Source organism: Lithobates pipiens, unplaced genomic scaffold (genome assembly GCF_037356315.1).
Source record: "Lithobates pipiens isolate NorthernLeopardFrog02 unplaced genomic scaffold, aLitPip1_a1.2 Scaffold_23, whole genome shotgun sequence".
In the NCBI taxonomy this organism is placed as follows: Eukaryota; Metazoa; Chordata; class Amphibia; order Anura; family Ranidae; genus Lithobates; species Lithobates pipiens.
The window spans coordinates 128,193,857-128,338,035 of record NW_027507785.1 but is presented as its reverse complement, the minus strand read 5'-3'; the positions used below and the strand labels follow the sequence as shown (position 1 = coordinate 128,338,035).

The 144,179-nt window shown below is 45.6% G+C and overlaps 1 protein-coding gene across 2 annotated transcripts; it reads right to left on the bottom strand.

Moving 5' to 3' along the window:
• Nucleotides 1-70,366: 70,366 nt before the first annotated feature.
• NOL12 (nucleolar protein 12) lies at nt 70,367-142,725 on the bottom strand. 2 transcript variants are annotated; one of them, XM_077452334.1, is made up of 7 exons: nt 142,581-142,725; nt 136,292-136,412; nt 96,362-96,467; nt 96,073-96,121; nt 89,060-89,202; nt 71,718-71,797; nt 70,367-71,097 (listed from the first exon to the last, which is right to left on the bottom strand). In XM_077452334.1, the coding sequence occupies exons 2-7, from the start codon at nt 136,354-136,356 to the stop codon at nt 70,932-70,934; spliced, it is 609 nt and encodes a 202-aa protein (XP_077308460.1). In that variant the 5' UTR covers nt 136,357-136,412; nt 142,581-142,725; the 3' UTR covers nt 70,367-70,931. The 2 variants fall into 2 exon arrangements, with proteins under 2 accessions (XP_077308460.1, XP_077308461.1); XM_077452335.1 differs by having other exon boundaries at nt 71,718-71,794.
• Nucleotides 142,726-144,179: the final 1,454 nt, after the last annotated feature.

Sequence of the window (144,179 nt, the reverse complement as noted above, 5' to 3'; positions counted from 1 at the left end):
GAAGTGGAAGCCATTCTGGATTTCAGAAGACGACGGGGACAAGGTCAGTTTCTAATTAAATGGAAGGGCTATGGCCCGGAGAATAATTCTTGGGAACCTGCTTCTAACGTACATGCTAATAGACTAATCCAGGCCTTCTTTGCTGCACATCCGGAGAAAAGAGCCACTAGGGGCACCCGGAGGTTGCCCCTTGTGGGGGGGCAATGTCAGGAACCGCCCGTTCCGTGCGATCGGCTCTCCGTACGCGCACGCGCGTTCGTGCCGCGGGTCGTCGTGGGCACGAGCGTCTTCCGACGCGCGCGGGTGCACGTCGTTCGTATGTGCGCGCGGTACACGCACGCACGGGCAAGCGTCAGCACGATTGGCGCCAGTGGCCCTTTTTAAAGGCACAGCTGCAGGGGTTCTGTGCTGTCTCGTCTGCAGCTTGTGCCCGAAGTTACCTGCTATTCTGCTTGAACCTTATCTGATACCTGACCCGGCTCCGTCTGACCTTGCTGATCTCTCCTGCTCCGACCCCGGCTTGTTTGACCCTTCTTGGACTGATTCTCGTTGCCGAACCTCTGCTTGTACCTGATTCCTCTGCTGGCTCCTGCTTGTTCCTGTGTCTGCTATTTCCTCATCCTGAGATCCAGCCATCCTGATTCCACGGTCCGTGGTCTTCTCCCAGCTGCCTTCTTGCTACAGAGAGCTCCCGCTCCAAGAGGATCCTCATCTACCTGGTATCTGCTGCTGCACCTGGCTGGACCCTCCTACCCCGCTGCGCTCCGGTCTCCCTGTTCCCATTCCAGTGAGACCAGAACCAGAGCCGTAAGAGAGGTCCCCTTCCACTAAGTCAGACTCACTATCTGAAGATCATAACACTAAATGATATATTGCTCACACATGCCATAGTTATATGTGGAATTGCACCCCAAAATATATTCTGCTGCTTCTCCTGAGTACGGGGATACCACATATGTGGGACTTATTGGGAGTCTAGCCGCGTACAGCACCCCGAAAACCAATCACTGCCTTCAGGACTTCTAAGGGTGCACATTTTTGATTTCACTCCTCACTACCTATCACAGTTTCGAAGGCTATAAAATGCCAAAATAGCACAAACCCCCCCCCCCCCAAATGACCCCATTTTGGAAAGTAGACACCCCAAGCTATTTACTGAGAGGCATGTTGAGTCCATGAAATATTTTATATTTTGCCACAAGTTGCAGGAATATTACATTTTTTTTTTTTTTGCACAAAGTTGTCACTAAATGATATATTGCTCACACATGCTATGGGCATAAGTGTAAATAATACCCCAAAATAAATTCTGCTGCTTCTCCCGAGTATGGGAATACCACATGTGGGGGACTTTTTGGGAGCCTAGCCACGTACGGGACCCCGAAAACCAAGCACTGCCTTCAGGATTTAAATATAAAACGCTACCAAAAAAAACTGTTAGTGATCGCAGGGATCAGGCCTGACTCTGCGAACGCTGCAGTTATGTGTTTAGTGTTTTGTAAGTGACAGTGATTGATCGATACTGCACTTGGGTGGGCTGGGCAGAGGGGCAAAACGCAGGTGCCAGCAGGTATCTGGGCTGATCCTGCTTACAATGCGTTTTTTTGGAACCCTAAACTGCTGGGGACGCTAGTATAGATCTGATCAGATCAGATATTGATCTGTTCAGATTCTATACCACTACGGAAGGTTTATGCTTTGCGTGTGGGTGTTAGCGGTACTGGCACTAACCTAGCACTGCCTGGGGCGACGCAGACCCTGACCCTAAAACCTAATTGATATCACCCGCCGGGTGATCAGGGGGTTAAACCTTTATTGGGTAATAAATGGTGGGTGCCCTGATGCTATAAAAAGCAAACTAACTAACTAGAGTCACCCGTAACACTTATACGGTGATCACTGGTGAAAGGGTTAACTAGGGGCAATCAGGGGGTTAAAATCTTTATTAGGTAGTATAATGGGGTCCCTGGCGCTATATAAAAACCTGACGGGGAACCTAAATAACTAACTGGCTAACCAGCGTCACCAGTGGCACTTATACGGTGATCGCTGGTGAAAGGGTTAAATAGGGGCAATCAGGGAGTTAAAACCATTATTGAGTAGTATATGGGGGTACCTAGCGCTCTAAAAACCTGGCGGTGAACTTAAAAAAATAACTAGCTACCTAGCGGCACCAGTGACACTAATGCAGCGATCAGAAAAACGATTGCTTAGTGACACTGGCAAAAGGGGGTGAAAGGGTTAACTAGGGGCAATCAGGGGGTTAAAACCATTATTGGGTAGTATATGGGGGTACCTAGCGCTATAAAAGATAGTATATTTATTTAGTAGTATAATTTAGTTTATTATTATAAAGATAATATTCCACCGTGTGTGAGAGAATATAGTCTGTCAGTAGATGTGACATCCGTGGATGCAAGATCAACTGTGATCCTTATAGCTTGGAAATAGAGGAGAAAGAACAAAGAATAAAAAAGAAAAATAAATATATGAGGGACATAAATGATTACCAGTCAGGTTATGTTTTTGGTTGGGAAAACAAAACGAGGTAACTCCCATGGAAACAAATATAACATCACGCTGGCAACCATGCGATTAATGAATAAAGATTAGAACCAAATGGTAATCCACCTTCATGGGGATAACCTTTAAGGGATGACAGGCCCATCCTTGGAACCCATCCCACGTCTCAACCGCAAGCTAATAATCAAACTCGTAGGTCAAAACAATATCACCAACTAAATAATCAACACCAGTACCTCAGTAACAATGATGCTATTCAAGATCGCCCATATAATCCATCTCCTACAAGGACATCTAATCATTACAGGGAAAAACGTCCCTATTATTCATTCTCCAGGTAGGACACCTAAACACCAAAGACCTGAAAATAGGAAACCTAATGCCCCCCCCCCCCCCTGTATTATAGACCCAATGATGGAAAGTATACAGTTTACCCTGTCCCAAGAGATTTCTTTTAAGGAAACTCTATTCCAACTTCTAACAGGTTTTACCCACTTAAGGATGATGACACTGGTCATGGTTACCTATATATGGGCATTGATAGAGATGCTTACAATGAGCCTCCTTATACCTTTAACCATGAACAGCCTAACCAATGGTGGGATTTTCACAGGACACTGAGAGGCACCAAAAGAGATGTAAAACAAAGAGAGGGTCCAGAGGGGGGAGGAGGTGTCAGGTCACCTGTGGCCAGGAGATGGATGCACACTGCTGGGGTTAGGAGCACAATGCTAAGGTTGTGGACCCTTCGGCTGGTTGCTGTGGATGGAGCTCTGGGTGGTTCAGGTAAGCAGCTCCATCTGAACACTGACACGGACCAAGCAGGGAGCAAGAGCATACGATTCCCCAGGGCACAGAGTCTGAAAGCCGGTAAGTATTCACCAAAGCCTCTAGTGGTGAGGATGGATTTGTCTGCAGCTGACTCCAGGTCACGGCCCCTGGGGTCTCTCAGCTCATGCTCACGGACTGCCCTGGTGGACAGGGCAGAAGCAGCAGTTCAGGGTTTAGCACAGGTTAGTCAGGAGAACAAGCTAAGGTCAGGGCAACTAGCAGACAGGGATGTCAGGAAGGCACACCAAGGTCGGGGTTACTAGCAGACAGAAATGGTCAGAAGGACACACAATGGTCGGTACACAAAAGTCAGAGATAACTTACAGCAGGACGCCACACCAGCAGCCTAAACACAACTGTTGCACAGAGTTAAATAGTGTTTCCTATTAGAGGCTGGGGTTGAGCCATGCTGATAGAAGATTACCTAAACATGCAGGTGTGAGAGCACGGTCTCTAGGCTGACACACAGAAAAATTACTGCAGATTCATGACAGGAGGATATGGATGAGTAATGTAAGGAAAGGAATAGGCATTTTTAATTAGAGTAAGGCTATTTTAACTAAGGAGGACAGTGTTCTAGATAAAGGCCTTAAGTTTGCCCCCCTAAAAAAATTTATACATTTCAAACATTTATCAACATTCATAAATACATTCATAAGGTTAATTTGCAGAGATATTTCATATTCAGTCCCAAAAATTCCAAAGGCAGGGGATTGTTGTCTTAAATAAGGAAGACTACATGACTGAGATGTTCAAAATTTTAGGTGATTCTGACACTTATGAAATATTATTCAATAATCCTACAACAATTTTTAAAGAAAAATTAACCAAATTGATTGAAAAAATAAAATAATTATCTATTTCCTATCGTGCCCAGGATTCCTACAATATACCATCTTGTCAAGGTCCACAAAGACCCCATTCATCCTCCGAGTCGCACCATTATTAGTGGGATTGACTCAGTTACAGCTAGGATTAGGAGGCATATTGATTTTTACCTTCAACTGATCATTAAAAAAGTGCCTTCCTTTTTGACATGTAATTAAACTTCTAAGTGAAATTATTGTTGATGAGGGGTTTATATTGGTTACAGCTGATGCAGCCTCTCTATACACTTGCATTTCTCATTAATTAAGTTATGAAGTTGTCTCATATTTTTTGGCCAAACAAAATTACACTCCACTCAATCAAAAATAATTTATTATGGATCTACTTTTGTTTGATACTACTCATAACTGTTTCTGGTTTAACAGTAAGTTTTATATGCAAAAGAAAGGCGTGGCTATGGGCGCTAAATTCACCCCTAGCCTGGCCAATCTTTTTATGGCCAAATGGGAGGAGGATGTCGTCTATGCTCCTGTTATGTGCTATGTATATAGACAATGTCCTCCTTCTTTGGAATGGTAGTCAGTCCTCCCTTAATTCCTTTATGACATAAATGAATGCACCAGGTGTCTCCTGCTTGGTCTGGTTATCTCCAAGGAGTTTTTTCGTCTGATGGTTGAACGGAAAAAAACAACCCACAGTGCTTACCCAGTTTAAGGTGTGGATCCAAGCTGGGGTGCCTACTTCACAGCAATGGTAAGCAGAGATTTAGGGCCAGTTCAAACAATGACTTGCACAAGCATGGGCTGTGCATTCATGTGCGATTCACATGCGATCCAGGTGCAGCACGATTTCAGTCCATTCATTTTAATAGGCTAAAATTGAGCCAGACCACTCCAAAAGTACTGCATGCACTACTTTAAAAACTGCACAGCAACCGGATCGCATGGTACTACTGTACCATGCGATCCGGTGCAGGCAAACGCACTAAATTTGTGACCTGCATTTGGGGTGTCCTTAAGTTAACACTGGCACCCACTGCAGATCGCAACTGCAGTGTGTTTTGAACATGCTACGGAAAACATGCACAGATCACAGGTATCTGGCACCACATTCTGGTGTGAACTGTCTCTAATTAAAGACTCTTATAAGAAACTGTTTTAGAACCATAGAGACGTCCCAAAAAATTGAAAAATTCTAAAAATTGTGGATATGTGGCGTGTAGAATGTTCTACTTGCTGTCCTCCAGAAGGAACCCCTACTTATTTTAGAACAGTGGCTGTTATTAAGTGCAATGTACACTTTTGGTTTAAGTTTTCATAGTTTCTCAACCAATTAAGCTCTAATTATAAAAGATTTGCCATATTTTGAACTTATTCCTGCGAACAGTCTGTAATTTGATAACCTGACAGTTGTCTGTGGAATACATACTTTCTGTGCTATGCTATATTGCAGAGACCTTATCTTTTCTTAGACTGAATGCGTACAACATAGGTGCATGTCGTTGTCAGCATTGATGTTACTTTATGATCATTTAAATACACAATAAAATTCTTTTGGATTAAAAAAGCAAATGTGTGTAGGTGCGTGGGTGTAGTCATATGTGGGATTAGGGATAATTCTTGACAGAGACATCACTACTTAACAGGGTGTGTATAGAAACAACACTATTATGTATCTTTCATTCATGTGCAGGTCTGTCAGCTCATTTGTTTTAAGCTGACAGAGATAAATTAAGATAATTCAACTAAGAGACATTGAAAAAAAAGTGGAACAAGTTAATTCATTGGTTACAATTTACTAATTATATGCTGACCATAACAAACATTAGTGCAAAGTTTTTTTTTTACAGGGAGCAAGGCTCCATATTTGCATAGACAGTGCTCTTTCCAGTGGCAGGAATCTGCAGATTTGATGACTTGGTTTCCCAGATGATCCAATGGTGGTAATGTAATGCTGCACATTAGCTTGATTGGGCCTCCAAATAATAACAGTCTGCGTAGATATGACGACCATAGTCCCAGGTTTGCAGAACTAACTATAGTGTACCTATAGTGTACTTTCCGGAATGTCTAGGTGACAACCTCTTTATATCCCAATGAGCAGGACTTTCTGGCACATATGGATACAAGTGGCCATACAGGTCAGCCACTTTTTGCATGACTATTCATTGCGACTTGGACAACCTTGGCAGCAATTTAGGATCACCACAACCGGGTAACACTTGTGTTAAGGCACATTTGACATGATAGCCTGCAATTTTGTCAGACTTTTGAGATACACTGGTGGATAAAGAGGGCACTTTCCCCATAGCATCAGGGGTTTTAACAGTGAGCCCATTGCTCCTCTTCCAGACAACTTGCAGGACAAAGAACAGAAGATGCAGATGCTGACAACCCAGGCCTATTACTGGAGGTTTGGATAGTTGAGAGGACTTCCTCCTCTGCAGGCTCACACTGCTGCTCAGCATCACTTTCAGACCGAATCTGTCTCTGTAGAGAACTCTTCATCCTGGAGCAGATTAAACTTTTTTTTTTTTGCAAAATCTTTTTTATTAAATTTTTCATTAGCATACAAAATTAGCCCACGCAGGGGCCAAACCTTTGCCCACGCAGGGGCAGTTCTTCTGATGTGGCAACATACCGCAACAGGGCAAAACATACAACTAAAACTAACTTATACTATAACCCCAATGTGGGGAGAGGTTCAGTTCAGGAGAATCTGTGCTCAAACTGGTACCACCAGGATAATGCAACATGAGAGTAGTTGGGTCAATATACTAACAGACTAGAGATATAATGTTAATCTAGGAATTGGTTACTGCATCAGTTGCCGTGGTATTATCATCTAGCCAACAGGTCCATACCTTTTTAAATTTTTGTGGACAACCCCTGCCCAAGTAGGTGGCTTTATACCGGGGTAAACTGGCTGTCATGGTTATGCAGTGATTTTCCTGTGTTTGCTTACCTCCCCTCATGTGTTCAGACTAAGAGGCCAGCCACTTCTACCTGGTGGTTTTTATAACCTCTCCTCTAAGCATGGCTCCACCCCAGGCCCTATCAGGGAGCCCTATATTAACCTGTGCACTGCAGGCCATCAGTGCTGATCAACCATTGTGTATTCCTTTGTGTGGTAGCGTCCTGTTACCTGCCGTGCGCTCGTCTACTGTTTTCCGTTACAGACTTTGGCGTGTCTTTGACTATCCCTGTTTGCCTGTGATCCTGACCTTTTGGCGTGTCCCCGACTTCTTGCCTGCTTGTGGCCCGACCTTGGCTTTGTCCCTCACCATCCCTATCCTCCTGTTGCCTACTGTGGGTGTGAGCTGGGGGACCCTGGGGGTCGCGACCTGGAGCCAGTTCCAGCCAAGTCCATCCTCACCACTCGAGGCTCTGGTGAACACCTGCTGGCTCTTAGACTCCGCGCCCCAGGGAATCTTACGCTCTAACCCCGGTGGGATCTGTCCCCCATTTGCAGCAGTCAGCCGTAGGGTCCACAACCTTGCGGTGCACTCTTGATCCCTACGGGGTGCATCTGTCACCTCCCCTCAAGGTGACCTGACACTGGCATTCACTAGGCTTTTCCGGAATCTGACAGAGGGGGAAGACGATTGTTTCCAGTTCATCGTAATGGCCTTACAAGCATAGTACAGGGATATGAGTATTTTCCTAGCTCTGAGCATTGACGGTTGTTCCACCAGCCCCAGCAGACAATATTTAGGATCATATGGAACACGGGTCTTGGGGACTTTAGCAATCACCTGGAGTACTTCTTTCCAATAATGTTCGATTACTAGGCAAACCCCAAAATTGTGGAAAAAGACACATAGTTACATAGTTAGTCAGCTTGAAAAAAGACACAAGTCCATCCAGTTCAACCTTAAAAACAAATAAATAAAATAAAAAATAATCGTACAATCCAAATACCCAATTTTCTGCCCACAATTGATCCAGAGGAAGGCGAAAAAAACCCCCAGCAGAGCATGCTCCAATTTGCTACAGCAGGGGAAAAAAATTCCTTCCTGATCCCCCAAGAGGCAATCGGATTTTCCCTGGATCAACTTTACCTATGTTAGTACCCAGTTATATTATGTACATTCAGGAAAGTATCCAGGCCTTTCTTAAAGCAATCTACTGAGCTGGCCAGAACCACCTCTAGCGGGAGTCTATTCCACATTTTCACAGCTCTAACTGTGAAGAAACCTTTCCGTACTTGAAGATGAAATCTCTTTTCCTCTAGACGTAAAGAGTGCCCCCTTGTCCTCTGGGTTGACCGTACAGAGAACAACTCAACACCAAGTTCACTATATGGACCCCTAATATATTTGAACATGTTGATCATATCCCCCCTTATTCTCCTCTTCTCAAGAGTGAATAAATTCAGTTCCTCTAATCTTTCCTCATAGCTGAGTTCCTTCATGCCTCTTATCAGTTTGGTTGCCCTTCTCTGCACTTTCTCCAGTTCCCCGATATCCTTTTTGAGAACTGGTGCCCAAAACTGAACTGCATATTCCAGGTGAGGTCTTACTAACGATTTGAACAGGGGCAAAATGATATCTCTCTCTCTCTGGAGTCCATACCTCTCTTAATACAAGAAAGGACTTTGCTCGCTTTGGAAACAGCAGCTTGGCATTGCATGCTATTATTGAGCTTATGATCTACCAAAACCCCCAGATCCTTCTCCACTATGGATCCCCCCAGTTGTACTCCCCCTAGCATGTATGATGCATGCATATTCTTAGTCCCCAAGTGCATAACACATGGTTGGTAGGAGCAATGCCAGCACGCCGGAGAATGCGTCGGCAACATCTGTTGCAGCCTGTGGGGCGTGTAGTGAGTAGTGTAGTGTAGTATGCACAATTTTGTATTGGAACAGTATGTCCCTAGCTGAGACCAGAGGGGAGAAGGGAAAGTCCCAAATCTCCCTCCAGTCGTCCTCGTCTAGCTCTGGTATGTCCCCCACCCACTTCCCACGGAGGGGGGACAACCTGGGGCCAGCAGCAACCAGCAGGGACCCGTAGAGCTGAGACGTGGGTTTCTCCAAGTCTTTCACCCGAAGGGTGGATTCAAGCTCAGAGTATGCCAATTCAACTGGTTGGCCTAAGAACTGACACCTGTAGGCATGAGAGATTTGAAGATACCTAAAATGGGCCTGTGCAGGCACATTAAATGTGGTGCATAAAATGTGAAAGCGGGGGGTGAGCTCTCTGTTGGTGATAACATGCTCAAGGGTCAGTATTTTGTATTTGGCCCAGGCCTGTGGATCCAGGATAGTATTGAACTGTGATAGGTTAGGGTTCAGCCACAGGGGGGTGTGAGGAGACCAGGAGTTCGGCTGGGATGCCCTCAGCACCCACCCACCTTCCATGCCCTCATAGTGGTATGCATAGATGGGGTGAGATGGTGAGGCGTTTTAGGCCCCCTGAATAGCAACCCCTTCAAGGCCTCCAGAGACCCCACTACATCCGCCTCCAGTACCACCGCAGAGTTGGTCAGGTCTGGCTTCAACCACCAATGGGTGGTCGCAAGTTGAGCGGCCAAGAAATACTTGTGGCAATCAGGGAGAGCCTAGCCCCCACTGTCCACAGGCCTGGTCAGAGTGGTGTATTTGAATCTAGGCAGGTTTAGGCCCCCAAATAAACGAGAGTAAGAGTTGCTTAAGAGAATTAAAGAAAGTTTTGGTCAGCCATTGTGGGGAGTTCTAAAAAATGTACGTAAATTTATGTAGGACTTTCATTTTGAGAAGATTAATGCACCCAATGAAGGAAAGGGGAAGATTGCTCCACGCCTTTTGGTTTTAATTGCAACCAAGACAGGGTCAAGATTGAGCTGCACAAAGTCCCTACTCTCTCTTGAGATGATAATACCTAAATAGGTAAACTGATCAACCCAATGGAGTGAGAGAGAGAGAGATGATGAGGAGGACCTGGGCCCCTCATCCACTGGGAACAGCTGAGACTTGTGCCAGTTCACTCTCAACCCCGTGAAGGTGGAGAAGGCATCCATGATACTGAGTGCGCCCCGCAGGGAGTCACCAGCATCACTCAAAAATAGCAGCAGATTATCTGCGTAGAGAGCCACTCTCTCCTCCAGCCAGCCCACCCTTAGACCACGAACCTCGGCCGAGCTCCTGAGGGCCTCAGCAATAGGCTCCATGGCCAGGGCGAACAGAACTGGGGAGAGAGGGCATCCCTGTCTGGTGCCCCTCTGCAGGGGGAACGGAGAAGACAGAGAGACATTTAGTTTAATGCATGCCATGGGACCGGTATACAGTGTGCGTATCCAAGCAATACATTTCAGTGGGAAACCCATTCTTCTAAGCACCTCCCACAGATATACCCACTCCACTGTGTCAAATGCTTTTTCCATATCAAGAGTGGCAATAGTCCTAGTGCCCTGGTTAGTATGGGGGGCATGTATATTAGAAAATAATTTACGTATATTAATGTCTGTGGACCTACCGGCATAAAGCCCGTTTGATCAGAGTCAATCAGGGATTTTATTACTCTATTAAAGCGGGAGTCCGCCGGGACTCCACGTTTTTTTTTTTTTTAAAAGCCAGCAGCTACAAATACTGCAGCTGCTGACTTTTAAAATAGTGACACTTACCTGTCCAGCGCGCCCACGATGTCGGCACCCGAAGCCGATCTCTCGATCGTCTCTCGGGTGCTGCCGCCGCCATCTTGGGTATGGGAATCAGGAAGTGGAGCCTTTCGGCTTCATTTCCCGGTTCCCTACTGTGCATGCGCGAGCCGCTCTGCGCAATGAGGATGGACCCGCTGCCTCTGGGATCTGTATGTTTCCCAGCAGGCAGCGGGGGACTTTCGGAAAGGGGCGTAGTCTACGCCCCTTTCCGCAGAGCTCTATCCAGGAAGTGGGTGCAGATACCTGTACTGTACAGGTACCTGCACCCCCCTGAAAGGTGCCAATTGTGGCGCCGGAGGGGGGGAGGATTCCAATCAGCGGAAGGTCCACTTTAGGGTGGACCTCCGCATTAAGTCTAGTGGCTGAGCAGATTAAACTTTGAACAGCAGCAAACTTTCTTAACGCTGTTCCCTTTGTGGCTACAGGCTTGTCAGTCCCAACAGGCACACTGCCTTCACTCACATCAGGCTTACCCAACTCAGGAGTCTTCTCCTTGGGAGGTTCCACCATCAAGGAATGTAGATGGTCCTGAACACGGCCACAGGAGATCCCTGGTGCACCTGGCTTTGGGAACTAAAGGAGCAGCCACTTCAGCAGGCAGAATGATGGTGGCAGTGGCCACAGGAACGGATTCTGGAGTGGGGGTGGGACACACTTGACCCAATCCACTTGTAGCACCTGTGGGGGTAAAGCTGGAGAGATTACGTCTAGTAATGGCTCCCGGCAAGTGCCTGCAGGGGATCCAGGGTGGAACGTTAGTAGCCAGGCCGGAACACATAGCACACGACAGCCTAATTGCTCCATAGCCTCCTGCCGTATGGAGCGCCAGGCTACCTTTGGGTACATACCGCACTCTGGTGTCGGTAAGGACCTCTTTCAGCCCACCCGGGCCAAGACCAATGTCTGGTACAAGAACGTTCCAATCAATTCTCTAACATACTAATGCCAAAGGTAACAGTGACACCTATTACAGAAGAGAGAATCACAGATCAACTCAAGTTTAGGAGAAAATCATTTTATCAAACTACAAATTAGCCAGGATAGTTACTACCTAGCACAACTACATTTACTAGCAGCCCTGTTTAGGGCAAGGGTGCTACACAGTCACAAAAATATTAGGATCATAGTGGAGGCTGGTGTATAACTTTCTTGTGCTAATAAGCCCCTTTTAATGAGAATTCTTGTGTACATGTATGTATATCAAGGTAAAAATTCACTACACACACACACACACAAAACTGTATATATATTAAAAACAACAAGCTTTGTGGAACTACAATCTCAACATGCATACTGGAACTTGCCATCCCACATAGACTGTATCACTCTCTACATGTAGTGGGGTGAGAGCATGTTGCATCTTCACTCTGAAAGGAGCCAGAGAAGTGCTTATATTCGAGTGTGGATGTGTTGCCAAGATAAGCTCAGCAAAGTATACCACCACTGTGTTCACTAAATGCATGCTTCTTCTGTCCTCCAAGCGACTCCAGCACCCACAGCCTTACAGTATGAACTGTTGCCCAGAAGTAGCAGGTTAATTTTCTAAAGGAGTAGAATATTTTAACTAAACAAAGTGAACAGAGGTAAGACTTTTACTCCATTCAGTGATATGCTAGCATGTGTTGTTTAATTTTCCTGGTGGCACATGGCATGGTTTTCAAGGTGAACAAAGCTTCACAAAGAAATTGTAAAAAAAATCCCAGTGCTAACAGTATCAATTTAACTCAAGAATGTCCGTTTAAGAGAGCATAAATCCTAATGCCGGAGCAGCTGCCACTGAATGGTGCAAACAGCAAGCATACATAGAGTAGGAATAAAAAAAGAGCCGAGCGCAGCAAGACCGAGCCCGAAGCATGGCAAGCGAAGCTCGCCCGCGAGGGGCCCTCTAATTTTCACAACCCTATGTCCGCTTGGATGGTGGGGCTACCACCTCCACTCACGGCGCAGGCGCCGTTCAGCTTCGGAGATTTTCCGAAGCTTCTTCTGCCCCGTACTGCGCATGCGAAGTACGGGGCGGACGCTATATGATGGCAGGACACTATCTGCCAGAACACCGGCTTCCGACTGACCTTGCTGACCTCTCCTGACCCCGGCCTGCTTGACCTTGCTTTGGATTGTACCTCTGTTGCCGAACCCCTGCCTGCCTGTACCTTGCTTCTGCCTGCTAAACATATCTGACTGCATTACCCGTTGTGACCGGGCCTGACTGACTATTCTTCTATCGTTGAAGTGTGCTGCACCCTGTTCCTGCTGCCGCTGCTCCTGTGTCTGCTGATCGCTGCCTGCTTACCCACCATCTGCCCTGCAGTTCCAGTATCCAGGAGGACCCAGCTACTGCTTCCAGTCAGACACTCCTACCCCGCTGCGCTCACGGGACCACTGTCTCCATTCCAGTGGCCCCTGAACCAGAGCTGTAAGAGAGGTCTTCTTCCGTCAAGTCAGGCTCACCACCAGGTACCTAACACATGGTATGTAATTCTCACTGCATTGCTGCGCACATCACATGCGATGTCTGTGCAATGCAAATTTAGCCATACATTTTTGCAACGCATTCACACTGAAATGGTGCAGGACCCTTTTTTTGGTCCGCACTGGAATCGGGTTGCATTGGGTATTCAGACTCATGCGATCTGATTCCACAGTACGCAGTGGTTCCCAAAGAGTCAAATGCGATGTGGGAACCCGCACAGGAATCACACTGGTTCCCTCATCACACCAGTGTCAACCGAGACTTAAACAAACTATATGAAGCACCCCACTCCACTAAAAGTGTATGGTGATACAAAACCTACTCAATGTTATTGTAAAGTGCTACCAATTAATATATAAAACAAATAGCATATATAAAAATGTATTTTTTTTTATATATAGTACTTGGTAGCACTTTATAATAATATTGAGTAGGTTTTGTATCATTATACACTTTTAGTGGAGTGCTTTACATCGTTTGTTTAAAGCTTCACAAATCACTACAGCTGATGTCAAACTGGCAGCTGCAGCCTTTTTATCCAGCAACTAAAAAAATATTTTGACATTTTTCCATAGAGTTTTACAAGCATAGGTTACATAACATAGAAATGAATGGGTGTTTCTTAGCTTGACCTCATTACAAGGCCATGAAGCATACTACATAGCACTGCATTTCTTGTAAACATTAGCAAATCTGTCATAAGGTGTTGCAAGCAACTGTTCATCTGACAGCAGACATGTAGACTACGTAGTAAAAGATGTGACAACCAACCCCTTACATTTAGCATAACTTTAAAACCATTAAATTAGAATCGCGTGTTTCAATATAGAACATCCTTAGGGTTGAACCTTTAGATACTAGGATGTGGTGTTCTCTATTCCAATGAAATGTATGGTGCCAACATGCCAGGATCAAAAAAGTGCTCAAGGGCCCTCAGAAAAAAGGTTGTGGATGCATCTACAATCATAAATAGGCTGCACCATTTTAACCTGCATAAGAGGTATGTCGGCAAAAAACTATATTGTCTCAAAAGAAAACACACAACTTCAGTTTGCAGATGAAAACATAAACAAAGACAAGGCCTTCTACAACAATGAGCTATGGATTGATGAATCAAAGACCCAGTTGTTTGGCTTCAGTAGCAGTAGAGAAGTTTATTGCAAACAGAAGACAGCCTTTGAGGATAGTTCATAACAACCATGAAGCACTGCAGGGTGGTGAAAATTGTAATGTTTGGCTTTGCTTTACTGCCTGCCTTTAGAGCCTGGGTAGTTTAAAGTTGAGTTAACTAAGAATTCTGCACCATATCAAAGTGTGCTTGATGAGAACATGAGATCATCTGTCTGCAGATTGAACCAGAAATGGATCCTCAAAACATAATAATGATCACTAGCGAATCCAACAAAGAATGGTCCAAAAAATAATTTTTTTTTGTCATACTTACTTGTAAAGTACAGGACACAGAATTAGGCTATTATTCATTACCTGCTGGGTTATATGCCATCTCTAGGTGAATGGACACTAGTAGACAAAGTCTTAGCCCACGTACACACGGTCTGAGATTTTGGCAACCAAATCCGTCGGATTTTGCCCGTCGGATTTAGTCCGAAACTGTTGCATACAAACGGTCGGGCCAACTTGTCTGATTTCGCGGTTGCCAAGAACGCGGTGACGTAAGCCGTGTACGGCGGGACTAGAAAAAGGAAGTTCAGCACCACGTCCGGCACCCTTTGGGCTCCTTCTGCTGATCTCGTGTTTTAGTAGAAGTTTGGTGAAAGACGATTCGCGCTTTTCAGATTAGTGATTCAGATCGCTACTGCTCTTCAGTTTCTGCTTGTCTTTGCGTATCTGATAATCAGTGCGTGCAGTCATTAAGTATTTGCTTCTCATTGTGGACTCTATCTTGGTATAGTACACTTTGAAAGGCATTTTTTATTGTCTGCTTGCTTCTGCTATTCAGGTCGTCCTTTCAGGCCTTGCTGTTTAGCGTTGATTTCTGGTGTCCGTTCTGACCACCCGACCGTTTTCCAAACATGTTTCGTCTACGTACTCAACGTACAGTTTGTGCTGTGCAGGGGTTCTTACTTTGACTTTGACACAAGCCAAAGGGCTTGTGTCAAAGTCAAAGTAAGAACCCCTGCACAGCACAAACTGTACGATGAGTACGTATACGAACCTTCAGGACCTCAAGTTCTCTACAGGCATCTCCCCCCAGGCTCTGGGGATCATTATTCCAGAGACCTGTTCTGCCATCATTCAGCTCTTGCTGAAGGACTATATTATGCTAATTTTTAACCTTAAACATCACATTCTATGTATTTCATGATTGCAATGTCTTGCATTTCTTTCCTCATTCCCTAATTACCATCATTGCAATATGCTCTAATTCATATGCTCTGCCCCTTTGTCCTCATGCAGATTTGCCTCACTAACTTCCCCACCATGCTCTTCTTGACCCCTAAAACTATAGTCTAGTCACTTGACAATGTCTTTTGTCAGCTCCATAGTATTGCTTTCCCCTAAACACCCCCTAAAATCTCTACGAATGTGATGTGTGTGCTTCAATTCATGCAAAGTGACCTTTTTATTGTTTTTTGGAGTTGTGCCAAACTCATTAGTAACCCCCCTCTCCCCAACTGTTACCTCAGCTGATAGCAATCTTCTATCTGATGACTTGACCCAACCCAATACACACTCTAAATACCTTTTTCATGATAACATTTATGGAACAATTCACCAAAGCATGTAGTGTAAGGGCCTCAATACTTTCAAATGCTATTTTGATTTTTTTAACACATTAATTTTCTTGCTATGTAATAGCAGAATGTCAAAATGTGCTTCCATTTTGTTATTATGACACTTCTTACCTGTCCGGTGGGCTGCCAATAGTGTAACTAAGGAGGGGCTTCACAAAGTATCACACATTATTTAGGCATTCAGCTCTCAATCAAGTGGAGAGGGTTACCTCTCCTAAACATCCCCCCTTATTTTTTATCAAGGGCCCATCAGATGGGGGGGATGGGGGGTTAGGACTCTCATAAGGGGACCTTATACTTTAGGCTTTAAATACTCATTTAAAAAAATGTTATACTAATTTTGTCCAAAAATGTGGGTGTCTAATCTGCATGCAATGTTGATTTGTAAAATTACTAGTTTTTTTTCTTGTGTCACTACACAGTGTCCTTCAACGCAACAGGAATGGCAGACTGTGGCCTCCCACTTTGCCATTTTTCGTCAAGTTGTGCCTTTTTCAGCAACAGTGCAAACCCAAGTTCAGAGCGAGATGAGGGGACAGTCTCTTCTTCAGCTAATCTTATTATGTTGTGGGTCTGCTACACACACACCTTCTTTTTGTTAACTAATGTGTAGTGCATTACTGATCTAAATCATGCTCATTTTCAGCACCCTGGCAGGAAAATAGCATGATTGTCCAAATTTACACCTCACTGTGGGTGTTTTTTACTAAAGGCACATCCACTATGCACTACAAGTGCACTGCAAAAGTACACGTGAAACTGCACTTGGAGTGCAAAGTGGAGTTGCCTTTAGTAAATCACACTCCTTCTCAGCACAAACTAAAATTTCACTACAAATACATTTTAATCCCAATGAAAAAGGAAGCCACACATTGTTGAGAATTAAACTTTTTAATACAAGCACATTCATATGTGCGTTTAGTAAAGGTTTTTACAACAAACCAAGATATTTTGGCCATCCAAAACCCAGTTTAATCATATTTATTTTTTACTTGTTTTTTTGTGTAAACAGGCATGTATCAAACCGTAAAATACAGAACACAGGAACTTACAAAGTTCAACTTGGAAAAGTGAAGACAATATCAGACATGAGTATGTACAAACTGGGCTGATATTGCCTTCATCACATGGGGTGTCACCCCTGAAAAATACAAATTTGGAAGATGCACACAGTGTGTCAACATGTGCTATCTCCCATCATGGGGGATCAATGTACATGCTTTGGGGCTGCAACCCCTTCATCTCACTTTCCACAAAACATGTACATTGATCCCCCATGATGTGATATAGCGCATGTTTACACAGTCTGTGCAACTTCCAAATTTGGAATTATGCAAAATACACCTTTTTAAAAAAATAAATAAAATAAAACTCTATCGAGTTTTTTCGTTTTCACACTCTCCCCAAAACATCAATGATGTTCTTCATTTTATTTTTAACATCATTGATGTTTTGTTGTACAATTTCCAAATCCCTATTGCACCCCATTATCTCCCCGATCAAGATCTGGGCACTTTCACTGGTAAAACGGGAATCTTCCTCCACATCACCTAGAAAAAAAAACAAACAAACACACCATGTAATCCAAATATGGTGATATGCATTGATGAGCTTACCGGAAGCTGTGTTCTCCGACACTCACCTGTTGTGGTGACAATTTGGCCAACCTCCACGATCTCTCCTTCTTCCTCCTCCTCCTGCTCCTGCTCCTGCTCCTCTGTTTTTTCTTTTGGAAGTTGCCCTTCTTTGGGAGGGGTGTGGTCCCTGGTGTCCTCATGGTCCCTGGTGTTCTCATACTTGCCAAGTCTTGCCAAGTCTTCTCTCCCCTATGAGAATGTAAACAAAGATTAATTAGCACACAGAGGGCATAAATAGGAATATGAAACATTGCTTGGAAGTGTTGTACAATTGTGTTTTTGGGCCGAGTTACAAGGTGAGAACATTATTGGGGCCACTTTGTTAAGCTGGAATACTTCCCTGCAGAACGATGTTTCATACGAACGAACGAAACCATGACCTTGAAAGTGGCCATTTTAAAATGCACAACATGAAATCAAAGCACATGGAGCATGTATGCAAGCAAGAATAAGCATATGAACACACGACAACTACTTACTTTTTTTAAGAACACGCTTGATCCTTGGGTACTGCTCGTGCTCCCTCAGTTTCAGGTCTGACCAGCGTTTTCTCAGTTGATCCTTGGATCGGCGTACCCCAAAATTCTTCAGAAGACTCTTCACAATTTTATTCATGATCTTGGCCTTTCTGATATTTGGGTTTGGGTAAGGTCCATACTTCCCATCATAGTCGGTCCTGTTCAATATGTTGACCATCTCCAACATCTCTCCAAAAGACATATTTGAGGCCTTAAATCTTGTCTTCCTGGATCGGGACGTTTCAGGCTCCGGGCTTTCCTCACCCTCCTCCTCGTTAGTGGAACTATTAGTGCGCACCTGCGTTCTCTCCGCCATGTGCTCTCCCCACTGTGCGGGAAGCAAAGGGGCGGGGAATAGTCTGGAAAGAACGTCAGGGGCGGGCGGATTTTCACGCATGCGCACTGTATATAAAACGCCACACATGTGTATCGTCTGTACGATCTGGGAGGAGAGTGTGAGTCACGGACGCGGCGAACGTCGAAACGAAGTTAACATTTTTAAATTTGTGCTTCACTAGACTAGACTGCTTGTATCTAGGCCGCTGTTGGGACAAGATTATGAGGGATTTTAATTGCATTATTAGTATTTGAGGGTTTGTCTTGTGTTGTGTCTTGCAGACAAAATGGACCCATTCAACAATCCCAACTTTATGGGGCTATTCCTCGAGCTCTACATGGAGATGCCCTGCCTGTGGCAGTTCCACAACAAATTTTATTATGACAGATCAAAGAGGAATGCAGCACTGGAGAAACTGCTTGCTTTGGTGCAGATCAGGGTCCCCACGGCAGACATGACATATCTGAATCGCAAAATTGTGGCCATGAAGCTTACATATTTCAGGGAGAGAAAGAAGCACCTGGAGTCCTTGAGAGCAGGAGATCCAGATGCTGTTTACTACCCCAGGATGGTGCACTTTGACAGGCTGCATTTTCTGGTAGACCAGGGGGTACCCAGGCCACCACTCTCCAGGCTTCCTCCAAGGCATCCTTCACCCGCAGCTGAGGCTTCTGATGTACAACCTGGGCCTTCCAGGCAGCACCATGTGGTGGGGCCCAGCTTGAGACAGGTATGGCATTGTTGAACATATTTCTTGTGGTACATTTAATGATGTTAACTAGATGTTCTTATTGATCAGTAAGTTGTGATTTCTCCAAGTGGTTTACATCTCAATAGACAGTAGTGACCAAAAATGATTGGGACGGGAAAGAAAAATGCTGGTGTCAGAATGATAGTCTGTTCTATTTGGTAACAGTCAAATAGCAAAAGCCAGGAGCACATAATGTTTTTATTGATGTAAAAAAAACTAAAACTATGTCCCCTTTTCATACACAGGAAGACCTCAGTCGGGGGGAGGCTGTGGCAAGTGGCAGCCAGGAGGTCCAACAACGCCCTCCTCCTCCTGCCCCAGCTACAGGAGCCCAGCCACAGCCTGGAAGGATGCCTGGTGGGAAGTCACAAAGGAAGACCAGAGAGTGATGGCCTGGGATGAGTCTGGTGTGCCAGAAGATGCAGCCTCTTCAAGATCACCATCCTGGGGACAGAAATGGAATCTGAATTTCCTGCTCTCTAGGACTTCAGGAGCAGACTTCTCTCCCTGAGATATCTACTCCTCAGGCCACCCATTTTTGTATGTCATTTAGTCATGTCTGCCCTGGGGGCCAAAGGCTGCACCAAAGTTAAGAAGTTTCTCCAGTGCTGCGTTCCTATTTTTATTTTCGAGCAAAAAAAATAAATTTTATTTTTGTTTGATGAAATACTTGTGTAATGTGTTTTCCTTCAAAAAGTAGAGTTTATTTGTGAGCAGGCAGGTACATTTCCAAAATACAAAGTGAACTAAATAACAAGGGGTACCAACACTAAACAACCTCCTGTAGATTAAAAAAGAAAAAGAAAATCTAAAAAATACAATAATGTTGTTGTTGTAAGTTTACACCCAAAAAAAAAAAGTAAAAAAAAAAGGAGAAATGAGCAGTGTCTTTAAAGGAGATTTTTAGGGAACCCCCCCCCCCCCAAAAAAAAAACATCCAAAAAATAAAAAATAAATAAAAACATTGTGTAAATGTGACTTAAACTAAAATTGTATTGCTGAAATGGTTAAAAAAGAGTAATGAAATCCGTTCGGAAGAAGTGTGTGTGACTATGAGCATCAAAAGAAGTTGGTTCTTGCAGCATTGTAAAGAACAAGAGAATGCGCTTGATGAATGATTTTTTAACATTGCAGCGTGACGAATGTGCTATATTGCTTACGAGCAGTAGTTTTACCTGAACGAGCGCTTCCGTGTCGGAATTTGAATGTGAGCATGCGTGGCACTTGGTCCGATGAAAATGCTCTACACATGATCGGATTAGGTCCGTCCGGCCCAGTTGGTCGGGAAATCTTTCCAACATGTTGGAAAATTGGGTTGGACGGAGATTCGGACGTAATCAGTCGATGCATACCACACACAGTCGGATTATCTGACGACACAGTCCGATAAGACTCATTCCGACAGATTCTCCGACCGTGTGTATAAGGGCTTAGACAGTCCACCCCTATATAACTCCCCTCCCATACAGAAAGTACTTCAGTTTTGTAGCAAGCACTGAATCCTCAAAAGAGGAGAGGAACCTCTGTGTTCCATAATGTATTCAAAGAAAAGGATTTTATAGGCAAGTATTCTTAAAAAATCCTAATTTCTTTATCATACTTCACGGGACACAGAATTAGGCTATTATTCATTACCTACTGGGACATCCTAGAGCAATAGCCTTGAGGGGAGAGAGACACCCTGCCAAACAAAAATATCCATCAGACTTTAGATGGCAGCCTGCAGAACACTATGGCCGAAAGCCAAATGCTCGGCTGCTCTAACATCTTAAACTAAAATTGTATTGCTGAAATGGTTAAAAAAGAGTAATGAAATCCGTTCGGAAGAAGTGTGTGTGACTATGAGCATCAAAAGAAGTTGGTTCTTGCAGCATTGTAAAGAACAAGAGAATGCGCTTGATGAATGATTTTTTAACATTGCAGCGTGACGAATGTGCTATATTGCTTACGAGCAGTAGTTTTACCTGAACGAGCGCTTCCGTGTCGGAATTTGAATGTGAGCATGCGTGGCACTTGGTCCGATGAAAATGCTCTACACATGATCGGATTAGGTCCGTCCGGCCCAGTTGGTCTGGAAATCTTTCCAACATGTTGGAAAATTGGGTTGGACGGAGATTCGGACGTAATCAGTCGATGCATACCACACACAGTCGGATTATCTGACGACACAGTCCGATAAGACTCATTCCGACAGATTCTCCGACCGTGTGTATAAGGGCTTAGACAGTCCACCCCTATATAACTCCCCTCCCATACAGAAAGTACTTCAGTTTTGTAGCAAGCACTGAATCCTCAAAAGAGGAGAGGAACCTCTGTGTTCCATAATGTATTCAAAGAAAAGGATTTTATAGGCAAGTATTCTTAAAAAATCCTAATTTCTTTATCATACTTCACGGGACACAGAATTAGGCTATTATTCATTACCTACTGGGACATCCCAGAGCAATAGCCTTGAGGGGAGAGAGACACCCTGCCAAACAAAAATATCCATCAGACTTTAGATGGCAGCCTGCAGAACACTATGGCCGAAAGCCAAATGCTCGGCTGCTCTAACATCTATCTGATAAAATCTTGTGAACGTATGCACTGAAGACCAAGTAGCAGCCTTACAAATCTGAGCCACGATACCTGATGGCAAAAAGCCCAGGAGGTTCCTACACCCCTGATAAAATGAGCTCTCACCCTGAAGGAGAAAGCTCTATGTTTCAGATCATAGGCCTGAATAACCAATTGGTGGAACCAATTGGCAATGGAAGCTTTGGAAGCTGCCTGCCCCTTCTTGCATCCTTCTGGTAAAACAAAAAAGGAGTCCTCGGATCTCTGCAGATCTAGACAAATAAACTCTGACTGGCCAGACGACTTCCAAGGAATGCAGTCGTCTCTCTTCTGCCGAACGAGGCTGAGAAAAAAAAGAAGGTAAAATTATATCCTAATTTAAATGAAAGTCCGACACCGCTGTTAGCAAGAAGGATGGAATAGGATGCAACACTACCTTGTCGTAGTGAATTAGGTATGGTTCCCTGCATGAAGGGGCTGCCAACTCCAACACCCTTTAGCTGAGGTGATGGTCATCAGGAAGGCTAGCTTTGGTGACAGCAAAACTAATGGAATTTCCTTGATAGGCTCAAATGGTTGTTTCTGTAACACAGGCAGCACCAAATTTAAGTCCCAAGGACACATAGGTGACCTATTGGGGGGAAGCAAATGAGTTGCCCACTGCATAAAGGTTTGGACCAGCAAACAGGAGGCTAAAGGCCTTTGGAAGAATACTGACAGGGCCAAAATCTGACCTCTGTATTCAAAGCCAATCTGATTTCAACAGCAGACTATAGAAAAGAGAAAATTCTCCCACTCACATATTTCCGATGCCATTTTCTCGCTTCACTCCAAGCAATAGAAGTCTTCCAGACCTTATGATAGATCTTTCTAGTGACTGCTTTCCTAGCATTCACTAGGGTAGACACCACTGGTACCGAGATGCCACGATCCTTCAGCACCCTGGCTTCAATAGCCATGCCGTCAAATTTAGAGACTGTAAATTGGGGTGGAATATAGGACCTTGAGACAGTAGATTGGGGAGGTACAGTAGTGTCCATGGCCCGTCTCCTGCCAATCTCAAGATCTCTGGGAACCAGGGCATTTTGGTGCCAACAGAATGACTGAAATCCCTCTCTCCAAATCCTACACAACAAATGTGGAAGGAGTGGGATCAGGGGGAATTCATAAACCAGGGAGCACTGGCTCCATGGAACTACCAGAGCATCTGCTCCGATTGCTAGGGGATCCCTTGATCGGGACACAAACTGCTGTAGCTTGTTGTTGAACCTGGATGCTAATAGATTAACATCTGGCCATTCCCAACGCTGGCAAATTTACCGGACCACCCTCGGGTGTAGGGACCATTCCTCTGAGCAGATCTGCTGGCGGCTGAGATAATCTGCCTTCCAGTTTCTACCCCTTGGATATGGACTGCCGATAGAACCGGCACATATCCCTTTGCCCAGGCTAGTATGTGGTTAACCTCTCCCTGAGCTGAACTACTCCTGGTTCCGACCTGGTGGTTTATATAGGCTACTGCAATGGCATTGTTGGACTGAACCCTGATAGGGCTGTCCTGAAGCTCCACCATCCAGGACTGTAGGGCCAGACGTACTGCCTGCAACTCCAGGATGTTGATGGGCAGGCTCTGTTCTGCCCTTGACCATCTCCCATGAACTGTGAGTCCCTCTAGGGTCACTCCCCAGCCCGAGAGTTTGGCGTTTGTGGTCAGTACTCTACAAGACACCGGGAGGAAGGAAGGATCTTCCCTTTTGCAGGTTCTGATACTGCAACCACCAGCTCAGGCTTAAGCATGCCCGAGGATATAAGAACATGGGGTAATCAAGAGCTTGCCCTCTCCTGTTCCAAGCCAACAAGATGTCTTGTTGTATAGACCTGGAATGGAACTGGGCATAGGACACTGCCTCCAAGGAGGACACCACCCTTCCTAGAAGATTAATAAAGAGCCGAATGGATCAGATCTAAAAATACTTCAGACTTTGAGCTGGTCTCAAGGCTGATCTTTCAGTATTTTTTGACCCAGCCCAGGCTTTCTTAATACTGCACTGTGCAGGCTATGCTCTGTTCTAGAACCTGTAGTGAGTGATCTCTGAGCAGAAGGTTGTCCAGGTATCAAAACACCAAGATTCACTGGGTCCTTAAAAGACACAGTACTGGTGCTAGGACCTTTGTAAACATCCGGGATGCTAGCCAGAAGGGCAGAACCACAAACTGGAAATTACGTTCCTCTACTGCAAATTGCATGAACCTCTGATGAGGTGGAAAGATAGGTACGTGTAAATGCACGTCCTTGATAGCGACGGAGGCTAAGGCGTCTCCCATCTGAATGAGGCTACTACCAAGTGGACTGACTCCATCCAAAAGGGCTAGAATAATAGTTGCTGGTTCAGGGATCGTAGATCCAAAATGGGCCTTGTGTAGCCATTTGGTTTTTGAACAGGTTTGAATAAAATCCAGTGCTCTGTTCGGATATGGGAACCTGTATAATCACTCCCTGATGCACTAAATTATCTAGTGCCTGATACAATATGTTTTTCTTTGGAGAATCCAAGGGAATGCTGGATCTTAGAAACCTGTGAGGGGGAACACCCATATTTCCAGCTTTTAACTGCAAGGTATTGTCGAGGTGACCCACTCGTCCTGAACCATTGTTCTCCAAATGTCTGCAGAACGCAGCAGCCTTCCCCCCACCGAATAGCGTGAGAGTGTCCCCTCAAAAGGAGGGCTTGTGTCGGGTTTAGAAGAGCTTTGGACCTAGGGTTTCTTCTGGCCCTGCAGCTTGCCCCTATAAATCCTGTCAAGATGTTTCCAATCAGCATACGCTGTCTGTTCTAACAGTGGGTGCAAGGAGAAAGCCTGTGTGGCCTGAGGAGGCCTCAGGGACCTTAAAGAGGACCATAAACCTCTGCGGGAGGTAACAAAGGCAGAACCAACCACCTCTGTAAGAGTCTGTATCAAAATCCTCTGATTGAGAGGCTGATACCAACTGGACATCTTCTGGCCCAGATTGCTCAGAAGCAGACTCATCAGCCAGGCCCTCCACAAAATGCTTGGCATTTAGCTCTTCCTCATCATCAACCCATTCCTGCTCCAAGTTAGGAGGATTAGGGGAGGGGGATCTGTCACACTTCTTGCCACCCTGCGAGATGGAGGCAATCATGCCATCAATCCTGTCCTCTAACCCGGCAAACGCTGCATCTATAGCCTACACAGTCCTGTGGACACTGAAGCACGCTGACGCCACGGAGCTCAACACAACACATCTTTACTCATGACCAACACCTTAAGCCCCATACACACTATCAGTTTTTCTGCTTAGTTTTTCCTTCAGGTTTACCAAAACCATGCAGTGCAAGGGCCTGCCTGATTGCATACACATTGAAACTCCTAAAGGTTTGACCTCATATTATATGGTTTTGGTAAATCTGAAGGAAAAACTCAACAGAAAAACTGATAGTGTGTATGGGGCTTTAGACACTGGTGAAAAAACAAAGGTACTCCCAGTAAGGGTTATATAAACAGTAAACTCCTGTCTAGGGGGTGTCAATTTCCATCACCTAAAGGTGGCCTATATAACTCATATAGTTACTACTATGGCTCTGTGTCCCATGATGTATGATTAAGAAAGTACATCAGGAATCTTACTGTCTATAAAAATAACAAAGTCTTCAGGTGGCAGAGTAATGAGGCTTCGGTTGGTGCAACCAACATGGAACAGGGAGGTGCACACCCAGCCTCCGTGGGTGTAAATAATTCTCGCCCACCCTCTACACCTGGTCACACAAGACAAATAGGCATCCCCTTTCAGTATTACCCCCAAATTCAGAATGCCCCTTTTAGGGGAGCTCCTTCAGAACAGTCCAGGAGAAGGGGAGGGGTAGAAGCCTCCCATACCCCAATGGGAATCCCTTTAAGGACTTCCAATAGGTTTGATTGTTTGGGGAGAGATATGGATGGTGCGGATAGGTATATTACCGAACATCCCTCTGACTGGCATCAGCAATGGGAACGAGGTAGATACTATTCTGCAGACTATTATAATGAAGGAGCACCATGGCCCCAACAAGGCTACCTTCCAAGATTAGAAAATCCTGTTAGGGGTGGATCGAATAATGGTCATTATAATAAAAAAAATTTGAGGGGGCAGGAGGGTCTGCTCAAAAAAGAAAGTGGTTTGAAGGATTCCGGCCTTTTTAATTGGAGCACAGCAGTGATTCCCAATGAAGAGAAATATGTGATCAATCATGGTTTCAAGTTTGTTCCCCCACGATTGTTGAACAAATCTGAAACCTTTATTAATGTTCAGAAATTTGTTTGTAGAATGAATATTAATAGATACCTGGTAACCAATCCTTTTTGATTGAGGTCTGGTGGTCCCTCTGAGATCAAAATACCTTCCTGGCCAATGACTCAATTTTTAATCCCCCTGGTCATTTGGTCCCCTCTATTTCTGTCTTTAACCACTTGGCGCCCAAGGTACGTCATATGACGTCGTGGGCTTTGTGGTGTTATATCTGAATGATGCCTGAGGCTACAGACATCATTCAGATATCGGCATTTTCAGCCGGCGATTCCCTGCACCATAAGAATGATCATAGTGGCTGTTCTGCCGCTTGATCGTTCTTACAGGCGGCGGGAGGGGACGCGCCCCCCTCCCGCTGCCCTCCGGTGCTTCTACCGACTCACCACTTCCATCGGTTAGTCGGTCACAGGATCCACCGGCCCCTGGATGGTATCATAGAGATTTCTGGTGGACCAGATGGTCCCCGGAGTCTCTATGATCGTTCGGAGGCCAGGCGTGATGTTATGACGTCACACCCGGCCTCTGCATTCAAAATAACGGCGCCACCTCGGCTGGAAAGCCGTGATCGTTTTTTTTTCTTTTTGATTTTAGGCTTCCCAACCTAGAGGTGAGATGTGGGGTCATATTGACCCCATATCTCACTGTAAATAGGTCTGATCATGCCATATTCCTATTACAAGGGATGTTTACATTCCTTGTAATAGGAATAAAAGTAATCTTTTTTTTTTTTTAAAGGTCAAACTAAAAAAATAAAAGTAAAATTAATAATAATTTTTTTTTTTTAACGTGCCCCTGTCCCCGTGAGCTAGTACGCAGAGGCGAACGCATACGTAAGTCCCGCCCACATATGAAAACGGTGTTCAAACCACACATGTGAGGTATCGCTGCGAACGTTAGGACGAGAGCAATAATTCTAGCCCTAGACATCCTCTGTAACTCAAAACATGTAACCAGTAAAAAAAATGTAAAGCGTCGCCTATGGGGATTTTTAAATACCAATGTTTGGAGCATTTTCCACGAGCGTGTGCAATTTTGAAGAGTGATATGTTGGGTATCTATTTACTTGGCGTATCTTCATCTTTCACATTATGCAAAAAAATTAGGTTAACTTTACTGTTTTTTTTTTTTTTTAAAGCATGAAAAATTGCTGAGCAAATACTATGCAAGATAAAAAGTTGCAACAACCGCAATTGTATTCTCTAGGGTCTTTGCTAAAAAAAAATATATAATGTTTGGGGGTTCTATGTAATTTTCTAGCAAAAAAATTATGAATTTTACATGTAGGAGAGAAATGTCAGAATTGGCCTGGATGCAAAGTGGTTAAGGACCTAGTGACTAAGGACCTTGAACAGCTACAGCTAAGGAAGAATATGGGTGACCATATGTTCAAAAAGGGCCTTGATTCACTGAAAATCCCAAAAGGATATAGTGGTGCGTCCTGTGGACAAAGAGGGTGTATTGTTATTTTAGACCCAGAGGCATATAAAGCAGAAATGTCCCACCTCCTTTCAGATAGTGACACTTACTGTATGTCCCCCTTACAGGAAAACCCCACAGTGATATTTAAGAAGGAACTTGTTTTACTTGTGGAGGAGGGTTTCTGGAAAAAAGGTTCTCTCTAAAAAGAAACTTTTTTTGGTCCCGATATCACCTTGAGTGCCCGTTATCTACTATCTCCCGAAGGTGCACAAGGATCCAGTACACCCCCAGGGTGGGTAAGTACATAGACTACTTTTTACAACCATTAGTGGTAAAAAAGCCTTAATTTCTGTGGGACTCTATACAAGTTATTACTCTTCTCAGAGATATTGAGTGGAAGGATGGTTACATCTTTGCAACTGCAGATGTGCCAGCTTTGTACACTATCATCTCACATCTGCACGATTGAGAGGCAGTCAGACACTAAGTTTGGATGATCTGACAGATGTCCATTGTGAGTTTATTTTATCATTGCTCGATTTCGCCATGGGCCATAATTATTTCTGGTTTGGGCTTCCTATTAGTTGCAGGATAGAGGTGTGGCCAGGGGCGCCAGGTTTGCGCCTAGCATGGCCAACCTTTTTATGGCCAAGTGGGAGGAGGGCATAATCGATATGATAATAATCGGTAGGCCCAGACTAGCGTTGGTTCTCTGGAAAAGGTATATAGATGAAGTCCTCATATGGAATGGTGAACAGTGCTCCCTTGATGAATTCATGACTTGTTTGAATGCCAATAATAGGGGCATTGAGCTTCAACACGAGTGTAGTGTAAATGAGATCCACTTCTTAGATTTAAAGATCTGGGTAATGGAAGGAACGGTTGTCATCACCTACTTTAAGAAATTTGATCAAAATTAATTTATCAGTACCAGCAGCTGCCATCATCCAGCCTGGCCAAGATCCGTTCCCATTATTCAATTCCCTTGGTTGAAACTAAATTGATCTAACCATGATGATTTACTGAGAGAAGCCTCTAACCTCAGTAATAGATTTTTGGAAAAATTTAATCATCCTCATGAACTCAATCAGGCACTTACACATGCTATCGAGAGGAATAGAGGTGAGCTGTTGGTCCCCAGACAAAAAGAACCCAATGAATCTTTTAAACATGCCCTTTTTACCACTTATTCTACTCAGCAGTACACGTTAAAAAAAATCTTGTATAAGCACTGTAATGTTTTACGAAATGATAAAATCCTAGGACCTCTTCTCCCAAAGTCTCCAATGGTGGTCTACAGAGGGGCCCCTCATTTGAGGCTCCAAAAAGCGCCTAATGTTATGGACCCCCCAATAGGGTTTCCTTTTTCCATAATATAGGGGGTTTCTTTCCCTGTAGGAAGTGTTCTAATTGCAATATTAATGTGCAGGGAAGGAAGACAGATAGCTTCCATTCTAACTCCACTCAGGAACACCACCCCATTAAACCTTTTATTACATGCACTACCAAGCATGTAGACTACCTCATATGGTGCCCTTGTGGGCTGGAATATATCCGTCGCACTGTCCACATGCTCCAGGTTAGATTAAAAGAGCACATTACTAATATCACAAATGTTTATCCCAAGCACAGCCTCTCCAAGCATTAAGATACCCATCATAATCAGAACCCCAAAGGTACCATATTTTTGGGCATCGATAAATATACAAGTAATTGGAAAGGGAGCAATATAACTAGGGGTGTGTCCAAGCCTGAAACTGAGTGGATCTATAAGGCCAAGACTTACAATCCATTTGGCCTAAACGTTGAATGGGATGTGAATGCATTCATCAGTAATTCATAGTTTTTAAATCATGATTTTTAGATTGTTCAGCCTTTCTATGTTGTCACATAGACTGTGAACATTTGGTTTCAGATTTATGTATAATTCAGTAAGGTACTTTGTATTTATATGTTCGCATATTCTTCATACTTTTAATATATTTTACATTTTAACTGATGATTTTTGTACACTCCACAAGATGGCGCTGTCTTCTGGCATACTGTGTTTTTTAATGAATATATTTGTAAATTTTCAATAATTTAAGTTTAGGTTAAAAGTTTCTTCCGCTTGTCATTTAGTTTGATTACTGTGGATTCCCCTGGTTGGAATGCATGTTATTTCCGCTGCTAATTAGATATCCCTTCTATATAATGCAGTTCTATGCATGTCATGCCACTCCCCTGACGGCTTCGATGATACTGTGTGGATCTAATGGCGATACCTGTGTCCATCCTGTTTTATCTGCCTTACCTGATTGATTGTGGATGACTATGAACAAGGGTGTTCATTCCATTCATTGCTTATTTGACCCCTGTGATAAGGATCCAAAGAGGAGGGTAAGAGGCAGTGTGTTTGGGTTCCGGTGGTTACCTTCCCTCTCTCACTCTTCAAATATATCTCATGAAATATTCGACCATGTCTGAGGACATTTCATTTGGAGCGCTGCACCTATCTTTTTATACTTGTATTGCTGTTCATCAACATTGTGCTGGCTGCTTGAGAGACTTTTATATTATTCTTTGTTTTATTGTAGGGTAATTAGTGCAGCAAACATTCATCATTGTAAATGAATAATAGCCTAACTCTGCTTCCCGTGATGTATGATAAAGGAATAGACTTGGGGGGGTTATGGTATGTTCTATTCAAACCAATCTGAATCCCCCTGAAATGTGGGAAAACATGTCCTGCAAGGAAACCCACATACTATACGTTGTGAAAACTAAAAGAATTTTGCACAAGGAAGCGGTCAATAAATTGATGTCAGAATGATGGAATAGCTAGTTAGCGAATATGCCATCAAGAAGTCATTCAATAGGGTCTATTTACCTTTTGTACATGTGAACACTGAATATGTTTATCAACAGTACAATAACAGACACCAGGATCCAGTAATCATTGCCTGCAGACAGAATGACTCCGGTTCACTGTAGCAATTCATTTTCCAATAAATCAATTTTCACTTATTTTCATGATAGGGTATCCAAACAAGCCTATTCTCAAATGAGTTACCAGAGGGCTGGTGCCTGCTGCATTCATCACCGGGTGGTGCTGATGTTGCCTATGCAGTACTTGCCTTCTTTACGACACAGAATGAATGTTTGGGCTTGCCTGACAACTGGAAAATCTTCATGTGAAATGATGAGCACATGTAACTGCCATAAAAGCAATGTGTTGTGCTTTATAATAGTACAACATCCTAATTATTGTAAATGATGGTCTAAATCAGGAACATTGCTTATTATCTTAAAGCCAAACTGCAGGCAGCCATAGGAGATTCGGAGTGGGCAAAATATTGGCCATAGCAGAAGACCTCAAGTTCTGAGGAAACCTAGGTATTCTAAAGATTAAAACAACATACAGTATCTCACAAAAGTGAGTACACCCTTCAAATTTTTGTAAATATTTTATTATATCTTTTCATGTTACAACACTGAAGAAATTACACTTTGCTACAATGTAAAGTAGTGAGTGTACAGCTTATATAACAGTGTAAATTTGTTGTCCCCTCAATATAACTCAACACACAGCCATTAATGTCTAAAATGCCGGCAAGAAAAAGTGAGTACAACCCTAAGTGAAAATGTCCAAATTGGGCACAGTTAGCCATTTTCCCCTCCCAATGTCATGTGACTCATTAGTGTTACAATGTCTAAGGTCTGAATGGGGAGCAGGTGTGTTAAACTTTGTTGTTATCACTCTCACTCTCTTACTGGTCACTGGAAGTTCAACATGGCACCTCATGGCAAAGAACGCTCTGAGGATCTGAAAAAAAAAGAATTGTTGCTCTACGTGAAGATGCCTCCATTTGGGACACTAGGAGGATGAGGTGGTATACTGCTCGACAATCTACCTTGGCCAAGTGATCCTTTGGCTAATATACACTGACAACGTACTGATGCTATGGCAAGGAACTGCTGATACACTTGAACAATCCATGGCTGAACTAAATCAAAATAATAAAATTATAAGGTCAACATTTAGCCATGATTTCAATCAAATTTCCTTCTTAGTCCTTCAAATCAGAATAGAGGATGGACACCCATTATCAAAGACATGCCGCAAAGAAACAGCAGGCAACATGTTACTGGAGGCAACTAGCCATCATTCTGAATCCCTAATAATGGGTATCCTGACTGGGCAGTTTTTAAGAATACGCCATAATTGCTCTCTAGAATCTGAGTATCAAGATGAGGCTGCTCAGATTTATAGACAATTCCAGGAACGACATTATCCACATCGGTATAGGGTACTTTGTTGTTGATTAGGGGAGGATGTAGGGAACCACATGTAAGTAAAATGTATTATGTATGAGGAGAAGTCACCATTAGTAAGGATGTTTGGGGGGGGGGGGGGTGTGGATGGGGTGTGGGTGAAGTGAGGGGGAGGGGAGAATGATGGAATTTGTGGTTATATTGGACACATATGAGAGGATGGAATGGGATGGGAAACAAGAAATGGTCACGCACAAAACTCTTGGGGTTAGCCTAGGAAGGCATGGGGGTGATGGGGGGGTGGGAGGGTAGTGTTGGGAGGAGGGGGGAGGCACATTACTAACATTAATATGTTTGGGGGGCACAGTGGTGTAGTGGTTAGCACTCTCGCCTAGCAGTAAAAAGGGTAGCTGGTTTGAATCCCAACCACGACACTACCTGCCTGGAGTTTGCATGTTCTCCCTGTGCCTGCATGGGTTTCTTCTGGGTACCCCAGTTTCCTCCCACACTCCAAAAGACATGCAGGTAGGTTAATTGGCTTCTGTCCAAAATTGGCCCTAGTATATGAATGGGGACCTCAGATTGTAGGCTCCTTGAGGGTAAGGACCAATGTAAGTGTCCAATGTACAGGGGTAGGGACAATTGTAGACACTCACTCAGGTTGAACTGGTGTCTTTATTCAAGCTTACTAACTATGTATGTATATACAGGGTTGTGACAAAGACACAAAGAAAGTATGCCATATAGCACTACAAAATTGGACATGCCCAATAACGCACTTTGCTAACAAACAATTATGGGTAAATTACACTGATGTAAGCACAGTGAAGGTTGTTCACAAATGTTTATAACATGTGTATAGCTCTCCCTCCCCCTTGTCCCGTCTTTTTGTCACTATATGAATATTACAGAGAGCCCCCGGATGCAACCCAACACATTTAATATAGCCTCTTGGAATGTCAGGGGTCGCAGCAAAAAAACAAAAACTGCTGTTTTTTTCTACACTTCAGAAACATCGGGTGGACTTGGTTTGCTTACAGGGGATGCACCTAACAAAGGACACTATGGTACACTTGCATGGTAAGAAATTTTGGTTATAATACCATTCGGTTTACTCCTCTTACTCTAGGGGAGTGAGCATAATGTTGAGGTCTGAGGTGTGTTTCTCCTATCGAGAAACCAACATAGATAAAGAAGGGTGCTTTTACACTGCCTGATAGAAAACAAACCATATGTTGTGGCAAATCTTTATATCCCACCACCCTTTCAACGGGAGATTTTATATAAATTTTCAGAAATTTTAGAAGACAAAGAGGGTATTCATGTTATAGTGGTGGGGGACTTTAACGAAGTTCTTGATAAGAGAATAGATACAATCTGACAGGGTCCCCGAGGGCCGCTTAGCCCAATTTATGCAAGAGGTGGGAATGTGGGATATTTGGAAGACTTGGAACCCAATGAGGCAGGAATACTCATGTTTTTCCAGCGCACATGCTACACTATCTAGAATTGATATGGCCTTTGGAAATGTGGGCATGTTAAAGCTTGTAAAGAATATTTTATATGTCCCAAGGGGAGTGTCGGACCATTCGCCGGTAATATTGATGATTCATACCGAGGGCCAAAACCCCCGAGAGACTGGAAAATAAGCCCATTTTGGCTGGAACTAATGGGGGAACCAACTGAGGTAACATTAAAATTTAAAGGAATTGTAACATTGAATGAGGGTACCGCATCAGCGGGGATAGTGTGGGATACCCTGAAGGCGTTCCTCAGAGGGATACTTATACAGGAGGTCACAAAGATTAGGAGAAGGTTCGGGAATGGGAAGAGAGTATTAGGAGTGAAGTTATGGAGACAGAAAAACAATATGTGGAAGACCCAACCCCAGAAGCACAAGGGAGGTGGCTTAAAAGTCAACAGAAATACAAAAATGTTATTAGAAAGGCTGAGAATAAGCATCTTTTTCAGAGACAATGTGATTTTGCTGAGGGGGAGAGTGCAGGTCGTATGCTTGCTCTGTTGGTGAAAACCAATAACTCCCCATCAGCAATTGCAGCAATTAGGATGCCAAGGGGAGAAATCTCCTCTCGGACACCCGAAATCGTGGACTCATTCAGACAGTATTATGTAAATAGGACAGACAATAGGTGCAGGAAATTTCTGGTGAGCGGGAAAAATTGGCATGGGGAGATATGCATCTTTGATATTGATAGAAGCCAAAAATTCCCCTCCTTGCAGGATGGCAACAACCGACCGGATTGACTCCATGCGAAAGGATCGGATGTTCAAGTGCCAATTCAGATCTTTGAGATCTAGAATTGGTCTTACTTCTCTGTTTGGTTTTGGAACCCTGAAAAGGTTTGAATAGAAACCTGTGCCCTGTCCACTAAAGGGACCTCTGATATCACTGACTGGGATAATAGATGATCCAGCGCTAGAAGGAGAGCGTTCTTTTTCTCTGGGTTCTTGGGAACATTTGACCTTAGAAAACAAGGAGACAGAAAATCTCAGAACTCTAGTTTGTAAGCTAGGGAAACAGCGGAAGCCACCCATCTGTCTCGACATTGTTCCTGCCAGATCCTTAAGAATTGCAGGAGCCTTTCCCCCACCCGAGTGAGCGGAGGAAGCACCCCTTCATAAGGAGGCTTTAGCATTCTGCTTTGTAGGCTTTCTGCCCCAAGATCTCTACTTACCCTGGTGCTGCCCTTGGGGTCTTCCCCTTGAACCTGACGGTTGGGGCCATTGAGACTGCCTAGAGGCCTGGCACAGGTCCACTAGTCCAAGCATAAGCCATGAGGCTTGAATGATAGAATCTTTCATAGCATCCACTGTGAAACACAGTGCATCTGATAAACCAGCACATTGTTGGGCCTGTTCATCAGGCAGAATTTTAAGTATCTCCTCAAACTGTTCCTTAATGGACTGGGATAGCACATTATCCACCAGACATGTGAGATTCTTGTTCACTGAGGCAATCGCAGCATTAATCGCTGGAACCCTCCATTTCTTATAGAAGTCCTCTTCCATAGGATAAAGTGTGGAGAATCTCTTAGGAGGATAATATTGTTTATCCGGATGTTTCCATTCAGCATACATAAGCTTCCTTAGCCATGCATGAATAGGAAAGGCATCCCCAGATGGAAGAGGTTTTAATGATCCCAAATTAGAGGTGGGTTCATCAAGAGCCTGCGCTGCAGGCAGCAAAAAGAACAAACCAATTTAGTAAGAGAGTGCACAAGCAACCTGTCTTGTGATGTTACTCCTTCTATATTAGTATCCTCAGAAGAGGATAAACAAGTATCTTCCAAATCCTTGGGAAGATCTACCTGATCCTCAATAAGAGGGTCCTGAGCACTAGATGGGGATCTGCTACATTCGTCCCCACTATGGAGGGATAAAATAGCATCAATCTTCTTTTACAAACTAGCAATGGCAGAAGACAAAACCTCTTGTGTGAAATACTCAGGGGCTGAAGCGTCTTGCTTAGCTGCAACTACAGATTCCCCTGATGGCTCATTCTGACCAGCCGCATCACTCTCAGAGGAGGATGACATTCTTTTGGAAATGGCTTTAGTTTGTTGTATAACCATTGACCCTTAGAACCCTTAGAGGAGTTCCTGGTCCCTTTGCCACTCATAGTCTGAAGCACAAAGCAGAGGCACTACCAATCTTCACCCTTCACGGTGGGCTCCGAGACCTTTTAGGTAACCTTTAGGAACCAGGGAACCTCAGGTTACCCACAACCCTGGACCCGCAACAGCACCCTGCCATTAAAAACTTTATGGCCTTACTACCAAAAAGTACTGGATCCCAGGGTCCAGCTCTCTAAAGCGTTCGCAAGCAAAACCTTGTTTCTTCAGACACAAGGCCTGGGTACCATTCATTTAGCCCATGAAGAGGACATCAGAGCTGGTCCGGTCAGCGTGGCTGGCCCCAGCAAGGAAGCTTCCAGTGGAGCTCAGCACAGCACATCTTTACTCATGACCAACACCTTAGACACTGGCGAAAAAAATGAGGACTCCCAGTAGTGGGAGGGGTTATATAGGGAGTACAGGTCTTGCCTTAGGGGCGTGCCAGTGTCCATCACCTATCAGTGGTCCATATAACCCACATAGTAACTACTATAGCTCTGTGTCCCCTGATGTAAGAAAAGAAAATAGATCCCCTCCAGCTAGAATAGATCCCCCAGCAGTGAGCATTAATACCCTGCAGCACACCCCAGCACCCCTTGCCATTACATACAGTCAGGATCTGCAGGAGGTGCCAGAACTGCATTCTCACTGAAAAAAAGCCCTGAGTCTAGGCGGGGAGAAGTGGCCGGAGAAATGGATATTTTTTTGGGGGGGGATTGAGGTACCAGTCCTTTCAGAGCAGGATAAAAATTAATTAGAGGCCCCTATAACTTTAGAGGGATTGCAACGGGCAGCTAATCAGAAGTCTCCCGGGCCAGATGGTCTCCCAACAGAGATTTATAGGCGGTGCAGGGAGGTGTTTCTCCCAGAACTGCTGAGGATGTTAGGGGAGGTGGCAGTAGGGGGGAGAATGCCCTCCTCGATGACAGAGACCACAATTGTAGTCTTGTCGAAGGAAGGGAAAGATCAAATAGACACTTCCTCTTATAAACCAATATCACTGCTATACTGGGTTATAGGAGAGCTCTTGGGGAAGGGTGGAATATAACAACTGCAGTCACACAGTGTTTGTTCCAAGCGCGGAAACGGATAGCACAAAAGTGGCAAGAGGTGGGAGCACCTCTTTCGAGTGAATGGACCCAAGTTATTAATGATCTGGTGTGGAAGGAAAGGACGGTATATATACGTAGGGGAAACCTCAAAGGGTTTGAGAAAATATGGGCCCCTTGGTGGAAGGAAATGGAGCACCCATTGGATTAGCATTATTGTATGAGGATAAGAGTAGATAGATGTTAATACTCATTAACAGTTGAGTCTTGAAATAATGATAGCTAAGGAGATTGTGTGGTGTTCAATTGGTACAGAGGTGGTGATGGGGGAGGGGGGGTTTGGGGAGATAAGGAATTGGACATGTCAGATAGCAAATCCTGTTGTATCATGTTTTTATGTTGTGTATTGCTTGATTGAAAAATATTTGGATTTTGATATGATGAATTGAAACAATTAATAAAGAGAAACTAATAAAAAAAAATATATCACTGCTATGCTCAAAGGCTAAATTATTGGCAAGAGTCTTGGAAGGCAGAGTGAATAAATGTATACAAAAGCTTATACACCCAGATCAATCTGGGTTTATCCCCAACAGATCCACCAGTATCAATATTAGGAGGGTGTATCTGAACTTGCAGATTCCGACGGTACTATCTACGACGTGCTATCCTCTCCTTGAATGCCGCCAAGGCCTTTAATAGCTTGGAGTGGGACTATCTATGGCCTTGGAGACATTCGGGTTTGGACCTATTTTCGTAGGCTGGGTAGAAGGACTTTATAAGACCCCATGTGCCAGGATAAGGATTAATAATGTATCTTGATCCAGCTTGAGAGAGTAACAAGACAGGGATGCCCCCTATCACCCCTGCGATTTGCTTTGACGATAGAGCCATTAGCAATAGCAATTAGATCAGATCAGCAGGGGGGGTACAGGGATTCAAAAGAGAGGCGGGGAAGACAGGATAGTGCTATATGCAGATGATATCCTGTTTTTTCTTGGCGATACGGATTCATCCTTAGTGGCAGTTATAAATATCGTGGAGGACTTTTAGCGGTTTTCAGGCCTGGTAATAAACTGGGAGAAATCCACCCTGATGCCTGTAGATCCAATAAAAAAGTTTCTGCCACCGGCAATTTTGCAATTGAGGGTGGTGGATAGGATGAAGTACCTAGGAATATGGTTAACAAGGGATCCAAGCCAGTATATCAATGATAACCTGGTTCCTCTCCTGATCAGATTTAGACGTAAGAGTGATATATGGAGTCGCCTCCCCCTGTCAGTGGCTGGCCGAATTAATTTGATTAAAATGATTTGGATGCCAAAATTGTTGTATGAGCTACATAATTCCTCAGTTTGGATTAGAAAGGAATGGTTCAAGAAAATTGAAACACTGTTTAGGGAATTAATCTAGAAATGGGGTCAGGCTTGTATAAGCTTACAGATATTGCAGTTGCCAACAAAAAAGGGAGGAGCGGCAATTCTACACCCCCAAAGTTATTTTCTAGCTGCCCAGCTGCAACATCTGAGGGGATGTGGCATATTGGTGGATGGGGCTAAAAGCAACGAATGATGTTGCAGGGAGCATTGAATGGTAGCTTGGTTGAAGCCTTGGAAGCAGACTCTCTCCTCCCTGGGAGCCACACATTAAAATGAATTACAAAAGTTTAGCATGCAGTGAAAACAGTAATGGGATATAATGGGCTAACAAAATACACCCCTATCTGGAATAACAAATACCTCCCAGACTTGATCCCCATGGGTAAAATAAATGAATGAGAAGTGTGTGGTATAGGAAGACTTGTTTAATTATATGAGGGGAGTCTTTTGTGGAGTTGAGGATTGAGTATGGTATTCCCAATCACTCATTCTATAGGTATCTTCAAATTAGACACGCTTTGAATGCCCATTTCAAAATACAAACAGTGGAATGGTGTAAAGCTCCTCTTCTTCAAAAAATAGTCAAGTCCAGAACTTCCAAAGGTTTTATATCTGAGTTGTATGACCATATACGCAGTAAAACCATCACTGGGGAAAGGTCGGCCAAAAATAAAAACAGATGGGAAGAGGGATTTGGAGGAAATAATAACAGAAAAGCAGTGGAGGAGGATATTAGAACTTTCCCCAGGTATCAGTTTCCCCCTAACAGAAAATATTGCATTTATTTCTTTTATACAGAGTTTACTACACTCTAAAGAAGCTTTTTTGATTTGGCTATAGGGCTGATGCCAAATGCCCAAGGTGTCAAGAGACAGGCGACTTGATACATATGATGTGGAGATGTCCAAAGCTATTTAGGTACTGGGCAAGGATATTGAAAGTTATCAATAGTACTTTTGGGACTAAGTTTAAGCTGGATGGCACTGTATGTTTGCTGGGAAGAATTTAGGAAATCATTGAACATTAAAACGTTATTAATAAGGTGTTTATTTCAAGCATGAAAGATAATTGCCCAGAATTGGCAATCAGCGAGGTCCCCGTTACTTGAAAAATGGGTGAAAGTGATGGATGCCACTGTATGGAGGAAAAAAGTGATATTTAATAGAAGAGGGAACTTTGATAGGTTTTTAAAGCTTTGGAAGTTATGGCTAGATAAAATGGGTTGTCCACCATAAAGGTAGCTACGAGGTCAACAAAGAGGTCTGTTGAAACAGTAGGTGGACCTGACTGGGAAGATGGGGGGGGGAGTAGAGAGAGAAAGTAGAGTAAAATAAAACATACATAATATATTCACAATATAAATAAACACGGTGCACGGATAAGATTGTCTATATTGTAATATAGGATATAGGGAGGGTTGGGGGGGGGGGGGGGGGTTAAGGGCGGGATGGAGTATAAAGCATATAGAATAAACAGAGGTGTCAGGGTGAAGGTATAAGCAGTACCCTCTTTTAGGATAAGTGGATCAAATATGAATTGTGTTTTAAGATAAGCTTACATAAAATTATTTTATGTTTGATATCATGCACAGCCTTGTAAAATGAACTATGTTACAGTAATATGCCCATGGCTCTCGCTGTTTCCTGTTTTTTTGTGTATGTTTATTTAAACACTTTTTGATTGAATTGTATTGAATCGTAAAAACAAAAAAAAAGGAATGTATCCCTGTGGAAGATGTCACATTTGTAAATTTGTGGATAAAACAGACATTCTCTTTGACTCTAACCATCAGAACACCCACAGGATCAAACATTTCTTTAACTGCAATACCTCCAGGATTCTGTATATGTTAGAGTATACATGCCACATGATTTATGTGGGCAAAACCAAACGGCTCCTTAAGGTCCGGATTGGAGAACATTTCAGTATTTGTAACCCAGGGGATAAATCTCCGTTGGTGATATTTTTTGCAAAATGTTCAGCCAACGGCAACATACTGGGTTAAAAGTGAAAGGTTTTTATGCCTTAAAACTATCTGCCAGAAGAGGGGACTTAAATACTGTCTTACTTCAAAAGGAAAAGGAGTATATTTTCCATTTAGGGATTGAACACAGAGTTTAATTTACAAATCTTTCTAGCACCATAGCTAGTGGTTACTATTATTAAGTAATGTGAAGCCTAGCTATATAAGCCACATTAGTGATAAATATTTTTGTCCTCGACTCCCTAGATGTAATTTATCCACTGTGTGGCCCCAAGTATTCTCAGTAAATATTGTTACTTACCCTGCTAAAAAAAAAAACACTCATGGCCTGGGCATTTGGGATCTCTGGGTACTTTTATTATTATTAGTGTGTTCTTAGATTCCTGTAATATCCATCTCCAACTCTAATTTTGAGCTTATATTTCATGTTACCCCCTTAACCAGCTACATTGCTGGTTAACTATCTGAGCAAATTTATCTATCTGTATATATGCTGTACTTTGTGAATTAAGTGAACTATATCTGTAATGATGAACCTATTGCAGTAGCTCTCGTGTGTGAATATATATCTAATATAACCACAAGATGGAGCTATATATTGATAGGTACAACTGGACAGGAATTCAGACCCCTGAGGGGGTTACAGACAAAAGGATTTTATGCAGCGCTTAAAACAAAATGTGCATGAAAGGAAAATAACATTTGTCAAAATGTGCACCACGTGAAATGGTTAAAAATTAAGAATAAACAGTCTAAAAATCTATGAACACTGTCCGTGAATAAATATAGACATTGAAATAACAATGCAGGTCAGCTTGTGAAAACATCAAATGTAGAATGGAATAATTTTAATGGTTCAGCGTCACACAACACCTAACAAATATGGCACCACATCCCTGAAAGTTTGAAAATGAATCAAAAGACAGGAAGGGAAGTTAGGGATTTTAGCGGTGCTAATTAACAATTATAGTTAATTAAAGTACAAAATTTGTAATACAAAAATTTATTAAGTTTGAAGTTAAAATCAGTAGCAAATTCTGCTTAAAAAATACAGGATAATACAATACAGTGGTTGTTTTTGTTAAACACACATAGTCCCGACATGTTTCGCATTGGGTTGCTTCTTCAGGGGATGTGTGAATGTTTGAACAGTATCTAAACAAAAAATACAAAATAATGTAGTAATAAATTATATCACAAAAGTCATAAGTGCAGACATTAGAGAAAAAAAAAAAAAAACACACATGTCACACCCACCTTCAACCACTACGTAGATGGTAAAGTAGGGGAATTGTCCACCTCAGGGGTTAGCCACAGCAGCGCTGAATCGCAGGGGGCTAAAAAACCAGCCCAGAATAGCTAGTAACAAGAAAGTGTACAATGAAAGTAGAATTTTTGGATTTGGGGTAATTAAAAGTTCTTTGGTAAATGACTCAATATAGAGGTTGCTAAAATAAATCAACCTAAAGGGGTAAAAACCCTCTGAAATACAAAAATTGAGAAAGATAATACAAAGGTATTTTAATTTCAGATATATTACTTACATGAGTTAGATAGTTGTAAAAATAAGGGCGCACGTATTGAAAATTGAGCACTTAAGGAGACACACCTGCACGAAAGTACCAACTGGGCGGCCAATTGAAAGAAAAACAGAAACGAACGTTAGAATAAATGGGTAGATAGGATACAAATATATCTACATAGGGGTGCATGCATAGACATCTAAGTGTTATAAAAACACAGACATTCAGGCATATGGACACACATTGGGAGTTAAACAATGACATCCCAGAGCATAGAGTTCTAAGCTAGAGAGTCAATGCGGAAATGATAGAAAAACAACATGGCAATAGCCCAGGTGTGGAAGGTCAAAAATCAATACGAAGAAAGATCAGGTTCAAAAAATGGGAAAGATCGGCTGTAGTAGGAGTAGAAAAATATAGCAGTCAACTTACAAAGAAATACGAAGTCTGAGAGATCAGGCGTCACCCTTGGCTGCAGCTAGCAAGGAATGACGGTGTCACGCTGGCTTTTTATAAGCCCCGCCATCAAGCCGGCGTTTTACGTAGTCGGCCTAATGCGGACAAAAGGAGCGCTATTGCGCATGCTCACCAGTGGGACGAGACTGAATAGGCCTACAAGTCCCATAATGCCTCAAGCCGGTGGGCGGGGGAGAGAGGGGAACGAGTGATGCCTTGATCACCACCCTCCGTAGGGGGCGACGGCATACACGAACGTGACCACCAATCCAGCCGCCCAATCGGGCATAGAGAGGCAGAAACGATGGAAAAAGCAGGTCGGAAGGGAGTGACCAAAGAATGGCCAGTCCTTCCGACCGATCGGAGGGGAGTGTCGCAGCGCTGAAAAGGGGCAGCGGCACACAAGGCGCCTATGCCCCCGGGCGTCCTTGCGAACAGCACTAATGGGGAAACCAAAGAGGTGGACGGTTGTGGTGGGAAAAGAGAAGGAAAAAGAAAAAAAAAAAAAGGAGAAAAAGAAAAAAGGAAAAAAATCATAATAAAATAAAAACTAAGAAGGAAGGTAAAAAAATAATAATAAATTAAAAACAACAAAAAAAAATAAAAATAATTAGTAATAAAGAAAGGGATTTTTTCTCTGAAGCTGCACATCATAATACCGTGAGCACATAACATATAAATATTGCAATAATGTATTACTATAATTATTATCACAGTTAGTTACAAACAAATCAATACATACATAATTGAACAATAACACACAAAAAAAAAAACAAAAAAAAAAAAAGGGAGGGGGAAAGGAGAAAAACCCTCACATATTCACCTCTCAGAGGGGCGGTTAACAGAACTAAAGAACCAGGAAAAAAGAGAAAAAAATTGAAAGATATATATATATATTTCACAAAAACGGTTTAAAGCTTAAGTTTTCATTAAAGCCTGGTAGAGTTGATGCCCTTAAATTAAAAATCCATTCAGCTTCATGCTGAAGTAGAATATTGTCCACACTGCCCCCTCTCAAATCAAGAGGGATGTGTTCAAGTGCGGAGAAAGTGATAAATTTGGGATTAAAGGCATGGAAGAGGCCGACGTGCCGACTGATGGCCGTCTCCATTTTCTTTTTAATAATAGGTTTGATATGGTCCTTGATTCTAATACAAAATTGTCGCTTTGTTTTGCCTACATAGAATCCGCCGCAGAGGCAGCGGGCAAGATATATAACGCCCTGTGTTTGACATGTGACTCGATGTCTGGTGGAGTGCCATTTGCCATTTGGTAGTTTAAATTTGGTATGTGAGTTGACATAACAGCAAACGTCACAATGGCCACATGGAAAGGTGCCATTAATTACTTTTTTAATATTTGACTTTGTTTGTTCAAAGTGACTATACACTAGTTTGTCTTTGAGAGAAGGAACTCTTTTGAAAGTGACTTTGGGGAAATCTTTAATATATTTCTTGGTGGTAGGGTCAGCTAGAAGGAGTGGCCAAAACTTATGTAGAATTTCCTTAAACTTACGATGCTGGTTGGAATAGCGAGTAATAATCCTAACCGAATCATTTGTGTTGGAACGTCGGGTAGAGAAAATAAGAGAGGTTCTAATTTTCGGTTTAACACGGTTATAGGCTCGTTTCAAACATTTATGGCTGTATCCTCTTTTTCTTAATCTTTGGTAAAGATCATCAGCTGCTGATTGAAAGTCAGAGTTTTTGCTACAATTCCGCTTTAAACGCAAATATTGGCTATAGGGAATACTATTGATCAAGGAGGTTGGGTGAAAGCTAGTAGCATGTAAAACCGTATTTCCGGCAGACGGTTTCCTGAATAAAAAAGAGTTAAGTCTACCTTCACTATCCAAAGAAATGGTTAAATCTAGAAAATTGACTATTGACTGACTATATTGCATAGTAAATTTCAAATTAAAGTTATTAATAGAGATCAATTGAAAAAAAGATTTTAATTCCGTTTCCGTGCCTGACCAGAAGAAAAGAACATCGTCGATATAACGAAACCATGAAACGATTTTGTCCAAAAACGGTGACAGATCTTCTCTAGAAAAAGTTTCCTTTTCCCACCCCCCCAGGTACAGGTTGGCATACGATGGGGCACATTTAGTCCCCATCGCAACCCCCTGTACCTGGAGGTAGTGGGTGGAATCAAAAACAAAAACATTGTATTTTAGAATATATTCAAGAAGATCCACAACAAAAGAACTGTATTGTAGGAAAGAGGAACCTCTTTCAGAAAGAAACCTGCGTACAACTTCAACTCCCTTGTCATGGGGAATTGTGTTGTAGAGGCTTTCGATATCCAAGGCAACCAACCATGAGTTGGGAGGGAGAGACATTCCCTCAATCATTCTTAACAAATCAATGGTACCTTTTTATGTATGAGGATAAGGAAATAACGTGTGAACTTAGATAACTATCAACCAAAGCACTCGCATTTTCAGTTAAACATGAACATCCTGAAATAATAGGACGTCCCGGGGGATTTGTTTGAGATTTGTGAATTTTCGGTAATGCGTAAAAAGTTGGGATCTTTGGGTCCTTGGTATTTAAGAATTTCCATGTGTTAAGGTCAATTGACCTGAATGAAAACTTAAGCTTTAAACCGTTTTTGTGAAATATATATATATATCTTTCAATTTTTTTCTCTTTTTTCCTGGTCCTTTAGTTCTGTTAACCGCCCCTCTGAGAGGTGAATATGTGAGGGTTTTTCTCCTTTCCCCCTCCCTTTTATTTATTTATTTATTTTTTTGTGTTATTGTTCAATTATGTATGTATTGATTTGTTTGTAACTAACTGTGATAATAATTATAGTAATACATTATTGCAATATTTATGTTATGTGCTCACGGTATTATGATGTGCAGCTTCAGAGAAAAAATCCCTTTCTTTATTACTAATTATTTATTTTTATTTTTTGTTGTTTTTAATTTATTATTATTTTTTTACCTTCCTTCTTAGTTTTTATTTTATTATGATTTTTTTCCTTTTCTCTTTTTTTTTTTCTTTTTCCTTCTCTTTTCCCACCACAACCGTCCACATCTTTGGTTTCCCCATTAGTGCTGTTCGCACGGACGCCCGGTGGCATAGGCGCCTTGTGTGCCGCTGCCCCTTTTCAGCGCTGCGACGCTCCCCTCCGATCAGTCGGAAGGACTGGCCATTCTTTGGTCACTCCCTTCCGACCTGCTTTTTCCATCGTTTCTGCCTCTCTATGCCCGATTGGGCGGCTGGATTGGTGGTCACGTTCGTGTATGCCGTCGCCCCCTACGGAGGGTGGTGATCAAGGCATCGTTCGTTCCCCTCTCTCCCCCGCCCACCGGCTTGAGGCATTATGGGACTTGTAGGCCTATTCAGTCTCGTCCCACTGGTGAGCATGCGCAATAGCGCTCCTTTTGTCCGCATCAGGCCGACTACGTAAAACGCCGGCTTGATGGCGGGGCTTATAAAAAGCCAGCGTGACACCGTCATTCCTTGCTAGCTGCAGCCAAGGGTGACGCCTGATCTCTCAGACTTCGTATTTCTTAGTAAGTTGACTGCTATATTTTTCTACTCCTACTACAGCCGATCTTTCCCATTTTTTGAACCTGATCTTTCTTCGTATTGATTTTTGACCTTCCACACCTGGGCTATTGCCATGTTGTTTTTCTATCATTTCCGCATTGACTCTCTAGCTTAGAACTCTATGCTCTGGGATGTCATTGTTTAACTCCCAATGTGTGTCCATATGCCTGAATATCTGTGTTTTTATAACACTTAGATGTCTATGCATGCACCCCTATGTAGATATATTTGTATCCTATCTACCCATTTATTCTAACGTTCGTTTCTGTTTTTCTTTCAATTGGCCGCCCAGTTGGTACTTTCGTGCAGGTGTGTCTCCTTAAGTGCTCAATTTTCAATACGTGCGCCCTTATTTTTACAACTATCTAACTCATGTAAGTAATATATCTGAAATTAAAATACCTTTGTATTATCTTTCTCAATTTTTGTATTTCAGAGGGTTTTTACCCCTTTAGGTTGATTTATTTTAGCAACCTCTATATTGAGTCATTTACCAAAGAACTTTTAATTACCCCAAATCCAAAAATTCTACTTTCATTGTACACTTTCTTGTTACTAGCTATACTGGGCTGGTTTTTTAGCCCCCTGCGATTCAGCGCTGCTGTGGCTAACCCCTGAGGTGGACAATTCCCCTACTTTACCATCTACGTAGTGGTTGAAGGTGGGTGTGACATGTGTGTTTTTTTTTTTCTCTAATGTCTGCACTTATGACTTTTGTGATATAATTTATTACTACATTATTTTGTATTTTTTGTTTAGATACTGTTCAAACATTCACACATTCCCTGAAGAAGCAACCCAATGCGAAACATGTCGGGACTATGTGTGTTTAACAAAAACAACCACTGTATTGTATTATCCTGTATTTTTTAAGCAGAATTTGCTACTGATTTTAACTTCAAACTTAATACATTTTTGTATTACAAATTTTGTACTTTAATTAACTATAATTGTTAATTAGCACTGCTAAAATCCCTAACTTCCCTTCGTGTCTTTTGATTCATTATCAAATGTAGAAATCTTGTGAAGACACTGCCACCAATTGATTAAAGGCTTACCAGATAGGTTGGACTTGAAGGGGCATATACCAATCAAGTCAATAAAAGCGTGGGTGTCAGAAGCACCAAGGTAAACTGGAAATCCCCGGAACTCCTGATGGTAACGATGTTGACAACTTGGAACAGCATAGGACACCAAATGGAAGCTCAAATGGACATCAAGGGTATGCAACCAATGGGAGGACAATTTGAGGAGGTGAAATCAGCTCACACGGTATGGGCAAAGAAATAAAAAAGGTCCAAATAGTGCGATACCATTTCAGATTGATTTACTATAAGAGGATGAAAAATTGAACACTCACATGCTATTTAAAGATAATTTGCATAAGATGGCACAATCGTAGTAGCAGCACTTTACCAGACGCGTTTCGTCTAAGTAGACTTCATCCAGGGTATGGGTGGCTGTCACTACCAGTGTGCTTATATAGAGAATGTGGCTCCAAATTGAATTTGTGCCAACCGGAAGTCCCAGACGAACTGACGTCACTTCCAGTCCGGGAGGACACTCAATAAAGGCCCAAAGATAACGCACATAAGATAATCCAGTAAAACTTTACATGGAGCCATTAATAATAGGCACAATACAGGACCATGGTCCTGTTAAACCGGCAAATCCCGCCGCCACTTCCGGCAAAACCGGAAGTTGATGAGTGCCAAGCCTCGCTTTGGGTTACCACCAACGTCACTTCCGGGGAAAACTGGAAGCAACGGCAATTCAAGCCTTGATTCCAACAAAGGTCTGCAAACCATCTAGACGGCAAGATGGGACATAAAGTCTGCACTTGTATCTGCCTCTAAGGTGGCCCAGACACTATGGTAACCAGAAACAGATAGGTGGTAAAGGATGGGACATATGAACCCTGGCAAAACTGGCGAGGATCACCAATAATATAAACAGCCATCAAAGTTTACAAGGGGCATGACACAAAACGGCCATGATGTCATCAGGCAGACCTAATTCAAAGAATTCTCAGCCACATCTCATACAATTATATGGTGCACATCTCAATAGCATTATAAAGTGAATATAAATTCCACATATAATAACCAAATTATTACATAAAATTATAAAGAAGTAAAAAATTAAAAATGAATAGTATGTCTTCGTCCCGCGGAGATGCACAGCCAGAAGGTGCTAGGGACCCATAGGTGGCCCACATCAAACCCGTAAATAGGTCTTATATTATGCTATTGGGGGAACAATCTCCATGTGTGGTGTCTAGGTAGTTGAACAGCAGTAAATTAGCATAATATAAGACCTATGTGCAGGTTTGATGTGGGTCACCTATGGGTCCCTAGCACTTTCTGGCTGTGCATCTCCGCGGGGCGATCTATCAATAATTTGGCAGATAACATCTTTGATATACATTTATATATACAGTGGGGATCGAAAGTTTGGGCACCCCAGGTAAAAATGTGTATTAATGTGCATAACGAAGCCAAGGAAAGATGGAAAAATCTCCAAATGGCATCAAATTACAGATTAGACATTCTTATAATATGTCAAAAAAAGTTAGATTTTATTTCCATCATTTACGCTTTCAAAATTACAGAAAACAAAAAAATGGCTTCTGCAAAAGTTTGGGCACCCTGCAGAATTAATATCTTGTACTGCCCCCTTTGGCAAGTATCACAGCTTGTAAACACTTTTTGTAGCCAGCCAAGAGTCTTTCAATTCTTGTTGGAGGTATCTTTGCCCATTCTTCCTTACAAAAGTGTTCCAGTTCTTCGAGATTTCTGGGCTGTCTGTCACACACTGCTCTTTTAAAGTCTATCCATAGATATTCAATAATATTGAGGTCAGGAGATTGTGAAGGCCATGGCAAAACCTTCAGTTTACGCCTCTTGATGTAATCCCCCGTGGATTTTGAGATGTGTTTAGGATCATTATCCATTTGTAGAAGCCATCCTCTCTTTAACGTCAGCTTTTTCACAGATGGCATCAAGTTACCATCGAAAATTTATTGAATCCATTTTTCCTTCTACTCGTGAAATGTTCCCTGTGCCACTGGCTGCAATACAACCCCAAAGCAGGATTGATCCACCCCCATGCTTAACAGTTGGACAGAGGTTCTTTTCATTAAATTCTGTGCCCTTTCTTCTCCAAACATATCTTTGCTCATTCCGGCCAAAAAGTTATATTTGAAACCTCATCAGTCCACAGAACTTGTTTACAAAATGCCTCAGACTTGTCTATATGTTCATTTGCAAAGTTCAAACGCTGATTTTTGTGGTGAGGACATAGAAGAGGTTTTCTTCTGATGATTCTTCCATGAAGACCATATTTGTACAAGTATCTCTTTATAGTGGAATAGTGTACCACAACTCCAGTGTCTGCCAGATCTTTCTGGAGGGATCGTGCAGTCAAACGTGGGTTTTGAATCGCTTTTCTCACAATCCTGCGAGCTGTTTTGTCTGATATTTTTCTTGGTCTTCCAGATCTTGCTTTAACTTCTACTGTTCCTGATGACTGCCATTTCTTAATTACATTCCGAACAGAGGATATTGACATCTGAAAACGCTTTGCTATCTTCTTATAGCCTTCTCCAGCTTTGTGAGCGTCAACTATTTTCAGTTTCAGTTTTCTAGACAACTGCTTAGAAGAACCCATGGTGCTGATTGTTGGGGCAAGGTCAGATGAGTCTGGCCATTTAAAACCTTTGAGATTGACATCAACTGGTCTTCCCAGACGATGATTGAGAACAATCCATGACACTGGCAGGTCTCATCTTTGCAAAGGGGGCAGTGCATGCTATAAATTTTGCAGGGTGCCCAAACTTTTGCAGACGCCATTTTTTTGTTTTCTGTAATTTTGAAAGTGTAAATTATGGAAATAAAATCTATCTTTTTTGACATATTATAAGAATGTCTAATCTGTAATTTGATGCCATTTGGAGATTTTTTCATCTTTCCTTGGCTTTGTTGTGCACATTAATACACATTTTTACCTGGGGTGCCCAAACTTTCGATCCCCACTGTATACTCACACACAACTATTTACTCTTGATATGAGATTTATTCTCAGTTGTTTTGTTAATTTACAAATAAATGACTACAACTATTTGTCCTCCTTAGATATGCCTCTGAAGAAGAAAATGTTTTTCCTGAAACATGTCAGACGTTTTGGAGTTCACATTATAAAACCATATATGAAACCTTTGATGTTGTGCAGACTATATATTTATATGTATGATTCCACACATTGATATATGTATAGATTTTTATACTGTTCTGTAAAACGATATTTTGTATTATTTTTGTGAATACATTTGTAATATATTTTTTACTTATATTTTGGTCTGCCTTAAAAGTCCCGCTGTACCGGGGGGTACTGTGATCTCCTTGTTAGGGGATCTCTCTATTTTTTTTTTTTGCATAGAACAGTAACAGGGTAAGAAGGGTCCGTATGGCCCTGTAGTGGCCAAGGGCTCCACTAAGTGTAGAAGTCATACTTCGATGGACATAGGGATAGAAATTGAGGTGACCAACCTTATATAGGAGGCAATGGCTTGCCAATAAGATTTAATTAGTGGGCATTCCCAGAAAATATGCATGAAGTTAGCTAAGGGTGCAGCACATCTCCAGCACAGGGAGTGCTGATTTCCAAACATCTTTGCCAATCTAACCGGGGTGAGGTAGATTCTGTGTAGGAATTTGTAATGAATCAATCTATCTCTGCTAGATACTAGAACGCGGTCCCCCACATGTCATCCTAATCATCTCTGTCCAGCCCTGGAGCAATAGCCTCCCAAGCTCTCCTGCAAGGCCCCAACAGGAGGGTTGTTTCATTGAATAAGTCTTTATATAGGCAGAAAACTGTTTTTTGCCGTGATTCACTGCAGGCTAGTAGCTCTAGGTCACTGGGCTTAAGGTCAAGGGGCTCCCTACCAAATTTCGAGCAAAAAGCATGCCGCAGTTGAATATACCTGAAAAAGTATGAGTTTGGCAGATCATATTTTAGTTTTAATTCATCAAATGACAATAAAATACTGTTTGATACAATGTGGAGTAAGGTTTTGATACCATATTTGGTCCACACCACTGGATCTAGGTAACCAAAAAAGTAGGTTAAATTGGGGTTCCTCCATAGCAGGTTATTAGGGGAAAGTCCTCCCTGGGCCATGACCCATGCCTTCATCACTGAGTGCATGGAGGATGTCAGTGGGTATGGAGCTTTTAGACCCCTGTATACCAATTGAGACAGCACCTCATAGGAGCCCACACAGGCCACCTCCAGAGATACAGAGCCATCATCCAGAGGAGCAGTCAGCCAGTGGTGTGCCACCGTCAACTGTCCAGCCAGAAAGTATTTTTGAAAATTATGAACTGCGAGGCTCCCCTCTCCCCATAGCTGTTGTAGTATTGCTAATATGAGACAGGGGATTCCTCCCTACCACAAAAAGGAGGAAATCGTGGCATCGATTGATTTAAATATGGACTTTGGGATCCAAACAGGGGGGAATTTCGAAGGTTGTACAATAAAAGGGGTAGAATTCTCATTTTTATCAAGTTTATTTTCCAGATGAGAGACCGGGGGAGATTTTTCCACGCCTATTATAACAAGCAGTGGGGAAATATTAAAATTGACTAAGTCAGACATCGAGTTAGTGATCTGGAGCCCTAAGTATTTGATTCGGGAGACCCATTGTAGGGAGATGTTGGGGTCAGCTTGTTCGGGATAGGATGGGAGCACAAGGGGAGTATTTTGGATTTAGACCAATTAACCATGAATTCAGAGACCAGTGTGAATCTGCCTAAGAGTGCCAACGCAGCCTGTAAGAAAGGTCCAGTGTCACTAACAGAACCAAGTCGTCCACATAAAGTGCTGTGCTTTCAGTTAGGGTGCGTACCTTAATAAACTGAATCTGGGGGGAGGAGTGCAGTGCAATCGCCAAGGGCTCCATTATTAGTGCAAATAGACCAGGAGAGAGGGGGCACCCCTGTCTGGTGCCTCTGGACACTGGAAAAGTCTCAGATACCCCCCCTTGAAACGGAGGGCCGCTACCAGGCGCTCACACAGCAGCAAAATCCATTTGAGGAATGTAGGGCCAAACCCCATGCGTTGAAGTATACGAGTCATATAACCCCAGTTGATAGAATCAAAGGCCTTTTCCAAGTCATAAAACCCCAGCGGACGACTCCGCCCCCAACTGCGTATGAGTATATACTCTCCATATGTTGATATCTGTGGCTTTTATGGGCATAAATCCTGTCTGATCGGGTGATACCAAGTGGTGTATAATTTTCATCAGTCTGTTGGCAAGCATTTTGGTGAGTATTTTTAAGTCCATATTTAGCAGGGCTATGGGTATGTATGAGAAACAGCAGAGTGGGTCCTTGTCAGGTTTGGGCAATAACACTACATGTGCCTCATAGAAGGAAGTTGGTAAACCCCCTTGTTCAAAGCAGTCCATGTAGAGTTGTAGAGGTTTGGGCGACAAGACATCTAAATATTGCTTATACCACTCCGCTGGGAGTCCGTCAGGTCCCGGAACTTTACCGTTAAGGAAGGATGCAATAGCCAGTTCTTTGTCCATGAAGGGGGCCTCAAGACTGGCCACTGCCTCATCGGGCAACACCGGGGTTTGAAGAGGGCCCAGCAGGTCAGTCAGTATCTGGTGGTCATATGGTGTGATAGCAGAGTAAAGGTCTGGGTAATATGCTACAAAAGCCTGCATGATACCCTCTCTATCTCTTACCATGTTACCCTCTGAGGAATAAACACAGGTTATAGCTGCGTGTGTCTGTGTATCTGCAGTTAGGTATACCAACAGCTTCCCATTTTAGTCCCCTTTCTCAAATAGTTCCTCAGCCCTGTTTCTGCAGTTACATTGCGTAAGGTTTTGGAAATGTACCAACAGGGCCCTTCTAGCCATCTGCAACTTGCTTAGGGAGGATGTGGAGGGTGCCTCAGCATGAGGTTTAGCACAGTGTGTTTCATGAGCCTGGAGTTCATCAGATTTGGAGTTTTTTTCAGCCTGTGCCGCTTTAATGGCCGACACATATGCTCCTCTAGTGGATGCTTTGATCGCATCCCATACTATAGGCCCTCCCGTCGAGCCCACATTGTGTTCCCAGTATTCCTGTAGATGAGGTGAAACCAGGGCCTCGACCGAGGGCTCACTTACCCATCCATGGTGCAATCTCCAGGATGCGTTGCAGCATCCCTTGGCAAGAGTCAGCATTACCTGCAAGAGGGTGTGGTCAGACAAACCCCCAGCTAGGTAGTCGACCTCTGAAATATGTGGCAACAACGTTGGATTCGCAAATGCCAAATCTATGCGGGAGGAGGTACTGACGTGGGAAAGACAGAAGTAACCTCTCTCACCAGGATGTTTCCATCGCCAGACCTCCTCCAGAGCCACAGATTCTGCCCAGTGCCCAAGCTCCAGATTCTGTGCCCTGGTCAGGTTTGAGGTATCTAAAGAGTAGTCTAGTATGTTGTTGAAATCACCCGCCACGAGCAGCTTCACGGGGCCAAAGGGGGCAACTTTTTCCAACACCAGGTATGGCGCCTAATTTTTCAAAAGGGGAGGGACATATACATTAGCAATAGCTATCAGCTGAGATTCAACAGTCATAACTACAATAACATAGCATCCCAAGGGATCAGTTACCACATGATCAATAGCATGTTAGCTTTTTGTGGATCAAAATAGCCACCCCTCTAGTGTAAGAGGAATGGGTTGAGTGTATGGCTCTCTGTATCCAGTTTCGTTTGAGGGACAATATCCTGTTACCCATTAGATGTGTCTCCTGTAACAGGATAATGTGGTGGTTCAGAGCTTTAAGGTATTGGAGGACCAGTGACCTCTTAAATTTGGAGTTTAATCCTCAGACGTTCCATGAAAGAAGTTTGAGATCACTCATTAGGCAAGTTTTTGTATAGCATGAGGACAGGTGAGGGACTCAGAAGGGGGAAGTCCTGGGGGGAGGGGGGGGGGGGAACCTGAACACAGAGAGCCACGGACATCAAGTCACTATATTTAAATTGAATGTACCATACTGGGCAAGTAAAACATCCATCTGCACCAGCCTTCTCAGCAGGGCGCAAAAGGAGCATAAAAAAGACCCCAAAACAAACATTGAAAAAAAACGAAGGGAAAAAAATAAAATAAAAACAAAACAGCCCAAAAAAGTAATAGTTCAAGAATCCCACGCCCTGTTTACTCTGGGCCAACTGGAGCAAAAAACTGCCAGGGGTGTGCTGGGGTGCCATGGCACATTCCCTACATCCGAGAGGACAGTGACTACAGAAGAGCAAGGTATTAAACGGATGGCTTTGACATCAGGTAGTATTTCTCCCGGGGGAAACATCCAGCAATTATGTAAACAGTCCAGTGATACTATGTCGCAGGTATCAGTCACAACACATCTTCAACACGCTCGCTTCCCTATGCAATGGTATCGAGACAGTTTGCCGCCTCCGCAGGAGAGTCAAAGAATTTGCTGACCCCACAATGGATTACCTTCAGCCGCCTGGGATATAGATTTTTCTCCTTCAGACACCTTCGGACATCTGTGGAAGAGCACCTGTTCTTTTGGTACTCTGGAGAGAAGTCAGGATATAAATGTATGACAGCAATATGTTTCAGTTCATTGTGTTTACGAGCCTCTGCCAGGATGAAATCTCTATCCCTGAAATTGAGCAGGCGAACCAGAAAGGCACGTGGCCACGCACCAGCAGGCCTCCGACCGGTGGGCACCCTGTGCGCATGCTCTACAACATATACAGGTGACAATTGTTGCAGGCCCAGGAGTAGTCTGAAAAAGGTCTCAGCAAGCACAACAGGGTTCTAGCCTTTCGCACCCTCAGGGAGCCCGACCATCCACACATTGTTGAGCCTGAGACGATTCTTGGCGTCTTCTAAACGGGCCATAAGGATTTTAACCTGTTGCTGCAATTCAATCATAGATTGCACAGTCGAGGCAGTTGTATCTCCCACCTCTGATATTCGGTGCTCCACTTCAGTGAGACAGCCTCTAAATTTGTCCATCTTGTCTTATTAGCCCTCATTCAATAGTCAGGATGTCACAGAGGACTTACTGTCTGCTATGGCCGCCAGGATCATCGGGGTGGCTTGTTCCCCAAGTGACTCTGCGTCCGCTTGCGGTGTTGTAGAGACCCCCTCCCGAGCTGGTGAGCCGAGAGCCGCCATCACCAGGAATTCTGTACTGCTACAGATGCTGGAGGCACAGAGGTAGTAGGCAAGATGGCCGTCGCACGTGTGTTCGGCGGTGAGCAATGGGATGTCTGGGCAGCTGCTTTCTTGGAGAATCTGCGTTTGCCTGTCATGAAAAGGACGGTTGCATCCCCTTAAAGAGTTGATGATTTGCAGAGAAGGAGGCTTTCATACAGGGACAGTAGATATCTCTAGCTGGTGCAGTCCTGTGATCCCACACTGAGGCCCAATTGAGACCGGCTGACAGCCCAGAGGTGCTGCACCTGCTAACTGTCACCCTCAGAGATGTCGTTTTCACGGGTCACGGTACCCAGCTGAGAAGGATGTAGCAGGCCCTGTAGACCTCAAGGTGGCTGCGGGCCACGGGTAAGAGGAGCCAGCCGTTTGGGACCTCCCAAGTATCCCTTCTGCTGGACACTTAATCTTTCCCCTCCTTGAATACTGCTGCAAGTGGGTAAGTGTGGGGCAGCTGCCCGTTCCGCGGATCACGGCACCCGGGCGCAGATGGCTCCGTAGGCCTCAAGATGGTAGCGGCCTCTGGTGGATGAAGAGGGTCGCGGGCCATGCAGCCAGGCTTCAAAATGCAGGCTGGGGCTGAGGCAGATGATGCCCAGGGACAGGCAGGATAGTTTAGGAGGCTCACCGGCTAGCTCTGTGGGCAGGATGGCAGTGGATAACTCCCTCCGTTCTGTAGGCCTGAAGATGACGGCGGCCTCGGGTGGATGGAGAAGGCCGCGGCCTGGGCTTCAAAATGTAGGCTGGGTCTCAGGCAGATGATGCCCAGAGACAGGCAGTATAGTTTTGGAGCCTCACTGGGTAACTCTGTGGGCAGGATGGCAGTGGATAACTCCCTCCATTCTGTAGGATTCAAATAGGAGTTTTTGTACTCACCGTAAAATCCCTTTCTCTGTAATTCACTGACTGACACAGATTCCCACTTTAGACCATTTGGGTTTTTATTCCACCTTCAGGAGAAGACTAGGCATTACATGTTAACATGTGATAATAAAACTATAACTTTCTAGTTCCACCCAAGGGGCGGTCACTTAGCTAACAACCCCTCAGTATCCTACTGCAGCCTCAGTATGTCAACAAGCAGTATAACGTAAAGAAAAATATAAGGGGCAGGTGCTGTGTCAGTCGGTGAATTACAGAAAAAGGGATTTTACAGCGAGTACAAAAAATCCTATTTTCTCTTATATTCATCGACTGACACAGCTTCTCTCTTTAGACCATTGGGACATCCCCAAGCAGTGCCAAAATGAGGGGTGGGAAAACAGCATAAAACTTCATCCACCATGGCATGTGGGAGCTAGTACAAACTTTGTAAAAACCACCACAAAAAAACAGGGTGCCCCTCGACAGAGAAGCACTACCTTCAAACCGCACCAAAAACTGCGGTAACGAATGCAACAGTGCATTAACTTAAAAAGTACTGCGTTTTTACCAAAAAAAAAACTGGAAAACAGGAAAAGATTGCATATGCAATTGCAACTATACAGCTGCTTACAAAACTTTGCGGCCAAAACAGGCATTACCCGATGCACTGACATCTACCTTGTAGAACTTTGTAAACGTGTGCACAACCAGGTCGCTGCTTACACACTTGAGTGACAGATGCTTGATGTCGGAAGGCCCAAGACGTTCCAATTTCCCTCATGGAGTGGGCCGTGACCGGAAAGGGGGGCACCTGCCCCTTCGAGGCGTAGGCTTGTACTACAATCTGTCTGATCCACCTGGAAATGGTGGCCGACGAGACTGCCATGCCTTTCTTTGGACCAGCCACTGAAACAAACAGTGAGTCTGACTTCCGGAAGGGAACCGTGGCAGACAAGTACACCTTCAGAGCCCGAACCACGTCCAGAGCATGAAGGACCACCTCCTTAGGATGTGCCGGCTAAGGACACAGAGATGGTAACGCAATGTCCTCATTGATGTGAAATGCCGAGACTACCTTCGGCAGAAAAGACGGTTGCAGACGCAACACCACCTTATCCTTGTGGATAACCAGATAGGGCGGCTTGCAGGACAAGGCCGCCAGTTCCAAAACCCTCCTGGCCGATATGATGGCCACTAGAAAGACCACTTTCTGGGAAAGTCAACAGGGATAACTCTCTGATATTTTCAAATGGCTGTTTCCGAAGTGCTGATAATACCAGGTTCAGATCCCACGGGGGTAACGGTGGATGCACCGGAGGGACTACATGTCACACCCCTTGAGCAAAAGTACTCACTATAGAGTGAGATGCCAGAGGTCGCTGAAAAACGACAGCCAAAGCTGATATTTGTCCTTTAATGCTGCTTAACATCCATGTCTGGTGTGCCCCACCACAGTAGCCTGAACACCTCCAGATGCCACGCCCATTCTCCTGGGTCCAGCATCCGAAGACTTAGATAGTCCGCCTGCCAGTTCCACACCCGGGATGTAAATGGCCAACAGGGCCGGTACATTTCCGTCTTTGCAGATGACACCAAGCTATGCAGTGGAATAATGTCCTTACAGGATGTCTCCAATTTACAAGCCGACCTCAATGCTCTGTCTAATTGGGCGACTATGTGGCAGATGAGGTTTAATGTTGAGAAATGTAAAGTTATGCACTTGGGGCTAAGAATATGCATGCATCATACATGCTAGGGGGGAGTACAACTGGGGGAATCCATAGTGGAGAAGGATCTGGGGGTTTTGGTAGATCATAAGCTCAATAATAGCATGCAATGCCAAGCTGCGGTTTCCAAAGCAAGCAAAGTCCTTTCCTGTATTAAGAGAGGTATGTACTCCAGAGAGAGAGAGATATAATTTTGCCCCTGTACAAATCATTAGTAAGACCTCATCTGGAAGATACACCACCACCATGAGTCCCAGGACTCGCATGCAGAAGCGCAGCGGCGTCCACTTGCGGTTCATCAGCAGTTTTACCACGGCTTTGAGAGTCTGCAGCTTGTCTGAAGGGAGAAACACACTCGCTTCCCTGGAGTACAGCAGCAAGCCTAGGTACTCTAAATGCTGAGTCGGTACTATCACTGACTTTTTTAGGTTCAACAGCCCCCCAAATTCTTGCAGGGTCTGCATGGTGATCACCACATCCTCTTCTAATTCTGAGGTGGAAGAAGCTCTCAGGAGATCGTCTAGGTAACCCACGCTCATGATCCCTGGTTGCTGTAGCAATGCCAACACAGGAGCCAATACCTTGGTAAAGACTCGGGGGGCTGATAGCAAACCAAAAGGGAGAGCCACAAACTGGTAGTGGGCTTACCTGACTGCAATCACAGAAACTTGGCCGGAAGCATATGGGCATGTGCAGGTACACATCCTGGATGTCTAAGGATGTCAGAGAGTCCCCTTGATGGAGTGCAGTGACTACTGAGCGAACGGATTCCATTCTGAACCTCTGTACTTTCACAAAGTGATTGAGGGCTTTTAGATCCAAGATTGTAGTTCACAAGAAGGAAAGGGGTATGTCCAAACAGGTTTGAGTAGAACCCCTGGAAACGTTCCGATTCCGGGAACAGGTACAATCACCCCACGATTCAGTAGGCCCCCTATTGCCCCCAAGAGGGCCTCCGGGTGAGCCGGTATGCTGGAGGGGAAGATTCTGTTTTGTGGCCAAGAGAGAAACTATCTTGTAGCCGGAGGAAATCAGAACGCAGACTCATTGGTCGAACAGTCGAGAGGACCACTGGGCTGCAAACTGCCTAGGCGACGCCCCACCCAAGTCATGGGTGGGGGTAAAGCTTCATGCGGTAGCACTTTTGCTTGCAGGCTTGTGGTTCCAGGGACGTTTCTGCCCTTCCGGGCGGACGAAAAAGCCATGCAGGCGAACAGGTTGCAATTGCCTGGACTTCGGGGGAAGAAACACCAGTTTCTGAAGCCATGCTGACCCTACCCTGTCTGCCACCCAAAGGGACTTAGGACAGTGACAGTCCCACCCTCCTTACTGCTGCTGGCTGAGGGGCTCTTTCCCACAGGACTCACCACCCTGAAGGGTTCTGTGCTATCCAGCAAGTAGTGTCTGTGGTCTCTGTTGGCTCCCAGGTGCAGAGGGATCCGCTCTGCGTCAGTGGAAGCTGCTGCTAATGGCGCTGAAACTGCTCTGCAATGTGCCCAGGCTCAAAGGAAATGGCCGTCCAGCGTCCAGTATAAGGACATAACCCACTGGGAAAATGGCCACCAGAGCACAGGGACACATGTTACCGCTAGAGAAGCTGAAAAACCTGTTCAGGCTTCCAGAAAATGGCAGCCGGCGTCCACTATAAGGACAAATCACAGGGAAAATTGCCACCGAAGCACAGGAGAGCATGCTTTCCCTTAGCTAAACACATGGTGGTGATCAGAGCTGCAAGGGACACAGGCACAGCCTCACAGGCACCTCCAGGGACATGAGAAACAGGACTCTGGACACAGCCAGCCAGCGCAGCCCCCCACAGGTGAGAGCCTCTGTACAGACACACACACACACATCGCTCAGCAGCCACATGCAGCATCCCCCACGGGGGGGGGGGGGGGGGGGGGGGAGGGACGATAGGGACAGGGAGAGAAGAGAGGCAGGTGAGAGACCCCTGAATCGACCTCCCAGGGAATGCCCAGCTGCTCGGCCCAGCAGAGGCAGGGAGAGCTGTACTTACCAGTCCTGAAGAGCTGGGAGAAATTCCATTACAGACCCACTCTCTGATCAGTACAGGGTGGCTGCTGGCCTCTGCACACTGACGCAGACATCAGTAGCCCGGTCATATGTGTGACCTGGAGCATAAAAGCTAACCGACCACCTCTGGAGCTGAGGCCACGCTCGATGGCCAGGCTGGGGTGACTACAAGGAGAAGAGTATCCAGCCTGTTACCCAGCCGGCTGTTGATAGCAGGTCACAGGATCTTTCATCTTGCGCAAAAAGTCAAGCTTCCTAGGACCTTCTCCTTCACTAGGCAAAATAAAACTGAGGCTGCAGTAGCATGCTGAGGGGTTGTTACCTTAGGGACCGCCCCTTGGGCGGAATTAGAAAGTTCTAGTTTTATTAAGACATGTTAACATGTAATGCCGAGTCTTCTCCTGAAGGTGGCATAACAACTTAATGGTCTAAAGTGAGAAGTTGTTTCAGTCGGTGAATATAAGAGAAATTATTATTCTCATTTTAGCCAGAATCGTGCAGCTCTAACGTGCACCACATTTAGGGACTGTAAAAAAAAACACTGCATTAGCAATGAGCAATATGGCAAAAAAGGCTGCCAGGGTCAGGCAGTCCTTATGTGGATTTGATGGAGGGCAAAAAACTGCACATGTAGAAATCGAAAAAACCAAGGGCTGCAGTCTGTGGCTGAAGGAGACAAACATGAAAAAAGATCTGTGTGGGGAGCTGGAAGGAAACTAATAAAGTCACACCTCATACACAATGATCTATGGGGATCCAGGAAGCAATCGAATTGACATCAAGTAAACCCAAATTCCGACAATAGAAGCACAAATGGCAAACATTCACATCTAGTACATGATCTACCTTGTCCAGATGTAAAAATAGATGCTCTGCAGGTGATGAATATTACCGTACTCTGTCAGCTGGGATGAAGATAGCAGTAATTTTCCATAAAGCCAATGGCAGTACAGCTGAGCAATGGATAACCTTGTTTATCTGTTTCCTATTTTCCTTATGACAGCATACGCCGGGCTGGGCTCGGATTCTCGTCACCCAGAGTAGATGGGGAGTGACCCTGTGCAGTTGGAATAGGCTTGTGGAAAGCCACTGGATGCAGTAGCTGGGATCCCATGTCCCGTCCCTGCCTTGGTTCCTGGAAGATGATGCAGAGGTGCACGGACTGTCAACCATTGAGTCCCACCTCAAATTTGGGGTGGGTAGATGAGTGTCTGGTGCCAGTACTGCATTATTTGTTTGGGTTGGCTTTCATATCTTTTTCTGTACATTGGATGAAAGAATGCAAGGGTCTGTCAGGAGTTCAGAAACTCACTGACCTTTTATAAACACACACACTAATTAAAAGCAAACAGATCACAGGTGAGGATGGTTACCTTTAACAGCCATTCAAACCCCTTTGTGTCAACTTGTGTGCATGTTATCAGGCCAAAATCACTAGTGTATGTAAACTTTTGATCAGGAGCATTTGGGTAGTTCCTGTTGTCATGATTTAAAACGCGTAAACACAGTTGATTGATAATAAATGACTTCAGCCAAACACTAACCATGGGTGAAAGAAACGTTTTTGTGTTATTCATATTCTCTGAAAAATGGCCAAGAGATCAAATTCTGACAGGGTATGTAAACTTATGAGAACAACTGTATATCGGCCTAAACTGATGAAGAAATTTTTTATGGATATGTATTATAGCAGAAAGTAAAAAATGATATATATATTTTTTGTTTGCTCTGGGCAACCCCCCCCCCCCTTTTTTTAACCTGATCCTGTCTGTTTCAGCAACGAGCCCAAGCCCAGCAGCTCCAGCCCCCGTCTTCATTGGATATATTGGTAGAAGCAGGAGCCAAGGGCTCCCGCTGCTGTCAATCAAATCCAGTGACACGAGAGCGGGGTAGATTCCTGCTGTCTGTGTCAATGGAAAAAGCAGTGGGACCTTTACGCACACCTACACGGGTGCCCCCAGGGAAATTGGCTCTCCGTGGGGGCACCCAATGAAGAGAAAGAGCCAGGGCATGCCAGAAGAGGATTAGGGCTGCTCTGTGCAAAAACATATGATTTTGCACAGAGCAGCCTATTAAAAACAGGGATTGGGACCATTTTTTTTTTTTAGGCCCCAAAAGCAAACAACTATATTCAAGAAAAATAACCCTTTTGGGAGGCAGGAGTGTGGGGAAACTGGTTTTGTGTTGGGTTCTTGACAAGTTTTCTCCTGCACTTTACCTTCATCTGAAGTGCTGTGTATTTATTCAACAATTCAGCATGACTAAGGGGGCAATCTTACACTTGGACCACCTAGGTGAAGTTCTGCTTTAGGTTTAGTTATTGCACATAAGACACACTGCAGCTTACCAGTAGCATAATCTATATATTCCATGCAGATTTCTACAGTTTATTTTTACTAAGTTTAACCAATAGAGGATTTATAATTTTGGCCAGCTATTCTTAACCAGTTGCCGACCGCCAGCCGTCAAATGACAGGCAGGCGGCGCATCCCTTATGACGTCCCCCCGTTTAAACAGGGAATGCGTGCGCATCCCTGTTCCTTCGGTGGTGGCGTGTCAAGGAGACACCGCTCGCCACCGAGGGGGGTGAACAGCCATTGGGTATGGCTGTTTACCACGTGATCAGCCGTGATGGAGTCAGATGGAGACAGATAATTACACCCCCCACTGTGCACGGCGCATGATCACGAGCGCGCACATCGGTGGCGGCATGTTCCCGGAAACCCTGCTCATCACCGATGCTGGTAAACAGCTGTGATCATTTCACAGCTGATCACTAAATGTAAACAAACCGCGGTAACAAGATTTTACCTGGTTCTCCTCCTCACACACCAATCGTGCGCGAGGAGGAGATTGCGGTAACATCTCGTTACCTCTTACAGTGTACACACCAATCACACTGATTCCCCCCCCCCCATAAAGAGGACCTGTCACCACCCATCACAGTACCTTTCACAGCCCATCAGAGTACCCGAGTACCTATCACAGCCCATCAGAGTACCTGAATACCTGTCACCGCCCTTCAGAGTACCCAAATACCAGTCACCAGGCCATCAGAGTACCCAAGTACCTGTCACCAGCCCAACAGAGTACCCGAGTATCTATCTGCAGCCCATCAGAGTACCCGAGTAGCTATTTGCAGCCCATGCCTCATAGAATATACGTTGGACTTAATACCTTGGAATGTCTACTTTCTAAAAAGGGGTCATTTGGGGTGGTATTTGTACTTTCCTGACTTGTTAGTGTCTCAAGAAATGAGATACACCTGATGTACTGAAGGACTGATCAGATATGATCAATTTTCAGTGATTGGCACCATAGTTTGTAGACTCTATAACTTTCACAAAGACCAAATAATATACACTAATGTGGGTTATTTTTACTAAAGATATGTAGCAGTATAAATTTTGGCCAAAATGTATGAAGAAAAATGACTAATTAGCAAAGTTATGACAGAAAAAGAAAAAGGCATGTTTTTTCACAAAATGTAAGTTTTTTTTATTTTATTTATAGCACAAAAAATAAAAAAACACACTAGTGATTAAATACCACTAAAAGAAAGCTCTATTTGTGTGGAAAAAAGGACGCACGTTTCATATGGGTATACTGAGTGATTGTCATTCAAACTGTGAGAGCGCTGAAAATTGGTCAGGAAAGGGGTGTAAGTGCACTGTATTGAGGTGGTTAAACCAGTGTTAAAACCAAAAACAAATGCATCTTAGCAATCCTTAAATGTGGTGGCTGCCTTTGTTTTCTATTTTAGGCTTTTTCCCCAATCTGTTTACACCTAGTGGTCCTACAACTCCGGATGAAGGAGCAACAGAGGCTCCTTTGGACAGCAGTCCAGGAGGAGGCACTAGCAGTTTTAGATACGCCAAACTGAAGCGGAGCTCCAGCTAACACTCTTTAAGCAGTTACAGAAACATTTTTTTTTCCTTTCAGGATAAAGGTTTACCTCTGTCAATGGTAAATGGTTTTGTTCAACTTTATAACTGCTAAATCCGCAGTACAGATTTTTCTGTTGAACAGATTTACTGGTTAGATAACCAAGAAAACAAATGCAGACAGCAACTGAGAATTGGTAAGCTGCAATAAATTAGATGCTTGCTTTTGGGTTTAATAACTAGGGTTGCCACCCCATCCCTTTAAGCCCAAACACAGGTTCTGAGGCTAATGTAGTGCAAAAAAAGGCACCAAGTGAGTTTAATTACCGTGAGGCAGCAACCCTATTAATACCCCTTTTAAGGTTTTCAAGCAGCACAGTGGTGTAGTGGTTAGCGCTCTCACCTAGCAGTAAGAAGGGTCGCTGGTTCGAATCCCAACCACGACACTACCTGCCTGGAGCTTGCATGTTCTCCGTGTGCCTGCGTGGGTTTCCTCCGGGTACTCCGGTTTCCTCCCACAATCCAAATACATGCTGGTAGGTTAATTGGCTTCAGTCAAAAAAAAAAAAAAAAAAAAAAAATTGGCCATAGTATATGAATGGGGACCTTGGATTGTGGGCTCCTTAAGGGTAGGGACCTATGTGAGTGTGCAATGTACAGGGATAGGGACAATTGTAGACACTCAGGTTGGACTGGTGTCTTTATTCAACCTAACTAACTATGAAACTATGAAACAAGACCACATCGATCAACTATTTTGAGTTTTATCATTTTATCATTACCAATTCCTAGGTCAGTGATGGTGAACCTTGGCACCCCAGATGTTTTGGAACTACATTTCCCATGATGTTCTGGCACTCTGCAGTGTAGTTGAGCATCATGGGAAATTAAGTTCCAAAACATCTGGGGTGCCAAGGTTCACCATCACTGTCCTAGGTCATCTGCCTGCACGTGTAGCAGATTTGATGATGCTGATTTGATGTTCAATAAGCAGCCTGGAGACAGAAGTGACTGGGGAAATTTTACTGAAGCATGAAATCTTTACACCTAGCTGACAGTGCAGTGTGATAGAGGTACATAAATCATAAAATTGGATGTACAGGTAAAGAGTAAAATGGTATATTAAACTGTGCATTTTTCCCCTCCCTGGGTATTACGGTGGCTGTGATTGGCTTGATGCTCGCGCTCTGTAGTTGTGTATTAGATGCGACACTCATTAGTAGGATTCACTTGATCTCCTGTATCCCTTTTGACTTTATATTTGTATTGACTGTGCACTGTATCAATGTTAATGTGTACATTTTCAAATAAACAGTTTAAAAAAAAAAACTGCATTTAGCTGTTTGACCGGAGTTCTGAAGTAAAACAGATGCAATTTACCAGCACAAAACAAAAGGATTTACCAAGTAGCCTAATCGTACTGAGGGAAACACATAGGCAGCCATTACTAATCTCTTCCTGACCAACCGCCGGCCATCATATTACTTATTCAGATATACTTGACCTTGTGCAAGTATATCTGAATGATGCCTGCAGCTACAGGTATCTAGCTATTGTCTTTCAGCCAGCAATTCCCTACACCATAAGAATGATCATAGCCAGGCCTTGATGTTTACCATAGAGATCTTCAGCGGACCAGATGGTTGCCGGAGTCTATATGATCATTCGGAGGCCAGGCGTGATGCTATGTCACAACTAGCTTCTGCCTTTAAACAAATGGCGCTGCCTCAGCTGGGAAGCCGAGATCATGTTTTTTTTTTGTTTTTATGTCAGCTGTCCCAGCCTAGAGATGAGATGTGGGGTCACATTGACCCCACGTCACTGTAAAGAGGACCGATCATGCCATATTCTTATTACAGGGGATATTTACATTCCTTGTAATAGGAATAAAAGTGATACTTTTTTTTAAAGTGTCAAACTAAAATTAAAATTAATAAAAAAATAAAAAATGTAAAGCGCCCCTGCCCCCGTGTGCTCGCAAGCAGAACCGAACGCATACGCAAGTCCCGCCCACATATGAAAACTGTTCAAACCACACAAGAGGTGTTGCTGAGAACATTAATTCTAGCCCTGGACCTCCTCTGTAACGCTAAACATGTAACCAGTAAAAAAAAAAAAAATTTAAAGCGTTGTCTATGGGAATTTTTAAGTATCGAAGTTTGGCGCCATTCCACGAGTGTGTGCAATTTGGAAGCGTGTCATCATGTTGGATATCTTTTTACTTGGCGTTTACTTTTGCATATTATGCAAATAAAAACTGGGCTTTCGTTTTTTTTTTTTGCAAGATAAAAAAGTTGCAATGACCGCCATTGTATTCTCTAGGGTCTCTGTTAAAAAAAAAAAACAACAACAAAAAAAACAACATAGGGTTGGGGCTCTAGGTAATTTTCTAGAAGAAAAATTATGATTTTTATATGTAGGAGAGAAATGTCAGAATTGGCTTGGTTGGCAAGTGGTGTAAAATGCAAGTTGCCTGACTGTGATGTGTCTAGTTACATACCATCTGAGTAACTGACTGAAGTATGTAGATCATGATATATGACTTCACTTGCTACATGCTTGTTCCAGGTCAGTGACTCTTAGTTTCTTTTAAATTAAAGACAAATCCTTTTCCAAAGACAAAAAATATTGTGTGTATATATTTAACACATTTAGAATGGCCTGCAAAACTGCATTGGATTACGGAGGAAACGCAGACCATGTTCTTCTTGCCGATTCAGGTGTAAACTGGCCCTCAAAGTGGCAAAAAAATCAAAGCAGCATCATATTTAAAAATATTTGTTTGGGGTACACTTTAAAACAGCAAAAGGATGGCAGTGAAATAATTAAAGTGTGCTTTTTTCCGTTTCCGGGATATAATGGGAAAGCATTATTTGTCCTGTCAGGTTTTACTGCAGTCAAAGACTGTTGGATAGATTGCCTCACTTCCTGTCCAGAAAAAAGGTTGTCACAGGAAGTGAGAGGGATCTCCCTAACAGCAACAGACACAATAGAAGAAACACCCCACTTTTTTTTTTTTTTTTACTTTGAGTAGGGAAAAGCTAAAACCCCTGCCAGCTTTTAACTGTAGATCTTACTTTTTTGGTCTGGTAAAAAAGTGTCCCCAGATCAGAAAGCGATAGGGAATCTTTCCAACAGAGCCCTTCATAACAGGAAAACCTGACAGGGGTTCCAAAAGTAGACAAATTAGTCTTGGGTATACATACACTTTAGACTGTCCACAACTAAGCAGACCCCTAGACATCAATTTGCTAACATAGGTTAAAAAGTAAAGGAAATGTGTGATTGGTTACAATTGTTGATGTCATTAATTTACAAACCGATGACATGACATTTACCGGAGAACATTTTATATGTGCAAGTCCTGAAACGCAACAGTTTAAATTATTAAACCCAGGGCCAGATTAACAGCATCATGGGCCTGGTGCTGAGGATTTTGGTGGGCCTTTTTTACGGAAACAAAATGAAAATGCAAAAATGTTTTGCTAAAACAAATTAAATATACTTTCACCAGTAATATCGGCCGTGCAGCCTTTGAGCAGCAGGAACACCCCCAATACCACCTGCTATGCGGTCTCTCAACAGCAGCAACATAGGAGACCACATTTCCAAACTGCCATTCAGGGAGATCCCCCCCTTTCCAAAAAAAAAAAGAGGGGGGATGTAGTCTCGGGTTGATGGGGAAATAGGTGGCGGGGGGTGATTTTTCAGGCAAATGGCACTTAGCACTTAAAATCATCCTGACGCTATGCTTGATATGGCATCGGGATGATCAAATTCCATTATTTCTATTACTACATTGTAATATATAGTGAAATAGTTCAACTCACCATGATGCATTATCAGTGGGAACCTGAGCTTGTCACTTCCCACCAGATGCAGTGTGTCGCTTGCCACCATTGCCTGCTGCCAGATGCCACCCGCAGCCTGCCACCAGATACAGTGTGCCACTTGCCACCAGCATGCCACCAGATACAGTGTGCCACTTGCCACCAGCAGCCTGTCACCAGATACAGTGCGCCACTGGCAGCCTGCCACCAGATACAGTGTGCCACTTGCCACCAGATACAGTGTGCCACCAGATACAGTGCCACTAGCAGCCTGCCACCAGATACAGTGTGCCACTTGCCACCAGATACAGTGTGCCACTTGCCACTAGCAACCTGACACCAGATACGGTGTGCCACTTGTCACAAGCAGCATGCCAGATAGTGTGCCACTTGCTACCAGCAGCATGCCACCAGATTAAAGCGGGATTCCACCCTAAAGTGGAACCTCCGCTGATCGGAACCCCCCCCCCCATCCGGTGTCACAATTGACACCTTTCAGGGGGGAGGGGGGTATTTTCACCCACTTCCGGGCATAGACTCCCACGGGAGTCTACGCCATTTCCTGCCCTGCCGCGCTGTCTGCTGGGACACACACGGGTCCCAGTGACAGCGCGGAGATTTCCTATTGCGCGGCGCAGCTCGCGCAGTAGGGAACCGGGAAGTGAAGCCGATTCGCTTTACTTCCTGATTCCCTCACCTAGAATGGTGGCGGCAGCAGCCGAGGCACGAGCGGTCGATCGGCCTCGGCATCGCTGGAACCCGGGACAGGTGAGTGTCCATTTATTAAAAGTCAGCAGCTGTAGTATTTATAGCTGCTGGCTTTTAATATTTTTTTTTGGGCGGAATCCCTCTTTAAGTGTGCCACTTGCCACCAGCAGTCTGCCACCAGATACAGTGTACCACTTGTCACAAGCAGTGTGCCACTTGCCACCAGCAGCATGCCACTTGCCACCAGCAGCATGCCACCAGATACGGTGTGCCACTTGTCACAAGCAGCATGCCAGATAGTGTGCCACTTGCTACCAGCAGCATGCCACCAGATACAGTGTGCCACTTGCCAACAGCAGCCTGCCACCAGTTACAGTGTGCCACTTGTCACAAGCAGCATGCCAGATAGTGTGCCCCTTGCTACCAGCAGCATGCCACCAGATACAGTGTGCCACTTGCCAACAGCAGCCTGCCACCAGTTACAGTGTGCCACTTGCCACAAGCAGCCTGCCACCAGTTACAGTGTGCCACTTGCCACAAGCAGCCTGCCACCAGTTACAGTGTGCCACTTGCCACAAGCAGCCTGCCACCAGTTACAGTGTGCCACTTGCCACAAGCAGCCTGCCAGATATAGTGTGCCACTTGCCACAAGCAGCATGCCAGATACAGTGTGACACTTGCCACCAGCAGCATGCCAGATACAGTGTGACACTTGCCACCAGCAGCATGTCACCAGATACAGTGTGCCACTTGCCACAAGCAGCCTTCCACCAGATACAGTGTGCCACTTGCCACAAGCCGCCTTCCACCAGATACAGTGTGCCACTTGCCACAAGCCGCCTTCCACCAGATACAGTGTGCCACTTGCCACAAGCAGCCTGCCACCAGATACAGTGTGCTACTTGCCACAAGCAGCCTGCCACCAGATACAGTGTGCTACTTGCCATCAGCAGCCTGCCACCAGATACAGTGTGCTACTTGCCATCAGCAGCCTGCCACCAGCAGCAGTGTACCACCAGATACAGTGTGCCACTTGCCACAAGCAGCATGCCACTTGCCACAAGCAGCATGCCAGATACAGTGTACCACTTGACACAAGCAACATGCCACCAGATACAGTGTGCCATTTGCCACAAGCAGCCTGCCATCAGATACAGTGTGCCATTTGCCACAAGCAGCCTGCCATCAGATACAGTGTGCCACTTGCCACCAGCAGCATGTGCCACTTGCCACCAGCAGAATGTCACCAGATACAGTGTGCCACTTACCACCAGCAGCCTGTCACCAGATACAGTGTGCCACTTGCCACCAGCAGTGTGCCACCAGATACAGTGTGCCACTTGCCACCAGCAGTGTGCCATCAGCAGCCTTCCACCAGATAGTGTGCTACTTGCCACCAGCAGCAGTGTGCAACCAGCAGCCTTCCACAAGATAGTGTGCTACTTGCCATCAGCAGCCTGCCACCAGATACAGTGTGCCACTTGCCACCAGCATGCAACCAGATACAGTGTGCCACTCGCCACCCACAGCCTGTCACCAGATACAGTGTGCCACTTACCACCAGCAGCCTGCCACTGCCTCCAAGACTCTCCCCAATTGGATAGAAGAGACAGGGCCTGCATAGTCAATCAAATCCCTGGAGCCCCCACCCCTCCTGAGCTGGGATGGTATGGCTGTATGCCAGGACTTTTGTTTAGACCAAGTTGTACAGGGTTGTGTGTGCAAGCTTTTGGGCTCACACTGGTGTGCTGCAGTTGGCTGCACTGCTCATGTATCTGCAGTTTTAGCTGCAGTCCTATTGATTTATATCAGGTTGCAGGTTTTTGCTGCATTTTCTGACAGTGTGCCAAAGATGCAGCATGCAGGAATTTTGGTGCGCTTTCAGAAAATGCAGAAAAAACAAACAACCTAATAGAAATCTATAGGACTGGGGGTAAAACGCAGGAAAACTGTGGATACACCAGCAATGGGCCAAAACACAGCAAATCAGTGTGAACCACCTAAAAGCACAAGGGGCCACCAAGCACTGCCACAGGCTGATGACACAATTCTAAACACTTTGGCTGCAGTTCTAACAGCTACTGCTGGAGAAAAAAGTTAAAAACGAGGGAAAGGGATATAAGAAACCAGTCACTGAGCTCACATGTGGACGGTCCCTGGAGGCTCCTCACTCAGAGATATCCTGTTCACCTTCTATCTGCCGGTGTTTCCCACCCACACGGCTCCTTCACTGCACAGACTTCACAGAGGGGGAGGGGAAAGGCAGAGCCGACTCAGCCTCTCCCATTTGTGTAGGGGGGGAACTGTGCACTGTGACATTGTAATAACCACAGTGAGCAAACACAGATGCAGCCAGACACCCCTACATTTACACACACTTCTCCTGTCCCATAGAAGTTTATGGACAGGAAAAAAAAAAAAATCGGGCTTATGCTGCTGGCTGGGTGGGCCTATTTTAAGGCAGGGGCTTGGTGCTGCAGCTCCATCAGCCCCTATGTTAATCCGGCCCTGATTAAACCTACTGAAGAGGACTATAATAGAAAGGCACTCAACCACACAACCTAAACACCTGCTCCACTGCCATCTGTTCTATAATTTAAAATGTAGCTTAGATACAAACTTCGCAGAATGAACACAAACTACACAATTTTCTAGTAGTGAAAATGTGTGTATATATATATTTGATAAAATGAACCAAGTAAAAAAATGTTTCTTTTGTCATTGTTTAGAGATATCACAAGCTTGTTCAGATCACATTAACTAACACTGGCACTCCCCACTCCTCAATTACCTGCATCATGATGCTGGAGAAGCTTCTCTTTAATAAACACACAGGGTGGGGGCCTTTTAAGCAAGAGGTCACCACCCCTCATCCCCCATTGGTTGTATGATGAGAAAAGGAGCTCGCATAGCATTAGCAACTTGGTGCCATGAAAAACTATACAATGTGAATCACATAAGCTACATTCAAATACAACAAAAAGAAAAAACATTAGACACTGTATGAGAAGTAGACAATTTCCTCCTTTTAAATAGAAAAAGATAAAAAAAAAAAAAAAAAAAAAAAAAGTTATGTCGTCGTTTTCCACCTTTACAGTGCACTCTGCACTATCCAGCTTACAACTGTAAACTGTTTTTACATTGGTTGGCACGGCTGGTAAAAACGTTACAAGTTTTTGGAACTTGGAAAAAAAGTATTTTTCTCAAAATTTCTATTCTCTGTTCCTTCCAGTTTTGCCAGTCTGTCGTCTTCGCTGGGCTTTGCTTGTCCTTCCGGTTGGACGGATTGGTTGCTTTTTGACATCCATGTTCTTAGAAGGCCGTTTATGAGACTTACGCTGACTGCGGACATGCAGTGACTTTGTGAGGTTGGAGATTCTAAGGACACAAGGCATTTTTCAGTACAGCCTCAATTTTCCTAATAACTGATGTGATTAAACCAAACTATATACAAAGTTGGGGCTCTTACACACATGCATATACAGGAGCATATGGCCATACAGAGTAAATCATGCCTGTATTTGCAGTGCCCAGGATACAGAGATGCTGCCTAATTCTTCCCATGGACATGCATTACAAAATTTCCTATACGCACGTTAACACTTGGACATTTCCCCAAACTCAAAATTGTGCATACACAGGCAAGTACTTGGGTTTATGAATAAATATTGTATTCTTTAAAGCACATCTGCAGGCAGAATTATACAGCAGCAGTGGCTCCAGCATACCTACAATATAATTTTACTCCGCATTGCCATATGCCCCCATTTACGCCTATGTGCATGAGCCATTATATTAAATTTTTTTATAAAAATATATTTATACATACTAATAAAAAAGCAAATAAGAATTATGGCAGGGACACAGGTACATGTAAAGTATTAATAAAACAAATCACATACCGGTAAATGTTTAGTTTATAAGCACAGGTAATTACCGTACCATAACTTCCCCAAAATAGTGCTACAGCCCAACAATGAACTATAAATCCCAAATACCTCTTTGATAAAAGTGGGTCTCCAGCTTTCTTGGGCAGAGGAGCTGTAAGTTTGGCTGATTCCTTCTGGTTATCATCCTCCTGAGGAGTTTTCACAGAATAGATTCGGCATTAGTTCACACACAAAATAAGGATGAACAAAGTAAACAGAAGGTCATGCATTCTTTTTGTTAACGTAAAACACAAGCCTAACTTTTTTTTTTTTTTTTTTTTTTTAATAGGAGTAGAGAAACAGAACTGTTGTCACATTTTCTGTGTCCTCATTGGATAGATTTTCCTTCCCTTCCTGTCCTGGTGATAGCGGTCACCAAGGAAAGACTTTTAAATTTGGATACACGTAGCAATAAAAATGGAAAAATTGTATACTCACCTTTCCGTAATTTTCCTTTCTGACGCATCTTCATGGCAGCACACACACTGGGGTTGTGACTCCGCCCCCACAACCTGACAGGATTGGATTAACTATAAATTTGAAGGGGAGACCCCCTGCTGCATTCTCTGTAAATATCACAAAAAAAAAAAAAAAAAAAAAAAAACAGGAAGGGCAACTGTGTGCTGCCATGAAGATGCGTCAGGAAAGGAAAATTACGGAAAGGTGAGTATACAATTTTCCATTTTCCTGACGCCTTCATGGCAGCACACACGGGGAAATAATTCGTCAGTCGGGTGGGTGCAAGTAAAATATTTATTCTTTATAATGCTGAAGAATTGGCTCTAATGACGGATCTGCCGAAGTCTTGCATGGATAAATGAGTGGAATCCACCTTGTAGTGGGAAATAAAGGTATTCTTGGAGGACCATGTTGCTGCCCTGCATATTGTCTGTGGTGAGACCCTGCAATACGCTGCCCAAGAGGTAGCCACTGCCCTAGTTGAATTAGCCCTGATGTCTTCAGGAATCGCCATATTCTGGGTGGAGTAAGCTTTTTTTAATGGTTCTGACTAACCAGGATGCAATAGTGTGTGAGGAGGCGGCTTGCCCGCGCCTGGTTCCATGGGGAATGATCAAAAGAGTCTGTTTTCCTAAAAGAGGTGGTAGCAGTTAAGTAGTTCATGATGGTTGTTTTGACATCTAGTGGATGAGGATTACCCTGATCGTCCGTGAAGGATGGAAGGAAGTTGCCACTTTGGGTATGAAGCGTTCGGAAGGTCTTAGGACTACATTGTCGGGAAAGAGAACTAAGTGAGGCTCCGAAACCATTAATGCTTGAATCTCCGACACTCTTCTAGCTGATGTAATCACAATGAGAAAAGACAGTTTTAAAAGTGAAGTCCCATAAAGAGATAGTTTCAAATGGAACAAACGGAGGCGAAGAGAGAGCATGGAGAACTATTGAAAGATCCCATGATGGAAAGACTGGCCTCCTGGAGGGTTTAATCTTTAGATAGGCTCTCAAAAATTGGATTACCAATGGGTGGAATGCCCACTTAGTATCTGTTTTAGCTGACAGAGCCGATACCTGAACCTTTAGGGTACTTAAGCTTAGACCCTTGTTGACCACCGACTGGAGGAATTCCAGGACTTGAGAGGGTTCTGGAAAGGGAATTTCATCCTTTCCGTTGTGCCATGAAGCAGAATCTTCTCCAAACCTTTGAATAGATGGTATTGGTAGTGGCTTTCTTGGCTTGCATTAGGGTCGATATGACTTCATGAGAACAGCCTTGCGCTCTTAGTCTAGCCCTCTCAATCTCCAGGCCATCAGGTGAAATTTCTCTGGTGCAGGATGTAAAAATTGACCTTGAGACAGAAGATCCGGAGTTATTGGGAAAGGAACTGGGAGGTTGAAGGCTGAGCTGTAAGTGTCGTGAACCACGGCCTCCTCGGCCACAGTGGAATAATCAAAATAAGTGGAGTGGCTGCTAAATCTACTTCCGGTGTTCCCCAGATTTCCGTAAGGAGGGAGAAAGTCCGAGGGTTCAATGACCACTCATTGTTGGATAGCGTTTCTCGACTCAGGCAGTCTGCTAATATGTTCTGTGCCGCTGGGACATACACTGCTTTTAAACTTGTTCGATGTATCTGAGCCCATTCCAAGATGGGCCGAACTTCTTCCATCAAGGTGGCACTCCTGGTACCCCCTTGCTTCCGAACATAAGGATACTGCTACTTGGCTGTCCATTCGAATGAGCACATTCTTGTCCGTCAGAAATGGTGCGAATGCCGTTAAGACATAAAAGGCTTCCCTGAGCTCTAAAATGTTCGAGACCAAACATTGAGCCTGAAAATGCCACTGGCCCTGGGCTGCCTGGTCTTGATAGTGGGCCCCCCCAACCGCTCTGGCAGGCATCCAAAGTGACTACTTCCGGGTTTGGAGGGACTATCGGTTTGTATTTCCCGAGATTGTTTGGGCGCGTCCACTACCATATCGATTGCCTCATCGATCTGGAGATGAAGATGGTCTGACGCATTGAGACTCCATCCCACTGCCTGAGGAATGAGTTCTGTAAGGTTTTCATGTGCCACTGTGCCCATCGCACCATGGGTATGGTTGCGGACATGGACCCTAGTAGACTCATACAGGCTCTGGCTGGTAAGTGATTCGTTGATAGCAGCTTCTGCATTTTCTGTATCAGAGGCCGGATCTTCTCTTGGGGGAGCTGTATCTTGTTTGTTTTGGTGTTCAGATGTGCCCCTAAAAATATATTTTGTGTGGGTCGCAGTCAGCTCTTTTCCCAATTGATTATCCACCCAAACTTCTGGAGGGTTGTAAGGAGGACCTCCCGGTGATGAATCAACGTCTCTTGAGCCTTTGCTAAAAGTAGGATGTCGTCCAGATAATGGTGGACACTTAATCCCTTTTCTCTGAGGAAAGCCACCAATGGTAACAATACTATCGTAAACATCCTGGGTGCCGGAGAGATGCCAAACGGGAGGCACTGGAATTGGAAATGATGTTGGTTTATGGCGAACCGGAGAAACTTTTGAAAGGCCGGATGAATTGGTATATGTAGATAAGCGTCCGATAAATCTATTGAAAGCATCCAATCGCCCAGATTTATTGCTAGAAGTATGGATTGAAGGTTTTCCCATTTTGAAAGCCTCCACTTTGATATCCTTGTTGAGCATCTTGATGTCTAATACAGGATGCAAATCCCCTGTCTTTTCTACCAGAAACAAGGGAGAGTAGAACCTTCTTCCCTTTTGGCATGATGGGACCTCCAGGATCTCTCTCTTTTGTTTCAATTCTGCTACGTACTTTACTAGCAGAATCCTTTGGAGTACTGAGGATGGTGCTCTGGTTGTCTGGAAATGATTTGGTGAGAGTCTGTTTTTGAATTCCCACCTGTGTCCGACTTGGATGGTGGACAATGTCCATAAACCCTTTATATGGTCTGACCAGATCTTGGTAAAGTTCCTTCTGTTTCCCTGCCGGGGTGGCCTTAGATTTCTGTATCCTTAGAAAAGAAGGTTTTGTATTTTTCCCTTCTAAATTCCCTACCAGGACAGTAGGACCTGGACTCTCTCTATTTGTCCGGAAGATTAAGTCTGTAAACCGGTCCCTTCTGCATCTTGGGTCTCCTATCGGAGGGGATCAGGCCTGACTTCCCTCCTGTTACCTTGGACATAGCAGAGTCTAACTTGGCACCGAACAGATTTGCGCCCTCATATGGAATTCTGCACCAATTTATTTTGGATGCTGTATCGGCCATCCACGGTTTGAGCCATAGCGCTCTTCTCGCTGTTACGGAGGCCAGTATAGCCTTGGCTGAAGATCTTATAATAATATCTACTGATGCCTCCCAAAGGTAGAGGGAAAAAAAAGGGAATATAAACCACCACTTACTATAGAAATAAAAGATGGATATTAATATTTAAATAAGAGGAATTAATAGGCAAAAGAAGAAGGGGAGTCCACTGCAAAGGTAAAAAAAAAAAAAAGCTTCTTTAAAGCTTTGGTAATGCCAGAAATCCAGTAGCCCCCTGAGACCACCAGAACGGGGGTTCCCTCCATAGAAGCTCCTTTAGAGACTGTACAGGAGGGACTTCCAAACAGGAGAGGCTTGAACCTGCTGGGGCGAATGTGGTAGAGGCTTATTCATCTGTAACAGGAAAACTCCGTCTGTCCAACCTGTCAGGTGAGGATAAAAAAAAAAAAAAAAAAAAAGAATGCAGCAGGGGGTCTCCCCTTCAAATTTATAGTTAATCCAATCCTGTCAGGTTGTGGGGGCAGAGTCACAACCCCAGTGTGTGTGCTGCCACGAAGGCGTCAGGAAAATATGATCTTCTAACTATTCCATGCTCTAAAACTAAAATTTAAAAACAAACATGTCTGGAGTTATATTTTTAAATTATAGCTAAAGGCAAAACTTTCCTTTTAGTTTTGGATGTAGTGGAGATGGATTAGAACATATGTCCGTTTTTATTGCTGTCTGTGCCCTCATTAAGGGAGATTCTCCTCTCTATTTATCCTACCATTATTGAAAGTAAAAGAAAATCACAAATTTTAGGTTACATAGTTCAGGGGTCTCAAACTGGCAGCCCTCCAGCTGTTAAAAAACTACAAGTCCCATGAGGCATTGCAAAGCTGACAGTTACAAGCATGACTCCCACAGGCAAAGGCATGATGGGACTTGTAGTTTCGCAACAGCTGGAGGGCCACCAGCTTGAGACCCCTGACAGTTAACTAGTAGGCGAGGTTGAAAAAAAAAAAAAAAAAATTCTAAGAAAAAGTCTATCAATTCCCCAGAAAAGTTAGATGTGAAATCGTGCAGCTGGCACACTAGTTCTGGTGACCTGGGGTCCCCAAGAAATTCTCTTATTTTTGCAGGGATTTCCTCTAACTTTCTGTTTGGCCATGGGACAGGAAGTGAAGGGAAATCTCTGCACTGGGACACAGATGGCAGATTTTTTTTTTTTTCTTTTTTTTACAGGTATAACTCTACATTACTCTACCTAAAATGAAAAGCTTGACAGAGTGGGTGCAATCTTTGATGTATGAGATGATTATGCAAGAGTTATGGCAGCATTATTTGCTTTTTCTGTTATATTTTTGTGTTTTAGTATTATAAACCAAGTCGGACTAAATATAAGTTTTATATTTTTTGTACACACATTTCAAGACACAACTCATGTACCTTTAGCCCTGGTTCACACTGATGCAATTTGGCATGTCAAATCGGTGGCAATTGTACCATCTTAAATTGGTGCGACACTACTGCGGTGCGATATTTTTGGCAATTTAGGGGTGCGATTTCCATTGACATCTGTGCAGCAACCCACACAGATGTCTCTGAAATTGTCCCCAAAGTCGGGACTGACATGCGGCAATGAAATTGCATGAGTTCAGCTGAATTTGCACAATTTCATTCCTGCAGCCAATCAGTGCAAATTTATGTACAAGTCACTGTTCCCATTCTTAAAAATATAAAACTAAACACTCTGAAGATAAAACCGAACTGCCTGCTCCCCGCCCCTCCACAGATCAGCTCTCCAATGAGCGAGGAGGAGGCAGAGCGGAGAGCTGCTGAAAGTCAGCAGCTCTGTGCTTGGGGAGGTGTAAGAATTGAGTGATCACCAGGGTTCGATCGCTTGGCTCTCAGTGCAGAATTGCTGGGGGATCGAAAAAAAAAAAATCCTTTAACTTCTCTTTTAACTGGAGAGATTTATCTGGGACAGAACAAGTGAAGTGAAATCCCTTCTTTGATATTTGTCACAAAACAGATGGCCCATATATATATTATATATATACATACACATATACATATATATACATATACACACACACACATACATATATATATATATATATATATATATATATATATATATATATATATATATATATATATATATATATATATAATCCCAGCAGGGACATAAAAAACAAAAAAAAAAAACAATGAAACTATTTACTGGACTAACGTGTGCTTGCTGGGTATATGGTACAGTGTGCCAGTAGGGGGATGGGAATGTCTCACTCCTGGTACAAGAGTCAGGCTGAGCCCATTCAGGCAATCAGAGGAGGCTTCATATTATATGAATGAATATAAAGCTTCCTCTGATTGGCCAAATCTGAAATTGTGACATTATCCACCCACATTTGTGCCTCAGCCAATCAGAGGAACTTTTATTCATTCATAGAATACAAAGCTTCCCGTGAATGGCTGAGCGGTGCTCTGCCCAACTCTATATTGTGAAGTCTGTGAGACAGAAAGTCTCCATCTCACTGCAGGAACACATAACTATACACTGTATGTAGCTGATCACGCACGACAAGTGCATTTGCTAGTGAAGTAAATAATTTGCTTGGCTCAAACTATATAAAGGAACATAAATGGTGGAGAATATTATATATACGCGTGCAATGCAGTTCACCATGCAGTGTTATCATATTAACATTCCCATATTTGTGATGCAGGACAATGAAGTGGCAAGGCATGGACATCGTGTGACGCGGGAACAAGAAGTTGCCTGTCCCTTTATAGAATAGGGTCAAGCTAGGTGAATGAATACACAGACAAAGCCATGGCACTACAAACTTCAGCCACAAAATTTGAGCCAATCAATACAATAAGGTGACAAGGAATACCACTACGCTAATACTTGGTTAGAACAAAAAGCATGTAATGCCTTTAAAAATTCTTACACATTATCGGGTATTTAAAAATGAACATAGGTTTGTGATTTAATTACATTCACTTTGGCCCCTTTCACACTGAGGCGGTTTTGAGGTGCTACAGCGGCTAAATTTTTTTTTTTTTTTTAAACAGCCCCCTTTCACTCCAGTGTGAAAGCCAAAGGTTAAAACTGTCCGCTAGCGTCTGAATACCACTGCTAAAACAACTTTAGCTCTTTACCGCCAACGCCGCTCCCACCCCACTGTGAAAGGCGCCTTTGCCAGCTAAACAATCTGCTCATTTAGTACACCAATCCCTCCATCTCCAGGGCAAAAACAGAAAAACAGCTGCAGGTATAATAAAAGGGGAAGACATCTAAAAAGTTCATGCAGATGCCTGAAGCAGAGCAAACATGCTGATATGGCCAAGCAGTGAGCCATTCTGACAGGCAAAATGTGCTGGCCCATGGCCATCAAGGGCTGACATACTGGCCAGTTGGAATGTGCATTAGGCAGGTTTCTTCTCTCTGACACTCTGGGTTGTGGGTGTCCTATCAAAGTCTTCATATAAAATGCAGGGCTATTTGTCCTGCATTGTAACTGATGACATTAGCAATCTACTGCTTGCCAGATCACCTTATAGAAGAGGCTTCGGGGGGCCAGTGGCACAGCGCAGAGAAAGTCTGCTAGAGGACAGAATAAGGTATTATAGCTTATTCCTCTACCTCAAGATCCCTTCATAAGCATTTAACCTTGCACTTGGAGCGAGGGGTGGAGGTAAACACTAAGTGTTTTTTGTATACTTCCCAGAAAGTTCATTGAATTTTTTATTTTTTGAGTTCCTTTTTAGTAAATTGTATTTCGCCTTAGTGGCTGTTACCACATTACTACTTGGGTAAACTTAATTAAAATGGTGGAAACTAAAAATTAGCTTATGTCAAGGCAAAAAGTTAAGCATTTTCAGTACAATCACAAACCCCCTTGTTTTTTCCCTTTAACCACTTCAGCCCTGAAAGATTTGGCTGCTTAATGACCAGGCCATTTTTTGCGACACGGCACTGCGTTGCTTTAACTGGCAATTGTGCAGTCGGGCGGTGCTGTACCCAAACAAAAATTTACGTCTTTTGTCTCCACAAATAGAGCTTTTTGGTGGTATTTGATGGCCTCTGCAGTTTTAAATTTTTTACGCTATAAACAAGTGAAAATCGTCAATTTAAAAAAATAAATAATACAATATCTTTTTGCTATAATAAATATCCCACATTTTTTAATCAGAAAACCCAATTTTTACCTCAGTTTAGGCCGATATGTATTCTTCTACATATTTTTGGTAAAATAAGCGTATATTGATTGGTTTTCGTGAAAGGTATAGCGTCCACAAAATAGGGGCTTGTAGAAGCCGGTTCTCGCTCTGTCACGAGTGATCGCGGGAGCCTGGCGGTCATTGCGCCCGCCTGGCACTCGCATCATCTCTGGGCGTGCGGCCATAGTGGCTAAAAGGCGAAGCTACGTAAGGCAACGTCGTTTCGCCCAGGCGTGCCATTCTGCCACAGTAAAACTGTGGCAGCTGGTCGCCAAGAGGTTACAGGCCCTGCAAGTACAGAAAAGTATCTTTTGAACTGTCAGAAATGCACCTGGCTCCTAAGTCCTGAGGCGGGCTGACAACACACACAGCAATGATGTCGACCGAGTGTTGTCAGACTTTCCCAGTGTTTTTTCCTGGAACTACTCAATCGCATACTCATATCTTTACAACATAAAGGCTAATTTTTCTGTAGTCCAAAATGAGAACTAGGAGAACTAAGATAATGCAGTAAGTTTCCACTTATCAAGCGGGTATGACAAAGTGCTTCCAATGGTATATTAACCACTTAAGGACCGCCCCACGTCCATGGCCGCCCCTTAAGTGCAAAATCCCCTACCTGTACGCGATTCTTCAGATAGGCTCTGGGGCACATACCACCAGAGCCTTGCTCCTGCTGTGATTGGACACAGCGGTAGCCAATCAGCAGGTCAGATGGCCACAACATGCCAATCGTTAGGAGAGGCAGAATGGCGCTCTGCCTATGTAAACAAGGCAGACTGCTGTTCTGTCAGAGAGGAAGAGAGATCTTGTGTTCCTGCTAATCAGGAACACAGATCTTATAATCAGGCCATCCCTGACACAGAAATCACTTCCTAGGAGCACATTTAACTCCTTCCCTGCCAGTGTCATTTAAAAAGCCCATAAATCTATTCCATAGTTTGTAGACGCTATAACTTTTGCGCAAATCAATATACGCATTTCTGGATTTTAACCAAAAATATGTAGCAGAATATAAATTGGCCTAAATTGATGAAGAAAATAGATTTTTTACATTGTTTTATTGGATATGTTTTATAGCAGAAAGTAAAAAAAAATTTTTTTTTTTTCCAAATTTGATGGTCTTTTTGTTTATAGCGGAAAAAATAAAAAAACTGCAGAGGTGACCAAATATCACCAAAAGAAGCTCTATTTGTGGGAGGAAAAAAAAGAAAAAAAAAGACAATTGATTTAATTTGGGAAACAGTGTCGCATGTCCGCACAGTTGTCGGTTAAAGAAATAGTGCCATATCGCAAAAAATGGCCTGCTCAGGAAGGGGGTAAAACCTGCCGGACCCAAAGTGGTTAAAGACACCAAAAGGGAGCAAATAAGAGATGTTGCCCTTTATGGTTTACATACACTTTAACCTAATGGTTAATTGAAGATATTTCACCACTTAGGTGCTCGGTCCATTCTATACCAACAGGGAGACTTCCTTGCTACATGAGAAGCAATTCTTCAAAAAAGTATTATATTCCAAGATACTGGCCACAAAGGAACAATGTTATGCACACTGTGTTGTGGGATATTAGAAATAACCCAGCGAGGTTACCAGGAAATGTTTATTACGTGGTATGGATTTCTTATACACCTCCATACACTAGGAACTCTAGCCAAGAGACACACAACCTGTCCTGTATAGACAACAGTCAAAATTACATTATTATTTTGTATTCATAACCGTGAGCAATGCCGAGTTGTTGGAAAATAAAATTTAATATACAACCTACATTAAAATTAACAGCAGCTTTACCCAAACAGGGCAAAGTAATGTAATAAATTTAAAGTGTATCCCACTGTTTGGGCTTTAAAGTGGATGTTCATGTAAAAGCCAACACTAAACCCGCTCTCTGCCACATTCTTTACTTAATTTATCTAACCCGGTAAAGCAAAATAAAAAACACACACTATACTTGCCTATTCTGCAGCCGGTCCAATCCAGTCCCAGCATCAGCTATCGGCGGCAGCTTCAGTTGGCGGCAGCGGACAACGAAAGCCTCCTAGAAAGTCTATGGGTGACATCACTTGCCATCCATTTCCCTGCTGCTGTTGGTCCTCTCCTGCACAGAGCTTCTGCTGCTGGAAACTGGATCGGATTGGCTGCAGGGTAGGCAAATACAGCGAATTTTGCTTTACAGAGATTTAGAATGTGGCAGAAAACAGGTTTAGAATTAGTTAGGCTTTGCCTGGACTTACACTTCAAGACGAGAGGAATTATGAAGAGGGCAAAGACAGCTCTAGCATTTTAACAAAATGACAAAAATCAACCGGTTTTTATTTTTTATGCACTGATCAAGATATAATCCTATACAGTGGGTAAAGCAAGTATTGAATAAGTCACCATTTTTCTTAGTTTATGTATTTCTAAAGGTGCGATTGACATGAAATTTTCACCACATGTTGGTACAACCCATGCAATCCATACATGAGAAACCAAGACAAATAAGTTCACAAATTAAAGTTAGGTGTAATAAAATAAAAAAAATGGAATGACGGGAACCCTGCCCCTTGTCAGTGCAAAATAATATCGGCTAGTTCAGTCTCAACTGAAGGCCTATAAAAAGACCAAGGTGTAACAAGAAACATCTCATGATGGGTAAAAAACAAAGTGCTCTCTCAAGACCTTCGCAACCTTCTTGTTGCAAACCTACTGATGGTATTAGTTACAGAAGGATTTCTAAACTTAATGTTCCAGTGAGCACTGTTGGAGACATAATCCAGAAGTGGAAAGAACATTTCAGCATAAAGCGGCCACAACCAGGTGCTCCTTGGAAAATTTCTGACAGAAGAGTTGTCCAAGAGTACTTGTGGAGAGCTTCAGAAAAACCTGGAATTAGCAGGTACAATTGTTTCAAAGAAAACAATAAGTAATGCCATGGCCTGTATGCACGCTCACCATTCAAAACTCCATTGCTGAAGAAAAAGCATGTGAAGCTCTTTAACCACTTCATATGAAACAAAACATACTTAAGTCCTTCGAGGAAGTGGTTGGACCAAAATGAAGCCTGCAGCTGCAGGCTTCACCCCGGTACCATATTTTAGAGCTGGCGGTCGGCTTTCTGATAACCGATGAGGCTCAGCTGCCGCTCGGGCATTATCACAAAGGAGCAGGAGGGAACATCCCCCCGCTCCGTCCAGGTCTCTTGTTCCACTGGGAGACCCGAGCGACCAGCCAACTTTGATCGGGTAACCTGGAAGTGGCGCCACGACATCACTTCCGGTTTACTTGGCTGCCATTGGTGCCGATTTAAAAATAAATAGTATAATTAGAATAGTTTTCCAAAATGCAGATTTTGGCGTTTTGAATACTTTTACTTGCAATCAAAAATCACAATGACAAAGCAATGAAAGTGATATTCATAAGTGCAGGTAATCCAGTGGTTAAGCCATTATCTCCTCTTTATATCACCCCCTCTGTCAGATAAAAAGCTGCATCTGCACCCTAGTGCCTGCGCTTCCTATTGTTTTTAGTTTTTTTTAGTTCTGGGGTACGCTGAAGTTTGAAAGAAGCATAGTTGCTTGAAATACAGGATTTCAGATCATTTTAAGATTGACTCCTGACTAAAAATACTGTTCTACAGCTGTCCACTGGAGGGTGCTGTTGCTCCAATATTTTACAGAAACAGCAAACGCTACAAACACAGTGATACCTCGGTTCACGAAGGCTTCTGTACAAACAACTCAGTTCGTGAAAGAGGTCAGCTTAATGTAAAAGATCATAATATGTTTAAAATTATTTTTTTTGTACCTACAATTCATAATTTTACTATATATATATATATATATATATATATATATATATATATATATATATATATATATATATATATATATATATAAAAACAAAAAAGTTCAGAACAGAGTAACCTGATGTACATTGCACCCTATGGGAAAATTTGTCTCGGTTCACGTCCAGAGTCATTTCACAAATTAAGTTTGTGAACCGAGGTACCACTGTATTTAAAAGAAGACAAGTGAAGTATTATTAGTGCTTCTACAAAGGAGGTCTGAACTGCAGCCCCACATAATGGAACTCAAACATTGGCATTTCCATAAAGGTCCACGTGCTGAATGTTTCCTCCATTTACCATTACTTATTGTCAAATCCCAATGACAAAGATGTGTACATTTTATTTAGAATAATCAGAGGGAATTTAAAGGGTTATAACTTCAGGTTTTAGTCTTTATTTTACTTCAGCTTTAGTTTGTGGAAATCTATATTTTTCCAGGCCTCCATAAAAGGATCATTGTTCTGCAATATCTAATATGTTCTGTGTCCCACCCAGAAAATGAAACATTTCAATTGTCATACATGTCATGCTCCTGTACTAGTACTGTTAGTCTGTTTTGCAACTTATTATCTAATGTAAAACATAGTTTAATGTGTTGGAACATTATAAATAGTTAATATAATATTGTAGATATATAATGTGCCAAGAAACACAAAATCTGAAAGACCGCTCCACTTAAAGGAATTATATTGTCACAGTATACTTGCACTGTATCACATAAGCATTTTGGGTATGTAGAAATATCCTCCATTCTAGTGAACCCTAGAAAGGATAGTACTTGACTAATCAGAGATGGCTGTATAATTCAGTGTCATAGCCAGTGTGTCAACTGTAGCCACAGGTATTAAAATGTTGTTTTCAGGTGCTGATCAGTAACACACTTCCTGTCAAAGTGTCTGTCTATGGAGGAGCAACAGGGTTACCGCTGGACAACAGTATTGTCAGTCTGGGAGCTAGTGTTAGATGCACTAGCAGATTTAGATGGACTTGACCAACAACCTAAAACTGAACTCCAGCGAACACTTTATAAACAGCTTTGTTTTTCTTTTGGGATAAACATTACACATAAATGAAAAAAAAGCTAACCAACCTAAGCACACCTGTCAGCTTTAAATGGTTTTTATTCAACCCTCTTACTTTTTCTGGACAGCTTGGTCCATTAGCCTAGGTTTCCACTATTGCGACCTGAAAGTCAAGCGATTTTGATGCGACTTGAAGCAACGCCTGTGTATTCTTGAGGTCTATGGACCTCAAGTCACATCAAAGTGGGATCAAAGTAGTACTTTTAAGTCGCACAGATATGAACGGTACTCATTGGAAATCATGGGGTACGTCTTGTCATGCGACTTTGCAGTCCCAAGTCACATGACAAGTCGCATTAGTGGAAACGTAGCCTTAAAGCTGAAAAAATAAAAATAAATTACTGGCAGGATCAACAGATGAAAACAAAGGAGGAAGGAAAAGAAAAAAAACCAACTGAGCCACCACACCTAACAATTGGTAAAGCTGCAAAATATTTTTGTTTTTGGCTTTAAAAACAAAACTATGTGCAAAGACGTGTGTTTTTTGTACTGGAAAGACACAGGTCTCCGCAGAAGTGCACAGAACAATAATGTTTTTCTATGTGCCCTGTTCACCCAACAGATCAGAAAGGTGCAGAAAAATGCCTGATGAAACTTGGTTACGCCGTTTAGCAAAACACATTGACATTAGCACACTAGGACATCATCCAGGCCACTCTTCCTACCATCCCAGAGATAGCGGCTGTACCATGCCAAGCCCACCCCGAGGATATCACAGGGTCTGGAGGAAAGGTAGCTTGGCAGTAGAGCACTGCTTGGAGAGACAGAGCGCTGTGAAGTGTGGAGAGACACGCTCTTGAGCCGAACACCATGGTAACATGAAATATATATCCACCTATACAAAGCTCATTCTGCAGCTATTGCTGCAAATTTTCAACAGCAATCTCCACCAGCTATTGCCTGTTTGTGATGCTTAAATTCCACAAGCTACTCTACTCCAGCTTACACCGACCTGCTTTATACCTTGTTGGCCAACTGCTCACTTCTTTATACTGTCATACTGGCAGAGAAGCATTTCAATTTGATCCAGGAATTAACGAATATATGCAATTCTAATCTTGAGAATATACTACGAGGACTCTTCAGTTAGGTGGTTAAATACTGCTTTGTTTTTTCATTTATTGGTAATCAATGGCATACAATTTTTTTTTATGTCTGGACTACCTATATTTACTCTTGGATCCATGGAGGGGCCTTTAGGCAACTTTTCTATGGGGCATATTATATAAAGTATATTTCCATATATTAGTGGTACTCTTTGATCATCTATTGCCAATAGCTGCATAACTACATGGCATTTCATGATATTTATTTTGCTAAAATTGTCCTGAATTGGACTTAATAGATTAATAACATACAGCCATAAGTTCTTGTAGAAGTCATCACGATGTCCAGACGTTTGCGTTAGATAAAACATTGTCTTTTTATTAAAGAGTGTGGTGACGGGTATTGCAGTTTATTTGCATTGAAACATAAATTTGGTTCATTGATGTGACATACTTTTTTGAACATTTTTGTATTTTTGTATTTTTATAAATGCCACATAAGTCATGTGAGGTAACCCGTCTGGACCAAGGTGTCTATGCCTGGGACCATTTTGTTATATCTGCAGAAAATTGCAGCATGTTAGCCTCTTTTTCAAGTGGCACTGGAGCTCTACCATGGTCTCCATCTGTCTGTCTGTGTGGCTCAGCTGCAGTGCATAAAAACGAATGACATGTCACTTTGCCACATACGAGTTAGTCATTCAAGAAGCAGGAGCAGTTTTACGGAAATATACACTATATTACCAAAAGTATAGTGACACCTGCCTTTATACAGATGAACTTTAATGGCATCCCAGTCTTAGTCCGTAGGGTTTAATATTGAGTTAGCCCACCCTTTGCAGCTATAACTGCTTCAACTCTTCTGGGAAGGCTTTCCACAAGGTTTAGGAGAGTCTATGGGAATGTTTGACCATTCTTCCAGAAGTGAATTTGTGAGGTCAGGCACTGAGGTGCACAAGAAGGCTTGGCTCACATTCTCCACTTTAATTCACCAAGAGTGTTCTATCTGGTTGCTGTCAGGACTCTGAAAGCCAGTTAACTGTTTCCACCCCAAACTTGCTCATCCATGTCTTTATGGCCATTGCTTTGTGCACTAGTCCAAATTATTTGGTGGAGGGGGCATGGTTTAGGATTTTTTCAGGTGTTGGGCTTGGCCCCTTAGTTCCAGTGAAGGGAACGCTTAAGACATCAGCATACCAAGACATTTTGGACAGTTTCACGCTCCAAACTTTGTGGGAAAAGTTTAGAGAATACCAGCAAACTGAAGTCTTTTAGGTGGAGGGAAGTAAAAATAAACTAAAATAATATGGTTGCACAAGTGTGCACACCCTTAAAAACTAATACTTTGTTGAAGCATCTTTTGATTTTATTTCGGCACTCAGTCTTTTTGGGTATGAGTATCAGCATGGCACATCTTGACTTGGCAATATTTGCACACTTATCTTTGCAAAAACACTCAAATCTGTCAGATTGCGAGGGCATTTCCTGTGCAAAGCCCTCTTCAGATCACCCCACAGATATTCAATCAGATTCAGATCTGTGCTCTGGCTGGGCCATTCCAAAACATTAATCTTTTCCTGGTGAAGCCATTCCTTTGTTGATTTGGATGTATGCTTTGGATTGTTGTCATGCTGAAAGATAAAATTCCTCTTCATGTTCAGCCTTTTAGCGGCAGCCTGAAGGTTTTTTGCCAATATTGACTGGTATTTGGAACTGTTCAAAATGCTGCCACCATCATGCTTCACAGTGGGTATGGTGTTCTTTTGGTGACGTGCAGCGTGGTTTTTGCACCAAACATATCTGTTGGAATTATGGCCAAAAAGTTCAACCTTAGTTTCATCAGACCAAAACACATTTTCCCACATACGTTTGGGAGAATTCAGATGTGTGCGTTTTTTTTTTTGCTACATTTTTTTTGCACACCTTTTTTTGGGGGGGGGGGGGGGGAAAAATAAGACAACAGTAAAAGTCCAATCTTTTTTGTATATTGTGAAAGATAATGTTACGCCAAATAAAATTGATACCAAACATGTCACGCTTCAAAATTGCACCCGCTCATGAAATGGCGAAAAGCTAAATTTCCATAGACGGCATTTACAAAATTGTACAGGTTGCATGTTTTGAGTTATAGAGGAGGTCTAGGGTTAGAATTATTGCTCTCGCTCTTAACGATCGCGGTAATGCCTCACATGTGGTATGAACACCGTATTCATATGAGGTTGCTACTCACATATGCGTTTCACTTCTGCAAGTGAGCTCGGCGGTATGGGGAGCGTTTAAAAAAAAAAATTCTCATTTGAAACTTTACAGTGTTCTTAAAATAAAAAATAAAATTAATGTAAACCTCCCTTGTAATAGAAAAAAGGCATGACGGGACCTCTTAAATATGAGATCTGGGGTCAAAAAGACCTCAGATCTCATATTTACACTAAAAATAAAACTGCAAAAAAAAAAAAATTAAGTGCCATTTGAGAACTATGGACGGAAGTTTAGACGTCGCTTTCGCCCCTGCCCCTCACTCATCTCCATGCCCAACAGGAGAGCAGACCCGATCGCCTCCACCAACGTCTCCGGTAAGCGGCGGAGGGCACCGGAGCACCAATAAAAGTAATCGCGTGGTGAATCCGCCACAGAGACTACTTTTATCTGAAACCGGACCGCTCACTGAAGAAGAGAATACCAGGATTAAGGTAGCTAGCTGCTGTCATAACGATATTCCTCTTCAAAGTAGCGAGGTAAAATGACAGCTTTTCGGATTTTCCCTAGATCAACTTTACCTATAAAATGTCAATATCCAGTTATAGTATGTACATTTAGGAAAGAATCCAGGCCTTTTTTAAAGCAATCTACTAAGCTGGCCAAAACAACCTCTGAAGGGAGTCTATTCCACATTTTCACAGCTCTTACTGTGAAGAAACCTTTCCGTATTTGGGGATGAAATATTTTTTCCTCTAGATAGAAAAAGTGCCCCCTTGTCTTGATGACCTTAATGTGAATAACTCAACACCAAGCTCACTATATGGACCGCCTAGGTGTTTGTACGTTGATCGTATCCCCCTTAATCTCCTCTTCTCAAGAGAGAATAATTTCAGTACCTCTAATCTTTCCTGTCTAAAATAAATATTTAGACAGAATTTACGAATTATATCTTTAGGGTTAAGGCATGAGGGAGCACCTCCTTCCTCCCATTTCCTTTTATACATTTTTTTTTTTTAAAGCGTGTCTATGGCCAAAATAGTATATTAGATTATTTCTAGTCCATTCCTACTAATATGAGCAATCTTGAAGTCTCTAAACTTTGTTGTTAGGATCCCCATACATTTACTACCCTTGAATTCTGTAACAAGTATTCACTAAGCCCTGTAAGGATGCACTGCTGTGTTATATATAGTTGAAGCCGTTATAGTTGCAAAGGGTGAACCAACTCACTATTGAACCCTATGGACCAAGACCTCATTAAAGTTCATGTGTGTGTGTAAAGGCAGGTGTCCCAATACTTTTGGAGAGATTATAAATAAAGTATACCTCTATGATGCCAGGAGGCAGAAGGCCCACTCCGGACAGGTCCAGATCACTAATAGTTGTCACGGTTACAGTGTGATTGGGATGGTCAAAAAGAACAGATTCTGTTTTAGCAGTCACCAGCCTCTCTATTTCATCCGCTTCCTCTGAAAAACAAAAATTACAAACAGATTTCCAGTATCAGCAATGTGTGTTGGTGTCTGAAAAGAAAACAGACAGAATTTCATCCTATGTGGTCAAGGCAGATATCCTTAAAGAGGGAGTCCACCTGAAAAAAAAAAAAAGTTATTAAAAGCCAGCAGCTACAAATACTGCAGCTGCTGACTTAATAAATGGACACTTACCTTTCCTAGAGTCCAGCTATTTAGGCAGCCGAGGCCGATCAATCACTCGGCTCTCGGCTGCTGCCGCCATTCTCGGTGAGGGAATCAGGAAGTGAAGCATTGCAGCTTCGGTTCCCTACTGCGCATGCGTGAGTCGCACAGCGCAATAAGAATGCTCCGCGCTGTCTCTGGGACCCGTGTGTGTCCCAGCAGACAGCGCGGCGGGACAGGAAGAGGCATAGACTCCCGTGGGAGTCTATGCCCAGAAGTGGGTGTAAATACCGGTCTTAGACAGGTATCTGCACCACCCTCCCCCCTGAAAGGTGTCAACTGTGGCACCGGAGGGGGAGGGTTCCGATGAGTGGAAGTTAGACTTTAGGGTGGAACTCCGCTTTAAGAGCCCTTTCACACTGGGCGGATCCATCGGACGGAATCCACTCGCTTGGCGGGGGGTTCGATCCGTTGATGCCCACAGAGCAGAGAGATCAGATAAATGCGGACCGCCCATCTGTTTTCATGCAATCCGCCAGACAGATGAAAAAAAAAAAAAAAAATAGGATTTTTGTATTCACCGTAAAATCCTTCTCCGATGTTCACTGATGGACGCAGCACTTTAATCTTGACCTTAGGGTTATATCACCACCTTTAGGAGAGGACTAGGCAGAACACAAACACAACTATACCTAGGGGCCGTCCTACTGGCTATAACCCCTCACTCAGCTTCCAGCAGCTCAGTTTCTCAAAAAGCAGTACAAAACATAAATAGGATGGGTGGGTGCTGTGTCCGTCAATGAACATCAGAGAAAGGGATTTTTACGATGAGTACAAAAATACAATTTTCTCTTTCGTTCATTGATGGACAGCACTTTAAACTTGACCTTAGGGATGTCCCCAAGCAGCGTCAAAAATAAGGGGTGGGAACAGAAAAAAAATAAACTCCACCCATAACAAAAAAGAACTCCTCCGAAGGAGTCGCAACCTCAAACGGCCGCCTGCAAAACCTTGCAGTCGAAGCACGCATTCGAAGATGCGCCCACATCAACCTTGTAAGATTTGGTGAAAGTGTGAACGGACGATCAGGTGGCCACCTTACACACCTGTGAAACAGACACTTAATGTCGGAAAGCCCAAGAGGCACCATATGCTCTGGTAGAATTTGCTGTGACGGGAAAGGGAGGCGCCCGCCCCCTTATGGCACAAGACTGAACTACGATCTGTCTAATTCACAGAGAAATGGTGGCCGATGAGACACCGATACAAACTGAGAATCCGACCTCCAGAAAGGAGCCGTAGCAGACAGATACACCTGCAGAGCCCAGACCACATCCAGAGACTGTAAAAGCAACCTCCTTGGGATTCGAAGGCCGAGGATATAAAGGCGGGAGGAAAATGTCCTCATTTAGATGAAAGGCCGACAACCTTCAGAAGAAAAGAAGGCTGAGGACGCAGCACTGCCTTATCCTTGTGAAGTACCAAGTAGGGAGACTTGCATGACAAGGCCGCCAACTCAGAAACCCGCTTTGCAGATGTAATAGCCACTAGAAAGTCTACTTTCCGAGATAATGGGATCTCCCTAATGTTTTCAAACGGTGGTTTCTAAAGCATCGACAACACCAGATTTAAATCCCATTGAGGGAAGTGGCGGTCATACCGGAGGAGCCACATGACAAACCCCCTGAACAAACATACGCACCAATGAGTGAATTGCAAACAGTAACTGAAAATAAAGACAGCCAAAGCTGATCCCTGCCCCTTAAATGGTGCTCAATGCAAGTTTCTGATCCACTCCACACTGCAAAAACAGCAGGATCCTGGAAACTGAATATGTACGCGGATGCCACCCCATCTCCTCACACATGGAGATGTAGGCCTTCCATGTGCAAAGATAAAATCTTCCGGGAAGACTTCAGCGCCCTCAGCACAGTGGAAATTACCGAAGTAGACAGTCCTCGATCCCTCAGCACCTGGCTTTCAACAGCCATGCCGTTAAAACCAGCGACACAGGTCCTCCTGCATCGGCAGCTGCCAAGGAACATCCACCACCATTCGTACTATGTCGGTGTACCAAGGACGTCAAGGCCAATCTGGGGCAATCAGAATCACCGGAATCCCCTTGGCCTCCACTCTGTATAGCAGCCGAGGGAGGAGTCTGAGCGGGGGAAAGGCATGAATCAGCCAATAATGCCCCCATAGAGCAAAGCTTATAATCAAACAGCACTACATTTAGCATAAAGTCCCAGACTTATTAAATTAATAAGAGTCCATAGCGAGAGGATCTTTATGTTGATGGAAAATCACTTAGCTTCAAAACCAAACACCACAGTGATTCCACATGTCTTGCAATTCATTCCCATTGATACCCAATGAATATGCTCAGAAAACAGAGAGAGAGGCTTCCCATAGGGTAAAATCATCAATACTTTTAATTGTAAACGAAAATGCACTTACATAAAAACAAAAGTTCGATCGCATAAATACAAGACAGCTGCCAAATCGGGAGCCCGTCCTCCTCTTGTACAACGTGGTCACGTCACAGCGTGCCCTCCCAGACGCGTTTCATCAGACGTAACATTTTCAATGGGGAGATTAAAAACGTCACGTCTGACAAAACGCGTAAAGGAGGGCACACTGCTCCCGATTTGCCGGCCGGCTTGTATTTATGCGATCGAACTTTGTTTTTATGCAAGTGCATTTTCGTTTACAATTAAAAGTATTGATGATTTTACACTATGGGAAGCCTCTCTCTCTGTTTTCTGAGTATATTCATTGGGTATGAATGGGAGTGTGGAGCATCAAAGATCTACAGTACATGGAGCGTTGTCCCTGAATTGCAAGACATCTGGTGTAGGTGAGAGGTTGCGACTGGCTTGTTACCATAACACTCCTTACGCTCTACCTTCTGGTAAGCGCATCTTTTTGTCAGTGCTAGGCACATTAGCGATAAAAGTGTGGAATCACTGTGGTGCGTTTGGTTTTGAAGCTAAGTGATTTTAAGTGATTTTTCTTCAACACAAAGATCCTCTCGCTATGGACTATGGCTATGGACTTTATTAATTTAATAAGTCTGGCACTTTATGCTAAATGTAGTGCTGCTTGATTATAAGCTTTTTTTTTTATTGGTGCAGCTTTCTTCTACTTCCATTATTGTGTGTGTATATCCCACAGTGGAGCAGCAGCCTTATAATTTTCAACATTCACTGTCATTTTTTAATATTATTTTGTCATTTATTTTGAATTTTTATTTTATTTTCATTATTATAATGTAGTATTATTCTTAGGTCTCAGTGCAGTTTTACCCCCCTTGTTTCACAAACTCTGTACCTTCCGATTGAGCCAAGAGGCTAAGAGATCCACATCTGGCATGCCCCACCTTAGGCAAATGAGCCGAAAAAATTCCAGATGCAGGGACCATTCCCCCTGGTCCAGCAACTGACTGAGGTAGTCCGCCTGCCTGTTTTCTATGCCCGGAATATATACAGCTGACAGAGCCGGCACGCGCCACTCTGCCCACTGTAGGATGTGCGAGACCTCCAGCGCTGCAGCTGAGCTCCTTGATTGACATACGCCACCGCCGCAAAAGACGTCTGAAAACGCTGGGAAAATGGCCACCGGACTCCAAGAAAATGGCTGCAGCTCCCATTCCCCCCACATGGCGGCACACACACTCAAAACAACACCAAAAACCGGAGAAAAAAAAAAAAAAAAAGTGGACCACCAACCACCCAGAGACAGAGACCCTAGTCGACCTCCCAAGGAATGCCAAGCTGCTCCATCCTGCCGAGACAGGGGGAACCATACTTACCCCTCCTGCAGGGACTGCTGGACGCACTCCACAGACAGACCCATCACCCGAGTAGTACAGGGTGGCTGTCGGCCACAGCACACTGACTCAGACAGCAGTAGCCTGGTCATATGTGTGCCACGGAGCATATAGCTCATGGCCACCCCTGGACCAGAACAGAGCCTGTCACGGCTGACCCAGAGCATAGATGAGGTCCGCACGCGATTGATGGCCAAAAAAAAATTCAAAGGACCATTGGTCCCCACAGGGAGCCAGGTCCTTCTGGACCAAGCAGAAAAAAATTTAGCTGCTGGAAGCAGAGTGAGGGGTTATAGCCAGTAGGACTGCCCCTGGGTGGTGCTGTGTTTATGTTTTCTGCCTAGTCCTCTCCTAAAGGTGTCGATATAACCATAAGGTCAAAATTAAACTGCTGTGCCCATCAATTAACAAAAGAAATAGGACCTCCATCCATCCAGATATGGCGGACAAGATCGGATAGCAGCAGATATGTCACAGTTGACATCCGCCGCTCAATAGGGGAGACTGGAGGGTCTGTGTGAAAAGACCATAATGTGTTAGAGATCAGCTTGGACCAAAATCTTAAGTAGCCACATATGCATGGAAATAAAGAGATATAGATATATTTATTACAGACCAAAAGTTTGGACACACCTTCTCATTTAAAGAGTTTTCTTTATTTTCATGACTATGAAGATTGTAGATTCACACTGAAGGCATCAAAACTATGAATTAACACATGTGGAATTATATACTGAACAAAAAAGTGTGAAACTGAAAATATGTCTTATATTCTAGGGTCTTCAAAGTAGCCACCTTTTGCTTCGATTACTGCTCTACACACTCTTGGCATTCTGTTGAGCTTCAAGAGGTAGTCACCTGAAATGGTGAACAGTCTTGAAGGAGTTCCCAGAGATGCTTAGCACTTGTTGGCCCTTTTGCCTTCACTCTGCGGTCCAGCTCACCCCAAACCATCTCGATTGGGTTCAGATGCGGTGACTGTGGAGGCCAGGTCATCTGGCGCAGCACTCCATCACTCTCCTTCTTGGTCAAATAGCCCTTGCACAGCCTGGAGGTGTTTGGGGTCATTGTCCTGTTGAAAAATAAATGATGATCCAACTAAACGCAAACCAGATGGAATAGCATGCCGCTGCAAGATGCTATGGTAGCCATGCTGGTTCAGTATGCCTTCAATTTTGAATACATCCCCAACAGTGTCACCAGCAAAGCACCCCAACACCATCACACCTCCTCCTCCATGCTTCACGGTGGGAACCAGGTATGTATAGTGCATCCGTTCACCTCTTCTGTGTCGCACAAAGACACGGTGGTTGGAACCAAAGATCTCAAACTTGGACTCATCAGACCAAAGCACAGATTTCCACTGGTCCAATGTCCATTCCTTGCGTTCTTTAGCCCAAACAAGTCTCTTCTGCTTGTTGCCTGTCCTCAGCAGTGGTTTCCTAGCAGCTATTTTACCATGAAGGCCTGATTCACACAGTCTCCTCTTAACAGTTGTTCTAGAGATGTGTCTGCTGCTAGAACGCTGTGTGTCATTGACCTGTTCTCTAATCTGAGCTGCTGTTAACCTGCGATTTCTGAGGCTGGTGACTCGGATGAACTTATCGTCCGCAGCAGAAGTGACTCTTGGTCTTCCTTTCCTGGGGGCGGTCCTCATGTGAGCCAGTTTCTTTGTAGCGCTTGATGGTTTTTGCCACTGCACTTGGAGACACTTTCAAAGTTTTCCCAATTGTTCGGACTGACTGACCTTCATTTCTTAAAGTAATGATGGCCACTCGTTTTTCTTTACTTAGCTGTTTTCTTGCCATAATACAAATTCTAACAGTCTATTCAGTAGGACTATCAGCTGTGTATTGTATCCACCTCCTGCACAACACAACTGATGGTACCAACCCCATTTATAAGTCTTGAAATCCCACTTATTAAACCTGACAGGGCACACCTATGAAGTGAAAATCATTTCAGGTGACTACCTCCTGAAGCTTATCAACAGAATGCCAAGAGTGTGTGAAGCAGTAATCAAAGCAAAAAGGTAGCTACTTTGAAGAACCGAGAATATAAGACATATTTTCAGTTTCACACTTTTTTGTTCAGTATATAATTCCACATGTGTTAATTCATAGTTTTGATGCCTTCAGTGTGAATCTACAATTTTCATAGTCATGAAAATAAAGAAAACTGTGTGTGTGTGTGTGTGTGTGTGTGTGTGTGTGTGTGTGTGTGTGTGTGTGTGTGTGTTTTTATTATTTTTTTTATTTTTTTTTTACACACATATACATATATACAGTGTCCATTATAGTAGAGGCAAGAGGATGACTGTACAAATACCAGTGGCTGTCAATGCTTACTTGCAGCGGTTTCCTTTCATATAGTTACATAATAGGTGAGGTTGAAAAGAGACAAGTCCAACCTAGATTTCCATATATTTTTTTTTCCCCCATTCACTTACAATAGGCCCTTGAACTATAAAATCTGACATACAGAACAGTCAATTACTTAGCACAGCCCTGGCATGTTATCGACCTCTCCTTTTCTGAGCGTGTAATTACTTGCTATGCTGGCCCAGCAACTTAGCCCCTCCCCCTGCCTCCCTACATAAACTTATGTAGCTTCCAGGGAAGGGGTGAAGGGGAATACCATATAGTGTCACTTCAGTGAATCTTCTGAGTCCGGTGGGGCTGCAAGAATTTTTAATGCTTACTTGCAGTGCTTTTCTTTCCATAAATTGTTCATTCACTAGCAATATGCAAAGCCCTAGCATAGCCCCATTCCTTCTTGCACATCATAGGCCTTAGTAACAGTCACACTGAATATAATTTACCAACATAAGGTCTATAGTTCTTTGAGCTTTCCATAGAGAGGATTTGTCTTACCTAAAGCTTCTTCTCTTTCCTTAAGCATCTTCATGTATTCTTTGTGCCTCTGTCAAGGAAGAAATATATCTGAGCAACAGTTGCAGAATAATAAATTGGACGCTCTGTGGATTTGCTTGTCAAAAAAAAAAAAAATATATATATATATATATATATAAATATAAATATATATATATTTTTTTTTGATAGGCTGAATACCTTTTAACACGTAACGGTGTTTATGAGGGGGGCCTATTTTTTAGCTACAAAAAATAAAGCCGTGGAATGCTGGTATGAACACACATCTTACCTCTTCCTTCATCCTCTTTTGCTCCTCCTTTATTTTCTGTTTGATTTCTTCCACAGCAGCCTTTCTTCTTTGTAGTTTCCTTTTGTGGAAACCAGTCAAATATTCTCTGTAACAAGACAGGGAAACCTACATAAGACACCTGGGCATTCCATACTGGATCTGATAAACCACTCTAACCCAAAACCAGAAATGTAATTACATAGCTTAAAAAAAAAAATATTATATATATATATATATATATATATATATATATATATTAGGTTCATAAAAAAAAAACAATAAAAAACAGACACCTCACAAATAGAAAACCTCCATAAACACTATCCTTTACCCACAGCTGATTCAGAGGAAGGCAAAACATTCAGTGTGGGGGGGGGGGGCTTTGGGTGAATGGGGAATATCCATTCTCATACCCTGTGAGGCAATCAGATATTCCCTGGATCAATAAGCCCTGTCAATATTACCTCTAAATATCAATATCCAAGTATTTTTTAAAAACACACTGACCTGGCCAGAACCAGTTCGTGGAGGAAGTCCATTCCGCATTTTCATAGCGCTTACTGTGAAGAAACTTTTCCGTACATGAAGGTTAAATCTCTTTAGAGTGCCCCCTTGTGTTCTAATGTCCTGAATGTGAGTAACGCTACAGCAAGATCACTATATGGACCACATATATTTATACATATTGATCATGTCCTTAAGACCCCTTTCACACTGGGGTGGCGGGTCCATTAGCGGCTCCAGTTTTAAAGACGCTTTACCGTCGTTTTAGCTGTGCTTTTCAGCCGATAGCGGGGCGATTTTAACTCCCCGCTAGTGGCCGAATAAAGGTTTAAAAGTGCTGTGTTGCGGCACTTCCGAAGCACTGCCCAAATATTTCAAAGGGGAAGCCACCTACCTTTCTCCAAAAATGTTGCCTGCAGGACTTTTTTTTTCCAGTCCCGCAAGCGCATGACCCCACTGTGAAAGCACTTGGGCTTTTACCCGGGGGAGGCTTTACAGGTGCTATTTTTAGCGTTAAACCCTGGAAAACTGCCTAAGTGTGAAAAAGGTCTAAGGCTGAATTCCAAGAGTTCAGCCACTTTGTAAAAAATGCAGGCACACTAGGAGTCAAGTCCAAGGAGGAGCATGACATCTTAGAGAACCTTCGTGAACAAACAGCATCATGAAGGCCAAGGAACACGTCAGACAGATCAGGGATAAAGTTGTGGAGAAGTTTAAAGCAGGGTTCGGTTAAAAAATATCCCAAGCTTTGAATATCTCATGGAGCATGGTTTAATCCATCATCCGAAAATGGAAAGAAAATGGCACAACTGCAAGACAAGGCTGGGCAAGGAGCGCATTCATCAGAAAAGCAGCAAAGAGGCCCACAGTAACTCTGGAGGAGCTGCAGAGATCCAGGAGGGAGAATCTATCCACAGGAAAACTATTAGTCGTGCACTCCACAAATCTGGCATTCACAAAAGAGTGGCAAGAAGAAAGCCTTTGTTGAAAGAAATCCATAAGAAGTCCCATTTGCAGTTTGAAGGAAGCCATGTGGGGGACACAGCAAACATGTGGAAGAAGGTGCTCTAGTCAGATGGGACCAAAATTTAACTTTTTGCTGAAGATGCTTAGACCTGAAGCATCAGCGTCGGGCTTCTGGAAATACAATGCTATCATTTTCCAGGAGTGCAATAAAACTGTCATATGTAAATAATAGAGATGAAACGAGGAGATGTAATGCAGCTCCTTGAACCCAATTCCTAGTGTGCTTCACTTTTTACAAAGGGGCTGAATTCCTGGAATTCAGCTTTAACTGAGTCTCGATCGGCAGAATGGCACGGCTAGGCAAATGGGCATATCTGCAAATCCCTTTAAATTTGCCACTGTGCCATCGCGTGTGCGCTCGGGACCTTCATGAGTCGGGTCGCAGGTCCCGCGGACTCGATCGCCGGGGGGGGGGGGGTAATACCCGCGATCACCTCACAGAGAGGAAGAACGGGGAGATGCTAATGTAAACAATCAATGACGTGTCACACTTAGCCACACCCCCCCCCGGTTAGAAACACTCCCCAGGACTCAAACCTTACACTGCCCCTAGTGGTTAACCCCTTCACTGCCAATGTCATTTACACAGGAATCAGGGGGGAATTAAATAAAATTACTGATCGCAGCCATTACTATCCAATAAAACGTTTGCGCAAACCAATCAATAAACGTTTATTGCGATTTTTTTTACCAAAAATATGATTAGAATACGTATTGGCCTAAACTGAGAAGAAAAAAAAAAGTTCATTTTTGGGGGATATTATAGCAAAATGTAAAAAATGATGCGTTTTTCAAAGTTTTCGCTTTTTTGTTTATAGTGCAAAAATATTAAAACCACAGAGGTGATCAAATACCACCAAAAGAAAGCTCTATTTGTGGGGGGGGTGGGGAAGAATGTCAATCTTGTTTGGGAGCCATGCCGCACGACCACGCAATTGTCGGTTAAAGCGAAATGTACCAATGTGCCAAATCGCAAAAATTGCTCTGGTTAGAAGGGGGTAAAATCTTCCGGGGCTGAAGAGGTTAAATCACCTCTTAAGAAAATAAAAAATAAAAATAAAAAATGGTGTTCAGCTCTCTCCTCATAGCCGAGCTCCTCCATGCCATCCTTCGTATCAGTTTGGTTGCCCTTCTATGCAATTACTCCACATTTCTGATATTCTTTTTGAGAACTGGTGCCCAAAACTGAACTGCATATTCCAGATGAGGTCTTACTAATGATTTGAACAGGGGCAAAAATGACCTCCCTGGAGTCTATACATCTTAATACAAGAAAGTATGTTGCTAGCTTTACAAACTGCAGCTTGTCATTGCATGTTATTAGGCGTATGATCTAAGAACACCCAAAGCCTTAATCATTGACTGCCCCAGCTGTTGCCCTCCGAGTGTGTATGATGCATGCATGTTTTAAGCTTCCAAGTGTATAATTTACATTTTTCAGTACAGCCAAACCTCTCATGTCGGCTGACCTCTCTGAACCCAGTCCAGGCTTGGGAAGGATCACGAACCATATGGTCGGGATCCGCATCCGGCTCAGCCTCTAAGAGTGTGTGTGTGCGCGCGCGCGAAGCAGAGAGCGGTGACTGACAGTCACTAGCTCTCTGTTCAGGGCTCGTTTCTCAGTGTTCTCAGTGTTAGAGCCAGTGGGGGACCAATGGTGCATCCATTCATGATTCAAACAGCCAATAATGATGCAACAGTCAAAAAAATTATGTTTTAAGCATAATCCATGTTATATTGGCTTCACTCAGGCGGTCAAAGGGTTCCTGGGTAAGGGCACTGGGAATTAGAGGTGTCCCAGGGAGGAACCCTTCCGATTGACCCAAGCATACACCTGATCCTGGTCATGATAAACCTCTTAAAGCGGTTGTAAACCACTGGATGTTCTTTTCTTCTTATCTGCAAGGTAAAGGCATAATATGCTAGTACGGATCGCATACTAGTGCATTATGTGAAACTTCTCTAAAAACAAAGCATTTCAGCGATGCCATCGCTGGAGGCCGCTTCTACAGTCTTGCGGACTCCGGCTGTGACTGGCCGGAGCCGTGATGACGTCACTTCAGGGCAGGTCTTAACACCCCTTTCACACCAGGGCGTTTTGCAGTCGCTATAGCATTAGAAATAGTGCCTGCAATCTGCGCTAAAGAAGCTGCACCATTGTGTGTAGTGTGAAAGCCCCGAGGGCTTTCACACTACAGCGGTGCGCTGGCAGGACGTCAGAAAAAACTCCTGCCAGCAGCTTCTTTGGAGCGGTGTGTTTACCGCTCCTCCACCGCTGCTCCCCATTGAAATAAATGTGGCGGCGCTGTAATGCCGCCAGCAAAACGCCGCTATTGCGGCGTTTTGCTGGCGGTTTTAACCCTTTCGTGGCCGCTAGCGGGGGTAAAAGCGCCCCGCTGGAGGCCGAAATGCGCCGCAAATTCGGCGGTAAAACGCCGCTAAAAATAGCGGCGTTTTACCGCCGACGCAAAGGGCGGTGTGGTGTGAAAGTGGTCTAAATGTTTTTCCAAATGTTCCTGTAAATCTTTCTAGTGACATATGACTTGTAAGAAGAGTTTCAACCTCTTAATAAATTCCTTGCATTAAGGTAAAAAAATAAAGTTTAGGCATCACCCCCCCCCCCCCTTTTATTTACCATTTTATTCCAGCGCTGTGCACATCTGCAGTTCTTCTCTCTCCTTACTTCCAGGTCTCACTGGCTTTGCTGGGCTTCCAGTGCTGTCAATCAAATCCAGCAACGAGGGCAGGGTACCGAGTCTCGCTGTCTGTGTCAATAGATGCAGCAGTGGGGCACGGGTGCAAGCATGCAGGAGTGCCCCCATGGGAAGTGGTACTGGACAGAGGAGCAGCAAGGCGCACCAGCGATGGACCCGAAAAGAGGTAAGTATAGATTTTATTTTAAAAAATGTAATAAAATTACCTTTACAAATCACTAAGGATATGTCATTCAGATTCCAAGCTGTCAAGTGAAAAATCTGGGGGCTATTTCTTAGGGTCTGGAAACCTTGGATTGAATATCACCACTCTCCTAGATTAGATGTCACTCTACTGTCGCTGTAGGAGCTCGACTGGGCACACCCCGTTCCCTTCTTCCTTCTCCCCCTTTCTTTCTCTGACTTCTTTTTCTTCTCTTCTGACCCTTGCTACTCCTCCCCTGCTTTCCAATCTCAACATCTCATCTAATCTATTCTTGACCCTTTGTACATCATCTTCCTTTCTCCTCCTCTCGTTTTACTAACTTTCTGGATATGATTACTATGGGCTTCCTGCATATTGAACGCCACGTTTGTGTTGCAGTTGTGCGACACCCAGGGTCTGCTCGGATCCGGGAATTATATACATGGTTAGGCGACAGCCAGCTTGGATTATACTATACTGTGCAACACCTGTACTGAAATCTTAATGTAAGCCTATTGTTTTGGGAACATAAACTTATTACTGTATAATAAAAACCTTTGTAAAAGAAAAATCTGGGGGATCGGGTGCCAAACTGGCCCCTGAACAAGAAGATCCTTTCATTTGTGGAGTATCCACAGAGGAGTCACTGACAGCAGCGATTGAGGTAATGGTCTTTTTCGCCCAACACAATATTAGACAACCCAGAGATAAGAGGCCATCTGAGCTGGTGTCACCCTGCTTATTGAGACATGCCACCACTGTGATGATGTCTGAAGACCAGGATCTCCCTTGCTCTGACTTTTGATTCCAAGGCTTCTAGCACTCTTCCTACTGCTAGGAGCTCTCTGACATTTTATGACTGAGTTGATTCCTCCTGTCACCAGGTCTCCTGAGCATGCCAATCCTGAGCGGGCATCCCTAACCCAGAGACGGTAGTGATTTTCTACTGGTGAGACCTGGGCCCATGGTCTCCCCATCTTTAAATGAGGATGATGTTCCCAGCAGGACTAATCTAGTGAATCTCCTCCTGGGATTAAAATTTTCAGATTTAAAAAGGAACTTCCCTTGTGGTCCCAGGATCTAAGTAGGAACGCTTGAAAGGAACCAAGAGTGAAGCTGCGCACAAGGCACACCGGGGATTTGCTGCTGTCAGAAACAAATGCATAATCTGACATACCAAGGCCTGATAAAACAACTTGAATTGAATTGTCTTCACTTTTTCCCCCGTCAAAAAAATATTTTGCTGTATTGTGACTCTCTGGTAATACAGAAATATCAAAGACTGGGAAGGAACCAGATTCTTTTATTCCCGATTGACCTTTCAGCCCAACCTTTGAAGGGTCTGGAGAACAAATTAAAAATACTAGCACAACTTCTGTTTGTCCAGATGATTGAAATCCCATCCAGATAAAAAGGAAAGCTATGACTTCAGCCATAAATTTTCCAAAAGATTTTCGTGCTGCCAAGAAACCGAAGGGCAGAGCTCTGAACTGCCAATGTTGAGGTCCAAATTCTGTTTGGATTGCAAATCTCAGGAACTTCGGATTAGCCTGAAAAATTGACACATGTAAATATGCACCCTGTAGATCCAGGGTAATCATATAAGCAGTCCGCAGGAGAATATTTCTCCCCATGTCGATGTTTTCTATTTGGAATTTCCTGAACACCAGAAACCTGTTCAGCAGCTTTACGTTTATATCATGCTAAACTTTTCTGAAGGTTTCTGAACTAGTAATATGTGAGAATAGAAGCCTTGAAACGGTGAATCCCCTGGAACCGGAATAATAACTTGCTCAGCTTCTAAATGGGAAATTCCATCAAAGGCCCGCTTTCTCCTGGTCTCTTGGCAGCCGGAGAAAAAAAAATAAAAAAAATTCCCGGGAGGGGGTTGGGTGGTGGAGGTTGAATTCTAGCTTGAAACCCCCATGTATAATTTGTCGAACAAAGCAGTGCTTTCCTTCAAAAGGGATGGCACACAACTTATTTTTAGGTGTGAAGGCCCCTTCCAAGGACTTCAGCCAGATTGCATGCCTGGCTGAATTAACCAGGGTCAAGATCCTAGCCACTGCTTTTATTAAACACTTCAATACCGGGCCTATTCTGGCACTTCTCTCCTTCATGTAAAAATCATCATTTGTTTGCGAGAAAATTACTTAGAACCCCCAAACATTATATATGTTTTTTTTAGCAGAAACCCTAGGGAATAAAAAATGGCGGTCACTGCAACTTTTTATCTCACACGGTATTTGCACAATAATTTTTCAAATGTCTTTTTTTGGGAAAAAACGGTTTCACTAATTAAAAAATTAAAAACAGTAAAGTTAGCCCAATTTTTTTATATAATGTGAAAGATGAATTTTAGCCAAGTAAATAGATACCCAACATGTCACGCTTTAAAATTGCACACAATCATGGAATGGCGCCAAACTTCAGTACTTAAAAATCTCCATAAGCGATACTTTCAAATTTTTTACAGGTTACCAGTTTAGAGTTACAGAGGAGGTCTAGTGCTAAAATTGTTGCACGTGCTCTAAACGCGTGCGGCTATACCTCACATGTGGTTTGAGCGGCGTTAACATATGTGGGTGGGACTTACGTGGGTGTTCGCTTCTGAGCGCGAGCTACCGAGGGCATTTTAATTTTTTTTTACTTAATTGTTTTTATTTTTACACTTTTTTTACATTTTCTTTTTTTTTATCACTTTTATTCCTATTACAAGGAATGTAAACATCCCTTGTAAAAGGAATCTATGTGACAGGTCCTCTTTATGGAGAGATATGGGGTCAATAAGACCCCCACATCTCTCCTCCAGGCTGCAAAGCATGAGATTGGAAAAGAAAAAAAAGTCACCGATCTCATGCTGATAGCCACGATCACGGCTTTGTTTACTTCCGGGTACCCAGGCATGACGTCATAACATCGCGCCCGGGCCTCCGATGGTCATAGACCAGGGGTTGACAAATTTGCTTGGAATCTAGGAGCCAGCTAAAAAAGTTAGGAGCCAGGTCCGTGACGGCGATCTGGACCTGTCCCTGGCCTGACATGGAGACGAGTGAGGGGAAGATAGCCCCCAGCCCCCCACATATGAGATCACCTCTCATTGGACACACCGCTCGAGTGCTAAATGGCCGCTGTGATTGGTCATTTAGCATGATCTGTGATTGGCTGTATCCAAGGGACACGGCCAACACAGAACTTCCCCGATGCTCGCCCATGGCGGCGTGCAGAGGGGAAGTAAACAGGAGGATGTCTAGGGACGCCCTCCCGGCAATTGGTGTCCGCGCTGTAGACATCTTTCGTCTATAGCGCGGGCACGAAGTGGTTAACAAAAGAATGTGACTATTATTTCCGACATATTCCCGCTCATTTACTGCCATTTCCCTGCTAAGGGTTCGATCAGGTCCGCCTGAAAAACCGACAGGTGAACCTGATCAGACAGCCCTTGTGAAAGGGGTCAAGCAGGGAGGATTACAAATAATATTTTTTTTTTCCTTAATTAAAATTTTTTTTTTTTTTTACTTTTTACAAAAAAAAAAAAAAAAATTACAAAAATTATATATATATATATATATATATATATATATATATATATATATATAATTAAATTAATAAATAAATAAATTTAATAATATATATATAATATAATGAGAAGCCATTTACCAGCCACCACACTCACTGTTGGGCAAAAAACAGGCAGGGGAGCTTCACTCCATTAGGAATTAGCATTATTGAAATAGGGTGTAATTTCTACATCCACCACAAGATGGCGCCAGACTACCGAAAGATTTTAGAAGGCCGCAAAGCCGCGGCCTCAATCAGTGGCCGGCGCAGCCCGATGGAATTGCGCGGCGGAGTTCGGGGTCCAAATGGAGACAGGATACCCCAGCAGCGTTGCCCCAGTCGCCAGGACACGAAATCTAGGCGCAAATGCGACCTGGCGACCGGGATTTGTCGAGCCCTGTCATAGACCACCTGGTCACCAGAAATCAATATGCTCATCTTCCGTTAGTGGCCGATTCTTTCTCCGGGCCCCCGATGGCACGGGAGAGCCCGGAGAAGCACCGGATGGTGGCGGGAGGGTGGCCTATAAGAACGATCAAGCACCACCCCCCCACAAACTAGAGGGTGTCATTTTACTATGGCCAGGTATTGAAGTGGTTAAATCTGCTTGCTGTGTCTGCTAGGAAAGCCACAGATTTGGCTACCAAAAGGGAGAGACTCCCTTATCTGCTGCACTGGAGTGTCAGATGACAACTGGTCTAGTTTGTGCACCCAGCCATCCAGGTTTCTAGCAACACATGTGGAGGCTAACACCCCCAGACCTTATGCAGCAGATATTCAGTTTTTCTGTCCATGTGATCCTCGATTAATCCTGCATCTTCGAATGAGAGGTCTGAATCTTTAGAGACCTGAGAGAGCACAGCTTCTAATCTAGGCCATTTAAAAAAAGTCAAAAAGGGAAAACGTCTCTTGTAACCCTTGGGGGGAAGCTTCTTCTCAGGTTATTTCCATTCGGTAAGGATCACATCGTGTAAAGACTGATGGATAGGAAAGTTTCTCAGCTTACATCCATCCCTTCAACCCCCTATACATCTTGCCCTACACCGTAAGGATTGGTTTCCGCAATCTGTTTTGAGGTGTAAATGGCTTTTTGTAGTTCGTTGAGTTCCTCCACTGGGAAGAGGTATCTAGAAGGGCTACCGGCTTCTTCTGTGACCGAGGAGGCAGCCCCCTCGGACGCAGAGGCCAAATTCTCTCCCTCCTTCAGGTCAGAGACTGCCTGTGAACCATCTCTAAATTCTAGGTGGGTGGGAGGGGTTTAGTGGATATCCAACATGACTACCTTAGAGGGGGAGGGGCCAAAATTTGTCAGCGTGAACCTGAAGGAAAGAAATCATCTTCTTCATGACATGAAATTGTCCAAGCCTGCCACAGACTCAGAGCCTGCTATAAGCATGATACAACTATCTCAAGAGTTTGCTATAGGTGCAACTTAAAGTGGTAGTAAAAAGGTATTTTTGTTGATTTATACCTACAGATAAGCCTAGATATGGTTTACCTGTAGGCACAGTAAATAGCTCCTAAACGTGTACCATTTTCAGGATTTTTCCCTCAGATGAAACGGCTGTGGTAATTAGCAAGACAGTAGAACTGCTTAAATCATCTGTGCAAACTAGAGAGCCTGAAAACATGACCTGTTAGTGCGCCTTGAGGACTGGAGTTGAGAAACACTGGTTTAGGAGGACCCTACTGCTCCCATTGCATCACCAGTTCTGACATTCAAGCGCTTCTTCTACTTAAAGCAGGAGTGCGCCGTTTTATTTTTTTTTTAACTTTTAAAATAATGACGCCCGCGATGTCGGCACCCGAAGCCGATCTCTCGATCGTCTCTCAGGTGCTGCCGCCGCCATCTTGGGTATGGGAATCAGGAAGTGGAGCCTTTCTGCTTCATTTTCTGGTTCCCTACTGCGCATGCGCGAGTCGCGCAATAAGGATGGTCTCCGCTGTTTCTGGGATCCGTGTGTTTCCCAGCAGGCAGCGGGGGACCTTCGGAAAGGGGCGTAGATTCCGCGGAAAGGGGCGTACCTTCTGCAGAATCTACGCCGGAAGTGGGTGCAGATACCTGTACTGTACAGGTACCTGCACCCTCCTCCCCCCTGAAAGGTGCCAATTGTGGCGCCGGGGGGGGGAGGGTTCCAATGAGCGGAAGGTCCACTTTAGGGTGGACCTCAGCTTTAAATTTGAGTGTATCCATTTACTTTTAGAAAAAAAAATTTTTTTTACTGTTAAGCAGTCACACTATGTGGGCTTTTTATTTCCTTTTGGCTATGTATATGAATCCACGCTACGGACTATACCTCAAAGCCTTGTTCCTCGAGACCTGTGTCCCCTAGAGGAAAGTGTGATTACCAAAATTTTGGTGTTCCAATAGCTACACATGCTGATGTTTTCTGACGATCGTTGTACAGTCACCGCAAAGCTTTGATGACTCATTGGGCATATGCCTTATTGAGTCTACATATTCTGCCAAGCCTCATTGTTGTCAGTAGCTTTCCTTTATCACTCTTCCAAATATAATCTTAGTAATGTATGATGTTGAGTTCCGGTTCAAGACCAATATCTCAACACCCTTTTGTCACATATTGGTTTTAATCTTTTATTGTCCTGGACTATTTTCAGGGAGTGGACTTTATTCCCTTCTCTTAGTGGGGTTTATATGACATGAACAAATTTTTTTTGCACTGTGTAATAATTTTTTTTTTTTCTCAGATATAATGCTCATCTTGCACATGTTTTTAATGTTTAAACATTGGTCGTTTTCACTTGGACATTAAATACCAATTGTATTTAGCGCTGCATCTTTTTTACTTAAATTTCTGTTATTTACAATTGTCATTTGTGGTGCTGGCAGCTGTTTTCTATTACACTGACGGTGCTGTACTTTCTTGAAATTTCTGCACTGCTTTGTTTACATTGGCACACCGCTGATCTCTCTCTCCTGTGAACGACTGGCAGGTCACGACGACCATCGCGGACACCAGAACCACTGATTGGCTTCCGCTGTGTCCAATCACAGCAGGAGCGGGGTTAAACTAAGGGGAACAAACATTGCGCTGTATACTCCTGGAGGGTCTGGAAATACAATACAACTGAGGTACAATGGAGGGGAGGGGTCTTTTAAACTGAGATTTGTTTTCTGTAGAGGGCAGAGACAATTAAACTAGACAAACTGTCCTAGAAGATGGGGAGGGAAACAGTGGGTTTGATATGTACAGAGCTCAACTCTTGGGTGAAAGCCATCTTGTCAAGGTGCTTTATTCACCTTTATTTTGTCCAAAAGTTTCTGGACCATGTACATTTTGAGCCATTTTGGATCATTTGGGGGTCAAGCCTTTACTGTCCTCATTAAGGACTAGAGCTGGGGGTGTGGCTTGCAGCACATCAAGTAAGACGCGGGGAACGATAGCTCAGAGACTCCTGGAAATTATCCTGATACTTAACCTCTTTTGGGCTGTAATGGCCCGACTGACCTGTGATACCACCCACAAGTCCGCGGTGCCATTCCAGCAGTGTCACTCGAGTGCAGGCATGTCTTGAAAATGTAACAATCCTTACCAAGGACCCGATCATATGGCTCAAGATGGCGGCCATGCGCCCTGCTCAGTGAAGGAAGCCACACAGAAACTGTTCAATAAGCATTTCTCCCAGGACATCCCAGCTAAACCGTCCCACTGTCTGTGGATCCCACACTCAGCTTCCCTGTGAGAACAACAGGCTGGACTTGCAGGAGGACCCAGTGGATACCGCCCTGTGGGACGCAGTGAGTACCCCCTCCATCCCTGTGACACACATTGACCCCTCTGGCGCTGACTTGCAGGACCCGGAGCCCACTCAGACAAATTTTTGCTGCAGCCACAACCTGCAATATCACTCTGACAACCATGACTTCTGAAATGAAAGGGGTAAAACTTGAACCCGACATTAGTCCGTCAGGACATGCAAAAGCTTAGGGATTGCACACACCAGAGCTGGAGGGTCGAATCAGTATAGTGATCGAAGAGGTAGCCCCACTACAAACATGAACTGCAAGGGGTGCAATCCATATCCTCCAGTCACGCTGCCTGCCTGGAGGATATGAAAACAGCTCAGAAGGAACGTGAGGGCAGTGGGCATGCCTGAGAAGGTGAAGGGAAAAAACCCTGTCGCATTTATTGAGCGTTGGCTGGTGGAAGTCTTTGGGAGGGAGGCCTTCTCCCCCATGTTTGCAGTGGAGCATGTGTACCGAGTACCTGGCAGGCCCCCACGCCCAGGAGAACCGCTGAGGCCATTCCTTTTCAAATTCTTAAAAACTTTAAGGACTGTGCTGCTGCCGTATACCAAGCTCGTACCAAGGATGATGCTATGAAGATTGATAACATCAGAATATCCTTCTACCCTGACTTTTCTGCTGATCTAAAATGCAAAAGAACGTAGTTCACAGAGGTAAAAAAGGCGCCTGCAATGCTTTGATGTCACCTATGCAATGCTTTATCCTGCTGGGTTGAGAGTGGCTACTAATAGAGACCCACTTTTTCAACAATCCTACTGTGGCCCCAGAGTGGCTTGATCCAGTGGAACACACTCTGCATAAATCGGCAGCCACCTGAGAACAGAGTTGTGATGTTCCATACCACCATTTATTGCTTGCACTCAGGCTGCCAGAACCTCCAGAGAAATCTACCGACTACTTTAAGGCGGAGGCCTTGTAACCCTTTTTTCCTGTTTGAACATCTACATGGAAAGTTTTCACCTGTCATTCTCCTTCTTGCTATGGAACCTGCAAGTCCCAACGTAGCCCTTACCTTATGACAAATAGAGCCCCCTCTCGTTACTGCACTTGTCCCACATGGACACCCCCATTCTGATTCCCTACAGGATACCTCAGGGAATGAACCTTTGTATTTTTTTCCAGTTTTTTTTTGTTCTTTTTTTATTGTTAACCCAGAACAGATATCCTGACGATATCAGTGAGCACCTCGTACAAAACATGTAGACTCTTTCCAATTATTGTACACCCCTCCTCTGCTGAAACAGGCTACTAGCCACTTGCACTAACACCAAGTGGCAAGTTTTCTAAGCTGATGGGTGGGGACCCTACTGGCCATCCTACTGCACCTATAGATTCTCTTGTCATTCATACATGTTTCTCTCCCCTGGGGCCTGGGCGCCAACTGCATCTTTGTTTATAGGGCTACGTCGGTGACAACCGAGTTCACCTCTCTCTCCTGAAATGTAAGGGGCCGAGTGATGGTGTGAAGAGTACTGCACTATTCTCTGCGTTGAAACTTTGCAAATCAGCTATAGTGTGTTTACAAGAAAACACACTTATAAAAAGACACCATTTCACTACTAAAAGGTCTAGAGGATATCAGACTCAGTTTCACTCCACACACAGAGCCTACTCCAGAGGAGTAAGCATATTGATCTCCAATGACATTCCCTTTCGCCTGTTGCAGTCTCGAATAGATCAACAGGGAAGATATATATTTTTTTTACTATGCAAATTAGCTGAAATGTTGTGTATTGTTGCCATGTATGTCCCTCCACCCTTCTCTCCTGATAGCTTAAAATGTCTAGTTCAGTTCATAAGCCCATACTTCAATTTACCCCTGTGGGTCCTAGGGGACTTAATCTCATGATCGGACTCTAGACAAATTTACCCCGTCTGGTGGCCTTATTATTTGCCCTGGCCACTCTACCCCCTTTGCTAAATTGATTTTGAAGATTGGTTTGTGGGATGTGTGGAGGGACAGACACCAGGACAAACTGACCTTTTCCTGTTATTCGGCTGCTTACCGTGGCCTATCCCGTATCGACTTATGCAACTCCTTGGCACAAATCAGAGTGTCACAGACTGATTATGCTTCCCACAGTATATTGGACCACTCGCTCCTCGGGTACAAATATCGGTCCCTGGGGTGAGGGATGTGAGATTGGCTCCAGATCTTTCCAGCAGACGACACTATGCCAGAGGCTCCAACATGCTTTCTCAGAAACAGGAATACGGTTCCACAGGGTATGGTTTGTAATGGCCTTAAGGCCCATCTCAGAGACCTTATTATCAAGCAAATCTCCTGCATAAAAAACTGCCAAGGACTGGGAGACATTTGTGGCTAGTGAGGTGCAGAGGACAATTACAGTCCCCACACCTTCTACTGAACATAGTTGGGTGGCAGCGCAAGAGATGTTCAGGCAGGTTGTCCTAAATGCTGCAGAGAATAAGCTTTTTTTCTATAGTAACGGTATTTGGAGGAGGTGGAAAAACACTGGCCATCTATTGCCCGTTATCGTCAGCTCACAACAGAGACTATCCCACAGATACTAGGGATGCACCGACATTGGTGCCGATACTTGCCATTTTCGGGGTTATCGGTACTCGTGAAAATGCAGCGATACCAGAAACAGATACCGTAAGGGACGTCAGCCTGGGCGGAGCTCAGGAACCGGGTAAGGTTGTGGCCTCTCCACGCGGCGGTGAGTGCTGTTTCCCTCACGACATATGTTTTGCTGCTATGTCTGTTACATGGCTGCCCCACATGGAGAGCGTCCTCCTTACACCATGTCCCCTCATGGCCGGTGAGTGCTCTTCTCTATTTTTTAACTGTTGCTTGCTTTCTACTTGTGTCCAGCAGCTGGTGATTGCTGTACAGTACTACTAGCTTGCAATGTAGATGACATGTCATCGATTACTTTTTTTTATACAACATGTTCTGTGCAATCTGCGCTTTAACCACTTTGTGACAAGCAAATAAGCATTTTTTCTTTGATAATGTCGTTTGACTGCGTTTCAATTCCTCATATATGGCGAAAATGTGTAATTTTTCATTATTTAAAAAAAAAAATGGTAATTGGTATCGGTGAGTACATGATGTCAAGTATCGGTACTTGTACTTGGTGTCAAAAAAGTGTCATCGGTGCATCCCTAATAGATACTATACAGAGCCCTATGGGGGGACAGTGTGCAGGACCTGACACAAATACTGAAGGCATTGACTATTCTCACAAAGTTTACTCCTCCAAGGTAAACCCAATGAGGAAGCATTGGTGCAGTTCTTGGACTGTTGCCCTCTACCATCACTGATGGCGGTCACAAACTTCTCAATGCCCCTCTCCCAATCAAGGAATTAGCCACGGCTATGGCAAGCATGGCCAATAGTAAATTTTATGGTACGGATGGGATTCCAGTAGAAATATAGAAGCGCTATAGTGATCCTCTCTCACCTGCCCTACTGGAGACACTCAATAACTGTTTATGGCAGGCCACTTTCCACCTTCTATGAATGAAGCCATTATTGTGGCTATTCCTAAACCTGGCAAGGACCCAGTGCTGCCTGACTCATATCGACCAATTTATTTAATAAACACAGATATCAAGTTGCTATCTAGGGTACCAACTACTAGGCTGGCAAAGGTGGTATCCGGTTTGATACACGTGGATCAATTGGGATTTATTCCAGTTAGGTCAACTGCGTGGAACATCAGACAACTGTTTCTGAATGTACAGATGCCTGTGGATAATCCGGGTAACAGGGCGGTGTTCTACCTTGACACTGCCAAGGCTTTTGACAACATCGAGTGGAGATACCCGTGAGCTGTCATGCAAAAGTTCCGGTTGTCAGACTTTTCTTAAATGGACACAGTTACTCTACTCTGCCCCTGAGGCACAGATTAGGATCAATGGGGTCCTGTCTGACCCCTTTTCTTTACATAGGGGAAGGGGACAGGAGTGCCAGCTTTCGCCATTACTTTTAGCTCTGACATTGGAGCCTCTGGCGGCAAGGGTGAGGGCATCCCCTGAGGTTGTTAGGTTTCGGCGGGGTGGGAGGGAGGATAAGCTCTCCCTCTACACCACCCTGATATATTTGGGGGGCACTGCTTTCTGGAAACAATAAAGCGTCTTATTAGTTTGGACAGCTGTCTGTATTTGCTATTAACTGGCACAAATCATCTCTTCTATTGTAAGACCCTCTGCTGAAACCCCTGCCAGCAATAGAAACTCAGGTGGAGATAGTGCATTCATTCATTTAGGCATAACGGTGACTGCTAATGTGACCATGTATCCCTGAACCTTAAAGTGGTTGTAAACCCTTTACAACCACTTTTTTTTTTACTACAGGCAAGACTATAATTAGGCTTACCTGAAGCTACACTGGATATCTCCTAAACCTGCGCAGTATGCCTGTATTTGCCGACGTCATCGGCACATGTGCACTTAAGCAACGGTTCAGTTAGACTGTGCAGTTACCGTCGGCGCCCACACACATGCACGGGAGTGACGTCATTGCGTCTCTGGCCAATCACAGCGCCAGAGCTGCGTTGACCAGAAGTACTTCCCAGGAGAGATGTCGGCTGCCAGAGCAGTGAATGAGGACCGATGCGGGGGCTTCGATCTCAGGTAAGTAATTCACAATGAGCTAGCATGCTATGCAGTACTGCATGCCTTTACATATGTTTTAGCTGCCCAACTAAAACACCTCACTGGCTGGAATCTGCCAAATGCGCTGGACCCCTCTGGGACCTTGGTGATCCCTTCAATGGTGGATTATTCTGCAATGTCCCAGTTAGATCTGGGAGACCCTGCTCATACGCCTCACTGTTAAACAATAAGGTTGCTTCTAAAACTATGGGTAGAAGTGAAAGCTAGACTGGGTTTAGGAGGCTTCTTGGAGTCTAATCCAATATGGAATAGCTCCTATCTGAATTAAACAAATTTCCCAACTGGGCCACGTGGGGGAGAGCTGGAGTCAAATATTTTGTACAACTGTATGATGGAACGACACTGAGTTTTTGATCAGCTATCAAGGGAGTTACCCCTCACTGGCTGGCCGATGCTTTATGTCTTTACAACTACGAAATGCTATTAAAGCAGAGGGATAGGGGCTCAAACCCGAGACTAGTTGACAGATTTTTTATGTTCATCTTTACTGTTAAAGACAAAAAGGGTATCTCTTAAGTCTGTGCTTTTTTTTTTTTTTCCTAACCCATATTTAAGCTCCTGATCTGCTGCCCTGTAGAGGGAAATGGGAGGCTGATGTAGGCCCCATAGATTGGAATCAAATACTGCCAGCCGGTCCCCTGGTCTGTGTGTCAGCTGGCCAAAAGCTGACGCACTTGTTGATCTTGCATCGTCCCTATAGGACAACTACACAGGTGGGGTAGAAGAGACTCCCCTTTATGCTCAAAACATCAGTTACACCAAGAAACATTAATTCATATGCTATGGCGATGCCCCAAACTATTTAGGCATTGGCAGGCAGTATTGGACACCATCAATTCTACTTATATTAAACTGCAACCCAATCCAGTCACCTGCCTGCTGGGAGGACTAAAGGACAACCCCCTCAGACATGCATAGCGATACTGAGGCCAGGCCCGGACTGGGACAAAAAATAGGCCCGGGCATTTTGGAATGAGCAGCCCATGACACCATAACCAGCCCCTTTCCACTTTCCATCCTGATGAATCCCCCGTGAGAGGGGAGGGGGAAACCCGGCAAAGGTGCGGGGGGCGAGAGGGACAGGGAAAGAGTGGGGGGGAGCACAGTGAAGAACCTTGAGAACGTGGGGTGGGGCAAGAGTACAGGGGAGAGGCAGAGAGCACAGGGGAAAGAAAAAACACAGGGTGGGGCGGAGATCACTGGGGGCTGTAGAGCACTGGGGGGAGGTGGAGGGCAGCAGAGAGCATGAGAGGAGGTGGAGAGAACAGGGTGGAGGTGATTAAAGGGGGAGCTGGATGGAGGGCACGGAGGGGGAGCCGGATGGAGGGGCACGGGAGGGGGGGGAGCCGGATGGAGGGGCACGGGAGGGGGGGGGAGCGCCGGATGGAGGGCACGGGAGGGGGGGGGAGCGCCGATGGAGGGCACGGGAGGGGGGGGAGCGCCGGATGGAGGGCACGGGAGGGGGGGGGGGAGAGCCGGATGGAGGGCACGGGAGGGGGGGGGGAGAGCCGGATGGAGGGCACGGGAGGGGGGTGGGGGGGGGAGAGCCGGATGGAGGGCACGGGAGGGGGGGAGAGAGCCGGATGGAGGGCACGGGAGGGGGGGGGGGGGAGAGGCCGGATGGAGGGCACGGGAGGGGGGGAGAGCCGGATGGAGGGCACGGGAGGGGGGGGGAGAGCCGGATGGAGGGCACGGGAGGGGGGGGGGGGGAGAGAGCCGGATGGAGGGCACGGGGGAGGGGGGGGAGAGCCGGATGGAGGGCACGGGGAGGGGGGGGAGAGAGCCGGATGGAGGGCACGGGAGGGGGGAGGGGAGAGCCGGATGGAGGGCACGGGAGGGGGGAGGGAGAGCCGGATGGAGGGCACGGGAGGGGGGGAGGGGAGAGCCGGATGGAGGGCACGGGAGGGTGGGGGGAGAGCCGGATGGAGGGCACGGGAGGGGGGGGGGGAGAGCCGGATGGAGGGCACGGGAGGGGGGGGGGGGAGAGCCGGATGGAGGGCACGGGAGGGGGGGGGGGGAGAGCCGGATGGAGGGCACGGGGAGGGGGGGGGCCGGATGGAGGGCACGGGAGGGGGGGGGCCGGATGGAGGGCACGGGAGGGGGGGGCCGGATGGAGGGCACAGGGGGGTGGAGCCGGATGGAGGGCACAGGGGGGGTGGAGCCGGATGGAGGGCACAGGGGGGGGGGAGCCGGATGGAGGGCACGGGGGGGGGGGAGCCGGATGGAGGGCACAGGGGGGGGGGAGCCGGATGGAGGGCACGGGGGGGGGGGGAGCCGGATGGAGGGCACAGGGGGGGGGGGGAGCCGGATGGAGGGCACAGGGGGGGGGGGGGAGCCGGATGGAGGGCACAGGGGGGGGGGAGCCGGATGGAGGGGAGCCGGATGGAGGGCGCGGGGGGGGAGCCGGATGGAGGGCGCGGAGGGGGAGCCGGATGGAGGGCGCGGAGGGGGAGCCGGATGGAGGGCGCGGGGGGGGGAGCCGGATGGAGGGCGCGGGGGGGGAGCCGGATGGAGGGCGCGGGGGGGGAGCCGGATGGAGGGCGCGGGGGGGAGCCGGATGGAGGGCGCGGGGGGGAGCCGGATGGAGGGCGCGGGGGGGGAGCCGGATGGAGGGCGCGGGGGGGGAGCCGGATGGAGGGCGCGGGGGGAGCCGGATGGAGGGCGCGGGGGGGAGCCGGATGGAGGGCGCGGGGGGGAGCCGGATGGAGGGCGCGGGGGGGAGCCGGATGGAGGGCGCGGGGGGGGGAGCCGGATGGAGGGCGCGGGGGGGGAGCCGGATGGAGGGCGCGGGGGGGGAGCCGGATGGAGGGCGCGGGGGGGGAGCCGGATGGAGGGCACGGGGGGGGAGCCGGATGGAGGGCACGGGGGGGGGAGCCGGATGGAGGGCACGGGGGGGGAGCCGGATGGAGGGCACGGGGGGGGGGGAGCCGGATGGAGGGCACGGGGGGGAGCCGGATGGAGGGCACGGGGGGGGGGAGCCGGATGGAGGGCACGGGGGGGGGGGGGGCCGGATGGAGGGCACGGGGGGGGGGGAGCCGGATGGAGGGCACGGGGGGGGGGGGAGCCGGATGGAGGGCACGGGGGGGGGAGCCGGATGGAGGGCACGGGGGGGGAGCCGGATGGAGGGCACGGGGGGGGGAGCCGGATGGAGGGCACGGGGGGGGGGAGCCGGATGGAGGGCACGGGGGGGGGGAGCCGGATGGAGGGCACGGGGGGGGGAGCCGGATGGAGGGCACGGGGGGGGGGAGCCGGATGGAGGGCACGGGGGGGGGGAGCCGGATGGAGGGCACGGGGGGGGGGGGGGAGCCGGATGGAGGGCACGGGGGGGGGGGAGCCGGATGGAGGGCACGGGGGGGGGGGGGAGCCGGATGGAGGGCACGGGGGGGGAGCCGGATGGAGGGCACGGGGGGGGCAGCGTAGAGCATGGGGGAGGTGAAGAGCACGGGGGGGGGGAAGGTGAAGAGCACGGGGGGGGGGGGGAAGGTGAAGAGCACGGGGGGGGGGGGAAGGTGAAGAGCACGGGGGGGGGGGAAGGTGAAGAGCACGGGGGGAAGGTGAAGAGCACGGGGGGGGGGGGGGGGAAGGTGAAGAGCACGGGGGGGGGGGGGGGGGAGGTGAAGAGCACGGGGGGGGGGGGGGGAAGGTGAAGAGCGGGGGGGGGGGAAAGGTGAAGAGCGGGGGGGGGAAGGTGAAGAGCACGGGGGGGGGGGAAGGTGAAGAGCACGGGGGGGGGGGGAAGGTGAAGAGCACGGGGGGGGGGGGGGGGGGGGGAAGGTGAAGAGCACGGGGGGGGGGGGGGGAAGGTGAAGAGCACGGGGGGGGAGCCGGATGGAGAGCAGGGGGGGGGGGGGAGCCGGATGGGGCAGGGGGGGGGGAGACGGATGGAGGGCAGGGGGGGGGGGGAGGGGGAGCGGGATGGAGGGCTCGGGGAGCCGGATGGAGGGCGCGGGGGGGGAGCCGGATGGAGGGCGCGGGGGGGGAGCCGGATGGAGGGCGCGGGGGGGGGAGCCGGATGGAGGGCGCGGGGGGGGAGCCGGATGGAGGGCGCGGGGGGGGAGCCGGATGGAGGGCGCGGGGGGGGAGCCGGATGGAGGGCGCGGGGGGGGGAGCCGGATGGAGGGCGCGGGGGGAGCCGGATGGAGGGCGCGGGGGGGGAGCCGGATGGAGGGCGCGGGGGGGGGAGCCGGATGGAGGGCGCGGGGGGGGAGCCGGATGGAGGGCGCGGGGGGGGGAGCCGGATGGAGGGCGCGGGGGGGAGCCGGATGGAGGGCGCGGGGGGGAGCCGGATGGAGGGCGCGGGGGGGAGCCGGATGGAGGGCACGGGGGGGGGAGCCGGATGGAGGGCACGGGGGGGGGAGCCGGATGGAGGGCACGGGGGGGGGGGGAGCCGGATGGAGGGCACGGGGGGGGGGGAGCCGATGGAGGGCACGGGGGGGGAGCCGGATGGAGGGCACGGGGGGGGGGGAGCCGGATGGAGGGCACGGGGGGGGGGGGCCGGATGGAGGGCACGGGGGGGGGGGAGCCGGATGGAGGGCACGGGGGGGGGAGCCGGATGGAGGGCACGGGGGGGGAGCCGGATGGAGGGCACGGGGGGGGGGAGCCGGATGGAGGGCACGGGGGGGGGGAGCCGGATGGAGGGCACGGGGGGGGGAGCCGGATGGAGGGCACGGGGGGGGGAGCCGGATGGAGGGCACGGGGGGGGGGGGAGCCGGATGGAGGGCACGGGGGGGGAGCCGGAGGAGGGCACGGGGGGGGGGAGCCGGATGGAGGGCACGGGGGGGGGGGGGGGAGCCGGATGGAGGGCACGGGGGGGGGGGGAGCCGGATGGAGGCACGGGGGGGGGAGCCGGATGGAGGGCACGGGGGGGAGCCGGATGGAGGGCACGGGGGGGGCAGCGTAGAGCATGGGGGAGGTGAAGAGCACGGGGGGGGGGGGAAGGTGAAGAGCACGGGGGGGGGGGAAGGTGAAGAGCACGGGGGGGGGGGAAGGTGAAGAGCACGGGGGGGGGGAAGGTGAAGAGCACGGGGGGGGGGGGGGAAGGTGAAGAGCACGGGGGGGGAAGGTGAAGAGCACGGGGGGGGAAGGTGAAGAGCACGGGGGGGGGGGGGGGGGGGGAGGTGAAGAGCACGGGGGGGGGGGGGAAGGTGAAGAGCGGGGGGGGGGAAAGGTGAAGAGCGGGGGGGGGGGAAGGTGAAGAGCACGGGGGGGGGGGGAAGGTGAAGAGCACGGGGGGGGGGGGGGGGGAAGGTGAAGAGCACGGGGGGGGGGGGGAAGGTGAAGAGCACGGGGGGGGGGGGGGAAGGTGAAGAGCAGGGGGGGGGGGGGGAAGGTGAAGAGCACGGGGGGGGGGGGGAAGGTGAAGAGCACGGGGGGGGGGGGGGAAGGTGAAGAGCACGGGGGGGGGGGGGGGGGAAGGTGAAGAGCACGGGGGGGGGGGGGGGGAAGGTGAAGAGCACGGGGGGGGGGGAAGGTGAAGAGCACGGGGGGGGAAGGTGAAGAGCACGGGGGGGGGGGAAGGTGAAGAGCACGGGGGGGGGGGAAGGTGAAGAGCACGGGGGGGGGGAAGGTGAAGAGCACGGGGGGGGGGAAGGTGAAGAGCATGGGGGGGGGGGGGGGGGGGGGAGGTGAAGAGCACGGGGGGGGGGGAAGGTGAAGAGCACGGGGGGGGGGGAAGGTGAAGAGCACGGGGGGGGGGGGGGGGGGGAAGGTGAAGAGCACGGGGGGGGGGGGGGAGGTGAAGAGCACGGGGGGGGGGGGGGAGGTGAAGAGCACGGGGGGGGGGGGGGCAAGGTGAAGAGCACGGGGGGGGGGGAAGGTGAAGAGCACGGGGGGGGGGGGGGGGAAGGTGAAGAGCACGGGGGGGGGGGGGGGAAGGTGAAGAGCACGGGGGGGGGGGGGGGAGGTGAAGAGCACGGGGGGGGGGGGAAGGTGAAGAGCACGGGGGGGGGGGGAAGGTTGAAGAGCACGGGGGGGGGGGGGGAAGGTGAAGAGCACGGGGGGGGGGGGGGAAGGTGAAGAGCACGGGGGGGGGGGGGGAAGGTGAAGAGCACGGGGGGGGGGGGAAGGTGAAGAGCACGGGGGGGGGGAAGGTGAAGAGCACGGGGGGGGGGAAGGTGAAGAGCACGGGGGGGGGGGGAAGGTGAAGAGCACGGGGGGGGGGGGGAGGTGAAGAGCACGGGGGGGGGGGGAAGGTGAAGAGCACGGGGGGGGGGGGAAGGTGAAGAGCACGGGGGGGGGGGGAGGGAAGGAAGGTGAAGAGCACGGGGGGGGGGGAAGGTGAAGAGCACGGGGGGGGGGAAGGTGAAGAGCACGGGGGGGGGGGAAGGTGAAGAGCACGGGGGGGGGAAGGTGAAGAGCACGGGGGGGGGGGGGGAAGGTGAAGAGCACGGGGGGGGGGGGAAGGTGAAGAGCACGGGGGGGGGGAAGGTGAAGAGCACGGGGGGGGGGGGGAAGGTGAAGAGCACGGGGGGGGGGGGGGGAAGGTGAAGAGCACGGGGGGGGGGGGGGGGAGGTGAAGAGCACGGGGGGGGGGGGGGGAGGTGAAGAGCACGGGGGGGGGGGAAGGTGAAGAGCACGGGGGGGGGGGAAGGTGAAGAGCACGGGGGGGGAAGGTGAAGAGCACGGGGGGGGAAGGTGAAGAGCACGGGGGGGAAGGTGAAGAGCACGGGGGGGGAAGGTGAAGAGCACGGGGGGGAAGGTGAAGAGCACGGGGGGGGAAGGTGAAGAGCACGGGGGGGGGAAGGTGAAGAGCACGGGGGGGGGAAGGTGAAGAGCACGGGGGGGGAAGGTGAAGAGCACGGGGGGGGAAGGTGAAGAGCACGGGGGGGGAAGGTGAAGAGCACGGGGGGGGAAGGTGAAGAGCACGGGGGGGGGAAGGTGAAGAGCACGGGGGGGGAAGGTGAAGAGCACGGGGGGGGAAGGTGAAGAGCACGGGGGGGGGAAGGTGAAGAGCACGGGGGGGGGGGGGAAGGTGAAGAGCACGGGGGGGGGGGGTGGAAGGTGAAGAGCACGGGGGGGGGGGAAGGTGAAGAGCACGGGGGGGGGGGGGAGGTGAAGAGCACGGGGGGGGGGGGAAGGTGAAGAGCACGGGGGGGGGGGGAAGGTGAAGAGCACGGGGGGGGGGGGAAGGTGAAGAGCACGGGGGGGGGGGGGAAGGTGAAGAGCACGGGGGGGGGGGGGGAAGGTTCAGAGCACGGGGGGGGGGGGAGGGCTGAAGAGCACGGGGGGGGGGGAGGGCTGAAGAGCACGGGGGGGGGGGAGGGCTGAAGAGCACGGGGGGGGGGGAGGGCTGAAGAGCACGGGGGGGGGGAGGGCTGAAGAGCACGGGGGGGGGGGAGGGCTGAAGAGCAGGGGGGGGGGGGAGGGCTGAAGAGCACGGGGGGGGAGGGCTGAAGAGCACGGGGGGGAGAGGGCTGAAGAGCACTGGGGGGGAGGGCTGAAGAGCACTGGGGGGGGGGAGGGCTGAAGAGCACTGGGGGGGGAGGGCTGAAGAGCACTGGGGGGGGAGGGCTGAAGAGCACTGGGGGGAGCTGAAGAGCACGGGGGGCAGCAGAGAGCATGGGGGGAGGTGGAGAGCACAGGGAGAAAGACGGAGAGCACAGGGAGGTGGTGAAGTGCACAGGGAGAGAGACGGAGAGCAGAGGGGGGCAGCGGAGAGCACTGGGGGGAAGGTGAAGAGCACTGGTGAAGAGCACTGGGGGGAAGGTGAAGAGCACTGGGGGGAAGGTGAAGAGCACTGGGGGGGAAGGTGAAGAGCACTGGGGGGGAAGGTGAAGAGCACTGGGGGGAAGGTGAAGAGCACTGGGGGGAAGGTGAAAAAAAAAAAAAAAAGCACAGGGGCACATTCACGACAATTTATGCCACCACCGCCGACCAGCTCACTTTCATTGATAGTACTTTGGATCGTCTAGCAGATTTTAGGGAAGGCTGATTGTAGGAGGCGACTTTAACGTAAGCCCCGACCCTCAGTTGGACACATCCCATGCGAGACCCTCACATTCCTACACGTTCCTTAAACACTTCCGCAAGACTATGCAATCTCACCTCCTGTCGGATAGTTGGCGGACGCTACACCCTTCAGATCGGGATTACAGTTATTATTCTAAGGTACACAATGTATACACACGCATCGACCATATTTACGTTGACCGCAATATTCTGGAGCTCCTTCAGTCTGCGTCCATTGACGTCATATCGATCTCGGACCACGCCCCAGTGACAGTAGCCTTTGCCCTGCCCGTGGGCTTGCAGAGGGCCTGGACATTGCGGCTTAATGATAATTTGCTAGATGACAGGGTCGCGGTGAAGGAGGTCGCAGACACACTAACTACTTCAGGGAAAACCCGACGGATGAGCTGAGTGAGGGAGTGATATGGGAAGCCCATAAGGCTGTAGTTAGAGGGGCCCTAATCTCTCAGGGATCCAGGTTGAAAAGGATACGCCGGGCTGATTTTACACGGGTACATACTGCCCTTAAGAAAGCTGAACTCAAACATAAAGCTAGTGGAAGTCCAGGGGCACCGACAGCTTTGACAGAGCTACGGGAACTATTTTTGCGTTTACTGGACCGCCAAACCCGCAAACAATTTCGCTTTATGGCTCATAAATATTTTGAACACGGGAATAAATGCGGACGGATGCTGGCCCGTGCCCTCCGTAAATGTCACGCCCAGACCTATATCCACAAATTGCACACCTCCGCAGGGGTCCCGGTCATACAATCTTCTAAAATAGCAGCGGGGTTCCGAGAGTACTAAACAACACTATATAATTTAGACTCTACCCTCCCCCCCCACGGCCCGAGTAGACAGACACAAAGCGACCCGAGACTACTTGGCGGCAGCTGACCTGCCGACACTTACGGAAGAACAATCCACAGCCCTGGAGCTCCCAATTACCGCAGTGGAGCTCGAGGCCATGGTGGATTCCTTGCCTAATGGGAAGAGTCCCGGCCCTGACGGGTTTACTAAGGCTTACTATTAAGCTTTCTTGTCCCAGCTGAAAACTCCCATGTGTGCTTATTTTAATGCAATAGCTGGAGGTAGTGCCATCCCTCCAGAAGCCCTTCTGGCTCACATCACGGTGATACCAAAGGAAGGCAAGGACCCACCATCCCTCAGAGCTACCGCCCTATTTCCATCCTTAATTTGGACATAAAGATTCTGAAGAAATTCTAGCAACCAGACTGAAGCACTTTATCCCTGATATTGTGCACCCCGGTCAGACGAGTTTTATAGCCGGGAGAGAGGCCAGGGATAATTCCCTTCGGGCAGTTCACCTTATCCACTGGGCCCGCAACCATATATTGTTTTATCAACGGACGCAGAAAAGGCCTTTGACTACATAGACTGGTTCTACCTGACAGAGGTGCTTTGATCAATACAATTAGGCCCTCGGATGTCGTCTACGATTGCGGCCCTATACTCCACACCTTGCGCTCAGGTCAAGGTTAATGGGACTTTGTCGGCCCGGTTCCCCATTAGAAACGGCACGAGGCAGGGGTGCCCTCTTTCGCACCTCATTTGCCCTGGTGCTGAAGCCATTTCTCCGCACGGTGAGAGCTAGCCCTGATATTAAAGGCATCCAAGTTGGTAATACGGAACACAAACTCTCGGCCTATGCCGATGATGTGCTGTTTCACCTCACGGACCCCCTGCTTCCTCTGCCAAATCTGATGAAGGAACTGAAGCTTTTTGGGTCGTTATCCAACTTTAAGATGAATTTTTCAAAGTCGGAACTATTCCCCATCCACTTAGCCCCTCACGTGACAGCGACCCTTAAGGCGGCCTTTCCCTTCGTCTGGACTACGTCGTCACTGCGATACTTAGAGGTGCACTTAACAAACGCTTTGATACCCTATACCTAGACAATTACCCACCTTTATTAAATGCGATCAAGAGAGACCTCTTGCAATGGACGGGGACGGCGTTTACATGGCTAGGTCGGGTGAACATTATAAAGATGAATGTCCTACCCTGTATACTCAACTTACAGATGCTACCGATCCCTTTACCCAGGTGCTTCTTCGACCGCTTACGCAGTCTACTATCACGTTTTATCTGGAACGCACGCAAATCTAAGATAGCTCTAGGGGTGATACGTCATTCGAAGAGGAAGGGGGGCTTGGGGGTCCCAGGCATTAGACAGTACTATCAAGCTATAGCCCTCCAGAAAATTTTTGACTGGCGTTTCCACTCTCGAACAAAGCTCTGGGTCCCTCTAGAGAAATGTCTGGTGGGTAGGAATGCACCCTGGCTGCCCCGGGAACATAGGGGCTTTGCTGAGACGACCTCCCCCTTGACGACCCATGTGTTTTCGGTCTGGGACAGGATAAACCCACTCCTAAAGCTGGCTCCCCCTATGTCCCCGTTGGCTCCACTGGGAGGCTTCCTGTGGTTCCCACCGGGCGAACAGATGGCTTTCTTCAAGACCTGGGCAGATGATGGAAACGCCAGTGGTGGGAAACTCATGAGGGATGGCAGACTTATGCAGGACGAAGCCTTGCCCGTAGGCAGCTGTGGTTCACGGATGAATTTCTGGAGATGCAGACAACTACACCACTTTTTCCAAGTACATGGCCACACTATTAGAGACCCCCGGTCCCTCACGCCCATTTGAACGTATTTTTATTGCAGAGGAGCCAACACCACACCTGGTCTCGGAGTTATACCAGCTGTTGGACTTGACTGGCATCCAGACCACCCCCGCCTATATCAGGCGATGGGAGGCCGACGTAGGGATAACGTTTACAGAGACGCAGCTATCACACCTCTATTCTCTCACCCATTCGTCTTCCATAGACTCCAAAACCCAAGAGACTAACTTTAAGCTACTATCACGTTGGTTCCGAGTGCCAGCTAATCTGGCCTGCATTTACCCCTCTACGTCGGAGTTATGTTGGAGAGGGTGTGGGCACCAAGGGACTTTACTACATATATGGTGGGATTGCCCCTTAATTCAATCCTTCTGGGAAGACATACAGGGTCAAGTAAAAATAGTGACAGGGATAGAGGTCCCCCTCTCACCGATGCACTTCCTCCTGCAGGTTCCCCCTGTCCCGCTCAGTGTATATAAAAAAACTGTGCTGGCACGTTTGCTGAATACAGCAAGACGCCTGGTCCCAATATACTGGAAAAGGCCTAGAATTCCCACTCGGGAGGAGTGGTGCAGAGGGGTGAATGCGGTGAGAGAGGCAGAGAACTGGGTTGCAACTTGTAAGATCGATTTCACGACATCTGGAGACCCTGGTCTGCATATGCATCAGACCCTAACCAGGTACCCTCTTAGCTTGGACGTAGCACTGCTAGAGTTGGTGGACCCTACCCTTAAAACCCTCAGGCTGGCTGAGGCCCGGGGGGGGGGGGGGAATTGGGTCACCCCCTAGGAGCTCATAGCGAGAGGGTACTGCTTACAGAACTTTATGCTCGGGAGTGGTGTGCTCGGTGCAGACAAAGAAGACATATGGATTTGATGCCCAGGTAACTTGACCTATTCTACCTGTCTTTCCCATCTTAACTCCCTCCCCCCTTCCTACCCCCTCCCAGTACAACCCCCCCTTAACCCACTGCGTACGCAGTTGTCCTCTCTTATATTCTCTGTTATCTTTCCTTTTATCTTAACCTCTCCTCTGCTCGAATGTCGTGGAAGTCTGATACACCCGAGCTGATAGATGGTGGACTTTGACCCCTCCTCTAATCCCGGAGCTTTCGGGCGGGAATCTCTGTTTTTGGAGAATTGAGACGTTCTGGCCGGATCTCTGTTGTAACGATGGGGCTCCCGGGATACGCAGGAGGTAGAGGGAGGTTAGCTGGAGGCCGTTGGCCCCCCCTCTGCCCCAGCGACGGGATATTGCCCACACTTCAGATAAATTCTTAGCGCCACAACAGTCCCAATGCCTACTAAACTCTTGTCGCCCTTGAAATTATTTGGTCACTCATAGTCTACCCACTACAAGTGTACCCACGACACTCTCCTTATCTTAGGATTCTCCCTCTTTATGTATGTAGGTTTGTTCAACCCATACACTGTTAAAATAACCCCTATGCTGCTTTACGAGGCCAAAAGGGTTTTGCACTTATACGAGATGTTGAACCTGTCTTTTTTTAATGTTTCTGTTTCTGTCATTTTGCAATAAATACTGATTATACAAAAAAAAAAAAAAAAAAAAAAAAAAAAAGCACAGGGGGGAGAGGTGGAGGGCACAGAGGGACAGTGTAGAGCATGGGGTTTGGTGGAGAGCCCAGGAGGGAGGAGGAGAGCACGGGGGACTGGATAGCACTGGGGGAGAAGTGGAAGGCACAGGGGACAGCGAAGAGAATGGGGGAGGTGGATATCACAGGGAGAGAGAGGCAGAGGGCACAGCAGAGAGCATGGGGGGTAGAGAGCACTGTGGGGTGGGGGGGGGGGGGTGGGGTAGAGAGCACTGTGGGGTGGGGGGGGGTAGAGAGCACTGTGGGGTGGGGGGGGGGTAGAGAGCACTGTGGGGTGGGGGGGGGTAGAGAGCACTGTGGGGTGGGGGGGGGGTAGAGAGCACTGTGGGGTGGGTAGAGAGCACTGTGGGGTGGGGGGGTAGAGAGCACTGTGGGGTGGGGGGGTAGAGAGCACTGTGGGGTGGGGGGGTAGAGAGCACTGTGGGGTGGGGGGGGGGGGGGTAGAGAGCACTGTGGGGTGGGGGGGGGTGTAGAGAGCACTGTGGGGTGGGGGGGGGGGGGGTAGAGAGCACTGTGGGGTGGGGGGGTAGAGAGCACTGTGGGGTGGGGTGGGTGGGGGGGTAGAGAGCACTGTGGGGTGGGGGGGTAGAGAGCACTGTGGGGTGGGGGGGTAGAGAGCACTGTGGGGTGGGGTGGGGGGGTAGAGAGCACTGTGGGGTGGGGGGGTAGAGAGTACTGTGGGGTGGGGTGGGGGGGGAGTAGAGAGCACTGTGGGGTGGGGTGGGGGGGGTGGGTAGAGAGCACTGTGGGGTGGGGTGGTGGGGGGGGGTAGAGAGCACTGTGGGGTGGGGTGGGGTGGGGTAGAGAGCACTGTGGGGTGGGGTGGGGGGGGGGGGTAGAGAGCACTGTGGGGTGGGGTGGGGGGGGGGGTAGAGAGCACTGTGGGGTGGGGGGGTAGAGAGCACTGTGGGGTGGGGGTGGGGGGGGGGGGGAGTAGAGAGTACTGTGGGGTGGGGTGGGGGGGAGTAGAGAGCACTGTGGGTGGGGGGGGGGTAGAGAGCACTGTGGGGTGGGGGGGTAGTAGAAAGCAGTGTGGGGTGGGGGGGGGTAGTAGAAAGCAGTGTGGGGTGGGGGGGTAGAGATAAGCAGGATAGGAGGAGCAGTGGGGCGGCTGTATATAGAAGAATTACTCTCCATCTTCCTCCCGCAGTACCTGAAAGCCTGCAAGAGGGAGAGGAGAAGCAGGCATTCAGAGACTGCGGGAGAAAGATGGAGAGAATGATTCATCTATATGCAGCCACCCCACTGCTCCTCCTATTCAGGTTACAGGTGGCCACACTTACTTTCTCTCTGATCAGGGACTGCATCAGGCTCCTCTCCTCTTCGTGGTCACACCCCCAGGCTCCAACGGCTTAACTCTACTGGCGGCCGTGGAGAGGTCTCTCTAGCTCCTCCCCCTTCAAGTTTCAGTCCCCCTGGTGTCGGTGGCTGAGCCTGAGCTGAACTGGCAGCCGGGCGGCTGCGGAAAGGTTAGGGGACTCGCACGGTCTTAAAGAGCAGCCTGCCTTGGCCCCACAAGCAAGGACATGGGGCCTGGCCCAACGGGCAAATGCCCGATTTGCCCTATGGCCAATCCGGGCCTGACTGAGGCTGTTATATTTGGCCAGGAAATGAATAGCAAAGTATTGGATCTCTCCTCATGCCCCCCACATCCCAACAATGGGTTCAGGTGGTTAATAGGATACTTCTTAGAGAGAAAAAAAATACACCAGTACAGAGAGGTGCCAAATAAATTCACCAAAATATGTCAGGAATGGTTGGAGTCCCATTCCTGACATTCCCCCCCCCCCCCCCCAACTTATATTTAACAGATTATTGGTGATCTAATGGAACCATGCACCAATAAGGTGACGATGAGGTAGGATATACAGTGGTGGAAGTTTCGCTCTGTTGGCTGGGCTGCCAAGCTCAAACCTGGTGTGACACTTTCTGGGTTGGTGGATGTCAGTTTTTGTTTGTTGTTCAGTATACCAACATGTTTGGAGACACCAGATATGCATTGTAGACTGTACTGCGATGACAAAGTTTATAACCGAGATTTATGTAACCCAAATGTCTGTGTGTTTACTTGCATCAACAATAAAATGCTTTTTTTTGTCAGGAAAAGGGAAAAAAAAAAAAAAAAAAAGAGAAGAGGACTAGGGCTTCCACATTCTTGTATATAGTAGCTGAAGGTGGTATTTAAAAAAAAAAAAAAAAAAAAAAAAAATAATAAATTGCCTTCTCTAGTAATAAACTCAAGATTACATAGTCTGAAAACTGAACTCAGACCACATGCTAGGTCCAAAATTTTCACCCTGTTATTTTGTTTCTCAATCAGTATTAAAAATCAGGAGGCAGGATATATGGTCTCTAGACAGCACTGCACCCCAAAACTATTACATTCCATATAACTATTTTCCCCAGATAGCTGTTGGCCATGCCGCACACCTCAGGAAGACTTGCTACACATATCCTGGTCCTGTCCTCGCTTACAGTTTTTGGACTCGGGTACATGCCCCAACCCAAAAATCACACTGACCGTATGGTATCCTGGGACCCTGTTTTTTCCTCCATCACAATTAAGCAATTTATATTTACTAAAACAATTGCATTTCATGTTCTGTGTACTGTGGGATACCAGATATAGTGAATACAGGGTCCTGGGTTTGGCAACACTTTAACCACACTAGTACTCTCTGAATAGGGTCTTTTAGCCAGTTTTCTATCCATTTGATATTTCCAAGCCTTCAGACTGTGATTGGAGCAGAGATCAGTGATCTGTAAATCACAGCCACACCCCCCCAGTTACAAACACGCCCCTAGGACACACTTATCCCCTACACTGCCACCTCCTGGTTAACCCCTTCACTGCCATTTACACTGGAATCAGTGCATTTGTATAGCACTAATTGCTGTATAAATGACAATTGTCCCAAAAATGGCCGATGTGTCTGCCATAACATGGCAGTCACAAAAAAAAAATATATATATATATATATAATATTATTATTATTATTATTATTATTATTATTAATAATAATAATTCGCTGATCGCTGCCATTACTAGTAAAAAAAGAAAAAAATAATAAAAATGGCATAAAACTATCCCTGATTTTGTAAACGCTATAACTTTTGCGGCAACCAATCAATACTCGCTTATTGCAATTTTTTTACCAAAAATATGTAGAAGAATATGTATCGGCCGAAACTGAGGAAAACTCAGTTTAAACTTTTTTATATATTTTTTGGGGATATTCTAGCAAAAAGTAAAAAATAATGCATTTTTTCAAAATTGTCACTTTTTTTGTTTATAGCGCAAAAAATAAAAACCGCAGAGGTGATCAAATACCACCAAAAGAAAGCTCTATTTGTGGGAAAAAAAAAAAAAAAAAAAAGATGACATCAATTTTGTTTGGGAGCCATGTCGCATGACCGCGCAATTGTCAGTTAAAGTGGTGCTGTGCTGAATCGCAAAAAGTGCTCTGGGGCTTAAGTGGTTAAAGGAGAAATCCAGCCCAAGCTTGTTTGCCTGGACTTCTATGGGTCACAGGAGTGCAATTTGTCACAGGACTCAGTCCATCGCGACAATGGAAGTTGGGATCAGCCAGGTGCCTGGACTGACACCTGTCTCAGCAAGCTGCTGAGAGCCTGAGATAGCCACTTTCCTTCGACAGCTCATCGCTCCAGTGAGCAAGGAGGAGCAGAGCGGAGAGATGCTGATTGACAGTCAGGAGCTCTATGCTCAGGGAGCTGTGAGAACTGAGAAATTGGCAATGTTATATGGCTCGGTTCTCAGTGTAGAGGCCCCATACTTTTAAAGCAGAACTTGACAAAGGGGTGGCCAACCCACGGCTCCCGAGCCGCATGCGGCTCTTTGCCCGTTTCCATGCGGCTCTTAGACCCCATTCACACCTGAGCGTTTTGTAGCTTGAAGCCTGAAGCTACAAAACGCTGGAGGAGAAAAAATTTACTATTCTCAATGGAGATGGTTCACATCTCCACTCCATGTCGCCTGAAGCCGAACGCCTGACGCTCAAACAAGTTCCGGACCCTTTTTTGTCGCTCGAATTGAGCAGATTTGGGCGTTTTTCTTCTTTTAACATTGGTGACCTTTTGCCCTGCACAAAATTGCGGTAAAAAAACGCAGCAAAATCGTGCGATTTTCTGCTTGAAAACGCTATGCTCTGTGTGTGCTGCATGCTTTCTGTGATGTTTTTTGGAAGAATTTACTGCTAGTTCAGGCTATAAGACCCATTAACTGTTTATTGCTATTCTGACCAGTTCACTGTTTGTAAGACAATTTGTATTTTGGAAATTCGATGAGCTGCTGTCTTCTGTCACATGGATGTACTTTCAAAGGAAGATTACTGACTTGATGAAAATGACTGGCCTGTGGTCTTTGTAGTGTTAAAACAGTGTGTGACATTTACAATAAATCCAGCTGAGCAAAAGAATGTGTGTATGAGGAAGGGATGGGGTGATGTTCATGTGTGCCCATGCGTATGATGTGGCTCTTTGCGGTAACTTGGTAAAAAATGTGGCTCTTGGTCTTTGTCTGGTCGGCCACCCCTGCCCTAGAGAATAAAATAGCAGTAGTTAAATTTTTTTGTCACACGATATTACGGTCTAGGAAAGAAAAGATTTCAGAAAAAAAAAAAAAAAGTAAATTTTAGGGGGCACAAATATCCAATAAATGATCACATTTTTTGGTAAAATATAAAAGCAGAGGTTGCACCAAGTAAATAGACAGCCAACAGGTCAGTACCCATTATTTTCCATAGGCAACACTTTAAAACCGTCATATAAAGTCATCAGTTTAGCATTATGAAGGAGGTCTGGTGCTAGAATTTTTGCTCTCATTCTGGCATGCACAGCGATATGCGAGTATCCCCATCAATGTTTTTAGGCATAGGTACCCCACCGGGGTGCTTTAGGTTTGTACATGCATATATGTGTGTGCGATTTTATGTGCTCCCCACCATCACATGGGGGACAAATGGTCCCCTATGTGCCAATTTTGTTTTGGCGACAGGTTCAACCCCAGACCATTTGGCTAAAGACCAGAGGACTTTTTGCGATTCGGCACTGCGTCAGTTTAACTGAAATTGCGCGGTCGTGTGACGTGGCTCCCAAACAAAATTCATGTTTTTTTCCCCCACAAATAGAGCTTTCTTTTGGTAGTATTTGATCACTGCTGCGTTTTCTATTTTTGCACGATAAACAAAAAAACAGCAACAATTTTGAAAGAAAAAAAAAAAGGCATTCATTTTTACTTTTAGCTTTAATAAATATCCCCAAAAAAATAAATACATTTTCGCTCAGTTTAGGCCGATACGTATTATACATATTTTTGGTAAAAAAAAAAAAAAAAAAAAAAAAGGAAGAAGCAATAAGCGTATATTGATTGGTTCGTGCAAATGTTATAGCGTCTACAAAATAGGGGATAATTTTATGGTATAATATGGTATAATATATATATATTATACCATAAAATTATCCCCTATTTTGTAGACGCTATATACGGTAACATTTGCACGAACCAATCAATATACGCTTATTCCTTCTTCCTTTTTTCTTTTACCAAAAATATGGAGAATACGTATCGGCCTAAACTGAGCGAAAATTTATTTATTTTTTTGGGGATATTTATTATAGCTAAAAGTAAAAATGAATGCTTTTTTTTTTTTATACATATACACACACATATATACATATATACATATATACATATATATATATATATATATATATATATATACACATACATACATACATACATACACACACACATACATATACACACACACACTAGTAATGGCAGCGATCTTTCTTGTGACTGACATTATGGCGGACACATCGGACAATTTTGACACATTTTCGGGACCGTTGGCATTAATACAGCTATCAGTGTGATTAAAAATGCATTGATTACTGTAAAAATGTCACTGGCAATGAAGGGGTTAATGTTTGTGTTCTAACTAAAGAGGGATGAGGACTGTGCAGGGAAACTAACAGATCGCTGTTCATACTCTGTATGAACAGACGATCTGTCAGTTCTCTGCTCAGAGAACCGGAAACTGTTTACACAGAAACAGTTCCAGGTTCTCCATGTGCCCCGAGCGATCGCTGGAGCCCAGCGGTGATTGAGACCGCCGGGCACTCGCATCAGCTCGGGGGGTGCCCCCTAGTGGTCACAGGGCGAAGCAAAATTACATAATGTTTCGCCCAGCTGTGCCATTCTGCCGCAGTACAACTGCGGCGGCTGCTCGGCATATGGTTAATGAGACATGCATGGTCTAAAAGTCCCTGTATGTCTCCTTTCTGCTCCACTGAATGTTATGCACATTGCACTGCATTCTTTCCCAGCCTTAATGGCTGGGGAAACTCAACAGGGAACCGGAAATTACGTCACACGTTACTTATGGAACAACTAGAAGGAACATGAGTCCGCTCTCCATCCTCCCCTCACCACATCGACCCAACGCCACTTACAATGCCTGTCAAGGGCCGCAGATGGAGAAAAACCCAACAGGCTGCTCGTACACAAGTAGATGAACGTCTGTACAACCAGCTGGTCCATACAGAGATTGAAATTTGGCTGCTCCCTGCTAAACCGGCTGAATTTTGCTCCATGTTGGGCAGCTGTGTTTGTTAACAGCTAACATTGAACAAAATCATGTTTTGGTCACTACTACCCAGATGTTCCCTTATATGAACATTAATAATAATCTCCATATGGTTTGTGATTAACAAGTCCAGCAGAGCATTTTTTTTTTTTTTTGTAAGGTCAAAAATAGGAACACATGCAGAAATCCTTTTAACAATCTCCTTGCAGAAGAGCAAAACCAGCTTCAAGGCATATACAAGAAAAATGTGCATGAAGGATCACCCTGTTATCTGACAAACTGGGCAGACAACATAAAATTCCCCAGTTAAACAAAACAAAGCATATGACACGTAAAGGCCAAAGAAAATCCTAACATTGTTTGTACCAGGATACATAATATAAGCATTTCAAGCAAAAAAAGTGCTCTGTGTTTATCATTATAAGTCTGTGGGAGCTGCGAGTGAACAGGTTTGTGGCAGCTAAGTACACATGTAAAATGCAGAAAGATAAGAGGTAATAATGTATTCTTATACTAGGTCAGAGAAAGCAATCTCTGGTGTAGAGCAGGGGACTCCAAAACATTCTAAACAAAGGACCAGTTTACTGTACTTTTTGCTCTCATTCTGGACTGTGGCCATTAGGAGTAGAACTTGTCTTGGAGACAATGGGAGTAAACAGTGCAATTTTGGCATTAGAAGGAGTAATTCCTCCCACTGACAATCATCACTGGTGTTCGTGGGAGAAATAGTGCCCCATAGCCGCTGTCAGCGGGAGGACAAGTGCCTTGTCAGTAACAGGAATTATACCCCAGTGTTGGTGTCAGTGGGAGGAATACAGTTTTGCATCAGTGGGAGGAAAAATTGCCCCAACCGCATCCGGCCCCCAGGCCACAGTTTGGAGACCACTGGTTATGATCTGATCTATGAACCATATAAAAAAAAAAAAAAAAACCCTTGTAATTGGTTTATACATTTGAACACCTTTTACCATTCCAGCAGTGCTATTACTACAGTTAGTTTAAGGGTAGCCTCAGAGTAGTTTAAATCCCCCATTATTATCACTGTCCCAGCCGAGTCTCCACCTCCCTCATTAATGGGAGGCATGTAACAAACACCAATAATTAACTTTGAAGTATGCACACCCATGTGCAGTTTAATCCATAATGCTTCAGAATCATCAGACTCCATTTGGGGAATCACTTCTCATAGAGACAGTTACAAACACCTTTATGTTTTACACCCCTCTCCCCAAAAGAAAACATAGCCAGGAATATTAATAGCCCAACCGTGTGGAGAAAGAAGCCAAGATTCCGCAATGCCAGTTATCTGTGGTTCCTGGCATTTTGAATCATGTTAGCATGTATAAAATGTTCACAAATGTGCATAAATCAGACATCCGTTAACTATTCTGCCTTAGCCCCCGTTCACACCAGTGCGACTTGTCATGCGATTTGACAGTTTAAAGTTGCATGACAAGTCACACACCATTTGTGCTTATGGAACTGTTCAAATCGACGCAACTTCGAATTGTACCGATGTTGAAAATGTCCCTGTATAATTTTGGGCAATTTCATTTGCAACTTGCACACACATCTATGCATGAAGTCGCACAGATGGCGGCAAGCCTCACATGAAATCGCACTGAAGTAGCATGATTTCAAAGGCACCTTAAGGGTGAACACGGGCTTAGACTTGACTAATAAAGTATTTACACAAAAATTACACCTGTCTACCGGTTACTTAGAATGGGCATGAGTATGGACTCCACTACACCTTTGAAGGTATGCTATGGTAATACATGGCACCAAGCTGTCTGTAGCAGATCCTTTAAGTGCTGTAAGTTGCACGGTGAGGCCTCCATAGATTGTACTTGTTTTTCCAGCACAATGCACAGATTCTCAATTGGATTAAGATCTGGAGAATTTTGAGGCCAAGACAACACCCTAAGCTGGTTGTGTTCCACAAACTAATTCTAAAACCTTTTGCTGTGTGGCACGGTGCATTTTCCTGCTGAAAGACCAGTGCCATCAGAGAATACAACCTCCATAAAGATGTGTACTTGGTCAGAAAATGTTTAGGTAGGTGGTATGCGTTAAGTAACAGCCACGTGAATCACAGGACCCAAGGTTTACCAGCAGAGAATTGCCTAAAGCATCACATTGCCTCCGCCGGCTTACCTTTTTCCTATGCGACACACACAGCCATCAGAATGAAGCAAAAGAAAACGTGATTCTTCAGACCAGGCCCCCCTTCTTCCATTGCTCCGTGGTGCAGCTCTGATGCTCACATGCCCATTGTAGGTGCTTTTTGGCTGTGGATACAGGTCAGCATAGGTAACCTGACCAGTCTGTGGCTACACAGCACCATGCACAACAACTTGCAATGCTCATTTCAACACACCAACTTCAGGGGCAACACTTTTACTTGCTCAAGCTATTTTGGAGGCTTTCCCCGCTCCACAGCCCCCACCCCTTGCAAAGGTGCGGCTGCGGCGCTGTCTCTGTAGCCAAGGATTGGCTGAGGAAGCGCGTGTACTGCTCTGCAGCTGTAGGGGAAAATCCAGGGTTTGCAACATGGGGATGCCTGCTACCATGCACAGCTGCACCAGAACTCCAGTTTTAGTAAATCAATCCCATAGTTGCAAGTCTACTGGTTCAGGTGCTTTATTTACAGTTTTTCACTGTGTCTGAACTATATACGTTTTGAGTGATTTGGCAATAGCATCCACATTATGGATTTAAGCTCCACCAGCTTCCTTTGTGTACATAAATCTGAAAACAGTATATAAATTGGGTTTGTCTTACTCTTTTGCGACCGGTTATTCATTTAGAATTTTTGCAGCCTTGATTTCCTTTTTCTTTTGTTGCACTCTTTGTAACTTTCAATTGATGAATGCGTTCATTCATTGTTATCTCCTAACTACTGGGTGGATGCCATGACATCCCGAGGTTTAAGAGGTTGTACCAGGATGACGCCTGGCAGCTACAAGCATCATCCCAGTATCAAAACATTCAACCAGCGATGCCGTTTCATGTAGAAATTATTCGAGAGACTATGTGGCCACTCAATCACTGCTATAGGCAGCAGAAGAGTGTAATTTTCTAGCAAAAAAAAAAAAAAAAATGCAGATTTTTATATGAATGTGAAAAATGTCAGAATGTCCCTTTTGGCTGTGAGTAACTTAGGTTTCACGTTTAACCTTTTAGTTTTTGCCCATGGGAAATTATTTTGCATTGTGTTTGCATGCAATCAATTCAAAACATTCCCAATTCAGTCAAAAGTAATTACAGCCCTCACATGTAAACACTGAAGAAATTACACTTTGCTACATGTAAAGTAGCGAGTGTACAGTGAAAATTTGGTGTTCCCTCAAAATAATTGACACAGTCAATGTCTAAACCACTGGCTACAAAAGTACACCCCTAAGTGAAAATGTCCAATCGTTAGTGTTACAAGGTCTCAGGTGTGAATGGGGAGCAGTGGTGTTAAATTTTGTGCGATGGCTCTCATACTGGTCACTGAAGTTCAACATGGTACCTCATGGCAAAGAGCTCTGAAAAAAATAAAAAAATAAAATTGTTGCTCTACATATAGATGGCCTAGACTATAAGAAGATTGCCAAGACCCTGAAACTGAGCTGCAGCACGGTGGCCAAGACCGTACAGCGGTTTAACAGGACATATTCCACTCAGAACAGGTCTTGCCATGGTCAAAGAAGTTGAGTGCATGTGCCCATCGTCACATCCAGAAGTTGTCTTTGGGAAATAGACACGAGTGCTGCCAGCATTACTGCAGAGGTTGAGGGTCAGCCTGTCAGTGCTCAGACCATACGCCGCACGCTGCATCAAATTGGTCTGCATGGCTGTCTTCCCAGAAACCTCTTATAAAGATGAAGCACAAGAAAGGCCGCAAAGTTTGCTGGCATTTTTTCAGTGTTGTCACATGAAAAAGATAAAATATTTACAAAATAATTATATATATATATATATATATATATATATATATATATATATATATATATATATATATATATATATATATATATATATATATATATATATAATCCGGGGATGATTAGGCTCGAGTGGTGCATGCAGTTTTCCAGAAACGTGCCACGGCAGTCCACTTTTATTTAAATGTAACAAAAAAGTTCAAAACGGTAATTTTCCCTCCCAGGGGTTCCACCATCATTGGGATGCATTGAGGTGAAAAAAACCCTGGCAGTCACCAGCCCCAACCCCCCCCCCATTTTACTTATCCGAGCCCCTTCATCTTCTCTGGCGGGGATGTGCAGTCCTTCTCTGCATGGAGCCATTGGCTCCCGCTGCTGTCAATCAAATCCAATGACCCAGGTGCCAGGTCAAACATTCGGCTTCTATGGACGCTGAATGAATGACTCAGGAGCGCACCCACAAGGTAACCCCCTCGGGAGAGCGCTTCTCCTAGGGGGTTATCCAATGCGGGGAGGACCTACCAGAGCTGCCGAGGGACACCAGAAAAGGATGTTCATGGCTACTTAGTACAGAACGAGCTGTACAGTGGAGGTATCTACAATTTATTTTTATTTTTTTACAAAGAAACTTTAGTATCACTTTTACTGAAAAATCTGCATCATGCATTCAATAGGCATTGCTAGTCTTCTGGGGAAGGTAGAGTGGGAAGGTGGCTTATGTAGAGATTGCAAAATGAAGTTATCTAACTTTTGTATACATAAAGTTCATCACTCACTTTCTCTTCTCCTCATCAAAAACCAGCTCTCGGCGGCTAGAAGAAACTTTCTTTCTTTTCCCCATCTTTCTTAAATGTAAGCAATAATTTCAGAGCAAGATTTCCTTTAAGGTTAGGATGTCTAAAACAAAAAAAAAAAAAAAAAAAAAAATTACAAGCATATAGTGTGAAAATACCAGTACTAACATTTCTTCTGACGATTTGGCTAGCAGGAAGGGTAATGACTAAGGCTTTTATTGCTGTTCAGAAAAATGTATCCCGTGTCAGTTACTTCCCTTCACTTTGGGGAAATTACTTGTGTCCCAAAGACAGGAAGCTAGGAGAAGTAATTTTATCGAACAACAATGAAAACTTAAAATAGGTTATAACCCTTCCCTACTCTATAAAAAAATAAAAATAATAACCAAAATTCAATTTAAGTGCGACTGTGTCCATGTGAAAGTTAAAGTAAGCGTAAACATTAACAGTGTGACATTTAGTTTGCCAAAGCACTGTATATCCTACAAATTAAGTTTGTTACTTGTTGTCTATACTGTGTTTGCTGATTGGGCTGCAAAATGCACATGTGAAAGGGTGACAATGCAGGAGAGCAGTTGAGTGACAGAGCATTGTACCTTATAACAGAAGTGCTTGAAGCACTAAACTGCTCTGGGTACAGTGGCTCATGTCTGTGCTAGCACAGTTGTTTGTAATCTCCACCCCTGGTTTATGTGACAGCATGGCAACGCAGGAGGAAAAATTTAAGATAGTTTTCACGTCAAAATAGAAAGTGCCTGAACAAGAGCCTTCAGACTCCATTCACACAGGGGCAACACGACTTCCAGCGCAACTTTTGGAGGCAACTTGGACATAACTTGAGTAGGATAAACAGCACGACTCGGAGTGACTTCAACACGACTTGGGGCGACTTACAACACAACATTGAGTCACCCCAGATCAGGCGACTTTGGCCATGGCCAATCAGAGAATAATCCGCTCTCGAGGGGGGAACTCCATGCCAAATTTTAAATAAACGGTGTGGGGGTCCCCCCAAAATCCATACCAGACCCTTATCCGAGTAAGCAGCCTGGCCAGTCAAGAAAGGGGGTGGGGTGGGGGCGGAGCTAGCGGCCCTCTCCCCTTCTGAACCGTACCAGGCTGCATGCCCTCAACATGGGGGGATGGGTGCTTTGGGGAAGGGGGCGCCCCCCCAAACCCCCTTGTCCCCATGTTGATGACGACAAGGGCCTCTTCCCGACAACCCTGGCCATTGGTTGTCGGGGGTCTGCGGGTGGGGGGGCTTATCGGAAATCCAGGAGCCCCCTTTAATGAGGGCCTCCAGAACTCTGCCCCCCTACCCTATGTGAATGATAAGGGGTACATCGTACCCCTACCCATTCACCTGGGGGGAAAAAAGTATCAATAATAAAAAAAGCAAACACAGGTTTTTAAAGTAATTTATCAGCTCCGGGGGTCTTCTTCTGACTTCTCCTTTGTGTTCGGCCTCTTGTCCCGGTGTCCAGCCTCGTGTCCCGCTCTCCTCCGTTATCTTCTTGTAGCTCTTTTACTAGCGTCCTTCCCTCTTCCAATGTTGACACGATGCTCCCTCCTGCTGAAATGCGGTGTGCGATGTGCACGGAGACTTATATAGGTATGGGGCGTGGTCACCGAGTGATGTCACACAGTGACCTCGTCCCTTATGACGTCACAGTCCCAGCTTGCCCTAGGACTTGCCGTCACAAGGGGCGGGGTCACCATGTGACATCACCTGGTGACCACGGCCCATACCTATACAAACGTTTTCGTGCACGTCGCACCCGCATTTCAGCAGGAGAGAGCGTCGTGTCAACATGGGAAGAAGGAGCCCGAAGATAGCGGAGGAGCCTGGGAGACGACGCCGGAGAGCAGGAGAAGAGGCTGAACAGAGCGGAGAAGTCGGAAGAAGACCCCCAGAGCTGATTAATAAATTACTTTAAAGAGGAAGTAAACCCTGATGAGTTTACTTCCTCTTTCATTCCCTGTAAAGGTAAAGCATAATGGACTACTATGCATCGCATAGTAGTCCATTATGCGTCACTTACCTGACACAGGAGCCAGCGATGTCACCGCTGTCCCCTGTAGTCTGGCGCATCCATCTTCTCGGTGGGTCTCGCTGCTCCGCCACTGTCATTCGGCGATAACGTCACTCCCGCGCATGCGCACGGGAGCTGCCACGAGCGGCATATTCGCCGTTGACGGTGCCGTGCTCAGTGCGCCTGCGCGCCGTAGACAGCGGTGCCTGTCTTTCGGCAAATATCTCCTAAACCGTGTAGGTTTAGGAGATATTTCTTGGACCTACAGGTAAGCCTTAATCTAGGCTTACCTGTAGGTCAAAGTGTGTTGTAAGGGTTTATAACCACTTTAAAAACATGTGCTGTGTTTTTTTTTTTTTATTGACACTTTTTTCCCCAGATGAATGGGTAGGGTACGATGTACCCCCTTATCATTCACATCGGATTCCGATAAGCCCCCCGCAGACCGACAACCAATGGCCAGGGTTGTCGGGAAGAGGCATAGGGACAAGGTGTTTTGGGTTGCTGCAGCCCCCCCCATGTTGAGGGCATGCGGCCTGGTACGGTTCGGGGGGGGGGGATGCTCGGTTGTCCCCACCCCCTTTCCTGACCGGCCAGGCTGCGTGCTCGGATAAGGGTCTGGTATTGCTTTTGGGGGGACCCCACGCCGTTTTTTCAGCGTAGGGGGTTCCCCTTAAAATTCATACCAGACCTATGCTCCCGGTTTGCTGGTTTTTTTATTTAAAATTTGGCGTGGATTTCCCCCTAGAGAGCCGATTATTCTGTGAGAGAGTAGAATATAGATGGAGATCCGACTTGGAGGAGACTTCCATTGAAGTCAATGGGTACAAGTCACCTAGAAGTCGGATTGAAGTAGTACAGGAACCTTTTCGAAGTCGAAGCGACTTCAGTAGTGTGCATTAAGATGGCTCTCATTCACTTACATTGATTTTTACATGTAGCGTGACTTGAAGCCGGATCCAAAGTTGCCCCTGTGTGAATGGAATCTCATGGTAGAAGGTGCAGAAATTATTGAAAATAAATTTCTAAACATACGTTAAATGATTGGGTATACATTGGAATCCCTTCTCTCACTGTGGGAAGGCTGTAAGATTTGATCAGTAACCACCATGATGGGTTACTGATAAGAATTCACAGTACTGATACTTTTGGTGAAATACTTGTTGATACCAAGTACCGATACTTTGTAGTGCGATTTGCGTCTATACAAAGTCAATGGGCTCAAACCCCATTCCTGTTCAAATTGCATGCGATTCTTTGCAGTGCAATTTGTGCCTTCATTTTGTATGAGCACACGTACTCGTGAAAATACTCTATCCATGCATCCCTAGTTACCGATCAAATCCTGTTTGTTTGTTTTTTTTAAACCATTTCACTGCCATGAATGGATAAAAACAAAATCTAACTGTTGATTTGTCATATTTTACGCTGCAGTCTCTATAGCAGCCAAGCAACTAGGGTTCGTTAACCACTTGACCACTGGGCACTTAAACCCCCTTAATAGGGCATTACAGAGTGTCGGCAGGGCATTGCTGGGTTAATGGTCAGTGAGCAATGCTGTGGGCACTACAGATCCAGCCCACAGCGCTGCTGTCACCGAACTCTTCCCTCCACCGATTGGTACAGAGAAGGGAGGGAGGAACCGGCGTCATGACGCGGCGCCGGTTTGTTTACAAGTGATCAAATGACGGACCCGGCGGACACGGACATGCTTGAGTGTGCACCCCAGCGGAATTCTGGGAGGACGTCATAGTACGTCCTCCCAGAGTTAAGCAACCGCCGTGTAGCCGTCATTGGGCTATGGGCCGGTTGTTAAGTGGTTAAGCTGTGAACTAATTGACCTCCTATTTTATGGTGCCAGCATAGTTCCAGGGTTGAAACTACTCAGCAGAGTCAGCGATATGGCACCAATTATCTTTTTTGCTGTAAGGGTGGTATTCTGACCACTACTGTAATGCCCTGTACACATGGTCGGAAATTCAGACGAAAAAGGTCTGATTGGATTATACTGTCAAAAAATCCAATCGTGTGTGGGCTCTATTGGACTTTTTCCGTCGGAAATTCCAACGGAAATTTTTTTAGAGCAGGACCTCAAGTTTTCCAACAAAATCCGATCTGACTTTTTCCCGATCATTTGTAGAGAATTCCAGAGAATGACACAGCTGTGTGGGTGTAGCCCCGCACAGACATCCTGGTTTTTTGGGTTTTTTTTTTTTATTATTGTAACAGCAGGTGCGGGGAAAGGATCCCCTGCCAGCTGTCACAATGGGGGAGGGTTTTTTTTTAAGCAACATGTTACGCCTTAAATATGTGTGTAACAGGTTACTAAAAGTGAACCTATTCTTTAACCCTGGAAGTACTCAGCTAACAGATGCCAAATGCAGAAGTAGATCTATGCTCTCTGTCCCTCTATCAAGAAAAATCCCCTGCGCTGGTCTGGATCCTCCCAGGACTCCTGGAAACATTCAGGACGGAGATCAACTGAAAGAAACAATTCCCAACCTCCCCTTATTAAGGCTTAATCCTGGAAGTGCTCAGTTCTGTCTAACTCCACTCACAGAGGCCAAATGGAGAAGCAGATTCCGGCTTTGTCCTTCCTCTTCAGCTAGAGACAGGGGAGACATCAGCGCTCCAAATAAATATTTTCTGTGTTGGGGTATAACACTGACACGTTTAGGTCCCATCTTAAAGCGGAACTAAATTGAAGTAATAACCTGCACGCTTTTTACTGCAACGTCTCTTCTGCCTGTTTGCAAACCCCCTGTAGAATGTACACCGAGCTGTGCATGCACAGCTCAATTTACATTCAAGCACACTGCCTGTGTGCCAGGATAGCTACACTCCTGAGCATGCACAGGACTAGCATCATCCTGTGCTGGTTAATCAAAACTGGCAAAGAACCTGGAAGAGGCCTAGGAGAAGATGCCACCACCTGCGAGATGGTTTTAAAACACCTGTCCAAAAGCAGGATTTAAAAAAATTTTGGGAGCGAATATATTTCTAACTGTGATCGTTTTCATTTCAAGAAAATACATTCATTTCAAAACAAAATTAAAAAGGAGAAGTACAGCTTGTTTGGATGTACTTCTCCTGTAGATCACAGGAGTGCAGTTTGTTTTCTGCTGAAGCCCGCTGTTGGCTGACATCACAAAGCTGGTTCAGGCTAGGGCAAGATCATGGCAATATGGCCGGAATTTGCCCACAACCCTGGACCAGCACCTGGCTCAGCCTCAGTGAGCCTGTGCCAGCAACTCCCTCTGCAGCCTAATGGGCAGAGCAGAAAAACAGTGACCGCCAGTAAGAATGGAGTCAGGCATATTCAGATCAAACCCGCCAGGAAGCTGGTACCACACACCACCAATCATAGGTAGCATGTGTATGTGCAGCTGCCGGTTGGGAAATGCCTCACTGCCTATGACTGGCAGTGTGCAATGATGGCTTCAATCCAAACATGCCCAGGCCCATCACTAGTCACCAACTGAGCTCTGGGAACCAATCAGCGGTCTTTGATCACTTGGTTTTAAGTCTTAGAGCCTGGAGGGGGAGAACAGATGCCGCATTGAACCAATAAGAAATTTGGTATGAATATTCATTTAAAAAATAAACCAGGTTTATGGTCAGCTGGAGGAACTTAAAAATGTGTTTGCCAAATGCGCACAATTAAAGAGCGCGTGGACATTTCACACAAGTCTCCAGTAGGGATGAGCTCAGGTGTGTTCAGATACAGTTGAAGCCTGCCTGAGCTGTCCTGCTAGGAAGCTGTCACAGTAGAATGCCAACCATAAGCGCCAAACACCGCCACCCCCCAAACACCGATACAATTGGCATGTAAGTGTGGCTGTTGAGACAGGAAACGCCTCAGCCACTTATAATTGGTGGCTTCCCAGCAGGACAGCTCAGGTGGGCTTGGACTGTATCTGAACCACACCTGAGCTCACCCCTCGTCTTGGGAGTACCCACTGATCCCCGGCCATTGCAACTTTGTAAAATCAAACATATGGTGACACATTCCTCCAATACAAGCACCTACACTGATCACAGAGGACAGGCACTATGATGGCAGCCATGATCAGTACACATCATTATCAAAGCAGACCAGGAGCACCTGAGAATAGTAATTGTGCACCTGCCCTGCAAAGATCTGACATGTAATTCCATCTACTAAGTTGATACCCACGGAGGGAACCTTCTTCACAAAGTGGCTAACAAAACGCCCCAATCAGCTGTGTATTAGGTACCTCTGCACCCGTCTCAGCCTGGTCGGCTCTCCAAGTCAGCAGCCCCCCCACCTCACTTATACACAAGGCTCCAGCTACACACGCGCTCACTACCCACTTCCTGCTTTACGGCGATGACGTCATATGAGCGCGCCGAGTAGTGATCGAGTGAGGGGGGTGGCCATAGCGGCGTGGTTCATAAGAAACTCGATTTTAGGTCAGCTGCAATCTTTACAACATCGGTATAACGACACATTTGGCGACCTGTCACACTTTGCTGCGGCAGTGACGTTCGCCATCTTGCTACACCCCACACTCGTCCACAGTAAGTATACACTAAGACGGGAGAAAGCGGACATGTTGTTACACCCACCGGAGTTTTGTATTTAACACGTATTTATAACAGTAAAGTGAGATTGTATAGTGAAATACAGGACTTACAACTCCGTCTGACTACTTAGATGTCGAACTTTAAAAGCAGCGGCAGCCCTGCGCATCTCACATGTTTGCTAATCTGACAGAAGTTCACTGCTTTTAAAATTCAACATCTAAGCTGTCACATGGAGTTCTAAGTCCTGCATTTCACTATATAAACTCACTTTACTGTTATACGTGTAAAATGCAAAACTCCAGTGGGTGTAACATGTCCGCTTTCTCCCTTCTTAGTGTATCCTTACTGTGGACGAGTGTGGGGTGTAGCAAGATGGCGGTGACTGAACGTGTTGTTACACCGGTGTAACGACATATTCGGCCACCCATCGCAGTTTGCTACGGAATCGCCGCCATCTTGCTACACCCCACACTCCTCCACAGTAAGGATACACTAAGAAGGGGGAAAGCGGACATGTTACACCCAAGTGAGATTTGCATTTGAGACGTATTTATAACAGTAAAGTGAGTTTCTATAGTAAAATGCAGGACTTAGAAATCTGTCTGACTGCTTAGATGTTGAATTTTAAAAGCGGCGAACTTCTGTCAGATTAGCAAACCTGTGAGATGTGCGGGAGTGGGGTTATCTCTGCTCCGGCGAATCACAGCGCCGGAGCAGCGAGACCCGGAAGTCACTTCCGGGATCCATGGCAGCGGCGGACATGAAGACGGAGGACCGCTTCGGGGGCTTCGTTCTCAGGTAAGTTATTCATAATGAGCTAGTATGCTATACATACTAGCTCATTATGCCTTTGACTTGCAGGTTGCTTTTTTTTTTTTTCTTTCTTCCCATGGGTTTACAACCACTTTAATGTGGATGTATTTTCACTGTAATTTTAATTTTTTTCCTTAATTGTTTGCAATTCATAAACTGTTGCAAATATCATGTGATATAAAAAAAAATCACAACTACTGCCATTTTATTGTCTAGGTTCTCCACTTTCAGAAAATATATCATGTGTGGGCGGTGTTATGTCTTTTTCAGTCACTAAAATAATGTAGACAACAAAAATAAAATAAAAAATGGCAAAATTTACTCTGGCTGTGAAAGGGTTAAAGATTTCACATCTTCCTGGCTGCACTCACTGATGACATTACAGTGGAGAGCAAGCTTGTTTACCTGTATACACATATATAATATATTATTATTGTTATTTTAATGATTATTCTTATTAAATACTTATCTAGCTC

Excerpts from the sequence above, each read along its gene's own strand:
- NOL12 (XM_077452334.1), bottom strand. The coding sequence starts at position 136,356 with ATGGGGAAAAGAAAGAAAGTTTCTTCTAGCCGCCGAGAGCTGGTTTTT. Across the intron at positions 96,468-136,291 it reads TTTGATGAGGAGAAGAGAAA|AGAATATTTGACTGGTTTCC; the intron begins GTGAGTGATGAA and ends GTCTTGTTACAG. Across the intron at positions 96,122-96,361 it reads AAAAGAGGATGAAGGAAGAG|AGGCACAAAGAATACATGAA; the intron begins GTAAGATGTGTG and ends CTTCCTTGACAG.